We start from the raw sequence: 139546 nt of genomic DNA, 5'->3' as shown, positions 1-139546 counted from the left end.
TCTCCTTTTCATTCTCTGTTAAAGAAGATGCTCTCTTGTTGGAGAAAGGAGGATGTTGAGAAATAAAAGTAACAAAAAAATTTAATTTTTCTTTTTTTTGCTGAAGCAACTAGGGTTAAGTGACTTGCCCAGGGTCACATGGCTAGGAAGGACTAAATGTCTGAGGCCAGATTTGAACTCAGGTCCTCCTGACTTCAGGGCTGGTGCTCTATTCACTGGACTGTTGCCCAAAAAATACAATTTAAAAAAAACCTACGTGGGGAATGGAGAACAAGAATCTTTTTTTTTTTTTTTTGGGGGGGGGGGGAGAAGGGGGGAGAGGAGGGGAGAATGGCCTTTTTTTCTTTTTTAATACATTACAAAGTAGTTTGGAGAAAGGGTGGTAAATGGACACATCTGCGTTCATTCTGGGTCATCTCCTAACAATACCAGCAACAGGAAAGCCACAGACAAACATTAGGAAGGGAGAGAGTGATCAGAAAGCAAAGTCACCAGAAGCAAGCGCCCACAGCCCAAAGAAAGGGAGGCGAGCGGACGTGAAACAGGAGAAGGAAGCGAAGGAACGGTCGTCAGGAGCTGGAGCTGCATCCTGACCTCACCCCCGAAAGCCATTAGGCAAGTCCCACACGCTCCCGGAGTTGGGAGTAAGCCTGAGGACGTGAGACCAACTAAGGCACGGTAGAGAGGCTGCTTCCCGATTAACAAGGGATTGCCACTGACAACCTCTGTCCAGATGGTAACAATTTGTTTAGATCAGATTTCCAGGCATTGATTTTGATAAAAATCACCTACCCAGTTTTACAGACCCTCCAAAAAGTGATCCTTTGTCAAACGCATCCTTCCAGGTAAAGGTCAAGCAGATCTATATTGAGGAAGAACAGAAAAGCAATTCCTGAAGGCAATACAGCCCATGGGAGGTTGGGAGGGAGGGTTCAGAAAACAATGACTAAAGGAAACCAGGGGACCCAAAATGCGACCCTGCCCACCAATCCAAAGGGAACCTTGGAGGGAGGCCTCTTCCCCATCCCGGGAGGCCGTGCCTGAGCCACCATCCCCCACCTCGTGCTTCCTGATGCAAGAATGGCCCCCAAAACCTAAGGCAAGAAATGCATGCCAAAACAACTGTATGGGCATGTATACACATGTTGTATTTAACACATACTTTAACATATTTAACATGCATTGGTCTACCTGCCATCTGGGGGAGGGGTGGGGGAAGGGGGGGAAAAGTTGTGACAGAAGGTTTTGCAAGGGTTAATGCTGAAAAATTACCCGTGCGTATATCTTGTAAATAAAAAGCTATGATTAAAAACAAGTACAAACTAGAGAAGGAACCCAAAAAAGTTCCTCTCCTGAACCATTGCTGCACAACCCATCCCCCATCCCATACAGGCAGCCAGGAGCGGATGGTTTCCCATGCCCTAGTTTTTAAACAAACTAAATTAAGTCTTTACCTGGTTTTCAGAAAATGGGAATTTGGGCTCGATGGAACAAATCTGATCATAATACCTGAAAAGCAAAACCAAAATGAGTAACTACTACATCTGTGCCATTTGTGCCAACTTATTCCTAAATAAAATCCTAAAAAGCCCTCCTAACGCATCTCCAAGGGGATCCATGATCTCCCAAAAGGGGCCACAGTCTGGCCCACGAAGGTGTCACTCAAAGTGCCGAGGGCCTCTGATTTCCCCAACACCCCGAGGACACCCACGGGAGATCTCGGCGAGGCCCCTGGGCACGCAGGGCTCCGAATCCAGATAAATTTTCGGACCCAGTTCTCTGAAGGCGGTCATGACCACAGACAGCACGTGGGCAGACGGGCCTTCATTGCAGGGGCGGCGAAAGCCCTGCAATCTCCCACAGACAATGCTAACAGAACCAATTAAGTTAAATTGTCCCATGAAACGCCCGACAGGTGTTTAATCCTTGTTAGTTTTAAGTTAAGTTTTAACCCTTGAAGTCCATGTCCCCCCCCAAAAAAACCTCATGGTTTTGGGCAATGGGGGATAGGGGGCACCCCCAAGCTACCCCAGGACACCAGTCCTGGGTTTTCACCTCTCCCCCCCAGAACTCCGACATCACCTCCTGAAGGCATCATGCCCTCAGCACTTTCAAAACTGAGTTCATCGTCTTCCTCCTGCCCAGTTTCTGCTGAAGGAACCCCCATGATCCTCCCAGTCTCCCCAGTTTGCAATCTCAGCCCTAGCCTGGACTTCTCACTTATCCAAACTGTGGCCAAACTTTGCCATCTCTCACATAACTCACAGGTTAAGGTTTTTGGGAAATGTGAAGCAACAAAGGGATTCAGAGTTAAATTCCAAAAAGGATCATGTTTTCCTGGAGAAGGCAGCGTTTGCTGGCCAGAGGAACAGCCTCCGCCTCACCCCTGGGGACAGAGGCAGCTCGAGCCCATAATCCGCTGGCGACCTCGGCTATCTGCAGTGGTGTCAAGGAGGCCCAACGAGAGGCGTGGCAGGGAGGTGGAGCCCCTAGTTACTGGGGGGGGGGCACACAAAAGGCGGCTCCCTGCCCTCCGGAGCGCCCCCCCCCCCCCCCAGCACAAGAGCAGACAGACAAAACAGCCAAGTCCAAAGTGACTTAGGAGCGGACACTTGGGGCTCCGGGGGAAAGACCGTGACTGGGGCTCTGAGGGGGGAGGGCCCCCACTAAAGGAGGCTGGTCCTGTGGAGACTTGAGGGGAAAGGTTCCTCAGGGGCACAGTCTTGGTGCCCTCCCCAGAAACAGGGTCAAAGAAGGGGGGTGAGGGGTGACTAGATAACGGGGGCTCCTTTCTGGCCATGCTGAGGATGACCCCAAGAGGCCCCGGCACAGAGGGATCTGGGAATCAGGCAAGGAGACGCTTTACCCTGAGGGGATCTGGAGAAAGGGCAAGAAAGCCCAAAGTCCAAAAGCCCTCCTCCTCCAGCAGGGCGGCCCTGACCTTCAGGAGCCCAGGAAAGCTGGGCAGCACCCCCAGAATGAGGGATTTGGCTGTTAGGAGACCCCATAACTTTGGAGAAACATGGAACCTGTCACAGGGTGCCCCCTCTCCCCCGTGAAAGTCACCTTGGAAAGGTGAGGACGGGTGGGCACGGCCCCCCAGACTGGCAGGGCCCCTCCCTGACGCCCATCAGTGCTCATCACCAAACACCAGCTCTGGGGGGGCTCAAACCTGAGGGGAGGCCCACGACAGGGAGGAAGTCTGGGGGCAGAAGGAGCAGGGCTTGCGTGGCCCCCCCACTTTCACCTGGGGCAGGGAGCTCCGTGGGGAAACACTAGGGTCCCGTGAAGATGGGTCATGGCTGCCAACTTGCCCGGATCTAGGTCCCTGGAGCCCGTGGGGACCAGAGAGGAGGACCAGGGTCTCTGCAGTCCCTTCTGGTCCTGGGGATGGTCTCAGACTGGACCCCCTTCCTATCCCCGAATACAGTGCCAACAGCTGGTCCCTACGAACGGCTGACCCTGAGTCGTGGCCACCTCCTGCCCACTCTCCCCTTCCCCTCCCCTCCAATCCTCCAGGCTCCAGAAACAAGGCGGGGAGGGGGGAGGGAACCTCAGAGGGAGCTTGCAGACTACTAAGACCCCCAGCTCTTTCTCAAGGCTGTCCAAGCACAAGGAAGCCCAAACCCTTTCGGACAAGCCCTCCCACGTCGCTGTTCCACCCAGGCAGCTTCGGGCTCTGGGGGCTGGGCTCCATGTGTGGGAGTGGGGGGCGCTCGTGCATGGAAGCGTCCCCCAAGCCTGCTGACCATTACGGCCGCCCACCCTCTCCCAACACCTGCCCCGGAAGGCGGAAGTCACCAAACTCTGGGGGAACTCTGACGTCCCCACCTCCCCACCCCAAAAACCAAAACGGGGGGTGAGGGGGCGGGGCGCGCGTGCCCGTAACCTCCCCCTCCTCCCCTCACTTCTGCAGCCACACCTGGACGTGCAGGAATGCGGGCGCCGCCCAGCGAGCTCCCAACCCGCGTCACCCGCTCCCCTCCCCCCCAGGGCAGGAGGGTGGGCCCGGGGCGCTCCCCTTCTCCTCACTCCGGACCCCCTCCCAGTGTCCCCCGCGTTCCCGGGGCCTCCCCCTCACCGCAGCAACGTGTCCAGCGCCGCATCGTGACGGTCCAGGGGGCGACCGAGCGCGGCCCGGCGCAGGCGGCTCAGCTCCTCCGCGGCCTTGCCGAACTGCGTCGCCTCCTCGCCGCCCGCCGGGTACGTCTGCTGGATGAACTTGGTCAGCGGCCGCGCCACGTCCACCTCGGCCGCCTTCTTCAACTGCACCGTCACGAACGTCGCCATCGCGGCGACAACGGGGCAGCTGTCACCGCCGCCGCCCACTCCCCGGCCCTTCAGTCAGGTCAGCACTTCCGCTGTCAGCCTCGCGCGGGCGCGCACGTAAGCTACGTCATAGCAGCACGGCGCTGCACCGTGCGCATGCGCCCTGGCCGGCAGGGCCCAGTACCGCCCCTCCGTGACGTGGCGACCAAAGGGAAGGAGGGGCCCGAGAAGCGGCGCCTGAGCAGATGCCAGTCCTCCCCGAGATGGCCTCGCCAGGAATGTGCTAAGGCGCAGGCTTCTGCCCGCCCAGGCTTTCCCCTTAATGGAGGGGAGGCGGGGTAACCCGGAAATGGGAAGGGGAAAGGGTCCGAGCCGAGTTCGCGTGCGCAGTATCCTCACGCTACCCCGTCGTAGCAGTCTTTGGCGAAAGCAGTGCGCGGCGTGCACGCGCACTCTTCCTCCCCCACCCCGGCCCGTTCCCATATACTGCACAATACTAGCGGAAAATCCGGACCGACGCCAGAGCGCGTGCGCGGACTCCTCCCCAGCCCATCTCGGAGTTCTCGCGAGTGAGTGGCCTGGAGCGGGGAGGGCTGCCGCCCAGCGCGCGTGCGAACTGCTTGTAACACTCTCCCAGTTCCTAGATCCCTGGTCAGAGTCCTTGAAGCGGCCTGTGCGCGTGCACAGCCATCCCCGGCCCCGCCCCTCCGAATGCGGAAAGCCTGTTCTCTGTGCACTCAGGCAACTCGGAAGTGACCCAGCCCCGAAGTACGAGACGGGGATTCGCACCCAGGGCCTCCAGGTCCCAAAGCCTGCGCCCAGCCAACATTTCATACGTGCACGTCCTTGTGCCCGGGACACGCGGACCGCCGTTGGCGGGCGTCTTCTCAGACCCATGGGCGGAAATGCATCCCATCAGACCCCGAGACTGGAGAAGTGGGCCTCCTGAGGCGGCGTCCTCCTTCCTGCAGGAGGCCCGGAGACGGCCCCCCAGTCCGGGCCGCCCCGGAGACAGCCCCCCAGTCCGGGTCCCTGCGGGAGGTCACGCAGCGAGACAGCCCTCCTACTCCCGGTCCCTGCGGGAGGCCGCCCCGGAGACAGCCCCCCAGTCCGGGCCGCCCCAGAGACAGCCCCCCAGTCCGGGTCCCTGCGGGAGGTCACACGGCGCCCGGAGACAGGGCGCCCCGAGACAGCCCCCCCAGTCTGGGTCCCTGCGGGAGGCCACGGGACACCGCTCTAGACCTAACAACTGGAGGCAGACTCGGATCTAGTCTCCCCGAGGGCAGCTGCTACCAGGACGAGGGGTGGGGGGGAGTGCAGGGGCGCCTGGGGTCCAGCTCATCCCCTCTCCTCACACACACCCAGAGGGTCCCAGGGCCGAAGCAGCCGTCTAGGGCCGGTCACCTCTCCCCAGTGGGGGCTGGAGGGCTGAGGAGCAGTGCCCAGGAGGGGAAGGAGAGGGCATCAAGGCAGGGAGCCCCCCTGTAATGACATGGCTTTTCCTAGGGCAGGTGACTAAGGATTCCCGTCACCCCAGAAGAACCAGCCCAGACCATTGCCGAGCCATCATCAATGAAATCTGAAAGATGCTGCTAGATTCATTATCTTTGAAAAATTGAGGGAAATTGGAGCCCCCTTGGTGACGATTTTCAAAAATCAGCCAGAGGAGGAGACCCCACAAAGTGTAGACCCGCTCATTTGGCTTGGATTCGGGCAGGTTTCCCAAAACATTTCCCAGTGACATGGAACAGTATGTTAACGATCTTTAATTTTGAGTTCCAGGCTTCCTTCTCCCACCTTCCCCTTCCCTGAGAAGGCAATTTGGTGTCAGTTACACACCACTCAGATGTTTTTCCACAGTAACCGAATCACAAGAGAACACAGAAACAACACTAACAAACTGAACCCAAAAAGTTCCCGTCTGCACTGAGCGTTCACCAGTTTTCTCTCGGGAGGCGTTTTTCACCATGGATCCTTCCCAGCAGTGCTCAGTGAGACCCAGTGGGGGCAAGGGAGAGACCTTGTCAGGCTCGGGTGAAGCCTGGAACACGGACTCAGCCCTTTGCCCCGGCCTTGGTGGTTCATTTTACCGGCTCTATTAGCCTGGCGGCTGTGGTTCTGTCGGAGACGCCCACAAACTCGAGAGCTGAATCCACGCTGGCTTTGCAGCCAAAGAGAAAAGTCAGACAGCTGAGAAGAGGCTCCCTCTGGGCACGTGTCCGCTGGGCAGGACCTCGGTGCCACGGGCGCTCTGCAGAAGCTGGGCTCAGACCGAGCCGGCGAGGGGGGAGAGGGAGAGCAGCCCCTGGGGGGAGAGGAGCTGTGTTCTTGCTGCAGCCTCAGGCCCTTTCATCTTATTGTAAAAACCTGGGGGAGGGACAGAGACAGAGACAGAGACAGATGATGGGCCAGAGACAGAGAGACAGAGACAGATGATGGCGTGACAGAGACACCGAGACAGACAGAGACAGAAGATGGCGGGCCAGAGACACAGAGACAGAGACAGAGAGACAGAGACAGATGATGGCAGGACAGAGACAGAGACAGAGACAGATGATGGCGGGCCAGAGACACAGAGACAGACAGAGACAGATGATGGGCCAGAGACAGAGAGACAGAGACAGATGATGGCGTGACAGAGACACCGAGACAGACAGAGACAGAAGATGGCGGGCCAGAGACACAGAGACAGAGACAGATGATGGGCCAGAGACAGAGAGACAGAGACAGATGATGGCAGGACAGAGACACCGAGACAGAGACAGAGACAGATGATGGCGGGACAGAGACAGAGACAGAGACAGATGATGGCGGGCCAGAGACACAGAGACAGACAGAGACAGAAGATGGCGGGCCAGAGACACAGAGACAGAGACAGATGATGGCGGGCCAGAGACACAGAGACAGACAGAGACAGATGATGGCGGGCCAGAGACACAGAGACAGACAGAGACAGATGATGGCGGGCCAGAGACACAGAGACAGAGACAGAGACAGATGATGGGCCAGAGACAGAGACAGAGACAGATGATGGCGGGCCAGAGACACAGAGACAGAGATAGAGACAGATGATGGCGGGCTGCTTTTGGATAGACTTGCAGAGGAGAAAGCTCTATTTTACCTGATTCCAGCAAAGCTTTTGGTGTTCTTTCACGTTCTTCTGAGGGAAATGGGAGACCCTCAGCCAGGCCCAGGTAGATGGCCAGACTCAGGCCAGCTGTTAATGGTTCGAAGTCGGGAGCTCGAGAACTGCATTTGACATTTTCATCTATTAGGAATAATGGCGCAGAGAGCGCGCTCCCCACAGCGGCTCTGGATCCAGGAGGCTCTTGACTGGCTAGAATAGTCTTAAACGGGAGAACCAAAAAGCCCGTTTCTGAAGGCTAAGATAAAGGAATCGTTCTCAGAAAGAGCGGGACCACCAGTGGACCAGCAAGTCCAGAGATGGGCGAAGAGCCTGGCGGCCACAGCGCTGGAGGAGTCTGGGAGCACAGCAGTAGCAGCCGGCTTCTAGGATTTAAAGGGTTTTAGACGGGGGTAACTGTTCTATTAGGCTCCCTACCCCAGTGGGGTCTCTTGAATAGCCATCCCCTCCCCATCCAGCTTCCCCAGCCTCCTCCCATGGAAGCCCCTCCCCAACAAACCCCATCGTGTCCAATGCGCTCAGTGCTGGAAAAGCTGTGACCAAGAATCCCGCTGGATTCCTCGGATCTCTGGTGCAGATCAGGAAAAGCCCCTCCCCAGGGCCCCTCCCATCCTCTTCCTTTGGGCCCACCCGGCTTTCTAGGCTGCTTGCCATCGGGTCCCAAGGCTCAGCCCCTAAATCCCGGCCCCCCAGCCTTGGCCCGGCTCAGCCCCAGCCTGGGTCTCTGGATCGCGTGGAGAAGGTTCCCCGTTGCCTCACTGTCTGCTGCTCTCCCCACCACCACCGCTCCGGGTTTTGGAATACAAGGGTCTGGGACAGTTAGATGGCACAGTGCTGGCCCCGGAGTCAAGAGGACCCGAGTTCAAATCCAGCCTCAGACATCTAACGGTTCTAGCCTGGCAAGTCACTTAACCTCAATCACTGCAGAAAAAACAAACAAAAAAAAAAAAACCTGATTGAACACAACGGTCTTTTCCAGGGTGAAGGGGCCGGCACCGGCCAGAGCTGAGGACCCAGCCCCGAGGCTGGGGCCTGTGAGAGCGGGGGCTCGGGCCCGATGGAGAAGCACCAGCTCAGACCTGCATCCCGAGCCAAGGGAACCCCAGCAGCAGCCCCCCCCCCATGGGGCAGCGGTTTCGTCTCCTCGCTCCTTTGAACAGGCTCGGGTTTGTCTGCAGCGACAGAACGGCCCAGACCGGCCGGGGGCTAATTCTGGGTCAGGAGAGCTTTCTCCCAGGCCCTCCTCCTGTCCCCGGCCGCGGCTCCCACGCGCAGCCCTCCTATGGCGGCCCCTCAGCCTTCAGGGCCCCCGAGGCAGGGGGAGACCCCGAACCCCATTCTGAAGGCTGCATATCCACACCGGCTCAGTCCACAGGTGGCCAGCCTCCGGGCAGGTACCTTCTTCCTTTCCCTCTGGATCCCCCAAGACCCTCCTGCCAGCCGCATCAGCGGGACGGCAGAGCTTCCAGGGACTGCTCCGTGCCCTCGCCAGCCCTGCCCTTGGTGTGCTCGGGCTGCCCGCGGGCCCGCTTTTCAAAACAAACCCCTCAAAACTGGAAAGCGCGCAGAGGGCTCGGCAAGGATCAGAGCCCAAGCGGGCACACGTTCTGAGCTGGGCGCGGGCTCATGGTTCTGCCCCAGCTCTGCAAGCGCCAGTGAGAAGCCGGACCCTCCTCCCGGGCTCTTGTTGTCCAGGCCCCCTCAGCACCAGCCGGGCGCCTGCTCACGGTAGGCATCGGAAGCCACGGAGGCACTCGCCTTGGGAGGCTGGCTGCGAACTTCCAGGCAGGGAGCACTCGTGGAACCGGGGCCCCAGGGGGGAGCACTCTGGCGGAACCGGGGCCCCAGGGGGGAGCACTCTGGCGGAACCCGGGCCCCAGGGGGGAGCACTCTAGCGGAACCTGGGCCCCAGGGGGAGCACTCTGGCGGAACCGGGGCCCCAGGGGGGAGCACTCTGGCGGAACCGGGGCCCCAGGGGGAGCACTCTGGCGGAACCGGGGCCCCAGGGGGGAGCACTCTGGCGGAACCCGGGCCCCAGGGGGAGCACTCTGGCGGAACCGGGGCCCCAGGGGGGAGCATCCTGGCGGAACCGGGGCCCCAGGGGGGAGCACTCTGGCGGAACCCGGGCCCCAGGGGGAGCACTCTGGCGGAACTGGGGCCCCAGGGGGGAGCATCCTGGCGGAACCGGGGCCCCAGGGGGGAGCACTCTGGCGGAACCCGGGCCCCAGGGGGGAGCACTCTGGCGGAACCGGGGCCCCAGGGGGGAGCACTCTGGCGGAACCGGGGCCCCAGGGGGGAGCACTCTGGCGGAACCCGGGCCCCAGGGGGAGCACTCTGGCGGAACCGGGGCCCCAGGGGGAGCACTCTGGCGGAACGGGGCCCCAGGGGGGAGCACTCTGGCGGAACCCGGGCCCCAGGGGGGAGCACTCTGGCGGAACCCGGGCCCCAGGGGGGAGCATCCTGGCGGAACCCGGGCCCCAGGGGGGAGCATCCTGGCGGAACCGGGGCCCCAGGGGGGAGCACTCTGGTGGAACCAGGGCCCCAGGGGGGAGCACTCTGGTGGAACCAGGTTCTGGGGTGATGGTCTTGCACTGACATGCCCCCAGAAAGCTGGTGACTGGGGAAGGTGATCGGGGCCACCTGCTGGAGGGCTGCAGAAGAGCGCTTTAGAAACTGGCGTTGAACCCTATGACTAGGACAGGGTTGAGTTTCTAATGGGGGGGTTAATCAGTACTTGGCGATGAAGTAGCAGCACAGTCTTGTCTTGGCTGAGCCCCCCTGCCCTCCTGGGTCTCCCTGGGGACTCCTTCTTTACCTGCCCGAGGCCCCCACCCCCGCCAAGTTCCTGCATCCCTGCCGGACCGACGCTCTGTCGACAGTCACTGTGGGAGCAAGTCTGACTTTGGCCCCTCACGCTGGGGAGAAATGCCTGGACTTCGCTTCTTGCTTTATCTCCTCACACGATGGATGCTGTTGGTCAGTCTCATTCTCCGGGCCCCATTGGGGCCTGCTGGGCAGAGGTACCGCCAGGGTTGGCTCTTTTGGCAGATGGGGAAACTGAGGCAGAGCTTGCCCGGGGCTGGGGCCTTCCCAGAATAACTTCCTGTAGCTCTAAGCGTTTCTAAGCATTTGTGTTCAGAGGAGGACGCCGAGGACGTGTCTGAGGGACCCAGGCGGCGTCTGAAGCCCCGTCTTCCTGGTTCCCGGGCGGAAGTCCCGGCTGTCTCTGTTAGTAGAGGAAGAGCATCATCAGAGGGGAGATTCGGGTCTTCGCTCCATACCCGAGGAGGTCCCGGAGGAGGCCGCAGCCATTAGCAGGGAGCACTGTGGGGGAGGGCCTCCCTCCGGGAAGCCATGGGGCCTCCCCTCCTAAAACTGAGCTAAAGCTTCCACATCCTGGGACCGGAGGCCATGGACCCTGGGGACCGGAGATCACCGCCCGGAACCGCCCACCGGCCAGGCCAAGTGAAATCCCTCGGGACAAGAAGCATGTCCCTCGAGCTCTGGGGTGAAAGGCCTCGATTTCCAAACCCAGAGCTCGGGGAAGCAGAAGGGGGCTCTCAGGAAAGGGGAATCCCAGGGGCCAGAAGCTCTCTCCTCTCCACGGGACGACGGCCCGTGGAACTCGTCAGAACGTTCTCACTCCCCTGGCAGTCGGAAGAGCACAAGAGGCGGAGGAAACAGGTGGCAGGTGACTATGAAGGGACACTGTCTTCTCAAGAATGATGAAATGCAGGGTGAGAGAGGAACACTGGGAGAAAGGGAAAGGAGGCCGTGCAATGGTGTAACTTATCTGCCAGAAAGAGAGGGAAGAACAAGCTTTTACCGTGGAGGGGAAGAGCCTTTTGGCTGTGAAAGGCTTGGCTCTTCTCAGCAGGTCGGTGAGCCAAAGCAATCCCCATAAACTTGGGGTAGAAAACCCAAATGCATCCAGAGAGAGCTATGGAGATTGACTGGAGATCAACATCAACGATGTTCACTTTTCTTTCTGAGTTTGTCTTCTCTTGTGGTTTTCCCTTTTGTTCTGGTTTTTCTCTCCCAACATGATTCATAAAGAAATCTGTATTTAAAAAGTGAATATGCATGTGCAAGCAGAAAAAATAAAACAACAGAAAACCAGAATGAAGCATAAAAACCTGCACATTTTCCTGAGGCAGGAGGTTCTTCCAAAGCTTCCCCAAAGCCATTATTCTGAGTCCTAATTATGGTGGTAACAGGAAAGCGAGTGCGAGCAGAGCGGGATCGCGGGAAGCCGGATAAGCCAGTTTTACTTGCTTGCCTTGGACTTGGCTAATTAGATTCTACGAATTCCTTAATGCCCTAAGTCTCCTGCCTGGCGGCCAGATTTCCGGCCGCCTTTGAACGATCGCCTCGGGGAGTCTATCCAAAGGTGGGGTTCCTCAGGGAAGATGGATGTAGAAAGGGCTGGATCCCCCCAGTGAAAATGCAAAGCTCATTAGCGCTTCCGGGAAAGCAGGGACTACTTTTAGAAGGAAAGCATTGTTGAAGTACAGGAAGGAGACCAGGGGTACGGCTGACTCCGAAGGGCTAAAAATGAGCGTCGCGGAGGCGTATGGCCGGCGGGAGCACTGCAGCAAACAACCAGGGAGGAAGGAGCGCTGTCGAGTCCTGTGACAGGAAGAGCAACGGTGAGGGTGAGTGCAAGCCCGAAGGGACTGGCCCCCGACGCCTCAGCACGTTGGCAGGGAACCCCCTCACCCACACGCGCGGCTCGGGCCAGGTGGCAGAGGGAACTGCCGGACCGGAGATTAAAGACGGCGAGGAGCAGTAGGGGCTCCAGTCTTCCATGGAGGGATTTTCCCCGTGCCGGTGGCCACGGAGGCGTGACCCCAGGCCCCACCAGCTGGACAGGACCAGGAGCCCCGATGCCGACACGATGCCCCCAAAGCGGGGCTTGGCTGTTTGTGCCCACACCCCCACCCGAGGTCCCGGGCTCTTAGTCTTGGAGGGGGCCGGCATCTCTACAGACGAGCAAATGGAGGTCAGGGCCGTAAAGTGGCCTGTGAGCCAGAGAAGAGGCCGGAGCTCGTCGGGAGACAGCTGGAGCCGGCTCCGGGCACCCGCTGGCTAAAGGACACCTCGCAGCTCAGGAAGGGGCAGCTTGGCCGAAGAGCCCGCAATAGCCTCCTCCCAGACCCGCATCTCCCTTCCTCGTCTCTTCTCTCGGGCTTAGAGAGGGACGGCCCGTCGGCCACACGGAGCAGCCCCGACCCCCCTCAGGGACCCCGGGCCAAGCGCATTAGCTCGGCTATTTTTAGGAAGCTTATGATGAGATTGTTCAGGCTCATCTCTGCTGACCGGGCCAGGCTGGTCCCCGACCTGCCCACATCTCCCCCTCTCGTTCTCTTTGCCCTCAAGGACACGGCCTCCACCTGGAGAAATTAGGCTCCAAAGAGCCTAGAGCGAAAGCGAGACTTTTCTTACCCCGGGGAGAGGTGGGGAGAAAGTGAGACTTTTCTTACCCAGGGAAGAGGTGGGCAGAAAGTGAGAACCTTCTTACCCCAGGGAAGAGGTGGGGAGAAAGTGAGAACCTTCTTACCCGGGGAGAGGTGGGGAGAAAGTGAGACTTTTCTTACCCAGGGAAGAGGTGGGCAGAAAGTGAGAACCTTCTTACCCGGGGAGAGGTGGGGAGAAAGTGAGAACCTTCTCACACCGGGGAGAGGTGGGGAGAAAGTGAGACTTTTCTTACCCAGGGGAGAGGTGGGGAGAAAGTGAGACTTTTCTTACCCCAGGGAGAGCAGTCTGAGGAGATTCAGCATGTGGAGAACTGGACACCAAAGGCCCACAGTGTCCGTACTTGTGAATTTAAAAAATTGTCCGAGTTTCTCCAATAGATCCCATTCCTGAGTGTGTCCTTTCTCCCTTGTGGAGTTATTTCAGGAGGGGGAGGAAGAACCTGGGGAACAGGAGGGGTGGCCTGGGGGCCCCTGGCTGTCCGGATGTCACAGGGCTTTCCTCTGCTCTGATAGAAGACGACCCCGGGGGCTAAGGATGCTCCAGGTGCTCCCTCGGGGAGGATCGTCCCGCCAGTCTCTCGGATGGGCTGTGGCTCCAGGACCTCTGCAGCGGGTCCTCTTCTGGTCTGATGCAGACTGGGCCCATTCGGAATGAGATTCCTCTTCATGCTGCGTGTGGGTGCAACCCCAAGGGCCACATGGGGATGACTGGGGCCCGCGCGAGCTTCTTTTCTTTAAAATTACTTGTTTTATACTTAAAAATACTTGTTTTTCAAAATACATGCAAAGCTAGCTCTCAACATTCTCCCTTGCAAAACCTTAGTCCCATACTTTTCTCCCTCCCCTAGATAGCAAGTAATCCAATATACATTAAATATGTGCAGTTCTTCTATACGTATTCCCACACTCCTGTGCTGCACAAGAAAAATCAGCTCAAAAGGGAAAAAACAGAAAAAAACCAAGCAAACAACAACAAGAGGGAGAATGCGGTGCTGTGACCCACACTCAGTCCCACGATCCTCTGTGTTACAGATGCCTCTCTCCATCACAAGACCACTGGAACTGGCCTGAGTCACGTCACTGTTGAGGAGAGCCACGCCCATCAGCATCCATCCTCGTGTAGTCTTGTTGTTGAAGATCTCCTGGCTCTGCCCCCTTCCCTCAGCATCAGTCCCTGTGAGTCGCTCCAGCCTCTCTGAAAGCCTCCTGCTGGTCGTTTCTCAGACCAACAATATTCCACGCTACAGCTCATCCGGCATTCCCCACGGAGGAGCGTCCCCTCAGTTCCCAGTTTGTTGCCACTGCACGAAGGGCCGCCACAAACACTAGTACACACGTGGGTCCCCTTCCCTCCTCTCAGATCTCTTTGGGACACAGGCCGGATCAGCGTCAGCACAGTGTGACAGCCTCGGGGCAGGGGTCCAGATCCCGAGCAAGCTTCTCAGGGCGCTCCCCCTCACATCCATCCCAGCCAGGAGCGATCTCATCTTGTTCTGCTCCTTAATCCCGGACAGGAGCTTACAGCAGGAGGGTCTTATTTCTCGGATCCATGAAATACCGCCCACCCCGAAAGAGGAGGCCGTGATTCCTCCAAGTGCTTCTTGGGCAGCTGGGGCGGGGGCACAAGCACCTGAGGTCAGGTCTAGCTTCAGAGCCTGCCTGGCTGGGTTATCCCGGCCAAGTCATTTCACCTTTGTCAGCCTCAGTTTCCTCAGCTGTAAAATGGGGATAAATCACAGCACCTGCCTCCCAGGGTGATTGTGAGCTTCACATGAGATCCCATTTGTGAAGCACTTAGTGTCTTCCTCTCTTCCTTTCTTCTGCAGAAAAGTGACCCTTTAGCTCTTTGCAGCAATGCAGTTATCTAAGACAGTGCCAAAAACCTGTCACAGAAAATGCGATCCACCTTCAGAGAAAGAGCTGTGGGTCTGAGTGCAGATCAAAGGACCCCATCCTCATTTTAAAAAGTCTTTTCCCTTCTCATGGATTCTCCCCTTTGATTTGATCCTTTTTTCTCAAAGTGATTAATATGGAAATAGATTTAACGTGATTGTACATGTATAACAGCAGATTGCTTGCTGTCTTGGGGAGCAGGGAGAAATGGAGGGAGGGAGAAATGGAAAATGGGAACCTTAGAAAGCTTAGAAAAATGAATGTGGAAAGCTTTCCTTACGTGTAATTGGAAAAACAAGCCACTATTTTATTTATTTTGCTGAGGTAATTGAGGTTAAGTGACTTGCCTAGGTCACAAGCCCAAAGTGGTAAGTATCTCAGCCTGGATTTCAACTCAAGTCCTCTTGACTCCAGGGCCAGTGCCCTACCCACTGTGCTCTCCCTCTTCGCCCCAGACCCGGACATTGCTGCGGACCCACAGAGGACCTGAGCCTACTGTTCCACGGGAGCCCTGGAAACCGCCGGCGAGAAGGGCGAGCTGGCTGCGTCCGCCTTTGTCCTCATCCTGGCCCTTCTGTCCTTCTTGTCCTCCGCTTTCTCCAGTTAATTGTTTTCTCCCCCACTTCTGGTGAGCTTCGTATCTTCTGCACTCCAGGCCATGAACTTTCCAACCCGAATCCTGCCGGCTCCCGCATTAGAGGCTTGGCACCCCTGGCTGCCGCCATCCCCGAGTCTCCCTTCCTCCATCCGACCCCACTGGGCAGGACCAGCTCTACACCTCGTCAGCCTGGAGCAGCTCCTCCCTTTGCCCCAAATGAGTTTGCTTGGGAGGGAAAGGATGTGCTATAGCTCCCGGGAGGATGGAGCAAGAACCCACCCGGCCACACACAAGGCCCTGGCTGCCAAATAACAATCTGCTGGTCAGTAATAGTTTCTGAGACAATCTGTAGAACTCAATAATGGGATGCAACTCCCCCTCTAAGCCCTAGAACTCAATAATAAGTGTAACTCCCCTTCTAAGCCCTAGAACTCAATAATAAGTGTAACTCCCCTTCTAAGCCCTAGAACTCAATAATGGGGTGCAACTCCCCCTCTAATCCCTAGAACTCAATAATGGGGTGCAACTCCCCCTCTAAGCCCTAGAACTCAATAATGGAGTGCAACTCCCCCTCTAAGCCCTAGAACTCAATAATGGAGTGCAACTCCCCCTCTAAGCCCTAGAACTCAATAATGGAGTGCAACTCCCCCTCTAAGCCCTAGAACTCGATAATAAGTGTAACTCCCCTTCTAAGCCCTAGAACTCAATAATAAGTGTAATTCCCCTTCTAAGCCCTAGAACTCAATAATAAGTGTAACTCTCCTTCTAAGCCCTAGAACTCAATAATAAGTGTAACTCCCCTTCTAAGCCCTAGAACTCAATAATAAGTGTAATTCCCCTTCTAAGCCCTAGAATTCAATAATAAGTGTAACTCCCCCTCTAAGCCCTAGAACTCAATAAGTTTAACTCCCCTTCTAAGCCCTAGAACTCAATAATGAGGTGCAATGCCCCCTCTTAGTCCCAGAACTCAATAATGGGGTGCAATGCCCTCTCTAGGTCCTAGAATTCAATAATAGGGTACAATTCCCCTTTTAAGCCCTAGAACTCAATAATGGAGTACAACTCCTTCTCTAAGCCCTAGAACCCAGTAATGGGGTGCAATGCCCCCTATAAGTCCTAGAACTCAATAATGGAGTGCAATGCCCTCTCTAGGTCCTAGAATTCAATAATCGGATGCAATGCCCCCTCTAAGCCCTAGTCTTCTGTCTCAACACTTGCAGTTCTAGACCTGATGTCTTGAGCCTCTCCCCTGGGCTCAGAATTTCTGCCTCCAGGAAGAGCTCCTGCCCAAGGCCAGTCTACTTGGCTCCCTTTAGGTTTTGCGATTTTTCTCTTTCTCTCTCTTCTCCTCTTTTTCCTCCTTGCCTTCTTTCTCCTTCTTGCTTCCTCTCTCTCCTATCTCTTTCTCTTCCTTTCTTCCTCCCTCTTTCTGTTGCTCTCTCCTTCCCCTCTTATTCTTTTCCTTCTTTCTGATCCTTCCCTCCTTCTTTCCTATCACATTCGCGCCTCCCTCCATCTTTCCCTCCCTCCCTCTCCACTCTGACTTTTTTCTCTCCTTCCTCTTTGCCTGTCTTTCTCTCCATCCCCTCCTCTCTTCTCAGGTTCTTGTTTTGCCATCGGATCCCTTCTTTGGTTCCTGCTCATAAGATCCCTTATAACTTAGAAATTCCAGGACTGGGGTAACTCCCTTTCCTCTCTGGCCACCAAGTATTAGAAACAATGGACAAAAGGACAGGGGAATGGGAGTCTCCTGTCTTTCCTCCCTTACAAAGGGCTGTTGGCTAATTATAGCAGTTCAGGCCCTAGTGTATCGCACCCACAGCCCAGCCCCAGGCTTTCTTTCATTCATATTCTGTGCTTCAGGTCCCTTTCCTAGAGCCTAGGGAAGGTAGGATTGTATCAGCAGACTCCAAATCCTTATCACTTTCCCCACTTTTCTCTTTAACCAGTGTTTTTACCTTTTTATTTATAAAAACAAAAGGTCACTTTTCCTCAACTTACATTCCTTCTCCTCAGGAAGTTATTGAAGCCTCCCATCTCAGTAGTCTGGACAAAACAAAATGGCAGCCAGTGGATAGAGAGCTTCTAGAGTGGAGAAACTGGAGGCTGATCCAAATCTACTTGGAACAGAAGAGGAATGCTACAAAATGTGAAGGGTAAAGGGAAAGGGTCCCTAAACAGATAAACCAGTACTAACTCACAAAGAAAGAAAAGAATGAACAAAGGACCTAGAAAAGAACGCAACTCCATGGATCTAGAAAAGAACACAACTCCGTGGATTTAGAAAAGAACACAATTCCACAGATCTAGAAAAGAACACAACTCCGTGGATCTAGAAAAGAACACAAGTCCATGGATCTAGAAAAGAATACAACTCTGTGATCTAGAAAAGAACATAAGTTCATGGAACTAGAAAAAAACAACTCCACAGATCTAGAAAAGAACACAACTCTGTGAATCTAGAAAAGCACACAAGTCCATGGATCTAGAAAAGAACACAACTCCGTGGATCTAGAAAAGAACACAAACTCCACGGATCTAAACAAGGATACAAGTTCATGGATCTAGAAAAGAACATGAGTCCATGGATCCAGAAAAGAACACAAACTCCACGGATCTAGAAAAGAACACAAGTCCATGGATCAGAAAAGAACACAACTCCGTGGATCTAGAAAAGAACACAAGTCCATGGATCTAGAAAAGAATACAACTCTGTGATCTAGAAAAGAACATAAGTTCATGGAACTAGAAAAAAACAACTCCACAGATCTAGAAAAGAACACAACTCTGTGAATCTAGAAAAGCACACAAGTCCATGGATCTAGAAAAGAACACAACTCCGTGGATCTAGAAAAGAACACAACTCCACGGATCTAAACAAGGATACAAGTTCATGGATCTAGAAAAGAACATGAGTCCATGGATCCAGAAAAGAACACAAACTCCACGGATCTAGAAAAGAACACAAGTCCATGGATCAGAAAAGAACACAACTCTGTGGATCTAGAAAAGAGCACAACTCTGTGGATCTAGAAAAGAACACAGCTCTGTGATCTAGAAAAGAACACAACTACACAACTCCACAGATCTAGAAAAGAACACACCTCCGTGGATCTAGAAAAGAAAGAACACAACTCTGTGGATCTAGAAAAAAACACAACTTCATGGACCTAGGAAAAAACACAACTCCATGGATCTAGAAAAGCACACAACTCCACAGATCTAGAAAAGAACACAACTCCACAGATCTAGAAAAGAACACAACTCTGTGAATCTAGAAAAGAACACAAGTCCATGGATCTAGAAAAGAACACACCTCCATGGATCTAGAAAAGAACACAACTTCACAGATCTAGAAAAGAACACAACTCTGTGGATCTAGAAAAAAACACAACTTCATGGATCTAGAAAAGAATACAACTCCACAGATCTAAAAAAGAATACAACTCCGCGAATCTAGAAAAGAACACAACTCTGTGATCTAGAAAAGAACACAATTCCACGGATCTAAAAAGAACACAAGTACGTGGATCTAGAAAAGAACACACCTCCATGGATCTAGAAAAGAACACAACTCTGTGGATCTAGAAAAGAACACAACTACACAACTCCACGGATCTAGAAAAGAGCACCCCTCTGTGATCTAGAAAAGAACACAAGTTCATGGATCTAGAAAAGAACACACCTCAGTGGATCTAGAAAAGAACACATCTCAGTGGATCTAGAAAAGAACACAACTCCACGAATAGTCTCCAGGGAAGGGTGCATGTCAGCTGTGTACCTTCATTCAGGAGGCTCTTTTCTGTATCTTAATGTTTATGAAAAAGCATCGGTTCAATGCTAGAATTACAGAATGAGCAATACATGAAAAGCTTTTACTAAATGCTTTTGCTGTCTTTGGCCTGGAGGGTGTAATGAGAGGCCAGCTGGAGAGGCCTGATGGTCCACCATCTTACTCAAAGGGAAGGTAATTAGAAGTTCCCTGTTCATGAAACCGTGTGAGTGTGCAGATCTGCCTAGATATCAGGACTCCGGATTGGCCTGGGCTCCCTCTTCAGAGCAGACTCTCAGGAGTCTGGATTGGATGGCTGGCAAGGAGAAAATCTGGTGGGATCTGGCAGGGGGATAAGAGAAGAACGTTGAAAAAAGCTCCCAGGCCAGTGCCTCATCAGTTCTCCATACCAGCCAGTGACTATGGAGCTAAACACAGTGAGCTTCTTCTCCCTTCAAGGGCCAGTGACGTTCAAATTCCTATCAGCCTTTACCATTTACTTTGGTGTGATGCAAGAAGAGAAATTTCTTAAAATGTTTTTATTAGTCAGTTGATAAACATTTATTAATCATCTACTACCTGCCAGACACTGAATAAGTGCCTGGGGATTCAAAGAAAGGTAAAAGACAATCCTTCCCCTCAAGGAACTCACAGTCTAATGGAAGAGACAACATTGTTCTCATTTGTCCTTCACGACATCACTATTTGGATAAAGGAATAGGGTGTCCAGACTAGCATGAACTGGAAGAGTCTAGCACAGTTCCAATACACATGATCCACAATAACATTTGCAGGGAGAGGGATTTAAATGTATGCATTTCACTTTGGGGAGGGGCAGGGGTTTTTTGAGCCGCTTCTTTGCCCACAGAGCACAGCTCCTTCTCTGACGAGGGCACACTCTGCTGAGCAGTCCTGGGCCAGTATCTCCTATGTCCCACAATCAATTCCAAAGTTTCTGAGAGTGTCCTTGTATCATTTCTTCTAACCTTCACATGAGCCCTTGCCAGTCTTTTAGATGAACTATGTCTGATGGTCAAAGGACATGGCCTGCCTCAGAATTGTGCTCTGCAGTAGAGTGGAGGCTGGGCAGTATGGCCTGAATAAGGACTGGTGTCTGGGACTTTTTCTTACAAAATGACCTTTAGAACTTCCCTGAGACAATTCAAATGAAAGCGATGTAGCTTCCTGGCCTGGCACTGGCAGACCGTCTAGGTTTCACAGCGTACGAATGACGTCAGCACGACAGCTCTGGAGACCCTCAGTTTGCTAGTCAGTTTGATGCTTCTCCTTTCCAACACAGAGGCTCCCAAACAAGGAGCCGGCTCTGGCAATGAGTGTCAACCTCATTATCAAGGTGGGCATCCTTAGAAAGTAGACTGCCAAGGAAAGCGAACCGATCCACAGCATTCAAAACTTCTCCACTAACCATTTTAACCAATCACCAATTACTGAACTGAAACTGAAAGGATTCAAGGACTCCTAGGATAGGATTATCCAAGCCTAGGCCCAATAAGTCTATACAACCTGAACTATAGCTAACCCTTAAACAAGAACTGACCTCAATATAAGTGGAGAGCAGGTGGTCTTGAGAATATGAAGAAAACATCCTTGTGAGATGCTGGCCGGACTCTCAAGGATGACCATGATTAACTGCCTATGGACTCCTGGAAGTAGCCATTCTGGGGGTGTACTGTCCTCGAGGTTCCCTTCCAGAGCCTTATGGAAGGACTCTTTTGGAAATTTGCCTTCTTGTTCCCAGACTATTTAACAGAGAAAGTCTAGTCACCTAGTTGGAATCTCACCCGTGGAGAGGATGCTCTGTCTGGGAATCCTCACAATCAGGACTCAACTGGCTGCCCTCCGGGATTCCCCAGGCTCCCATTCCAGAGTTAGTGCTCCCTCGATTTGGTGATGCTTTCTATAACCATACTTAGCTCTCACTCTTGCTTTGCTTCATTGACTATCATTTTAAGTTGCTTAGGAGATTGCCTTTGTAAAACTGATAGGGTTCTGCCTATTCCTTAAGCATTTCCCTTTTGTCTATTTAAGCCTTTATCTTAAATGTCTGTAGAATTTTGTGTGTGTGTGTCTATGTCGTTTTGTAGGAGCGAATCAAAGAACCTCCACTTTACAATAACCAATAACCATTAACCAGCGGTTCAACATGTGGATACTGCGGTGCTAGCTGATGGGATACCTGCGTCTTCTTCGTGTTAGCCGTTAGGCCTAAATTATCACAAACAGCAGAGAACTGATCCATACTTTGGCACATCTCAGCTGCAGGCTGTGTTGAGAACACATTCATCTGTACACAAAAAGTCCCGCACCAACCCTCCTTCCACTTTTCATTCTGGCTTGCAGCCTTTTTCAAGTTGAAGAATTTACCCTCAGTATGGTATCTAACCTTGACACCATGCTTGTCCTCCTTGAAAATGTTTGACAACATGGCTGAAAACATCAGGCTAAAAAGCGTGGGAAGGAGCGCATGGCCTTGTTTCCCGCCATTGGTTTCTGGGAAAGCTCGAGAGTGCTGTCCGTGGTCCAGAATCCCGGCAAGCACTGACAGTATCAACATCCTCGGTCAGAGCTACAAATGTTGTGGGCAGACTTCTGTTCTGCTCCTGGAGTTTCTCCTGGAGTTGTCAGGCAATAAACCATATAGGCTGTTCCTCAACCCCTTCTGAAGCCACATGGGCTCTCAGGTAGGTGACCTTTTTGCAGGTGTTTGTTCAGCCTATTGAGAATGACTGGCAAAAATTTTGCCAACAATGATAAAAGAGAGACCTTCCTGTGACTGTCACAGGACAACCTATTCCTTTTACTTTATAGAGATGGACAATGGAGGCATCCTCCGGGGCATAACCTCCTCTTGCAACATAATTTGGAAAATTTCAGTCAGGGTTTGTCTGAACAATGGACTCCCCCACCTTATAAGTCTCAGTAAGAACAGAATCAGCAGCTGGTGCTTTGTCACATGAAAGGAGTCTAATGGCACTCAAAACACTTTCGGTTGTGACTTCTGCTAGGAAGTAACTGATTTCATCTTGAAGTTAATGATTAATAACTTCAGTATTAACTATGGCCTGTTGAGAGCACCATGGAAGTGTTCACCCATCTCTCCAAGACCATGTCCTTATCACTACTCAATGTGGCTCCATCAGCACTGACTAGCTAAGATGTCTCATAGGTATTCGGTCCATATAATGCCTTCAGTGCATTATAAAGACGATTTGGATTGTTGTTATCACCACAAAACTGAATTTCATCTGCCTTCTGAGCCAAGAATCCTGCGTCTCTCTAAACTTTGCTGGTACTTCATCTTTGATGGGATGAAATGGTGGCTGAACTATTCTGTCGGTACACCCTGTGGAGTTCTTGTTTTATTTTATTTATTTATTTTTTTCATTTAGCAGCTTCTGATTTTTCCCGTCATTCTCATCAAACCATTCTTGAGGTCTGTGACTGTTCTGACCCAAATGAGCAAATGCAGTGCTCTATACCAAATCTCTGAAAGCTGCCTACTCCTTTTCTGCTCCACTGTTGCCAACTGTGTTACCTCAACTTAGCCTCAGTGTTCCCTGAGAAGCACTCTAATCTGTTGACGTTAATTCTTCTAGTAATCTTTTTGTCTTGGGGCCACCACTTTTGTTGAATGCAAATGTTCAGCTTGGAGAGGATAAGTGTGTGATCCATCCAGTACTCTGCATCTTACTTCTCACATCCTCTCTGTCTCTTTTTCTTACAATCATATAGTCGATTGAATGCTAATGTTTGCTGCAAGGGTGCATCCATGAAGTTTTATTGCATTTAGATCAATGAAAGAAAGTGTCGGGGATGAGAAGGTCATGAGATGCACAAGTCTTCAATTGTAAATGCCCACTGCTGTTGCTGTTTCCAACTCCATTGCTCCGGAGGACTCCCTGCCGTGTCTGGTAGTCTGAGCCTATTCTAGCATTAAAGTCACCCAGAATAAGCTTGTCCTTTTTTGGCATGTTAATAAGGCTCTCCAGGTCTTCATGGAATCTTTTTTTTGACTTCATGGGTTAGTCATGGTGGGAGCCTAGGTACTGATGATGGCGGCATGGGGTTCTCTCTACAAGTGGCTCCCAACAATTGTGAGCACTAACACTTAAAAATCAGCAAATGCTTTAAATCAAGGCTTAATTTGATGGCCTAGACTTAATAGGTTGGAGAAACTCTTAATAGTGCAGATTAAGCTTAAAAGTGTTACATGTCCTTCCTTTCTTTCTGAGAAGCTGACTGAATGTGATACCAAGATTTTCCTCCTTGCCCCACTCCCCTTTTTTTTATTATAGCTTTTTATTGACAAAACATATGCACGAGTAGTTTTTCAATACTGACCCTTGCAAAAACTTCTGTTCCAACTTTTCCCCTTCTTCCCCCCACCTCTTCCCCAAGATGGCAGGTAGTCCCGTCCATGTTAAATATGTTAAAGTATATGTTAAATACAATATATGTATATGTATTTATATAGTTCTCTTGCTGCTCAAGAAAGATTGGATCTAGAAAGAAAGTAAAAAAACCTGAGAAGGAAAACAAAAATGCAAGCAAACAATAACAGAAAGAGTGCAAATGCTATGTTGTGGGCCACACTCGTTTCCCATAGTTCTCTCTCTGGGTGTAGCTGATTCTCTTTATTAGAAGCTGGTTTGGATCAATCGTTATTGAAGAGAGCCACGTGGGTCAGAAGTGATATTGTATAGTCTTGTTGTTGATCTCCTGGCTCTGCTCAGTTCCCTCAGCATCAGTAAATGTACGTTTCTCCAGACCTCTCTGAAATCCTCCTGCTGGCCGTTTCTTACCCAACAATAATATTCCAGAACATTCATATCCCACAATTTACCCAGCCCTTCTCCCACTGAGGGGCATCGGCCCAGGTTCCGGTTTCTGGCCACTACAGACAGGGCGGCCACAATGTGGCCTGGGGGTCCCTTTCCCTCCTTTATGATCTCTTTGGGGTATAAGCCCAGTAATAACACTGTGGGGTCAAAGGGAAGGCACAGTTTGAGAACTTTTGGGGCGTAATTCCAGATTGTTCTCCAGAATGGCTGGATCTGCCCACCAACAATGCGTCAGTGTCCCTGTTGTCCCACCTCCCTCCAACATTCGTCACTACCTTTTCCTGTCCTCTTGGCCAGTCTGACGGGTGTGTAGCCCCCTCCCCTTTTTATCCTAGGTTCGGGTCCCTTTTGGGTTTCTCGGGCCCAGTTGCCCACGTTCTCCCTGTAGCTGCTCTGACTCCTTTGATGGGATCTACTTCTCGTTTAGTTTCTAAGAGTCCCTCCTGGGGGGAGGAGGAAGCTGAGGGTTTAAGCCACCTTCTGCCACAGGATTTCTAGCTCTCAGTTTAGCTTTTCAATCAAACTCGAAGGCCCCTTCCCCCTTCCCCGGGCCACGCTGCCTGCACCTGACGCGGACGCCTCGGTCCCCTCTGCCGGGGTCGCTCCCCTTCCGGCCCAGAAGAGATGCCCGGGGAGGGGTTTTGTCCGTCCCACCCTCCCGGGTGCGGGGTTTCCAGCCCAGGGGGGTCCTAGAGAGCAGCGATCGGGCGTTGTCCCGGCTGCGGCAGGATCTGGGAAGGGAGGCGGGGCCCGGGTGGGGTCCCAGGCTGGGGGAGGCGGGGCCCGGGTGGGGTCCCAGGCTGGCGGAGGCGGGGTCTGGGTGGGGTCCCAGGATGGGGGAGGCGGGGTCCGGGTGGGGTCCCAGGCTGGGGGAGGCGGGGTCCGGGTGGGGTCCCAGGCTGGGGGAGGCGGGGTCCGGGTGGGGTCCCAGGCTGGGGGAGGCGGGGCCCGGGTGGGGTCCCAGGCTGGGGGAGGCGGGGTCCGGGTGGGGTCCCAGGCTGGGGGAGGCGGGGCCCGGGTGGGGTCCCAGGCTGGGGGAGGCGGGGCCCGGGTGGGGTCCCAGGCTGGGGGAGGCGGGGTCTAGGTGGGGTCCCAGGCTGGGGGAGGCGGGGCCCGGGTGGGGTCCCAGGCTGGGGGAGGCGGGGCCCGGGTGGGGTCCCAGGCTGGGGGAGGCGGGGCCAGGCTGGGGGAGGCGGGGCCCGGGTGGGGTCCCAGGCTGGGGGAGGCGGGGCCCGGGTGGGGTCCCAGGCTGGGGGAGGCGGGGCCCGGGTGGGGTCCCAGGCTGGGGGAGGCGGGGCCCGGGTGGGGTCCCAGGCTGGGGGAGGCGGGGCCCGGGTGGGGTCCCAGGCTGGGGGAGGCGGGGCCCGGGTGGGGTCCCAAGCTGGCGGAGGTGGGGCGCCGGCTCCCTTCCCTCAGTTTCTTCTGCTGTAAAAGAGGAGGGGCTGTTTGGGAAACTAGAGGAGAAATCACAGGACAGAGAGAAGTACACAGTCAGCACTTAATAAAGGTTGGGTCCATCAGCCTCCCGCCTCTGAGACCGGTTCGGCCCGGACTTGGGATGGAGGAGGACACAGTGCGCGTGCCAGTCTCAAGTGGAACATACAGCCTTGAGAGGGCGGGTCCCAGTGGGCTGGTGTGCGCCTGCGCCGCTCTGGGGTAGAGCCCGCCCTTCGGGGGGCGGGGCGCGGCAGTGAGCGAGCGCCTGCGCGAGTCGCGGAGGAAGCATCGCGCTGACGTCCCGGGGCGTGGCTGCGCAGTCGCGTGTCTCGCACCCGGGCAGGGGCGCCCCTTTTGAGTGTTTGGGTTCTCGGGCCGTCTGCCGGTCCCGGCCGGAAGCGGAAGCAGTGCCGGAAGCGGAACCGGGCTGCGACCGTGCTCGCCTCCGGGCAGCTATGGAGGCCCCCGAGGACGGCGGCGAGAGCGGGGAGCCGGGGGGCCCGAGCCTGTCGGAGCTGTGCGCGCTGCTGTTGCGGACGCGGGACGCCGGCGGCCGGCTCCAAGCGGGCCACGAGCTATTGCGGCGGCTGCGGGCGCCCGGAACCGGCGCGGGGGCTGAGGGGCTGGAGCTCGAGGTAGACGAGGCCGAGCTGAGCCGGGTCGTGGACGAGCTCACGGCCTGGCTTCCGGCCAGTCACAGCAAGGTGAGTTGGGGGTGGGGAAGAGCGAGGGGCGGGACCTCGTAGGGAGGGGGCGGGGCCCCGTGGAAGGGAGCTGGGAGGGGAGGGGTAAGAAGGGGCTGGGACTAGGAGGAAAGGGGGAGGCAGGGCCAAGAGAGGGGGCGGGGCCCCTGAGGAAGGAGCAGGGGGAGGCGGAGCCAGAGCCATCTCTGGGACCCCCCCCATAAGTTCGAAGTCCAGCAGGTGGAGGGCCCCCTGAGAAGGGAAGGCCCCTCCTGCGTCCTGGACCCTGCGCGGATCCCCATTTTATAGGATACTGAGACAGGCAGGAGGGGGCGTGGCAGCAGGGTGAGGCTGGATTTGAACTCGTGTCCCGAGGTTACCGAGATTCCGCCGCTGCTGCTTTCTCTGGAGCTCCCGGGGAGTGGGGGGAGGTGTCTGCAGCCAGGAGGCGGCGCTGGGCGTCCCCACAGCCGCCCCCAAGCCTCGGGCACGGGTCTGGCGTTCTGCCGCCAGGAGGGTGCAGGCTTCCCGGGGGCCGGGCCTGGGGTCTCATGCAGGCGGCTCCGCTGCTTGGCAGCAGGTCCAGTGCGGAGCAGGAGCAGCAGCGGCCGCCTCAGCCTGACCAGGCCTGTGGCTGGGCCCGACCCCATCGAGCACAGTCAGGGCGACCCTCTCCCGGGGCCGCTTCTTAGTGCCCCCTGCAGGGGGCTTCAGGGTGTGCCCCCCCGCAGGGGACCTGGGGCTGACTGCCCCCCCCCCCCCCGCAGGGGACCTGGGGCTGACTGCCCTCCCCCCCCCCCCGCAGGGGACCTGGGGCTGACTGCCCCCCCCCCCCCCCCCGCAGGGGACCTGGGGCTGACTGCCCCCCCCCCCCCCCCCCGCAGGGGACCTGGGGCTGACTGCCCCCCCCCCCCCCCCCCGCAGGGGACCTGGGGCTGACTGCCCCCCCCAGCAGGGACCTGGGGCTGACTGCCCCCTGCAGGGGACCTGGGGCTGACTGCCCCCCCCCCCCCCCCCCCCCCGCAGGGGACCTGGGGCTGACTGCCCCCCCCCCCCCCCCCCCAGCAGGGACCTGGGGCTGCCTGCCCCCCCCCCCCCCCCCCCCCCCGCAGGGGACCTGGGGCTGACTGTGGGGGCTTTCCTGAGCCCAGAGGGGTCCCCCAGGAGACTGCCCCCCCCCCCCCCGCAGGGGACCTGGGGCTGACTGCCCCCCAGCAGGGACCTGGGGCTGACTGCCCTCCCCCCCCCCCCCTGCAGGGGACCTGGGGCTGACTGCCCCCCCCCCCCGCAGGGGACCTGGGGCTGACTGCGGGGGTGAGCCCCGTTGCCCATTTCAGGAGGGCGCGCCCCGAGAGCCTGGCCTAGGTGGGGTCTCTTCTCACTCCCACTTGCTTCTCGGCCCGTCTGCCGGTCCGGCCGGAAGCGGAAGCAGTGAGGGAAGCGGAACCGGGCAGCTACGGAGGCCCCCGAGGACGGCGGTGGGAGCGGGGAGCCGGGAGGCCCGAGCCTGTCGGAGCTCACGAGGCAGGACGGTTCATCGGAGAGCACACTGGGCAGCACACTGGGCCCGGAGGCAGGAAAAGCTGAACTCCGGGGCATCCGGTCCCCTCGGTCTCCTCGCCTGACCTTGGAGGCCCTGACCTCCCAGCAGTCAGAGAGGCTCCTGAGTGGGCTGGCCCAGGAGCGAGAGCCGTCGATCTCTGCCTCTTGGCTCGGCCCTTGAGGCCTTTGCATACCCTTGACCTGTCCTTTGCTTTGGGTCTTTCCTGGGCCCGGTAGAGCCTATGGCAGGAAACCCTCCGGAAGAGGCGGGAAGCGCTTGCTGGGTCTGCAGCAGCTCCTGCCCTCGGTCTGCTAGAGCCTCTGCACGGGAGGAGCCCGAGGGCCGCACGCCACGGTGATGGCTGCTTTGAAAGAGCCTTTAGTAAAGCCGACAGAAGGAAGAAGGCGGGTGGGAGCACGGCCGGCCAGAGAAAAGAGGCTGCTTGTCCCATCGGGAGGCGGGTGTCCTGGCTGGAATGGGCCAGAAAGGCCGGAGGGGTCCAGAAGAGGGCCCCCCTCCCCGGAAGAGGAGGAGAGGCTCCCAGTGACAAGGGGGGCGATCCAGGAGCGCTCTCAGGCCCCTCAGGCTCCAGTTTCCTCAGGGGATAAGAGAAAAGGGCCCGTGCTGTGGGGGAGGACGCTTTTCCTGCAGGGGTCGCTTGCTTCGTTCTAATGCCGAATTGGCCAGAGGCCGGAGGGGTGGTGAAGGAGGCCTTGGGTTGCGGCCTATGACAGATGCGGAGAGAAAGCGAGGTCGGACCTCCGTGAATGTGGTGCTTTGGAAGTGGTTGCCTTGGATGAAGACCCTCCTGGGAGATGACAGAGACAGCACCGGGTTCTGTACCCGGGCCTTCCCCACTGCAGCCCCCTCCTCACTTGGCTCCTGGGACCCTCTTCCTGCTGATAAGCTTCCCAGAGCCTCCATTTTGAAGAAGGACCCGGACCAGCCACCCCAGATTTTCTGGACTGTGCCCTTTGGCTCCCCTCGACCGGCTCCTTGAGAGCGGGCTTTGGCTTCTATTTGGCCGCTGTGGGCGGGCCCAGACCTCAGGGATGTCCCTGCCTCTGGCTGCATCTCTAGCACATCTGTCCTGAGTAGACTGCCCGACTCCTGGGCATCCTGTGCCTCTCCACCGCCCCTTGGCACCGGGTCTGTGACTGCCAGCACGCAGTGGACTAGGCTACATCTGTGGCCACCTCCTGTGCCATGGAGGCTGTTCTCTGCTTGTGTCTGCCTCGCTGGCCACAGGTCTGAGGCCAGGCTTGGAGCTTCCCTCACCCCGCGGACCCTCCCAAGTCCCAGTTTCTCTGATGTGGCCTTGGAGAAGGTCAGCTCAGCCCCCACCTTGAGTAGGTGATGAAGCGGAACTTCTGGGAGCAGGAGAGCCTGCCCTTCTGCAGCCGTGGTGGTCGTGGATGGCGACCCTGGAGGAAGCAAAACTGTCCACTGTCCGGTCTCCCGTGAGAAACTGGAATGACTGAGATTTCAGTTCCTTAATCCAAGGGACTTGGGGAACATCCAGCAGCTGGAGGGGAGGGGGGAATGAGACCTTCTGACCCCCAGGTGAGCCAAGAAGTTTCTGGGAATGGGCCGGCTCCCCACTGTGACAGACAAGCCCTAGGGGTAGAGAGAAGGAGGAAGGATGCAAGGGGCAGCTGGAGGTGCATTGCTGGGCAAAGCGCTGGGCCCAGCCCCTCAGCCCACCCCCCATGGGACATGGATTGTGGACCAGCCTTTGCTCTTCAGCTTTGGCCCCAAAATGCATTGTTCCTCCAATGAGGGGAAGGGAATGAGCATTGCTTAAGCACTAGCTGTATGCCACACATGTGCTCTACAAGCCTTTATCGACCCATAACAAATGAGCTCTTATTGCTAGGAGAGGATTCTTACTCTCCTAAAGCAGGGGGCGGTCGCTCCAGAAGTGCTGGAGCCGGGGATCTGGCCCCTAATGCCTTCTAGCTCTCTGCCTCAGTTTGTCACTTGTAAAATGGGCAGGACCTTGAGAACCTAGTGAGGTAGCAGGTGAAGGGCTCTCTGCCCTCAGTGTCAGGTCCAAGGAGAAGGCAGGGACTGTCACAAGGTCATGGTGGTACTAGACGGGAGGCAACGTGGCCCCCTTCTGGCCCAGAACTAGGGAAGAGGACCTTGTGTTGAATGCAGCAGTTTCTGTGTTTTTGTGGCAATTGAGTGTCCTCTGGACTGAACTTCTTTTTCCGAGGCCTTTTGTTCTGAATGAGGTAGAATCTGGAAGCTGCCCCGTGAGGAGTGCAGGCTTGGAGCTTGGGCGGTCTGGGGGCCCCCCGCTGTGAGGAGCCCCGCTCTCGGCCTCATTGCCCTGGGTTTCCTGTCGGTTCTTGTGGCTCGCAGTTCAGCCCACGTCAGCTTCATCTCTGCTCCGGCCACTCAGGCCCCCCGGGCTCGAGGAGGGTGATGGGGGCTGGCTCCGACTTGGAGCTTCCCTGGGAGGGCGGAGGTGGGGGAAGCTAGGCCCGGCGGGACACAGAGTTCTTGTGAGAGTCCGCAGGACCGTCTAACTTGGTTTCCGATGATGTTTGGGCACCTTCGGACTTTCTGAAAACCTGTTCTGTGCACCATGACCGCTCCAAGATGTTCCAGACTCAGTGGGATCCAGAGAAACAAAACAAAACATCCAGCCTCGTTCTGGCAGAGACAGCAGAGGCTGCACAGTCAGCAGCAAGGAGCCTGGCCAGTTAGAGCCAGACCAGAGCCTCACGGAGCCGCCCTTGGCCTTGGCCCGGAGGCTCTCCAAGTGACCTTCCTCGAGCATGGCTCTCGGGGTGCGGTCGGTGCTCGGGACCATTCCTATCGTCCCATACACCAGATTGATTAGTCCACTAAAGACCTGACCCCTATAATTCCCTGCAGCCATGAGGGGGGATGGGGGAAGGCAGTGAGCATTCATGCTGGACTTCTGTGGCACCCAGCTCTGTGCGCAAGACTTTACAGCCGCCATGGTGTTTGAATCTCCTAAGATTCCTAGCAGGGCAGGGCTGCTCTCTTCTCCTTTTGCACCTGAAGAAACTGAGTCAAAGGTGGAGTTCCCTGCCCAGGTCACACTGCTCCTTGGCGTCTTAGCCCTTGCCTTCCCCCTCACCCCCCATCCTCAGAGGAGTCAGGAAGGCTGGCTCCTCATCTCTTTGGCTGTTGGTGCTTTTCATTTTGGTCAAATTTCCGCTTCCTCGCTTGGCAGCTTTTCCTCTTCACGTTGTAGTCAGCGTGCCTGGGTTTGGGATGTTTTACTTCCCTTTGCGAGTCTGCCGACACTCCTCTTTAGTCACCAGCTTTTGCTTTCTCAGAGCAGAGTTCATTCAGCCACTCCCCTGTTGAAGGGCATCTGTTGTTTCAGATCTGTATTACGACAGGAAAGACGGCTAGAAACACTGTGCATGTAGAGAAAAAAGTTCTCTGCTTCCCTGAAGGAAGTCCTAGGAATAGCCTAGCTCAAATCTCTATATGTAAAACTGCTGCAAACAAGCAGGAAGAAGCAGTTGAGCTTCTGGCAGGATCACGGGAGACCAGGTAGTTTCAACTCTTAGAGGGAAGAGATCTCAGAAAACCAAGATCCAGGCTCATAGCCACCAATAACTCGCCCTGCAAAGCCAATATTCCTGCAGAAAGAAAAGGATCTTTCATCAGAAGAGGGGACTTTGAGGCATTTCTGATGAAAAGCCCGGAGCTGCTGAGGTCTTTTGAGAGGCAAACCCATGAGTGCCGAGAAGCCTCTCTGAGCAGTTAGAAGGATCTGTGCTAACGTTTTAACCAAAAGAAAAGAAACAAGGGGTCCTCAGAGCCATCGTGTCCTCCCATAATATTGAAGGCATTAAAACCAAGAAGTCTTGGGGTGGATTCATTCTACAACTTGGCCCTGTTTTCGCTGAAACCTCCCCCTTCTCTGATAGCACGGTAGTGCAGATGGGAGGGTAAAAGGAAGAATACATCCATTTAGAAGGGGGAATGGAACTGGCCGTTTCTTATGACTGGACTGGGAGAGCCGCCATCTTTGTCCATCACAGCCATTATAATTCCACAGCCCTCTCTTGTGCTTTGTCTTTTCATCCATGTTGTTGCTCTACTACATGTTGTTTTTCTGGTTCTGTTTACTTCATTTTGCTCTAGTCCCTTTGAATAAGAGTTTTTTATTTTTGTTGCTTCTTAGTTTAGTAACATTTGGTTATGTTCCACAGTCGTCTCAGCCGTTCCTCAGTTAACGGGCATTTACCTTGTTTCCATCTCTAACCATGACAAGTACTGCCATAAAATAATGACCTTGCATTTGGGCCCCTCTTTTTCCGTTGGCTTCCCCGCCGTACCTGCTTGCCTTTGGTTGGATCGGTTCTGGGGGCGCCTGGTCTCTGGTGTCTCTTGGCCCCCCTCCCACATGTCTGTTGTTTGGGAAGCTCACAGGCTCTTCAGTTCTTGCTTTCTTTCTACAAATATTGCCAGCTTGTCCTTCTTCTTACGTCTGGCTGAGTTCGGCTTTTGCAGGATAGGTCGCACTGGCTTGTGCTCTGAGCGCTTGTTGTTCTTGGAACACATTCTTGCCTTCCCGTCGATGTTTTCTAGTGAGGGCAAAATAGTCTTGCCTCGTTCCAGGGTCCTTTCTTTTGTCTTGAAAGGTCTTTCTCCTGCTGGCTCGCAGAGCTTGTTTCGGAACGGATTGTTCGTCAATAGCTCTGTCTTGGAATTTGTTTTTTGTTTTTTTCTGGAGGCGATCTGGGAATCCTTTCAGTTGGTATTTCATTGTCTGTTCCCCCAACTTCTGTCCTACCTTTCCTTTGAAGCTGGCCCGGGGCTGGCATTTCCCCTCTGATTCCCCACCTTGTTCCTTCTGCTTTGCCTCTCGTTTGCTGGGTCTCCCCCCCCCGCCCCCCCGGCCCTTCACGGCGTCCCTGCAGATGTGTGGGGTCTCCTTTGTTTTAGCCTCTGATCCCCTCCTTTTTTCCTCCCTGTCTGTTGGGTTCTACCCACTTCCTAGAACCTAAGTAGTGGACTCCAAGAGCGGCGTCTTTTCTTGCTGTCTGCTTGAATTCCTTTTCCTTTGCCCTTTGGATTCAGGTGCTGATCTTGCCTTATGTCTCTTGTTCTTCTGCCTTAGCCCAGCTTGGAAAGCGCCTCTAGCTCCTGTCCCCGGGATGTGGCCCTTTCTTCCTAGGGGACGGCTTTCGCTATTGTAAGGTCTCACGTAGAGCTAAGGACAGGGCTTGGGCACGAACTCGGTACCAGAAAGACAAGCAGTCTTCCCCTAGCCTGCAGCGCTCCGGCTCATCGTGTACCTGAACCGAGACTGAACTCTGGGACTTTAAGCATTCTACGGAACTTTTCCTCCCGAAGGAATTTGTGATCACGATAAATATGAATTAGATTAAAGCAGACATTGATCTTGGCTCTTGAAACACCTTGGTTAAATGTAATCGGATGAATTCAGATCACTAATTTTATTTGGAAAGGGCTTTTTGGGGAGAACTTAAGGTTTCCTTGTATCCCATAATGCTTTTTTTTTCTCCAGGTGGCGTTACTCGGACTAGAAATTTTAAGTGCCTTTGTTGACAGATTATCCACAAGATTCAAATCTTACTTACCCACGGGTAAGTGACATACATCTCTTACATCTTATTTTTTATTTTCATTTTCTTTGCAAAAGTAGGGTTTTAAGTTTAAGTTTTAAGGGCCCACCTTTCCTGTCAAAAACAAATGTTTAGGGGATTTCTCGGTGAGTAGACAGATATTGTGCCTCATAAGGATAGACATCATGTTTGTACGGAGATATAGGGCCATTAGGTGGAGGAAACGAGATGGAAGTTGGGAGGATTTGGTGGCAACCCAGCTGGGATGGGCTCTGTGGGACGGCTGGAAGTGAGTCTTGACATGAGAGGCAGTCGGCGCGAAGCGAGGGAGGGCTGCGCAGAGTCCCCAGCTTCGCTCCTCTGGAGCCATCTGGGTCCGTGGCGAGATGGAGATCGGGACCGCTAGATGGGCCCCCAGGGCCCTTGGCCTTTTTAAGCGAAGACCTTAATGGTCTCATTAAGGTAGTGAGACCATTCCCCGGGTTCTGCTGGTCTGAGGCTGCGTCCATTCAGCGACTCACTTTGTAAAGCTTCAGCCTCCCTCTCCAACCGTCTCCGTTATAACTCTTCGTCCACTCCGGTCCGACCAAAGGGCCCCCCCACCCCCGCTCCATTTCCTCCCTCCACACCTGCGCCCTTAGTCTCCCTCGTCTGAACATCTCTAGCTCCTAAAACACCTCATTCCCTTCAAATGCTGCCTTGATTTCCCCTAACTCTTTGTGCCTTCCCTCTCAAAATTTCCCTGTATTTGTTGAGTGCATTTTAATATGAATTAATTAGTTAACATTGATAGAAGTTTTGTCTCAAGGACCCAGCCATCACTTAGATCGTAGTAAACAAGTGCTAATTATCGCTTGGAGGGTTGGTGTTTCCTGGGACACTGAAAACGGAAGCCCGTCTGCCTCAGAGGTAGCCCTCGAGCTTGGGCTCTCCCACACTGAGGCCTCCGGTTATGGTGCTGGAGGCAGCGGGTGCCAGGCAGGTGGTGGGGTGATGGGGCCGGAAACCTGGGGGGGCAAGGGCCAGCACGACGGAGCTTGGCAGGGGTGGTCTGGGGCCTTATGAACCAGGAGCCGGGAGGGCCTGGAGTCCTGGGCAGAGAGGGCGGCATTGGGGGCGGGCCGGGGCGGGGGGGGGGGCAAGAAGAGCACCCTTGTCCATGGATCGAGATGGAGACGTGAACACAGCACATGATGCAGACACACGAGTAACACATGCGGCGCGCGTGCAACTGTCATACATCCATGGAAAGCACGTGCCTGCCGTGCACATGTATGTGCATTGTGCACATGTATGTGCATTGTGCACGTGTACCCAGAACCCCCCCACACTGTGACATGCACATAAACGACATGCACCTGCACCATATATAGGCAAAGTACATGGATGCCTGAGTCCGCCGTGCACACGTATGTGCGTTGCACGTGTGTATCATACAAATACACATAGAGCGTACACAAACACACTGCCCATGCCCGTCCCCGGACGCTTCTCCTGCCAAGGCTCCATCAGTGCGACCTCGGAAGGTCCCCGGTGGGGTCAGCGCTTTGTGCCAAGCGTCTCTCCCCTGTCTGATGCCCACTGGCTGCCCGGTGAGCCGGGCCCCCTCACTCCGCCACCGAACGGCTCCCAGCCGGCCCTGGCTCCTCCTCCCCCGCTCCGGGGGAGCTCCCTGTCCTCCCCTGCCCGCCCCTTGTGCAGAGGTCTTTGGCCCTCATCTCCCACCCGCTGCTGGTCCCACAGCGAGCCCTCCGGGCTTCTCACTCTCCAGGAAACCTCCCAGTGCGCATTGACGCATCTGTGTGACCCAGATGCAGGCTGGGTGGGGGAAGGGGGGGCAGCTTGCAAGGCTCAGCGAAGGGAGCCGGTGGGGGAGGGGAGGGGAGGAAGGGCAAAGAGCTGGGATCGGGCCGCGCCCCTCGGGCAGGGGTCTGGCACTTGGGGGGACTCCGCCTTCTGGGCAGCTGGAGTCCTGTTCCCCGGGACAGCGCGCCCCGAAAGTGGCCGGGCCCCCGGTGCCTCCCCTGCGCCACCTGTCCCCCGAAGCGTCGGCAAGACCGGGGTGACGAGGCCCCGGGGGGGGGGAGCCCCCTTGTCGTCGGCCGTCCTTAATTGTTCTGTTTTCTCCAGTGATTTCAGCTTTACTCGACCGGCTGGGAGACACCAAAGACCAGGTCCGGGAGCAGGCGCAGAGTCTGATCTTGAAGCTCACGGAGCAGGCGGCTTCGCCCATGGTAGGCTCCTGCCCCCCAAGGGGGAGGGTCAGGGAGACCCCACGCCCAGGGTCAGGAAGGGCCCCAGCAGCTGCAAGATGGGTCCCCCAGGCTCGGAGCGCCGGCCCGCCATCGTTCCTCAGGCGGGAAGAAGCCAGCTATGGGCCCCGCCGGTCCCGGTGGGGTGGCCTGGGGGTAGATTGGAGGGAAAGGCAGGGGGCGGCTTCCCTGGGCACCCATGGGGGGGGTCTCTGTGGGGCCCCGGGGGCCTCTCTGGCTGGCCAGAGAGTGTTGCTGTGACCTTTGTGGTACTTTGGCCAGTACAACAGCCACGGGAAGGCTTACTCTGAGGGGCGGCCGGCGCGGGGGCAGGGGGCTCCCGGTGCTTCCTGGCTGCGGGGCCCCGGCCCGAGAGAGAGAGTTTGTTTTGAGAATTCGGCGCGTCTCGGTTATAAGTGAAGGCTGAGGCAGCGGGGGCACGTCCCTGAGACAGGCCTCTGGCTGCGGGCGTTCCCTGAGCGAACCCCGGGCTCATGGATGCCAGGGAAAGGGGCGGGGAGACTCCCGGGGCCCGGCGCTGCTTGGAGAAGCCTCCGGTGAACTTGGCCAGAAGGAGGGCCGGTGACGGCCCCCAAGCAAACAGAGGTCCCAGTGTCGGTGACGGGGGACGGGCGGGCCCCTTCCCTCCCCCTTCCGCCCGTTGCCAGGCAACGCCGGCCTGGCAAAAGCCTGGCTGGACCAGGATTGTGAGGGAAAGATGGGCGGGGACTTTTATCCGAGGCCTGGGGGGAGCCCCTGGAGAGTCTTGGGGGAGTGCCAGCTGCTCCTGTGGCAGGAGAAAACTCCCCCAAACCCCGATTCGGGGGCTCCGTCGAGTGGACTAGAAAGTGAGGTCCCGCTGGGGGAGGGGGAGGCGCGGTGAGGGGAGCGGGGTCGTTTTCCTTTCCACCGTGCGTGATCAGTCTCTCTCCCTCCCCCAGCACGTTTGGGAGCACCTGACTGCTGGCTTTAAACACAAGAACTACCGCTCCCGAGAAGGCGTCTGCCTGTGTCTCATCACCACCTTAAACACGTAAGCGGAATGATCTAGAAACACAGCAGCACCTCTCCCCCTGCCCCTCCCCCCGGCTTCTGGTCTCCCCCAGGGAGGCTCTGGCGTCCAGCTCTGGCTCCCACGGGCTTTTCGGGGCGGGGCCTGTCTTTGGTTTTACCCTTGTGGGGTTGGGGGCTGGGGGAGGGGCGGGGGCCGGGGTGGGGGAGGGAGACGGCCGACTCCCCCTGGTGCTTCCTGCGGGTCCCGGGGGCTCTGAGCCGAGCGGGCCTGGCGCTGCCGGGGGCTCCCCGAGGACGGACCTCCGCGGCCGGTCGCGCTGCCTTTGGCTTGGTGCCGAGCGGCGGGTCGGGGGGTTCTGTGCCGCGCGCTGAACGGTCCCCCCTCCCTTTCCTTTAGCTACGGGGCCCAGGCGCTGGTCCTCAGCAAGTTGGTGCCGCATCTGTGCGTCTTACTCGGAGACTCCAACGGGCAGGTAAGGGAGCGCGCGCCTCCATTCGGAGTCGTGGGCTCGGCGCGGGAGAGGAGAGACGGCCCCGCCCCCAAGGGCCAGGGAAGCATCGCGATCTTGGGCCTGGAACGTGGCGCGTCGGGGCTGCCCTGTGGGCGGGCGGGTCCTCCGCGCCGCTGCCGTCCCCGGGAGGGATCTCTGGTCCGGGTCAGGCCGGACAGAGGAGGCGAGCTGGGATCGCTGGGTCCGCCCTGGCACGGCCCCCCGTGCCCCTCGCCTCAGCACAATCCCCTGGCCCTCCCCCCCGTGGCAGCCGGGGCTGCCTGCGCGTGGCTCCGCTCCCTGTCTCGTGCCCCTGGGAGACTCGGGGCACCCGAAGGGCGCGCCCACAGTGAGGTGCCGCGGCCAGGGGAGAAGCCTCGGGCTGCGCTCAGGCCCACGGCCCCCTCCCCACGGCCCCGGCCCCTCAAGGACCAGGCCTTCGTCCCAGGGCCGCCCGTGTCGGGGAGCTCCCGCGGCGCTGCCTCTGCCGTCACCCTCTGCAGCACCAGGGGGCTCCCGCCAGGGTTGGGGGAGAGAGCAGCCGGCCCTCTGCCGGGAGGGCCCCCGGGGGAGAAGTGGGGGGCCTTGGGGGGCTGGTATTGGTCCCGGGGTCCCCTCGGGTCACAGCCTGGGGGGCAGGCAGGCCCGAGGTTCTCACGGGGTCCACAGAGACCGACACGTCCTGAGAGGGTCTGACGGGGGGGGCCGGGCCTCCGGCCTTCTTGAGGTTGGGGGGGGGCTCCGGGGGCAGGAAGTGTGCCCTGGCGGCGGCTTTCTCAGGACCCTGCCATCGCCGAGAGAGCGCGGCCGGCCTGGGGGCTCCCCCGTCTCAAGCCCCGCTTCCTTCGGCAGGTGCGGGATGCCGCGGTGCTGGCCATGGTGGAGGTTTACCGCCACGCGGGGGAGAGAGTCAGAGCGGACCTGGCCAAGAGAGGCCTCCCCGCTGCCCGGTAAGCCCCAGGTGTGTCCGCACACCGCCCCGCGCGGGGGGAGGGGGACAGGCAGAGGAGGCGCCGGGCTGGGTCCTGACCTGGGGGAGCTCGTGGGGGGGGAGAAGGGGCTCGGGCAGAGAGTGCCAGGCCCCGGAGGAGGGGCTGCTCCATGCCAGGGCGGGCCTTCGGGGAGGTCGGACGCAGCCGCCCCTGGGGAGTGCGGGGGAGGGAAAGGGCCCCATCTGGGCCCCCGGGCCTTGGGGAGTGACGCAGTGTGAGGGCGTGGCCTTGGGCAGCCCTCAGGGGGGAGGGGGAGAGAAGGGCCCCGAGATGCACACACGCACACGCCTGTAACACGTCACAGATACACGCGTCCACAGAGTGCGCTGCTCACACGTAACAGGCACGTGCATGAGACACGCCCTAGTGCACACGCCAGCAACAGGCATTTAACACATACACGCGTGGGCACAGCGCCGCGCACATAGAACCTGCACACCCGATGCACGCGCACGCGCAGGGCCCGGAGGGGGCGCTCGCTGCTTCACGAGTCCCACAGAAACCCGGCTTTCTCCCCTCCCAGGCTGCAGACGGTGTTTGCCAGGTTTGATGAAGTGAGAGACTCGGGCGCGATGATCCTGAGCGTCGTCAATGGTAAGCGGCCCTGACCTCACGGGGGTCGCGCAGGGGCGCGCAGCGTCCTCTCGTCAGCTTCCGTTCTCGTGGCCCGGCCCCCCAGGCGGGGGTGGGGGGGTTCCTCAGGAACACCGCGGGGGGCTTGTGGGGATCCAGGGAGACGCAGCGGCCCTCCCGCCTGGTCCTGGCTCGGGCTGGGGGGGAGGAGGGGGGCGAGAAGGGCCTGGCCCCCGTGAGAGCTGCAGGGGTCGGAGGGGAGCCCCGGGGCTCCGTCTCCTGATGGGACTTTGTCAGCCCCCGGAAGGAGAGCGGGTTCGAGTGCTGGGGGCCGCCCCCATCTCCCGTCTGCGGCGCCTCGTTCCTGCCGGCGGGGGCCCCACCGCCTCCGTCTGGGAGGTCGAGCCCGGCTTGGGCCGTGGGGGACTGACCGAGAGGGGCCCTGCCAGGGCTCGGGGCCGCAGGGCAAAGGTCTGGGGGCCGGGGCCGGGCTGCCTCATCCCCCCAAGTTCTCTTCTGAGTCTCTTCTCCGGGCCAAGCACGGTGGGGCCTGCCCCCTCCCCCTGCTTTTGGCCTCGGAGGCCCCGAGGGGAGGCGGCCCCTGGCAGCCTGCTTGGAGTCCCAAGTGCCCGGCATTGAGGCGGGCACAGAACCAGCCCGAGGGCACGTGGTCCGGGGGTCCGGGGGCAGCTGCGTGCTCTCTGGGCCCCTGCCTCCCAGAGCAGCCTTTGTTCCCGGGTCGCGGCTTTGAGGCGGCTCTGCCAGAAATGCCTCCCGCATAATGAGGGCGGCTGCCGGGGCCCGAGGGGGAGAGGCCTGGGGCCCCCGGGAAAGCTGCCCCGCCGGCCCTGCGGCCTCCCTTCGGCCGTCCCTGCGGCCCGCGGCGGGGCCCCTCTGCGGTGGGAGGGGCCTGGGGCAGTTCCCGGGTGACCTTCAGGGCCCACGGGGTGGCCTGCCTCCGGGGCTGTGACGGGCTGGGGGCTGTCAAAGCTCCAGCCCGGCCGCTCCTGGGCGGGAGGAGCCTCCCGCGCCAGAGCCAGGACTTGTATTTTGAAATGGCCCAGCAGCTGTCGGCTCTTGCGGCAGCGAGCTGCCTGGGCCACACACTGCTCCCTCGGTGCCGCACTGGGGCTGCGAGCCTGGCGCGGGCCGGCGAGCACTGGGCTGGCGCGGGCCCGCGGGGCGCCCCGGGGCCTCCGGAGAGCGGCGGGATGGCTGTCGGCGACGGTGAGTGGGACGCCCCTCTTTTGTTTGTGGGCGGGCGCCCGGCGACCGCAGCGTCTGCTCCGAGGGGCGAGCGGGCCGTCCCGGGAGGCTGCGCTCTCCTGCCCGCAGAGGCAGGCCCGCGGAGGGGGGCCGGGGGGGGCCCGAGAGGAGGGCCCGGGAAGGGCCGAGTCCCAGGCCGGTGATGGCCGGACCGGAGCGAGCCCGGGGGAGAAGCAGCGCGCTCGGCTCGCGCCTGGCACTTCAGGGGTCCTGCCTGGCATCTCGTAGGCCCCCTTCGGAACCATCTCTATAGGATGGCACGAGCACGGGACAAGGGCAGCTACCGCCGGGCGGCACCTGCCGTGTGCCCTGCACCGTGCTCAAGTCCGTCGTCATCTCCTCGGACACCCCCGGGCGGCAGCATTTGTTATGGCCCCACTTTACAGCTGGGGAAACTGAGGCAGACAGTTACAGGAGCGGTCCGTGGTCTGTCCGAGAGCAAACGAGAACGCGGATCCTCTGCCCAGCGCTCTCCCCACGTCCGCTCGCAGACCGAGTACAGGAGAGCATTGATTAGAGGCCTGCTGTGTACACAGCCTGCATGGGCCTGAGATGGGGCCGGGGGCCCGGGTGGCAGGGCGACGGTCCCGGGACTGGGGGCAGTGCTGGAAGGGGGCCCGGCCCTTCTCCTCGGTCCTTGGGGCGTGGGGGCACTGGAGCTGTGATGGGCTGTCATGGAGGAGGGGGGGGGAGGGAGGCCCCCGCAGCTTCTTCCTTGGCCTCGGCCTCCCTGGGTCCCCTGAGTGGGCCCGTGTGTGGGGGCGCACCTTGTGCCGGGCATCTAGGCGGCCCCTGTTGGGGCTTCCGGGCCAGCAGAGCGGCGGCCTACCCAGAGGGCAGCGCAGGGGCGAGCAAGGGCTTCCTGTGGGAGAAGGAAGGTGGTTGGGGGCGTTCCTGGCACCGGGCACGGAGCCGGGCTGGCGGGCAGAGCAGGGGGACCTGACGGGGCACCAGCAGTCAGGGAGAGCCAGGGGACTGGACACTGAAGTTGGGGGGGGGGGGCTGAGTGACCCCGCACTGAGGTCAGACAGTGGCAGAGGGGTGAGGGCTGGCCCCGGGGGCGGGATACTGACCCCCACGAGGGAGGGGCCTTGCACAGACACGCTGCTCTGGGGCACCTTCCACAAGGGGCCCGGGAGCCTCTCTGCAAGAACCCCCTTCTGGTCAGATCGGGGAACCGGACCCAGAGACCACTGGGCGCGACATCAGGCAGGGAGGCCTTGGCAGAGTTATGGCAGCCGGGAGCCTTCCCCAGAGACGGGACCCCGACGTGGCTGCTCCCCGATGGGCCTCCTCCTGCACTGCCTGCCCTCGGGCCTTTACTTCTGGGCCTCGGCCCCTCTCCCTTCCCCTCTCTCCCTCCCTTCCCATCTTTCCCCTGCCTCCTCTCCCTCTCCTTGTCCCCCCTCCTCCCTTGTGTTTCTCCCTCCCCTTTCCCCCTTTTTCCTTCCTCTTCCCCTCCCCAAACCTCTCTCCCTTCCCATGTCCCTCCTCTCTTTCCTTTTCCCCTCTTCCCCCTCTTCTCTCTCCCCCTCCCCTCTCCCCATCTTTCTCACTTCTCCCCCCTCCCCCGAGTCAGGCCCTGCGGCAGGCCATGGTGGGCTGGCTCTGCGCTCTCTCTGCCTCCTGTTCCACGTCTCCTGGCCCTTCCCCGGGTCATGCTCTGCCATCTTGGCCTTGGGGAGAGGTCAGCCAGCTTCCCCTGAGCCCGTTGTGCTCGTGCAATGGCCAAGAAGGTCACCAGCCCCGCGCTCGTCCGCCCGCTCCCTCCCCTGCTTTGGGCCCCCCCAGCTCCCGGGCCCGTCGCAGACACGGAGCCGCCCTGCGCAGAGTGGCCGCCCGGCCTGGCCCGACGCTCGCCGTGGCGCCTTTTTGCTTTTGCTGGCTACGACTGGGTTTAAAGGCCCCGGTCACTCCCGTTTCCCAGGTGCTGTGATTTCTCCATGTACATTTGGGCCACCTGATTTTCTTCCCTTTCAGCCGGGTTGCCCCGGGGCTTGTTGGCCTAACGGGAGCCCCAGCCCGCGCCCGGCATCGACTGCTTCTCCTCGGTCACTTTTAGAATCTGTTGGTCCCCAGTTTTCTCCTGGATTTTCAGCCTCTCTCCCCTAGGCTTATTGTTTGTACTGGTCGATTCCGTCCTTCCCTCGTTCCGTATCGCGCCTTCTCAGAGCGTTCGTCGTCTCCCTCATGCAGCCGTTCTTAGAATCGCCGCCCTGACCCCGCGCGGCGCTTGGGAGGCCGCTGCCGGGCGTCACTTTGGGGCCGGCCCTGTCCCGGGAGGCGTGCTCGGTCGCGCTTTGGCTCTTTGGGGGACGCGTTGCTTCTTCACGGGTCCGTGCCCCTTTGTGGAGGCGCCGCGCGCCTGTGAGACGTTCCCGTCGGAGCGCCGATCCCGGCGAGGCTTTTTGTGGCCGCTCGCTCTCTCGTTCTTCTCTTTTTCTTCAGAGTTTTCTCGTGCAGCGCGATGAGCGTGGAAGCACGTTACGGAGAACAGCACGTGCTGGATCCGGATCGGACCGCCTGCTCTCTCGGGGCCGGGGCGGGGGGGGCGGAGGGGCACAAGCTGGAACCCGAGGCTTTGCAGGGCCGAGTGTTGACAGCTCCCTTTGCGTGGATTCGGAAAAACAAAAAGCTATTCTTCAAAGGGACATAAATAAGACGTCCCCATCTCGAAGCCGCTCCGGATCTCTGGGCGCCGAGCGCTCGAACAATCGCGGCTCTGTGCTGATGAGAACAAACGGGAAAGACCGCGGCGACAACAGTCTCACGCGCTGGGGTCACAATTGGCGGCTGTTCGTTTGTCCCCTGAAAAGGGCATTCTTCCGGCCGGGTCAGAGGCTGGCCTTTGGGCCCCCGTGTTCTGGCCTCTGCGGCTCCAGCCGGCCCTCTCCCCTTTGGCGCCCTCGATGCCGGCGTCCCTGGGCTCGGGCTGCCCTTTCCCACGTTCCCCTGGGCTTACTTTACCGCGTGCGTCCTCTCGGCTCCCAGTGGCCCCAAGCTTTTAATTTTCTCGTCTGGCACATCTGGCCCGCTCCTTTCTCCCCGCCGCCCTCGGGCCTCTGACCAGAGAAGGTGGATGCTGGAGAGCGCCCTTCAATCCTTCTTGTTTCCCGCGTGGCCGCAGGCGGACCAGAGTTCAGATCCGGCTTCAGACGCAAGCTGTGAGACGCGGGCGGGCCGCCTGGACGTCATGTGCCTCGGTTTCCTCAGCTGTGAACGCAGGGATCACACTTCTCGGGGTCATTGGGGGGATCCAGGGAGACAGAAGCCACACGGCCCATGAGGGGTGGATTGGCCTTTCTTTGTACGCCAAGTGCTTTGGCACAGAGCCTGGCGCGGAGCGTGCGCTGATGCCGGAGACGCCTTCAGAATGGCGCTTTCCACGGCAGGACGCGGGCTGGGCCCCGGAATGAGGGCCGCCCCCGGCCCCCCCAAGTGAAGGCTCTCCAGCAAGCTAGCCCTGCCTCCTGATGCCCTGCCCAGGGCCCCACCCGCCCCCTGCTGGGCTCTCCCTCTCTGCTCCGGGGCCGCCCCTGCGCTTGGGGCACACGTGCCTCCTGCCTCTGGGGCGTCACCGACCCAAGGGCTTCCTCTTGGAAACACTGGGATGCCACGCTGCGGACGCCGTTCCCCGCCAGACGCTCCAGCCCCGTCATCTTTCCTGGCAGAGGGTCTCTCTGCCCTTTTGGGGTCACGTGAGAGGATTGGGGGTTGGAGTTGCCTTCTTTGGTGTCGCTTTGGCTGATGGGAAACCCACATGACTTTCAGCCCACCCTGCCCTTGGGGTTTCTCCCCGCCTTTGGTGGTGGTTCATTTAGCGCCGGGGGTTTCTGCCGAGGGTCCCCCTTGCTGATGGCGCTGCGCTGCCTGCGGGCTTTCTCGCCCCTTCGGTGTTTGTGGGTTCCAGGTCTCTTAACCTGGCCCTTAGCTCGTTGGGTTCTCATTGGCTGATTGAGTTTTACGTTAAGCTCTAAGGGTGACCCGGAGGGCGCCCGGGCTGTGCCAGGCCCGTTTCCATTTTTCAGGCTGCTCCAAGTTTGGGAGGGGGTTCCACAGGATCTCCTCCTACTTTGCGGGCTCCTCTCCGCTTCTCATCACGAGCCCTCGTCCTTTGGATCCTCGGTACGCTTTTGGGTCTTTTTTCTTCTTTTTAGTTTCCAGCAGCGTTTCATTTTTCCAAACACAAAAAGATGATTACCCGGGCAGACGTGCAGGGCCGGCCCCCTTCCGCAGCGCCGCCTCCCGTCCCCGGGCTGCTCTGAGTTTGCAGGGGCACCCGCCGTCCCCCCTCCCCCCCGGACCTGGGGCTAGGGTCTCGCTGGCCCCCGTCCCCCCGGTGACGGACATGGAGCTAACCTCTGGCTGTCAGCCGCACGAGTCCCGAGCTCGAAGCACGGGGCCGTTTTTGTCCCAGGTGTTGACCGAGCCCGCGTTCCACCGGCTGTGCCCGAGCACGCCCACTTCTCCCCACACGGTCCTAAGTGGTCGAGGGACGTCTCCACGGAAGGTGCACCCGGCCTTTCTTCGGCCTGCGGGGGGGGGGGGGGGCAGCACTTCCTCCCCCACGGGAGGGACAGCTCGCACACCTCGGGGCTCCCCCTAGATTCGCCCCCAGCAGAGAAGGTGCCCGGGGTGCTCGGCCCCTCCTGTCTCTCAGGCCTGGCCTGGCCTCCCACCGCGGGCCCTGCTCGTAGTTTCTCTTCGTGTCACCTGCTCCTCAGTGCCCCCCCCCACAGGTGCCTGGCACACAGTAGGTGCCTCCACAGTGTTGGGTGCCAGCGTGGCCACGTGTGGCAGCATTTGTGGGGGGTGGGGGATCCCGCGGCTTCCCACTGCGAGGCCCTGGGTGAGAGCATCGCTCTGGGGCTGCAAGGGCCCAGCCCTCCTGCCCTCACGGTTGGTCAGGCTTCCTGAGAGTTAGTGTGGGCAAGGCTGGTGCTCGTGCCCAGCTCTGACCTGCCGGGGTCCCATTCCCTTGTGTGAACCTGTGAGAAGAGTGGACGATGGCCAGCGGGGGGGGGGGGGGGAGTGGGGGGAACTCCTGTGCTGTGCAGTGAGGGTCAGAGGTGATGTCACTCTGTGTTGGGGGGGGGGGGCTCGGCCACCACTGGGTGGTGGTTCGCAAGGGATAGAAGGGTCCATAAGGGTGCCCAGGATCCCCTCTGAAGTGCGTGCTGCCCCGCCCCCACGTGTTCTCCCATGGGCCCACTTTGGGTCTGGGCCAGACCTGGGGGCCGACTCCAAAATGGGATGTGGTCATGCAGGGGAGTGGGGCCCAGCCTCTGGAGCTGGCCGTGGTCCTGGGGCACACGGCCTGCCCTCTAAGCCTGGCATCCCCGGGCAGTGGGAGGAAAGGTGCCGTCTGCAAGGGCCCACCCGAGCCCAGCCTGGCATCCAGGAAAGGGGGAGAGTGGGAGCCGGCGAACCCCCCAGGCCCGTTCGCTGGGAACGGGGGTCGGACCTCTGCTTGTGTCCGGGAGCACCACGTGGATGGGGCTGGGGAGGTCCTGGGATGAGGAGGGGGAGGGAGGGGGGAGATTCTGCCCTTCCCCCAGAAGAGCTCATCTTTATGGAAGCGGGAGGAGGCTTTCATCCCCACGCAGTGGGAGCTATGAGCCTTGAATCACAATGGGAAGCCGGCCTCTCTTTGTGCCGGCTCTGGCTCCTTCCGGCCCCTCTGGCTCCTCCGGCCTTCCCAGAAGTGGAGAGAGCGGGGAGAGCCAGCCGGGGTCGGCCAGAGCTGGGGTTGGTGAGAGCCGGGGTCGCCGGCGGGGCTCCAAGAGTTAATTCTCTTTCAGACTCCGTCCTTCCGCTCTTCGTGCCGGGAGGAGCGGATCCCGTTTCCATGGGAACCCTGGATGCAGGGAGCCGGGCTCCATCCCTTCCCTCGCTGGCGGCCACGTTTCTCTGGCGGGGGTGGGGGCGGCGGCTGAGGGCGCTCTAAGGTGGAGAATACCACATCAGGCTGCGTCCTTGAGAGGCTTCCGCGGCTCCTGCGGGCACCGTCCCGGGCTCCCTTCCCCTGGGCCGGCGTCCCTGCGGCTTAGGCCGGGACTCCCCCGGCCTGCCGCCCTGTTGTTTACTCAGTGTCCTGGTCTGCGGGCCCAGGAGCCAGTCTGCTCGCCTCCGGGCTGGGGGGATACGCCGGCCCGGCTTCTGCAGGGTCCTAGAGCCCCCCCGGGGACGGCAGATAGGACAGTGGGGCCCTTCCTGGGGCTGGGGTCATGAGCGGGTTTGGAAAAACGTCCCCCCACGTGAGAACAGGAGGGACCTCGGGTCGGGCTCGGGTGCATTCCCAGCGTCGCTGGGACCGTGGCGTTCCCTGGCCGTCAGACGCAGGAAGGGGCGCTGTTCGGGACCCTGACAGGTTGGGAGGGGGGAGGGCCCGTCTTTTGTCCGGTGTTGGGGCTGCCCCTTGGGGCGTGCCCACCGGTGAACCCTAATCACCAGGAGCCCCCCACTGCGGCCCGGGAGGGGCGGCCTCGGAGCCGCCTAGTCCATGCAGGGGGAATTTTCACCTTTCATCGGGCTGGGCTCCCAGAAGATGATGTCACCTCACAGCTGATTGGCTGCCGCAGCACCTAGCGCAGGCAGGGAAGAGAAAGAAAGATGCCGGCACTAGGCTGCCTCGGCGGCGGCAGCTCCGGGCTGGCTCCTGCCGGCCTCGGGCAGAGCCCGTGACTGCGCCGGAGCTTCCGGGCTGGGCCATGGGAAGTCCTGGGAGCCGCCCCCAGTGAGGGCCAGGCCAGCGGGCTGCGGGAGGCATGAGGCGCCTGATCTGCAAGCGCATCTGTGATTGTGAGTGCCAGTGCTGGGGTGGGAGCCGGCCGTCTGGTGGAAGTGGGCCGGGAGGCCCTGCCCAGTGCGGGGGCCCGGGCCGGGGGCTGCCTTGTGCAGCCCTGTGGGGTTCAGCCAGGTCCCTGCCCTGCCCTGCCCACCCAGGGGCAGCGGCTGCCTTGTACAATGGGGGTGGGGCCTGCCCTGCCCAGCCCGGGGGCCGGGGTCAGGGGCTGCCTTGTACAGCTTGGGGAGAAGGGGGAAAGAAGGGAGGGGGGCCCTGCCCACCCAGGGGCAGGGGCTGCCTTGTACAGAGGGGGTAGGGGCTGCCTTGTACAGTGGGGGGCTACCCTGTACACCCTGGGGGCCCCCCTGTATACCCTGGGGGCCCCTGGGACTAGGGGCTGCCTTATACAGTGGGAGGGCATTGCCCAGCCCTGCCTGAGGGCCTGGGGGCCAGGGTCAGGGACTGCCTTGTGCATGGTGGGGGAGGCCCTGCCCTGCGGGGCTCAGTGGGGGGCTCTGCCAGCCCAGCCCCGGGGCTGGGTCAGGGGCTGCCTTACACATCAGGGGGGCCCTGCCCTGCCCAGCTTGGGAACCCCTGGGGCTGGGGGCTGCCTTATACTGCTGGGGGTGGGGGGCCTGCCTTGCCCGGCTCAGGGGCCGGGATCAGGGGCTGCTTTGTGTGGGGCTCAGTGGGGGACCTGCCGGTTTTCCACAGGGCGGTCGTTTGTTTGATTTGGAGGAAGCTGCAGGAACCTCCGTCCTCACCCATCTTTCTCGTGTCCTCTCCAGATAAAAGCTTTGACGATGAGGAATCAGTGGACGGGAACAGGCCGTCAACAGCCGCCTCAGCCTTCAAGGTCCCGGCCCCGAAGACCTCCGGGAACCCCGTCAACAGTGGCCGCAAACCTGGTTCTTCTGGGGGTCCGAAGGCTGCAGGTAACGGGCGCCTATGCCTGGCTCTATCTGCCCCACTTAGCTGTGGCGGGGGAAGGGGGGGTGCTGGGCCTTTGGACTGGAGAGGGGCCCATGGGCCTTGGGGCAGGGTCCGGAGCGGGATTGGATCAGAAGCAGTTGATAGAAAATGTGGCACCCGTCTGCCCCAAAACTGAGCTCTGGGCCTTGAGAGTGCCCAGCTATAGGCTGGGAGGGGGCTCCACTGAGACAATTGGGGGACCAAAAAAGCACCTCAGAAGCAAAAAAGGGCCCCAGATGTGGGGGGATTACGTGGAGAAAGGGCCCGGGGTGACCGGGAAGGGCTCCGTGCTTTTTTCAGTGTGACCAGTGGCCACCTGTGGGGTTTCATTTCTAGAAGTCAGAGGGCTCCCGGCTCGCCTTTAAGGCCCCGTCCCCCTGCAGAGCAGTGACAAGGAGTCCCTGCGGCCAGGGCCATGGGCAGCCGGGGCCGAGAGAGCCCCCAGCCTCGGGGTCATGTCGGCTCACCCCCGGCCCCGCTCACCAAATGCCGGCGTGGCTGGAGCCGGTCGGCCTGGGACCCCTGCCGAGAAGCGGACGGGCGTCTTAGTCCCCCCGGCTTTTCTGCCTCTTTTGGAGCCTCTCTCCTGGTCTTTATGCTCCTGGTGGATGGGCCGGGGTCCCATGTAGGCAGCCCACATCTGTCCCCCCGGGCCTGGCAAAGGGGGTGTCCCAGCTCGCCTCCTCTGGGGTCCCCAGGTGGGGAGAGGAGAAGGTAGAGGGCGGCTCCTGTGTTCGGTGTCGGGCACTGCCCTGTGCCATTGAGCTGCCAGGCTGGCTGCTGCCTCCGCTCCTGCCTCCCTAGGCTCCGGGCCTGGAAGAGCAGGGTGACGGACAGTTGAGGCCCCGCCTCCTCCACACAGGCCAGGAGCGCGACTACTTGGGCTGTCCTCCCACCCTCACTTAGGTGGAAGGCGCCCCCCAGGAAAGGAGGCGTCCAGTTCCTGCTTTTGCTGACTGGGGGGGGGCTCCCCAAAGCAGCTGGCTCAGTGCTTGTCCGAGGAGCCCAGAGTGTGGGGTGGGCTGGGAGGGCGCGGTGGTGACCCTCAGACTCTCTTTCCTGCCCTGGGCCAGGGAGACCGGGCAGGGCCCCCTTGGGCTTTCTGCATCTGATCCCCCAGGGACCCCCGCTCTTCCACATGCTAGTGTCTCAGAAGAGCTCATCGAGCCCTGTCCCCGGTAGCGCTTCCTTCTGGTGGCCAGGGGGCGCTTACTTGAATAACTGCCCATGCTCCTGGGCTTTGTCTCAGAAGCAGGGTGATGGGGATGACCCTCCTGCTGGGTGTGCTCCCTGTCATGTGACCAGCCCGACCCTCACTCGCTCGCCCCCGTGAATCCCAGGACTGGTCATTTCTGTACCAGATATCCGGCTTTGGTCGGGGCAGCGACTGGCAGATCCCTCTGTCACAGTCAGGGGCAAGGAAGAGTCTTTATTCGCACAATTTGCCACCTCTGGGGTGTCCCGATCTGCCCAGACCCCACGATCACTTCTTTCTCTTTAAGGGCTTTTTTCTTTGTTTTGCTGAGGCAGTTGGGCTTAAGTGACTTGCCCAGGATCACACAGCCAGGGAGTGTTCTGAGATCAGATTTGAACTCGGGTCCTCCTGACTCCTCTGCACCTCTTCACTGCTCCTGTTTAAGGGCTTTTTTGGATGGAGAAAAATCATCTCATTTTCATAGGAATTATTGCACCCACTTCTCGTGGGTCCTGGCCTAGCAAAGACCCTGTAATTCTGGGGTCAGCCCAGTGGGTCAGAAAGCATGTCAGCAAACCCCTGGTCCCCGGGCCTGCTGACGTGGCACCTGCTGACGTGGGTCCTAATCCTGAGAGGGCCCAAGGCCGCGTGGATCAGTCTGGAGCGCTCTGTGCGTAGGGGACCCCCCAGACAGGGACAGCTCACCGGGGCACCGGACGTGCTCGTGGTCAGGGCTACACCTTCACCAGAAGCTTAGGGCAGAGAAGCTGAGACCCGAGGCCCTCTGTTCTCATTGTGTCCCACGGAAGGACCTCAGCCCTGCGGAGAGACTGCACCTCCGGCTCCCCGCTGCGCTCCTGTGGGTTGTCTGGCTCCACGCCCTGCCCACTCTCCCCAGCCTTCCTCCCTTGTGTCTCCTAGAAGGCCCAGTTCGGATTCTGGCAGATGGGGGGGTCTCAGCGCTCCTCAGTGCCGGCCCCCTTCATTTCTGCATTTCCTGCCCTCCTGCGCTGGGGAGGTCTCCTTAGCTGCCTCCTTCATGCACTTTGGCCCATGAGAACACCCATCCCCATTCCCAGTATTCACCCTGACCTCCATTCGAGCCCCCCACCCCGGATCCCAATGCCTCCTCCCCTTGTGCTTTCGGAATCTCTTCCAATGTCAGTACACGTGGGGCCATGAGCGTTCCGTGAGCCTCCAAGGAGGCCGGAGAGCCGAGGCCAGAGCCGCCATGTGCCCTGGGAATGCCGGGGGAGCAGATGCCGCTAAGCTGTCCCGGTAGGATGGGCATGCCTCTGGGTGGGCATCTGAGATCAGCAAGGGTGGCAGTTCTTGGAAGAAAAGGGCCCAGCTCTGAGGCTAGCCACTGCCGAGGAGGAAAGGGCCGGGCCCGCCATCGAGCTGAGGGCAGGCCCCACAGGGCCTGTGGCGGGAGGAGTTCTCCAGGTCCTCCCTGGGTTCCTTGTCTGGAGGAGGAGGCATTTCTAGGCGGGCCCATCACTGCTGCTTCCCTCACTTTGCCAAGCCAGCGTGGGCCCGTGGCCGCGCTGCCAGAGCTTCCCTGCTCGGCGGGTCTCTGTATTCATCATAGTTGCCTTTGTTTCCGATTCTTCGCATCCTTCGGAGAGTGTTTTGGGGAATGTGGATGGTTTCTTTTTCACGGTTGATGTTTTTGGAAGTGCCTGGGAGCGGGGGCCAAAGACCAGGATGTTTTAGTCCCTTTATTGCATACATCCAGATTGCTTTCCTGCTGGACAGCTCTGCCAGCAGGGCATCAGGCTGCCTGTTTTCCCACGATCCCTTCCACGCTGACCGTTTCGTCTTTCGGCAGCTTTGCAGGAAGTGACCAGAGCTTTCGAGCTTGTTTGACTTTTCTTTTATGAGGTGATTGGAAATTTTTTTCATACAGTTGTAAATAGTTTGTAATTCTTTTGGGAACTGTTCCCATCTTGGGACCGTTTTTCCATCGGGCCATTGCTCGATCTTTCTTACATGAGCCGCTCTCTGTTTGCAGAAGCTTTTCACTTCCATATAATAGACTATTTCCCTTTTCCTCATGCCCAGTTTTGCCTGAAATGTCACCCGTTTCTTTTCTCGAAGAGATCTTGTCTTTTCCATTGTTTTTCCCAATTTCTTTGCCTCTCTCATTTGAGAAAACCTCCTCTTTGCAGTTCTCTGAAATTCTACCCTCCCCCCCCAAACCCCCATCTGCTTTACTTTTCACTTTCTTTCCTCAGCTATTTGTAAAGCCTTATGGGACAGCTGCTTTCTGGCTCTTTTTGGGGGGTATTTTTGGTTGCTGCTACAATATTGTGGACCTCTGCCCATGGTCCTTCAGATCAAATCCTTTACATCTCTTCATTGCCTCCCAGTCAGAAGGGATGTTGTTTAGGTCATATCTGTACAGTCTGATGGTTTCCCTCCCCCCGATTTAGGTCTAACTTTTGCCATAAGAAGCTCATGATCTGATCCTCCGTCAGCCCCAGGACTTATTTTGGCTCACTGGATAGAGCTTCTCCATCTTTGGCTGCAAAGTATCCGCTCCTTCCGATTCCCGTATTGATCTCGGTGTCTGGGTTGTAGAGAGAGCGTTTGCCCTGCCCAGGACTCTGTAGTCTTAGCCCAGGACAAACTTGTCGCTTATTCGTTTTCTTTTGGTTTCCTACTTTGGCGTTCCAGCCCCCTGTGGTTTTTCCAGTAGAAACATATGGCGGGGACAGCTGGACCATAAGGCCGCCTGAGCACTGCAGAATCGAAGCTCTGGGATGGAGGGCTGAACAGGACATTTGAGAGGCCATTGGACAGCAAGGAAATCAAATCAGTCAATACTTCAGGAAATCAATCAGGCTGTTCACCGGAAGGGCAACTAGGTGGCACAGTGAGTAGCGTCCGGCCTCAGGCACTTTCCCCCGTGGGCCTCAGTTCTTAGTCTGTGACGCACGACGGAGAAGAGCATGGCGCACTGCCGAGAAAGCCCCAAAGGGGGTCACCCAGAGTCAGATTCAGCTGAAAAGTGACTCCACGCCAACGTTTTCTGGAAGGCCAAAAAGTGAAGCTGAAATGCCCTAGCCACATACTGAGAAGATGGGACTCATTGGAAAAGAGCCTGGTGTTGGGGAGATTGAAGGCAGAAGGAGGAGGGAAGGACAGAGGACGGGATGGGTGGATTGTGTCATGAAGAGAGTGAACAGACAGACTGAGAGAGAGCAGAGGACAGAAGGACCCGATGCGCTCCGCAGAGCCTGTGGGAACCCAGACGGATGACTGAACAACCCCAACATTTTATCTTTTGCAATTTCCCCTCTCTCCCATTTGGTAAAGAATACGTCTTCCCACAGTTAGGAGAGCTGTTTGATCGGATTTCTCTTCTCTTTTTTTTTCTATGGTGTGCTCTTCCATAGTAAGATCATGTATTCATTTTAAATTCATCATGGCATATACCACAATATGTGCTCGAAACAGAATTTCTGCCAGATCGCTTTCAGTTTTTCCCTGCCATTCTACCATAAGTAATTTCTGTTTTCAGTTTTATTTTTACACTGCAGAAGTGTGACCTACTTTCACAATTTCTCTTGACGTTCTAGATCACTTGATTTTTCAAGTGAAATTTTTTTTCTTTTATCAAGTTTTGTAAGACTTTTTTTTTTTTTTTTGATTGGTTGATACATTAAAACTGCCAACCAACTTTGGTGTATTGCTGTTTTTATCCTATTGAAATGGCTCAGCCACATACACTAAATATCCCTTTCTTTTTTTCTTTTTCAATTTAATATTTTAGTTTTTCCCCAATTATATATAAAACTTTTTTAAACAATCATTTCTTAAAACTGAGTTCCAGATTCTCTCCCTTTCTTTCCCCATCATCTTTGCCACCCCAAAAAGAGCTGTTAGAAATGTTTTTGTGCATATAGTTCCTTTTCTCTTTCGTTTTTTTATCTTTTTGGGAAACTGGTGTTGCTGGAACAAAAGGTACACATGAATTCCAGCCCTTTGGACATAGCTACGAATTGCTCTCTAGAATGGCTGAACCCGCCCATAGCTTTGCCAAATAGTACATTAGCGTCCCCACTTTCCCATATCCCTCCAACACGTGCCCTTTTCTATTATTCATTGTCTTAATTTGCATTTAATCAGTAGTGATATGCAGGATTTTAGTCATATAATTGTAGCTAGGTTTGACTACTTTGTTTGAAAACTGCCGGTTCGTATTCTTTGACCATTTATTATTTGGGGAGGGACTTGTATTCTTATAAATTTGAATCTGTTTTCTGTATAACTTTTTTTGTTTTTGTTTGTTTATTGCTGAGGCCCAGGGGTTAAGTGATTTGCCCAGGGTCGCACAGCTAGAAAGTGTGCAGTGTCTGAGAAGCAGTTATGAACTCGGTTCCTCCTGACTTCAGGGCTGGTGCTCTATCCACTGCGCCACCTAGCTGCCCCTCTCTGTATATCTCTTTGAAAATTTTTATTCATTTAATATTTTCCCCCAACTACATTTTAGCAATTTTTTTACATTTGTTTTTAAAACTTTGGAGTTCCAGATTTTTTCCCTTATCTCTACCCCCAATCCCCATTAAAAAACCACATGTAGTTATGTAAAATATTTTCATAAAAGTCATGTTGTGAAAGAAAACCGAAGTCTCTCATCCTAAAAGGGAAAAAAAACACAACAAAACCCTCAAGAAAAATAGAAACGAGAGTATACTTTGTGTTGTATTCAGGCGCAGTTAGTTCCTTTTCTGATTTTTGGATAGGATTTTTCATCATGAATTCTTCAAAGTAATCGTGGATCATTGCTGTAAATATTTTTGTACATATGGGTCATTTTCCTTTTTAAAAAACCTCTTTTGGGATTCATGCCTCCCAGTGAGGATTGTTAAGTATGGGGATATGCATGAATTTATCATACATAGATCATATTTTGTTCTTTTTACAACATTTTTATTATTTATTTGTTATTTTATTTATTATTATTTTATCATTAAAGCTTTTTAATTTTCAAAAGATATGCACGAATAATTTTTTCAACATTGACCCTTGCAATTTTTCCTCCTTTTCCCCTATCCCCGCCCCTCGATAGCAAATAATCTATGTTAAACATGGTGAAAAAAAATGTTAAATCCAATATATGCATATAGATTTATACAGTTATCTTGCTGCCCAAGAAAAATCAGAGCAAAAAGCAAAGTAAATGAGTAAGAAAACAATGGAAATGAACAATAACAAAAAGAGTGAGAGTACTATGTTATGATCCAACCTCAGTCCCCACAGTCCTCTCTCTAGGTGCAGATCACAAGATCATTGGAACTGGCCTGAATCATCGCACTGTTGAAGAGCCACGTCCATCAGAATTGATCATCACTGAATCTTGTTGCTGTGTACAGTATAGATATCAATTATCATGCATATCCTTTGATCCCGCATACCAGTACTAGGTTTGTTTCCTAACAAGATCAAAAACAAAAGGGAAAAGGACCTGTATGTACAAATATATTGAACGTTTTTTAAAAATAAATTTTATGTTTTATAAATTTGACTCAATTCCCTGTGTTTGAGAAATAAGGCCTTATGAGAAACTTGCTTGAAAATTCTTTTTAAAATTCTTTCTGTTGCTGTTTTCCTCCTCCCCTCCTCCCCCATTTATTTTCTTTTTTCCTTTTTTGGTGAGGCAATTGGGGTTAAGTGACTTGCTCAGGGTCACACAGGCTGGAAGTGTTAAATGTCTGAGGCCAGATTTGAACTCAGGTCCTCCTGACTTAAGGGCTGGTGCTCTATCCACCGCATCACCTAGTTGCCCTCTTCTGAAGGGTTATCCTCACTTTTGCTGAGCAGATAATTCTAGTTATTCTCCCACCTCCTTTGACCTTGGGAATCTTGTGTTGCAAGTGCATTGATTCTTAAATGTCAAAGCTGATAAATCCCAGGTGATTCAGATTGTGGCTGCACAATGTTGGACTTGTTTCCTTTTGGCTATTTGCGGCCTTTTCTCCCTGATGTGGGAAGTCTGGAGCTTGGCTCTAATATTCCCGGGAGATTTCATTTAGAGATCTCTTTCAGGGGGTATCGGTGGATTCTTCCAGTTTATATTCTGCCCTCTGCATCTAGAACATCAGGCCGGTTTTCTTTGCCAGTTTCTTTTTTTTGTTTGTTTGATATTTAGGTTATATGTGTACATTCATTTTTAACATGTTTCCATTTGAGTCATGTTGGGGAAGAAAAATCCAAACAAAAAGGGAAAAACCATGAGAAAGAAAAATACAAAACAAAAGCAGGAGAAAAGGTGCAGATAGGATGCTTTAGTCTGCATTTGGTCTCTGCGGTTTCTCTCTGGACGCATGTGGCATTTTCTACCCAAAGGTTTTCGGAATTGTCTCGAATCATTTGAGTTGCTGAGAAAAGTTAAGTGTACAGGCTTTCCTGGTTCTGCTTGCTTGGCTCAGCATCAGCTCATGTAACTCTTTCCAGGTTTTCCTTGATAATTTCTTGAAGTAGGATGTCTAGTTTATTTTTTAACATGTATTCCAGTACATGTTAAATTTCCTAGTTTCCTGATTAATTGCTTTTCCAGTGAGATATTTCCATTTTCTTCTATTTTTTCTTTTTTTTTCTTTTTTGCTGAGGCAATTGAGGTTTAGTGACTTGCCCAGGGTCATACAGGAAGTATTAAATGTCTGAGACCAGATTTGACTTGAGGGCTGGTGCTTTATTCACTGTGCCATCTAGTTGCCCTTCTACTGCTTTTTGATGTCTTCTGGGGTCCTTAATTTCCACTTGCTCCATTATAATTTTAAAAAAATGACTGGATACCCATTAGTTGAGGAATGGCTGAAGAAGTTATAGTAGATGAAAGGAATGGAATATTACTATTCTGTGAAAAATGATGAACAAACTGATTGTAGAAAGGCCTGGGAAGATTTACGTGGCCTGATGTGGAACCGGAGAACGTTATACACAGAACAGCAAGATTGTATGAGGATCAGCTCTGAAAGGCTCGGTTTTTCTCAGCGGTTCAGCAATCCGAGGCAATGCCAGTAAATTTTGGATGGAAACGCCAGCTGCATCTAGTGCTCACTTCTTTCATTTCTTTTTCTTCTGTTCTTTTTTTTTTTTTCTCTTGTGGTTTTTCCTTTTTGTTCTGAAATGTGCTTTAAAAATTAATGTACATCTGGGGAGGGGGTTGACTGAAGGAGGGGAAACGTTGAAACAGAAGTTTTTGCAAGGGTCAGTGTTGAAGGATTACCCATGCATATGTTTTGTATATGAAAAGCTATAAGATAAATAAATAAATGAAAAACAGCGTTTTTAAGTAAAAAAGAAAAAAATAAAATAAAAATTAATGTACATGTATACCAGAGGGGGGAAAAAACCTATAAAAACGGGGAGAGGGGGTGAATCATTTCCTTTGTTGAGCTTTTTTTTTTTTGGCCTCTCTTTTCATTTGTCCAATTCTAATTTGAAGGGGGCTCTTTTTTTCAGTGAATATTGTACGTTTTTTTTTTTTTTTGCCCGGTTCTGCTTTTTTAGGAGTTGTCCTTTTCAGGAAATTTTTGTCTGTTTTTTTTCCCATGTGGCCACTTCTGCATTATTAGCCATTCTTCTTTTGTGCCTCTTTTATTATTTGGCCCGGTCTGTTTCCTCAAGTTTTGTAAGGGTCAGGGGAGGAGTTTCCCCGGGACCCTCAGGTCCCATGACCCTTACAGTTTTCTTCAGCAGGTGTGTGTTTGTTGGTGTTGGGTTCCTCCATTACCAAGCTTTTGACTCAGAGTATTTCCCTGCATCCCTAGTTCCTTTCCCCAGTTTTGTTTCTGCCTCTTTAGTTTGAGGCTCCTTTCTGAACTCATCCAAGAATTCTCAGGCCTGAGGCCATCCACCTTCTCCTCTGAGGCTTTCGACTCTGTTGTCTCGTGTGAGTTGGGGTTTGCTCAGCTGCCAGTGGCCCCCTTGCCTGCCTCTTCTTGATTTGATCTCAGTTGGCGTCTGCCCCCTTTGGAGAGGCCTCCAGTCTGGCCTCAGTGCCTCCCCCAAAAGCTGTGATCTAAGGAGAGAAAAGCCCCCTGCTTTTCTGTTAGCACCCCCTGGGGCTGAGGGCACGAGCGTGCCCCTGCCCCAGCTCGCCCACAGATGGTACCTGCTGCGGTCCTGCCCCCGGGGCCGGGCCGGACAGAGGCAGCAGAGTGCGCCATCCCTACTCCTCTGCTGGCCTCCATTTCCTCAGCTGTAAATTGGGCATCATTCCGGGGTGGTTGGGAGGATCCGGCGAGACCATCACCATCACATGCTCAGTATCTGCGTTCCTGGCGCAGCCCTGAGCGACACCCGCCCTTGACCGGTGTCCCTGGGCTGGAGGCTCTCCTGTCAGTGTCCGTCCTGTTGTCTCGGGTAGTTTCCGTCCACAGGTGGGTACGGAGGGAGATGGCCCTCCCCTCCCAGGGCTCAGGCGAGAGGCAGCCCATGGGCTGGCAGATGCTCCCAGTGCTGTGGGGGGGCTGGGAGCGGATTGCTTGTCCTTTTCATGGAAGAGAGCCTGGAGCTGGAGGCGAGGAGACATGCTTTCCAGACCCGGGGGAGAGCTGGGATTGGGGCAGGGGCTGGATGGGGAGGGGAAAGGGGGGAGGTTCGCCGAGGGCTACGGATGCTGCTCAGAGGCCATGGGTGTAAGCTCGGCTTTGTGAAGTGCTTTGGCATAGAGGGAGGGCTTCCTAATGCCTGCTGACTTGTCTCCCAGGACCTGGAAGGGGATATGGTGAGCAGCCTGGGGTGGGGGGGGCAGACAGGGATGGAGCGAGCCCGGTGAATTCGGACTCCTCCCCGCCACTGACCCATGAGTTCAGGGCAGCTCCTGTCGGGGAGGGGAGGCCGGAGGAGGCTTTGATGGGAGTCACTTTGTCCCCGAGTCCCCTGGAAGGGGTGGGGGGAGCCCCGAGGATGTGAGCAGGGGCCTGTGAGGTGGCTTGGACCAAGCCTTGGGTCGGCATGGAGGGGGAGCCTGGGCGAGCCTCCATCAGGAAACAGCCTGGGGTCCTGGGCTGCTTTAGGGCACACAGCAGGGGCTTCCTGTCGTGGAGCTGGTTGACCGGCTTGGACCGCCGTTGAAACCTTTGGTACTGGCTAGCCATTGTCCTGGCCTCGGGATCTACCTCCTGGCGAGGGCCGTCCATCCTGAGGAGGGTCCCAAGCTGGGCCACGGGCCCACTTCCTGCCGCCCTGCATTTCTAACGAATGCTCGCTCTCTCCCCTAGGAGCGTCCAAGGAAGGCGGGGCTGGCGCTGTGGACGAGGACGACTTTGTGAAAGCGTTTGCGGAAGTCCCTTCTGTGCAGGTAGGAGCTTTCGTGCCTGGCTGTTTGGGTCTGTCTCTGGGTCTCTGGGCCTCTGAACCAGGCCCGTGGACAGGGTCCCTGGGCCTTTCTCGGATGCTGCCAATAGGCTGGCCGTCCTGCCGGGGCCAGCACAAGGGTGGCCTGGGACTTCTGGGAAGGGGCTGCAGCGGTGTTCCCCCGGGGGCTGCGGTGGCTTTGGGCGTCCCGTTAGCTGGGACATTTCAACCGAGGAAGGGTAAAGGGCTTCCTTGTGCAGAGCGTGGTCATTAATGGGGTTCCGGAGGCAGGGTTAGGGTTAGGCCAGCTGCGAGTCCACGTCAGGACTCTGGCCTGGGGATGGTCTCTCTGGTCCCATGGGTCCTGACCCGGTGTGGCCACGTGATCGGTCTTGTCCTTGCAGGGGCTGCTGTGGGCCCTGTGTTGGGCTCTCTTCTGCCAGCCTATCTCAGAACAGGCACCCCTCTGCCACAAAGTGGGGCAGCTCCTCACTGGTCCTTCTTAGGCCCAGCCCCTAGGCGTCCCCCATTGAAGACCCAGTCCCAGCTCACAAAGGGGGCTTCAGGGTCTGGAGTTTGCCTTTCTGCCCTTCTTGTGAAATGGTGCGAGTCTTGCTCTCTCAGAGACTAGTTTGGTGGCAGGTTACCCAAGACAGGGACGGAGCTTGAATGAGGGCCAATTGGGAGCACCTGGAAAGGGCGCAGGGCCGGGAGGGAGAGGAGGAGGCTGGGGAACAGGGCCCATGGGCTCCCGGAGGAGACTTCCTGGAGCGGGGGGGGTCTTGCCGGGATTCGTTTGACCAGGGCATGGTGGGTCTGGGTCTCCTAGGAAGTCACACGGGCGTGAGGCGATACCTTGGAGCATAACCGGAGTCTCTCCTGGTGAAGGGGGTACTAGTACACTCACTCTGGGGGACAGGAAACTCCTGTTCGAGGCCACGCTGCTCATCAGAACCCAAGCACATGGGCATCCCCTGACAAAAGTGGGCATCTCGGAGGGCACGAGCCTGGCCTGCAAGGATCCTTCACCACCATCTGCTCAGTTCCTGCACCTGGGAGTCATACTGGCCCCTGCCTCCCAGGCTGGGCGGGAGGGTCCAGGCCAGAGCCTGGCACACAGTCGGTGCTCTACAAATGCGCACACTTTGGAAGGATGACTCTCTTACAGGAACAGGGACACATTACATTAAGGACAGAAGACAGGTTTCATTTGGAAATTAAAATTGGAAAAAAGAGCAGGAACCCCAGATTTGGGTCAGGACTCTGGGATGTGGCAGATGTCCCGTAGGGAGGGAAGAAGGGTGGTCAGGGCGGCCCCTGTGCAGGAGGCCGGCTGAGACCCTGGTTCCCCATCCCTGACAGAGAGAATTCGGGCAGGGCCTCCTCTGCCCCAGGAACAGAGCTCAACTTTGAGAGTCATGGAATAGGTGGGAAACATGCAAAACAAAACAACCCCGCCCTCCCTGAAAATAATACAAATGTAATAATAAAGACCAGGAGTAGAATGTATTTAGGTGTAAAAACCAAAAACGAAGCAAGGGTAGAAGTCATTGATCTCAGACAGAAAAGCTAAAATTTAATCCAAAGCAAAATAGGAAAATTGCTCTACATCAGTAGTATTAATATTGTCTTAGACTATTTAAAACGACCAGATCATATAAGGTTGGAATGTTGCTGTGGGATCCATGCTGGATTTAGAAAAATGTGGAAAGACTTGGACCCGTGAAGGACGATATTCTCCACCTGCTGAGAAACAGACAAGCATAGTGTGGTCTTAGATAAATGAATCGACTTTTCTGAAAACTCAAAAGAAATGAAAGAAAAGTTAGGAGAAGATATGAGAGTGATGCAAAAGAATTATGCAAATGGAGTCGATAGTGTAGTAAAAGATGAGAAGAGATGTTCAGAAATGCACCAAAGAAAGCAATTGCTTAAAAAAAAGTACAATTGACTAAGTGGAAAAGGGAGTACGAAAGCTCAGCCAAGAAAATCATTTCTCAAAATTTAGAATCGGCCACATCGAATCGAATGACTCTATTGAAACAAGAAGTAATGAAACAAAATCAAAAAAGTAGAAATTGTGAAATATTCCTTTGGACACATAACTGGCCTGGAAAATAGATGCAGCAGAGCTAATTTTAAGATTGTCAGACTACCTGAAAACCATGTTTAAAAAATAGCCTAGATGCCCTTTCTCTCTCTCTCTCTTTTTTTAAATAACTTTTTATTGACAGAACCCATGCCAGGGTGATTTTTTACAGCATTATCCCTTGCACTCACTTCTGTTCCGATTTTTCCCTCTCTCCCTCCACTCCCTCCCCCAGATGGCAAGCAGTCCTATACATGTTAAATATGTCACAGTATATCCTAGATACAATATATGTTTGCAGAACTGAACCGTTTTCTTGTTGCGCAGGGAGAATTGGATTCAGAAGGTAGAAATAACCTGGGAAGAAAAATAAAAATTAGATGCCCTTTCTCAAGAAATTAGCAAGGGATATCCTAGAACCAGAGGTTAAAATAGAAACGAAAGCATCCACTGATCACCTCCTAAAATCCCCACATGAAAACTCCTAGGAAATTATAGCCAACTTCCAGAGCTCCCAGGTCAGGGAGAAAATACCGCAGGTAACCAGAAAGAAACAATTCAAATCCTGTGGCGCCACAGTCAGCATTATACAGGATTCAGCATCTTGTGCGTGAAAGGACCAGAAAACTTGGAATATGATATTCGGGAGGGCAGAGTTGTTAAGTTTACAACCAAGAATCACCTGCCCAGCAGAATTTGCCAAAATCTTTCAGGGAATAACGTGGGTGGGCGTTCAGGGAAATGGAGGACTTTCAAGCATTCCTGATGAAATGACTGGGTAAAATAGAAAAATCTGTCTTTCAAGTTATAAGACTCCAGAAGCATAAAAAGATGAGCAAGAAAGAGAAAATATAAGAGATTCAGTAAAGTTAAACTTTATACCTGCATGGGAAGCTGATACTGGCTGTTCTTAAGAACTCTGTTACTAGTAGGGCAGTTAGAAGGAGTCTACATAGACAGAAGGTGTAGCTAACAGCTGGCTTCCATAGGATGGTAGCCCCCAAAATCCAGAAACCATATTAAGGAGTGAGATAGGCTTTTGCTGAAAGAAGAGAGAATGGAGAGGTCACATAGAAGAAGTTATTTCAGGTAAAAGACTCATGAAAGAGCTAATACAGTGGACGGCAAGATAGCAGAGGTGGACAGTGTTTGAACCTCATTCTCGTCGGAATTGGCTAAATGAGGGACTATATGCACTCATTTGGGTATAGAAAGCTATCTCACCAGGTAAGGAAATAGGAGGGGAGAGGGATCAGACATAGTGGGGGAGTCATCTAATGGAAGAGAGGGTGGGTTGGGGAAAGTGAGGGTCAGAAGCAAGGAAAAAGAAGAAAAGAAGGGGATGAAGGAAAATACATAATAATCATAAATGTGAATGGGATTGACTCATAAAATGGCAGCGTAGAGCGGAGTGGATTAAAAAGCAGGATCCTGCAAAATGTTTACAAGAAACACATTTGAAGCACGGAGTAAGGGTAAGGGGCTAAAGCAGAATTTATGCTTTAGCTGAGGTTTTAAAAAAATCCAGAACTGGCAGTCATGATCTCAGACAAAGCAAAGGCAAAAACAGATATAATTTAAAGAGGTAAGGAAGCTATATTTTGCTAAAAGGCATGGACGATGAAGTAGTAGCAATACTAAACATGTACCAACTGGTATAACACTAAATTTTCTATTTCTATATTTATATGTATATAGGTATTTTATTCCCTCCTCCTCCTGATACAGGATAAGAAATTCTTTAGCCTTCACTTGGACAAGATTTTAAGTTTCAAAGTTTTCTCCTTCCTTCCCTCCCCTCTTCTGAAGAAGGTAGGCAGCTTGTTCTAGCTTATACATGTGCTGCGCTGTAAAACATATTGCCGTGTTAGTCACGGTTGTGAAAGAAGAAACAGATCAAAAGGGAAAAGGAACAACACAAGAAAGAGTAAAATGAGTGAAAAAATATACTTCACTTTGCTTTCAGAATCCATCAGTTCTCTCTCTGGTGATGGATAACATTTTCCATCGTGAGTCCTTTGTCCTTGTTGTAGATCATATGTTAACACCTAATTTTTAAAAGGAGAAGTTAAATGAAGTGGAGGAGGAAAAAGCCAGTAAAACTATATTAATGTGGAACTTCAGCTTTCTGCTGTTAAAACTAGATTAATCCAAAAACAAACCAAAAAAAGTTGCAGAAATGCATAGAAACTTTAAAATGTTAGATACAGCTGCCTTTTGGAGAAAAGCGAATGAGGATACTAAATTCTCAGTGGTTTGTGGCATCTACACAAAATGGACCAGATATAAACCCCTCATGATCAAATGCATCCTTTCAAAATCATAATGCATTAAAATTACATTTAAGTAAGGGTCATGGAAAGATGAAAAATGAATTGGAAACTAAATAACCTGAGTGGGTCAAAGAACAAGTTGTAGAAAAAAATCAGAAATTTCATTAAAGGGAATGATAACAATAAGAAATACCAAAATTTATGGGATGCAGCCAAAGTAATATTTAGAGTGAACTTTATCTATCTAAATGTCTATCGATAAAATAGAGAAATAAAACGAAATTCACAAAATAGAGAAAATCAATGCAATGCTCATGTAGCTTAAAAAAAAAAAACCTAAGGGAAAAAATAAATTTGAAAAACCCAGTTAAATGCTGAATTGGAAATCCTGAAAAATCAACAGGGGAATTTAATAAATTTGAAAGCAAGAAAACTATTGAACTACAAATGAATAATACTAGGATCTGGTTTTATTGGGGGGGGGCTGAATAAAATAGATAAATCATTGTTTGGTTTGATTTTTAAAAAGAAGAAAAAAAATTGATACAGCTAGAAAAAAATAATAAAATCCATTTGTTAGAATAAAAAGTCAAGAATATCAAAGAAGTTAATGGCTGGGGGTTGGGGTGAAGGTAGGAGTGGGAAGTAAAGGAAGGTAATCTAGACAAATCAGATCTCTAACTATTGTAAAGCAGCAATCATCAAAACTTTGGTACTAAGATGTAGATTGGTAGATCAGTGGAACAGATGAGGTTCCCAAGACACAGGAGTCAATGACTATAGTAATCTAACATTTAATAAACCCAAAGAGTAGCTTTTGGGACAAGAATTAACCATTTTGCAAAAACTGCTAGGCAAACTTAGAAAACAGTATAGCAGAATTTAAGTATAGGTCAAAATCTTAAACCATTTACCAAGATATAGTCCAAAATGGATGTGTGATTTAGACTAAAGGGTGATGCCGTAGGCAAGTTAGGAGAGCATAGAATAGTTCTTCAGTCAGATCTATGAAAACAGGAAGAATTTGTGACCAAACAAGAGACAGAGAGCATTATGAGAAGTAAGTTGGATTATTGATTTATATTAGATTAAAAGGATTTTTTGCAAATAAAACCAACATAACCAAGATCAGAAGGAAAACAAAGTTGAGAAAAAAAATTTTAGCTTTTTATTTTCAAAATATCTTCATAGCTGGTTTTCAACATTCCCCCTTGCAAAGCCTTGTGTTCCACATTTTTTCCCTCCTTTCCCCCATGCCCTCCCCTACATGGCAAGTGATCCACTATAGGTTAAATGTGCGCAATTCTTCTATACATATTTCCACACTTAGCATGCTGCACATGAAAAATAAGATGAAAAATGAAAAAAAAAAAAAGAGAGAGAGAGAGAAAGAAAACAAACAAACAAAAAAAACAAGCAACATCAAAAAAGTGAAAATACTCTGTTGTGAGTCACACTCAATCCCCACAACCTCAGAGTGCAGACAGCTCTTTCCATCCCAATCGGCCTCAATTACCTCATGATTGCAAAGAGCCACATGCATCACAATTGATCATTGTATCGTCTTGTGTATAATGATCCCCTGGTTCTTCCCATTTCACTTAGCATTAGTTCATGTAAGTCTCTCCAGGCCTCTCTGAAATCCTCCTGCTGGTCGTTTTGGGAAACAGTTTTTACAGCAAGTGTCTCTGATGAAAGCTTTATTTCTCAAATATTTAGAGAATGAGTTGAATTTGTGAGAATATAAGTTATTCCCCAGCTGATAAATGGTCAAGGATCTGACTGGCAGTTTTTGGACAAATCAAAGCTATCTGCAGTCATGAAAAAATGCTCTATGTCACTGTTACATTCCTGGCCAGCTAGAGAAATGAAAATTTGCAACTTTGAGGTACACTTGACCCTTATCAGATGGGCTAATGTGATAGGAAAGGGAAATGATATTAGTTGGAGATGTCGAAAACCAGGACGCTGCTACAGAACTGATGGGGTTGTGAACCAATCAGATTATTCTTCAGAGCAGTTTGGACTTGGCCAACCAGTACCACTACCAGGCCTGCATCCAAAGCGCTGAAAAGGGAAAAGGACCAATGTGTCAGAATACTTGGTGGGAGGCCCTCGGACGACTTGTGGCATATGAAAGCAATGGCGTACTATTGCGCTGTGAGAAATGATGAGCCGGGGATTTCAGAGAAGCCCGGGGAGACTGACGGGAGCTATTGCTGAGGGGACGCAGAACCAGGGGGACCCGGTGCCCGGGGATCAGCCAGGACTCGGCTGGGGAATGCCCGTCGCCTCCAGAGAAGGAGCCAGTGGGGTCTGAATGCCGATCGGGGTAGGGTACTTCCATTTCATGGGGGAGTTGGCCTGCGGGGGGCTTTTTCACCCTTTGACCAAAATGGAAACGTGTTTTGCATATCGCAGAAGAATAACCTGGATCGGACCACGTGCCATCTCAAGGAGGGAAGGAGAGAATTTGGAGCTCACTTCTAAAAAACGAATGTCTTGTGTTTATGTGTGATTTTTTTTTTTTTTTATTGTAAAGTACGTTTTTGACTGTCTTTCACTCTGATGGGCTTCGTCTGAAATGCTCCCTGTCGCCTTCTGTCGATGGAGGAGGTCCGTCTGAGGAGGACTTTGCCGTCCTGTCCCGAACTCCCGTGGTGACTTCTGTCTCCCTGTCCCGCGGGCCCCTCGTTCCTGCCATTGTAGTTTTCCAGAAGCCTTGTGCACTTTGGGCGTGGCCATTTGGCCAGGGCATGAGGGCCTCAGAATTGGGGCCGCCTTCAGGATCACGTGCCTTGGGGAGCCCCTTCTCGTGCCGTCTTCCCCACTGCCATTCCGGAATGCTCTGCAGGCTCTTAGAATGGTCCAAGAGGAGAGACCAGGAGCTCCAGCTAGCAGGAGCGCCCACCCCCATTGTTGGGACCCCACTTGGTGACTTCCCCCCAGAGCCCTTCTCTCCTTCAGACTGGAACCCACCTCCATCTGGTCCCTGCCAATACGTAGGCCCCCGTGTCAGTTTGCAGCTCCCGCAAGCGGGGCCGCGGGGCCCGGGCTTGTTGTGTAAAAGAGAAATTCTCTGTGCTGAACGTGGCTCCTACACAGTGCGGTCTTAGGATGGCTCCCCTTGCAGCCTCTCTGGAAGACTTCCCTTTCTTCCCTGGGCTCGTTCTCTGCCAGCACCCCCCCCCCCCGCCCACCCCCATTCAGAAAACCCCAGAGGCTCCCCACGGTCTTGTTTCCTTACTCTTTCCTTACACGGTGGTCAGCGGACCTTTAATAGGTACCTACTGTGTTCTGTGAATGGTTGGTGATTTGGGAGTGTTTCACAGGCTTTAAAATCCCGGTGTTTGGGCCAGGGCTGGAGCTCTGGTCTCCTGGAAGCTTTTCTGCAAATGCATTTTGCTTCTTGCCCTTCCGCTCTTTGGTGGGGGTGGGCGTGGTTTGTTCTGAGACTCTAGAAAAGGTTCTTCTGTTTTCTGAAAAAATGGTGTGATCCTCTTCCAAGGCCTTAAAGTGAATGGAGAGAGCATTTATGGGGCCTTCTGGGGGTCCAAGTCCTCAGACTAGGCCCCCCGTGCGGCCTGAGCCCTGGGCTTTTTGTGGGAGTGCATCTTGGGAAGGCTAGGACAGACCCTGCTCTCCAGAGCCGAGAGGGGGAGGGCGCCCAAGCCGAGGTCACTGCGCGGCAATCACCCCACTGTCCCTACTGAGCGGCACTTCCAGAGGCTGGGGCCTCCCACTTTCAGGGGCACACAGCCGGGAGATGAGGCCGTGCAGAGGAGGAGGGGGCAGATGCGCCCCCGGGACCCCCCGGGGTGACCGGCTCCTTCTCAGCCCTGTGCCTTTGGTTTCAGATCTATTCTAGCCGGGAACTGGAAGAAACGCTGAATAAGATCCGGGAGATTCTGTCGGATGACAAGCACGACTGGGACCAGCGCGCCAACGCGGTGAGTTTCCTGTCTGGGGGCTGCTCTTTGACCTCCCCCCTCCTCTGAGGGGCTCGTAGGAAGTGCCAGGCACGGGTCTCGCCCAGGCTCGGCGAAGGCGCCCGGCGCTCTGCAGGTGGCTCTGGGGAGGAGACTGGGCCCGGGCCGCCGCTGACCAGCCAGAGGTCCCAGAGGCGGGGGGCTCCGTGCCGTCCCTCCCTCGCACCTCGCTGGCCGTTCTGGAAACTCGCGACTAAGGTGGCGAGGAAGCCTTTGTTTGGCCGGCTAAGTATTCCCCCCCTTGATTTCCGTCTGTGTCCGGCGCCATCTTGTTGCCGTGTCAGATTCAGAGGGGACGGCCCCCAGGCTGGCCCAGCTAACAGGGTTTTATTTTCTCCAGTTACACATCAGGGTGGTTTCCAACATTCATTTGTATGGGGTTGGGATTGCCTTTTTCTCTCGCACCCTTCCTCTCCTCCCCAAGATGGCGGGCAGTGGGCAGCGGGGCGTGGCTCGTGCCTTAGGCCGCGGAGAAGAACCACGGGGAAAGGAGCCTCTGGGGGCAGCTAGGGGGCGCAGGGGATGCACCGGGCTTGTTGTGTAAAAGAGAAATTCTCTGTGCTGAACGTGGCTCCTACACAGTGCGGTCTTAGGATGGCTCCCCTTGCAGCCTCTCTGGAAGACTTCCCTTTCTTCCCTGGGCTCGTTCTCTGCCAGCACCCCCCCCCCCCGCCCACCCCCATTGTTGGGACCCCACTTGGTGACTTCCCCCCAGAGCCCTTCTCTCCTTCAGACTGGAACCCACCTCCATCTGGTCCCTGCCAATACGTAGGCCCCCGTGTCAGTTTGCAGCTCCCACAAGCGGGGCCCGGGCTTGTTGTGTAAAAGAGAAATTCTCTGTGCTGAACGTGGCTCCTACACAGTGCGGTCTTAGGATGGCTCCCCTTGCAGCCTCTCTGGAAGACTTCCCTTTCTTCCCTGGGCTCGTTCTCTGCCAGCACCCCCCCCCCCCGCCCACCCCCATTGTTGGGACCCCACTTGGTGACTTCCCCCCAGAGCCCTTCTCTCCTTCAGACTGGAACCCACCTCCATCTGGTCCCTGCCAATACGTAGGCCCCCGTGTCAGTTTGCAGCTCCCACAAGCGGGGCCCGGGCTTGTTGTGTAAAAGAGAAATTCTCTGTGCTGAACGTGGCTCCTACACAGTGCGGTCTTAGGATGGCTCCCCTTGCAGCCTCTCTGGAAGACTTCCCTTTCTTCCCTGGGCTCGTTCTCTGCCAGCACCCCCCCCCCCCGCCCACCCCCATTCAGAAAACCCCAGAGGCTCCCCACGGTCTTGTTTCCTTACTCTTTCCTTACACGGTGGTCAGCGGACCTTTAATAGGTACCTACTGTGTTCTGTGAATGGTTGGTGATTTGGGAGTGTTTCACAGGCTTTAAAATCCCGGTGTTTGGGCCAGGGCTGGAGCTCTGGTCTCCTGGAAGCTTTTCTGCAAATGCATTTTGCTTCTTGCCCTTCCGCTCTTTGGTGGGGGGTGGGGGGGGGCGGGGTGGGGGGGGCGGGGGGTGGGGGGGCGGGGGGTGGGGGGAGGGGGGGGGGTGGCGGGGGGGGGGGCGGCGGGGGGGGGGGCGGTGGGGGGGGGGGCGGGTGGGGGGGGGCGGGGGGTGGGGGGGTGGGGGCGGGGGGGGGCGGGCGGGGGGGGGTGGGGGTGGGGGGCGGGGGGTGGGGGTGGGGGGGGGCGGGGTGGGGGGGGGAGGGGGGGGGGTGGGGGAGGGGGGGGGGGGGAGGGGGGGGGGGGTCGGGGGGGGGGGGGAGGGGGGGGTGGGGTGGGGGGGGCGGGGTGGGGGGGGCGGGGGGTGGGGGGGTGGGGGGCGGGGGGCGGGGGGTGGGGGAGGGGGGGGTGGGGGGCGGGGGGGCGGGGCGGGGGGGGGGGGCTGGGGGGGGGGGGCAGAGCCATCTCCGCTGGTGAGGGCCCCCTAGCAGAAACCCTGGTGCCCGGGTCACACACAGTCGGCGGGGAGATGCCGCAAGCCCCGCTTCTGCCCAGGGGCACAAGGACCGAGGACCGGAGCTGGGCGCTCCGGGAAGGAAAGTCCCCGCCCCTCTGGGCGTGGAGCGGCCCCGTGTGTGGGACTCCATTGGCGCTTACTGTGTGCTCGCGCCCGACCCCAGATCCGGTCCTCGGGCCTGGCAGGGTCCCGGTGACGCCCCCTTTCCTTCTCCCCGCACAGACATCTGTCCACCGTGTTGGGCAACAAGTTCGACCATGGCGCCGAAGCCATCGTGCCTACCCTTTTTAACCTGGTCCCCAACAGCGCCAAAGTCATGGCCACGTCCGGCTGCGCGGCGATCCGCTTCATCATCCGGGTACGGTGGCCCCTCCCTGCCAGACCCTCGCAGCCCGGGGCGGGACCGAGACCCGCCGCGGCACCGGGAAGTGCCCACGTGGGCCGCGGGCAGGGGGTGGTCTGGGGGGGTGGAGCGCAGGGCCGGCCTCAGACCCTGTGTCTGCCCCTCGTGGGGACGCGGGCCGAGGGGGCCGGCAAAAGCCCGCGCCCACGGGGACCCAGATACCATGTCTTGTGTTTCAGCACACGCATGTGCCCCGGCTCATCCCGCTGATCACCAGCAACTGCTCTTCCAAGTCCGTGGCAGTGAGGAGGTGAATGCGCAACTGGGGGGCTCTGTCCTGCCCCAAATGGTGCCCCCGCCGGTCCCCTCTCTGTCCCTGGTTGGCACCCCCACCCCCGCCGGTCCCCTCTCTGTCCCTGGTTGGCGCCCCCGCCCCCACTGGTCCCCTCTCTGTCCCGGATGGCGCCCCCACCCCCGCCGGTCCCCTCTCTGTCCCTGGTTGGCACCCCCGCCCCCGCCGGTCCCCTCTCTATCCCGGATGGCGCCCCCGCCCCCTGCCGGTCCCCTCTCTGTCCCTGGTTGGCACCCCCGCCCCCTGCCGGTCCCCTCTCTGTCCCTGGTTGGCACCCCCACCCCCGCTGGTCCCCTCTCTGTCCCTGGTTGGCGCCCCCGCCCCCACTGGTCCCCTCTCTGTCCCTGGTTGGCACCCCCGCCCCCTGCCGGTCCCCTCTCTGTCCCTGGTTGGCACCCCCGCCCCCTGCCGGTCCCCTCTCTGTCCCTGGTTGGCACCCCCGCCCCCGCTGGTCCCCTCTCTGTCCCTGGTTGGCACCCCCGCCCCCGCTGGTCCCCTCTCTGTCCCTGGTTGGCACCCCCACCCCCGCTGGTCCCCTCTCTGTCCCTGGTTGGCACCCCCGCCCCCGCTGGTCCCCTCTCTGTCCCTGGTTGGCGCCCCCGCCCCCACTGGTCCCCTCTCTGTCCCTGGTTGGCGCCCTCTGTCACACTCACCCCTCCGCGCTTCCCCCCCACCCCAGGCGCTCCTTTGAGTTTTTGGACCTCCTCTTGCAAGAGTGGCAGACCCATTCCTTGGAGAGGTATGTGGAGGCAGGCTCCTTCTGGGCTCGCTCAGCATGTCAGAGCTGGGGGTGGGGGGGCTTCTCAGAGGGTCAGCCCTCCCTCTCCTCAGCTGGCCAGTGAAGGGCCAAAAGGGTCAGAAGGGGAGGCGGGGAGTGTTGATAAAGTGTCTACTGTGTGCCTAGGACTGTCCCGGGCACTTTTTACGCATTTCTCATGGGGTTCTAGGATTCCCCCCTTCCTACAGCTGGGGAAACGAGGCAGACAGCCAGGAAGCGGATCCCGGGACCGGGCGCCTGGGCTGAGCCCCTGGGGGTGAGCGGGACGGAGGGGGCTGCGGCCCCTCCCGGAGGCGCCATTGGCGCACTGAGCATGCTCTGTCCCGCAGGCACGCGGCCGTGTTGGTGGAGACGATTAAGAAGGGGATTCACGACGCGGACGCGGAGGCCCGAGTGGAGGCCAGGAAGTGAGCTGGGCCGGGCTCGGGCGCCCCCGGGGGGAGGGGCTCTCCCCGCCTGTTTGAGACGGGCACTTGCACCGGGAGGGGCCCGGGGGGCAGGAGTCGGGGCCGCCTCCCGCCAGCCGGTAAGTGCCGCGCTCTCGGCGTCCTAGGACATACATGGGCCTCCGGAACCACTTTCCCGGGGAAGCCGAGACCTTGTATAACTCCCTGGAGCCTTCCTACCAGCGCAGCCTCCAGACGTACCTCAAGAACTCGGGCAGCGCCGCCTCCCTCCCCCCCTCGGACCGCTCCTCCTCCAGCTCCCAGGAGAGCCTCAAGTGAGCCGGGCACCGGGGGCGGGGGGCACTTTTGCGCCCCTGGTGGTCAGTGAAGGCCCCCCCCCCACCCGTGCCGTCTCCTCCTCCAGCCCCTTTTTCCAGCCTCCCCCAGAGAGGGGTCCTTGGCTCGGGATGTGGCCCCGGGCCCGGATTCGCACTCACGGGCCCCAGCCTTGCCCGCCATCGGCTTCCTCCTGAGCAGCTCAGCCCGCGAGGAGTTTGGCAGGGAGGGCGGAAGGGGCGGCTTAGGGCACGGGGACCCCGGCCCTGCACGTGGGGGGTGGACAGGGAGGCAGAGGAGGAGGAAGCCAAGGGGGACCCAACCCTGCCGGCGGGAAGGGGGGGTCGGCCCCAGCTGTCCCAGACCCAAACCCACAGCCGTCGGCCCTGCTTCCTCTTGCAGCCGCCCGTTCTCCTCCAAGTGGTCTGCGGGGAGCGCCTCGGCCGGCCCCGGGAGAGGTGAGGCGCTGCTGCTGCCGGGCTGGGGGCACATGGGGGGCATGTGGGGGCTGGCGGCCCTTCCTGCCCCTGACCACGCTCCTCCTCTGCCCCCAGTGTCTTCCAGCAGCGGCAAAATGACGGGGAGCCCCGGCAGCCTCCAGCGGTCCCACAGTGACATCGACGTGAACACGGCCGCGGGGGCCAAGGCGCGCCACATCGCGGGGCAGGCGGGCGGCGGTGGGCGCCTCGGGCCCGGCACCCTCACTCCCGGCTCGTACGCGTCCCTGGGTAAGAGAAGGGGGCGTGTGCTGTCACGGGGCCCCCTCGGCTCTCCCTCCCCCGGCTCCCGAGCTCCGTGCTCTGGCGCTCGCTCCGGCTCGTGGCTCCCGCGCCCCCGCAGTCACAGAGCAGTGGGGGGCCCGGCGCACTCAGGGCGGGCGGCCCTGCCAGTCACACCCGCTTCCCCGTGGCCGGGCTCCTTTTCTCGCGCTCGGGCCCGTTCAGGCTCCCCTCCTTTGGCCGCCGCCCGCCCGCCCCTCGCTGGCCTCCCTTTCCGGGTGGGCTCCCCGAGGCCTGTCAGGGAGCCCCTTTGGGGCCACGTGGCCGCAGGCGCCCGGCCCTCGGTCAGTTTCCCTTGTTCGCTCCGGGCTGAAGGCCGAGAAGCCGGGGCGTGGCCCCTCCCCCCTCCCCTTTGCCGGCGGCCCCGAGAGAGCGTCCCTGGGGCCGGGAGCCTGGTCCCCGAGCGGGGCCGTAGCCTTAAGCCCCCGCCCCCCTCAGAGAAGCGGCCGGGGGCCAGGCCTCCAGCCTTCCCCCGCCCACTGAGTTTTCTCTGTTCTTTGCTCACTCGTTTGCCAAAGAGGACGCATCGGAGAAGGCAGACGGTAAGGACCCCCCCGTTTGGCCCCGGGGTCTTTGTGGGCGCTCCCCCCGCCCCGGCCGGGCTTCTGTTCTTGGGGAGGAGGCCTGAAGGGTCCGGCGCGGCCCCCGGCCCGGGGAGGCAAGGGGGGGTCTCGGCTTCGCGAGGATCCCAGGGGCCCCCTGGGGCTAGACGTAGCGCCGTGCGGCCCCCCCAGTGAGTCCCAGCCTCCTCGGCCTCGGGCAGGGACGGCGAGTCCTCCCTGCGTTTGGAGAGCGCACCCGGCCTCCCCCCACTCAGGCGGTCGCTGCTTTTTGGGGGAAGAAGTTTGGGAAATGGCGGAATCCTCCAGAAGCCAGCCTGGACGGCTCTTAGCGGGTCTTGGGGTCCCGAATGTCCCCCCTCTGAGCGTGCCCTTAGCTGTCGTGCTGCCTCACCCACTGCAGTCGGGGCTTGGGGCAGTGGGCACCAGGCGTGGAGAGCGCGAAGCCCCCGCCGGCCCCTGCTCTGACCAGGGTCGACCCCAGACCCTCTTTGGCTTTTCCGGCCGTCTGCGGTGAGGGGCCCGAGTGGGAAACCCCGCGATCGCAGGCCCCCGTGGCCCAGGAGGAGCGGGCGTCTCCCCCGAGTGTCGCGTCTCTCTCAGGGCGCCGAGCCCGGGTCTCGTAGAGCTGCTTGAAATGTCACTGTTATCTTGTTTTTCCCGTTTAGGGGCGGCTTCGGACGATGGTAAGAATCGCACCCCCCTTTGCTGGCCAAAGAGCCGCTCGCCTCCATGTTCATTTGTTGTAAAAGCGAACTAAGGCCGTCTCTCCGAGGTTCCATACTAACTCCTCCCCGCCTTCCTCCATCGTTCGGGGGGCTCCCCGGGGGGGCTGGTTCCGGGGGAGGGGGCCATCCCTTTGCTTGTGGTTTTCATTTCGACCCCCAGCAATCATTGGCTGCTCGAGCATCATGGCTGGGCGCGGGTAACCTCAGCGAGGGTAGTGGGGGGGGCCCAGTGCCCCGTTTTTCTCACGAGCTGCTCTGGGGGCCTCCCGGCTGCTGCTCGCGGAGGTCCCGTCAGAAGGGCTGAGCACGGGTCTCTGTCGGCCCCGAGGCATCCGGAACCGGGCGTTAGGCCAACGGCCTTTAGCCGGACGGTGCTCCCCCTCTCTCCTCCGGGTCTCCCCCTCTTTCGGGGCCCGGCTATCCGTGAGGCCGCCACTGACAGTCCCGGTTTCCCCGTGTCCCGCCCCAGCCAGGCTTTTTGGGCCTGGGGGCCAGTCCAGGGTCTTGCCATGGTGAGGGGGCTTCCCAGGGTGTTTAGAAAGGAGGCCGGCCGGGTCTGAGCATCCTCCCCCCGTGCCAAACGTCCAGTTAGTCCGAGCCGCGGGGCCTGGGACCCTCTTGGGGTCATTGGGAAAAAGGTTACGTGACTCCCCGCCCCCTTCCAGCCCAGGGTGGGGGGAGAACCAGCGACTCTCCGGGATGTCTGCGAAGGGACGCCCACGGTTCCCACCAAGAAGGGCCACGGGAAGGCTCCCTCCAGGCTGACAGATCGGGGGCTCCCGGGCCCTTCCCAGAGGCCTTCCGCGTCAGTTCTGGGGCTGCTGTTGGGGGGGGGGTCTCCCTTTCGTGTTTCCATTTCAAAGATGGCGTCCAAAGGAGTCCGCCGGGCTGACCCCGTGCCCCCGAGGGTGCTCCCAGCCGCCCCTGGGCCTCGCCGGGCCGGGCCCCCTGACGGAGACTTCCCTTCCCAGGTCGCGTGAGAGCCAAACTTTCCACGGCCGTGGCGAGCGCGGCCGGCTCCAAGGCGGACTCCCGGGGCCGCAGCCGGACGAAGATGGTGTCCCAGTCTCAGCGTACGTACGGTTTCTTGGGGCGGGCCGGGGGGGGGGGGCGGGGAGGGCTGGGGCACCGGCGGGGCTCCTGCCCGGGAGAAGGCCGCCCGCTGAGTTGTCATTCTGTGCCTTAGGTTCATCGTCACCCGACAAAATGGAAGGTACTCTCCCGGCGTGGCTTGGGGTGACTGCTGCATGTGTCGAGCCCCTTTTTGTGGTGCTTGTGTGTTGTTAGGTCACCCTGTTGCCGACGGGAGCCCCTCCCCCTCCTCTCAGTTCCCCCCCCCAGTGTCACAAAGCCCCCCGCCACGGGCGGAAGGTGATTTCTCCTTATCCCCCCCAGACCCCGCTGCCACAGTGCCCTGTTTCTGGTTCGAACTGCAGGCAGGTACGTCTGCCGCGGCTTCCTCACAGGAGGGGGGCGGGCACGAGGACCACGCACTGCGCGCCTCCTGGGTCCCGGGCCTGGCTGGCACCGGGCCAACGGCCCCTTCGGGGCGGTCGCCGTCTCCTCAGTTTTCCTTGTTCCCTCCCCCAGGGGGCGCCTGCAGCCCTCTCGAGGCAGCGCGTCCGGTTGTCCCTCGGCCATCAGGGCCCCCACGTTAGCTCCCCAGGCCGGTCAGTGGCTGAGGCCCCCAGCCTTCCCCTGGCCCTTCCTGTTCTGGCACCCGGCGGGCGGGCTAGAGATGGGAGCAGAGCCCCTCTGAGCCCGGCCGCGGGGGCAGATCGGCCCTTTCTGAGGAAATGCCGGGTCGCCTCTGTCAGGACCCCGAGCTCGCAGAGACCCTGCCGCAGGCCGGGCCTTCCCACCCGCCAGTGGCTGCGGGGCTAAGAGTTCCAGTTCTAGGTAGTCAGCCCATTTTACAGGTGAGGGAACTGAGGCCTATCCAAAGCCCGAGGAGACCCCGGCGGGTCAGTAGCACACGCTCACTCGGGCTGTGGAGGTCAGAGAGAAGCCCCCTTTTCAGATGGCCCAAGATAACGGCTCCCGAGCCCCCGCCGGGCACGGGTGGGGTCCTCGCTGGGCCCCCATCGGTGACTTCCGTGGGCCCCACGTGAGCTGGCGAGTGACCCGAAGGAAGGCTGCCCGAGAAGGGAAGCCGGGGGAGGCGCCGGGGCGGCTTTGCTCCTGTGGAGCGGCCCTTCCGCTGGGGGGCGGCAAAGCCGCGGACGCCGGGGTCCCCGAGCCCCCGGCCCCGCCCCAGCACAGGGTTTTTGTCACTATTAAGAAAAGTCCCATCAGACCTTGGATCAGAGAGGGCGTGTGTGAGGTGTGTGGCCCCAAGCCAGGAGGGGGCGGGAGTGAGGGGCGGCAGGGGCGGAGCCATCAGGAGCCCCCACGTCTCACTGATGGCAGCTCGCTCCTTGGGCCTTTTTGCTTGTGAGTCCTGGAAGCCTCATTTGCCTGTGACCCCCGCCCCCCGCCTGGGCTAAGAGAGCGTCCATCCAGCGCAAGCCGCCTGCATCCTTTCGAGGCCGCCAGGGCGACCTTTGAAAAGATGAGGCCGCGAGGCTGGCGTGGGCGGCTCGGCTCGCTCTGCCCGCTCCCCGGCACCTTCTCGGCGCGGGGCCCCCGCCCGCTTCCGCTGGCTGCTTGTGCTCAGTCTGCTCTGCTTCTGCTCCTTCCCTCCTCGCGGATCCCGCCTTTACGCCGCTAAGGATCCCAGCCGGCCAATCCCATGGGCGGTAAGAACGCGCCGCGCGGCCGGGCGCATGCCTCGCCCTCCCCCCTCCGCATCTCCCGGCGAGGCACTATTCAGCAGAAGCCCGGCGCCCTCCTTGTGGGCCCGGCCGGGGGACCCCCTGCCGGGGGCTTTCCTCGGTCCGGGGAGCGGACGGGGCTCCCCCGAAGGCAAACGGAGACAGCTTTACTGCCGCAGCCCTTGCTCCCGGGGGCTCGTGCTCCTTCTGCTGAATAGAGCCGCGGCGCCCCCAGCCATGCGTGCCCCCCGCCCTGTCATCCCCCCGCCTGCCGTGCGCACCTCACTCGTCCAGTCTGCATCTGCGCGCTCACGCCCATCCGACTCCACGGGACGCTGCGGTGTCTGTCCGGGGCGTGGGGGCCGGGGGGGGTCTGTGTGCGTGTGTGGTGTGTGTGTGAGAGCCAGGCCCCCGGGGGCCGCTGCTCGGGGCGCTCCCCAGCACTTCCCGAGTGGGGAGAGCCGGCGCCGCTTGTCCACGAGGGGACTCGTCTCCAGGGGGGCTGGAGAGCCCGGCTGCGCTCTGGGGCGGCCGGAGCCTCGGGGGCCGCTCGGGGCTTGGGAAGGGTGGGCTGTGCCTCGGTGGGAAGTCCTGCGGCCGTAGAAGAGCCTCTGGGGCTGGGCCGGGATCTGGAGCGAGGGGCGCTGCTCCCCTGGGGCTTCCCGGAGAAGCCCTCTGGCTGTGAGAGTGGAAAGGTCAAGGGAACCCCAAGAGGCGTCAGCAAGGGGGGCGCTGGTCTGGGAGGGGGCCAGGACCTGGGCGCAGACGAGGAAGGCGAAGCGGCGAGCGGACGCCTCCCGGCTGCCTCTCGAGTGCTCGGGAGCCGCCCTCTGAAACGACACCCGCAGAAGGGGCTTCGGGAGCCCCAGGGGAAAGTGGCCACGCTCTCGGCCAGAAACGGAGAGTGCCCGACAAAGGCACCTCGAGAGAGCAGGGCCAGAGTCGCAGTGGGAGGGGGCTGTCGCGGGCCCCCGGAGGGGAGGCCCGGGGGAGGCCTTGGGTTGTTGGGGTGGACGTGGCGGAGGCTGGAGGAGAAGAGGCGGCCAGGGCCTTCAGCCCGGGAAACGGCTCCCATGGAAGGAGAGGGGGTTTGGAAGGACGCCAGAAAGGTGCCAGGGGTGGCAGAGGGGCCCAGGTCTGGGCACGGGGTCGGGGGGGACAGCCATCTGTGCCCTGGGCCTCGGCAGCCGCACATAAGGGGGCTTTCTCTATAAGGGGGAAGGATCTTGGGAACAAAAATGGCGGGGGCCACGGGGAAACCGAGCCCGGATCCAGCTGCAGACACATGCTCCTAGCTGTGCCGCCTAAGTAAGGCTGCCCGCCTCAGAGCAGACAGAGGAAGGGGAGAGAGGAGGGGGAGAGGGAGGAAGGAGGGGCCCCAGGGCGCTGTCGGGAGAATTCTGGCAGGGCGTCGGGGAGGTGGCTGCCGGCCGCTTGCCCCCGTGCCCATGGAGCTCTTGGCCTGGCAGGGGGTCTCCTGGGGAGCGGCCGGAGAAGCCATTCTTGGTCCCTGACCCCCCCAAAGACCCTGCCTGAGAAGGTTGGGGGGTCCGGGCCCCAGAATACTGATGGGTGCCTGGGGCCGACTCTGAGAGAGAAGTGGGTGCGGCCAAGGCGGTCCTTGGCTCCCGGGGGAGCGGCAAGCGCAGTGACGGGGGGATGGGAGTGGGAAGGAGCGGGAGCTGTGCCAGCGTCCTGAGGCAGGGGTCCCTTCTCTAGCCTCCCCCCGCCCACGATCTCAAGCCCCCATCTGGATGCTGCAGTGCCAGGGCCAGGGCTGCCTCGGGCATCATCGCGTCCTTGTTCGCGGGCACCCCCCACTCAGCAGCCGTCTGGGCCCGTGCCACCTCCGGCGCCCACCCCTGACCTCTTGTCTTGTGCCGTTTAGCCGGCAGCCGCTCCGGGTCCCCGGGACGAGTGCTCACCACCACGGCGCTCTCGACCATGAGCTCGGGAGTCCAGAGGATGCTGGTCAGCCCCGCGTCAGCCCAGAAGCGCAGCAAGATCCCTCGGAGCCAGGGCTGCAGCCGAGAAGCCAGCCCCTCTCGCCTCTCCGTGGGTAAGGCCGGCTCCCCGGCTCCCTCTGGGACCTCCCTCTCGCCTTCTCGCCCTGGCCTGGCTTGGGAGCATTTGTGGGGACGGGCCGGGCTGTGGGGAGCCAGCCTTCCCCCTCTGCCCGCCCCGGCCCCCAGAGGCGCCCCCGGTCTGTGCCGGAGCCCCCCGCACGCACTAAAGGGCGTCTTCTCTTGTGTCCCTCGTCCCCTCGGGCCGGTCGGTGGGCGCAGCGCGAGGCAGCCGCATCCCTCGTCCCAGCGTGAGCCAGGGCTGCAGCCGAGAGGCCAGTCGCGAGAGCAGCAGGGACACGAGCCCGGTGCGCTCCTTCCAGCCCCTGGGTGAGTACCCGGCGCCCGGCGCGGCTCCTCCTGCCCTCCCTCGCCTCGTCTCATCGTCTCCATCCGCCTCGTCGGGGCTTGTCCCCCCCGCCCCGTCCCCGTCCCTGGGCTGCAGGGGAACCCCGGCTCATCCCGATTTCCCAGCGATCCCGTCCCGCCCTCTGCGGGGGGCGCTCCTGCTCCGGAGCATCGGACGCCAGCCCTCCTCGGCTCCCTGTCAAAGCCCGGCATGTCCCGGGGAGAGGGCAGGGTCCCGGAGGCCAGCTGGGAGGGCTCCAGGCTGGAGGGTCCTCACGGAGCAGAAAGCCCAGCCTTGGCCGAGCCCCCAGGCCCAGGGGCCCCCCAGCACACTGCAGAGGAGCCGGACCCAGGCGTCGCCTCCACTCTCCCTGGCCACACGTCCTCGGGCCTCCAGGAGAGGGGAGGGAGAGGGTGCCCACCAAGCATTGGGGCAGGAGGCGGGGTGCAAGCAGGGCCCCCCTTGGGGGTTTGTCCCCCTTATTAACAAGTCGGCCCTCCCCCTCCATAGGGGGCTCCTGCTCAGCTCTCACCTGGGGGGTCTCCTTCCTCGGCCCCGAGTGTAGACAGACTCGGGGTGCCCCTTCTGACCGAGCCCAGGCCTTTGGGGACCTGGCGCCCACGGCTCACCCCGCTTCTCATGTGACTTGGGAATTTGGATTGTGACGGCAAGATGGGGCTCCCTTCTGCGCTTTCTCTTCCCGTCGCAGACCGCCGGCCAATGGGTGGCCCTGCCAGGGGCTCCATGTGCGGGGGAGCGCTTCCTGCTGCTCTGTGGCCTCCGGGTCGGGGCCGGGCACTAACTTGGCTTCTTCCCTGCTTTGCCATGGGCGCCTGGCTTCAGGGGGTTAGGGTTAGCCGGGCACAGGGTCCTGGGACCCACGGGGACACGTGTGCAAGCAGAGGGCCTTTGGGGGTAGGTGGGCCCGGCCCCTGGGAGCTGCGTCCTCCCCCCGCTCCCCCAAACATCCTCCTTCTCCAGAACCCTTCCGGGTCAGGTGACATTGGGTCCCTCAGCCCTGCGGGCCTGAGCCCCAGGGGGACGTGTGGCTCCGTGTCCGGAGCCTGAGGGAGACGGCTTCGATGCCCATCAGGCGGGCCCGCGGCTCCTGCAGAAAATGCGCTTTGGCCTGGGGGTCTCGGGCTGACGTCGGGTCGTGAGCTCGGCCCGCCCGAGCGCAGCGTCCGCCTTTCTGACCTGACGTTGCCTTTTGGGGCACACAGCCAAATCGGGGGCAGAAGCTCTCCCTCTTTCTCCAATGGGGAGGACAGAACGCTGCCTTCACAGCCCAGGTCGGGTACCCCGAGACGCGGGGCTTGCCCCCTCACCTCTCGCTCCCCCGCTCTCGAGACAGATGCTTTTTAGGGTCATGGCCGGCTCTGCTTCCAGATGGGATCTGTGTTTTATGAGAGCCGGGGGCTACCTCAGCGAAGGCCCTCGGGGGGGTCTGGGCCCCCGCGCTCCGCCTCGCCCTCCCTCCGGGCCCCTCGGGTCTCGCATCGGCGTGCCCGTGCGCCACAGGGCCTCGGCCCGGGGCCGGCTCGCGCGCGCCCCCGCTCGGTCCCGGCGGTAACAGGCAGGCTTTGTGTGGTCCTGTTATTCCAGCTTCCAGACATCACTCCAGATCGACGGGTGCCCTCTACACCCCCGATGTCTGTGGGGCCTCAGGTGAAGGATGAGTACCTCGGGCCCCGGGCTCTGCCGCCATCTCGCTTTTGTTCTAACCGAGTTTCTGTGGAACCATCCGCCCCCGATTGAGTTGTCCCATCCGGTCCTTGCGCTAGAGCCCCCCGCGTAGAGCGACCATTTGCGGAGCTGCCTTCTCGGGGTCCTTCCCCCCTCCTTTGCTCTTCCTTGAGCCTCTCGGTTCTCCCTGCATGCCGTTTTCTAACATCAACTTTCCGTCTGTGGCCCCTCCTCTGCTCGCTTGGGACACGCGCACTCGGGTGCGCACCCGCACACCCCCCCGCACGCACCCCCTCCCGGACGGCCCCCTCGGGGCCTTCTGCTTCCGGCTGCTCACAGCACTTCAAGTGACGGCAGGCCCGCGGAGCCGCGGGGAGCCGGAGAAGTCCGCCTCGTGTGGCCGCCGGCGTTCCCCAAGGGGACCCTCGAGCGCGGGGTCCTGCGCGGCGGCCGGCTGGGGCTTCTTTCTCCGCTCGGTCTCCATTTGAATTGCTGTCGCACCTCCATTTTTACTTTGCTCCTTGTCCATCCCATGGCCTCTCCGAGCCCGCGTCTCGGCTCGAGGGCAGACGTGGTGATGGGCCTCCTTGTGTCCGGCAGGCGCGGGCTACGGGATCGGGCAGTCCAGCCGCCTGTCGTCCTCCGTCAGCGCCATGCGTGTCCTGAACACGGGCTCCGACGTGGAAGAAGCCGTCGCCGACGCCTTGGTAAGCTCACGCCTCGTCTCCTTCTTGGGGTGTCTCGTACCTGGGGACCCACGGGGACGAGCCCGTCTCCCCCCAAAAGGAAAAGCGTCCCGGCTCGTTAGGAGAGGACGCGGGCCCAGGGATGCGCCCCGCAGGGTTTGCTCCGGGACGAGTTTCGGTTCTGAGCCCCCTCTGGGGAGCATCCTTGGTCGCCCCAAAGCCTGCTTTAAGGCTCTCTGCTTTGGGGAGACGGGGAGGCTGGAGCTTCTCTCGCCACATCCTTCCTTTGCTCCTGCGGGCCTCCCAGCCCCGTTGCCCCGTCCCTCGCGGTCTCCATGGAGTCCGGGGGGAGGGAGGCCTCCCGCCGGCCCTTTCTCGTCCGGTCTTCTTGGGCGAGTCGCTCGCGCCCCACGGCGTTTACCCCGGCCCGCGGCCGGCAGCGCTGAGTGGGGGAAGCCCGCCGTTCTTGGACGAGGGGAGGGCTTTCGGGGAGGTCTTCTCACTGTTGTCCGTTTTTCTCTTTGCTAACTCGCTGCTCTCAGCTCTTAGGAGACATGCGCACCAAGGTAGAGAACTCGCTCTTTTCTCCTTTCGGGTCCGGCTCTCTCTGTCCTGTCTCCCTGCGCCAGCTTCTCGGCTAGCGCCCTGACGAGAGGGAGGGCCAGCCAGTCACTGCGGGGGCCGGGCAGGAGGGGGCGCGGTGCCCGCCGGATCCTCTGTATACCCGTTTCCCCCGAGGGGAGGCGGGCTGGCCTTGGGGCAGAGCTCTCCGGGCACAAGTTACAGGGCAGATCTCATGCCCGTGTTCTGGTCGGAGGCTTCCTCCCAGCCCTTCTCGGAAAGTCCGACTCGGAACTCGGGGTTTCTTAGCTCGTTTCTTAGACTGGCCCAGATGGAATTAGAGCAGCAGGCTGGGCGTGAGCCCGCTGTGCTGCGGGCAGAGGGCGTGGGGCAGGGACCACGGGGGTCCCCACGGCGGGGTCCCCACAGTAGCCTCCGGCCTCAAGGAGAGGGGGTGACGATAAAGGTGTCTCAAGGGAACGGGCTCCCCCTCACCCCATCGGAAGGGCCGTGGCTCCCGGGGGCTGGCGGGCAGGGGGGACGGGTGTGGACGTGGCTGGGTCCCCCTCCCCCCACCTCCTCACACGAAGCTCCGCTGTGCCCAGAAAAAGCCCGCGCGCCGGCGGTACGAGCTCTACAGCGGAGGCATGTACTCGGACGACGACGCCAACAGCGACGCCTCCAGCGCCTGCTCCGAGCGCTCCTACAGCTCCCGGAACGGCAGCATCCCCACCTACATGCGGCACGCAGGGGTGTGTGTGTGTGTGTGTGTGTGTGCGGGTGCGTTGTGCACGCAGGGGTGTGTGTGTGTGTGTGTGTGTGTGTGTGCGGGTGCGTTGTGCACGCAGGGGTGTGTGTGTGTGCGGGTGCGTTGTGCACGCAGGGGTGTGTGTGTGTGTGTGTGCGGGTGCGTTGTGCACGCAGGGGTGTGTGTGTGTGTGTGTGTGTGTGTGTGTGTGTGTGTGTGTGTGTGTGTGCGGGTGCGTTGTGCACGCAGGGGTGTGTGTGTGTGCGGGTGCGTTGTGCACGCAGGGGTGTGTGTGTGTGTGTGTGTGTGTGTGCGGGTGCGTTGTGCACGCAGGGGTGTGTGTGTGTGTGCGGGTGCGTTGTGCACGCAGGGGTGTGTGTGTGTGCGGGTGCGTTGTGCACGCAGGGGTGTGTGTGTGTGTGTGTGTGCGGGTGCGTTGTGCACGCAGGGGTGTGTGTGTGTGCGGGTGCGTTGTGCACGCAGGGGTGTGTGTGTGTGCGGGTGCGTTGTGCACGCAGGGGTGTGTGTGTGTGCGGGTGCGTTGTGCACGCAGGGGTGTGTGTGTGTGCGGGTGCGTTGTGCACGCAGGGGTGTGTGTGTGTGTGTGTGTGTGTGTGTGCGGGTGCGTTGTGCACGCAGGGGTGTGTGTGTGTGTGCGGGTGCGTTGTGCACGCAGGGGTGTGTGTGTGTGTGTGTGTGTGTGTGTGTGTGTGCGGGTGCGTTGTGCACGCAGGGGTGTGTGTGTGTGTGTGTGTGCGGGTGCGTTGTGCACGCAGGGGTGTGTGTGTGTGCGGGTGCGTTGTGCACGCAGGGGTGTGTGTGTGTGCGGGTGCGTTGTGCACGCAGGGGTGTGTGTGTGTGCGGGTGCGTTGTGCACGCAGGGGTGTGTGTGTGTGTGTGTGTGTGTGTGTGTGCGGGTGCGTTGTGCACGCAGGGGTGTGTGTGTGTGTGTGCGGGTGCGTTGTGCACGCAGGGGTGTGTGTGTGTGTGTGTGTGTGTGTGTGTGTGCGGGTGCGTTGTGCACGCAGGGGTGTGTGTGTGTGCGGGTGCGTTGTGCACGCAGGGGTGTGTGTGTGTGCGGGTGCGTTGTGCACGCAGGGGTGTGTGTGTGTGCGGGTGCGTTGTGCACGCAGGGGTGTGTGTGTGTGTGTGTGTGCGGGTGCGTTGTGCACGCAGGGGTGTGTGTGTGTGCGGGTGCGTTGTGCACGCAGGGGTGTGTGTGTGTGCGGGTGCGTTGTGCACGCAGGGGTGTGTGTGTGTGTGTGTGTGTGCGGGTGCGTTGTGCACGCAGGGGTGTGTGTGTGTGTGTGTGCGGGTGCGTTGTGCACGCAGGGGTGTGTGTGTGTGCGGGTGCGTTGTGCACGCAGGGGTGTGTGTGTGTGTGTGTGTGTGTGTGTGTGCGGGTGCGTTGTGCACGCAGGGGTGTGTGTGTGTGTGCGGGTGCGTTGTGCACGCAGGGGTGTGTGTGTGTGTGCGGGTGCGTTGTGCACGCAGGGGTGTGTGTGTGTGTGCGGGTGCGTTGTGCACGCAGGGGTGTGTGTGTGTGTGCGGGTGCGTCGTGCACGCAGGGGTGTGTGTGTGTGTGCGGGTGCGTCGTGCACGCAGGGGTGTGTGTGTGTGTGCGGGTGCGTCGTGCACGCAGGGGTGTGTGTGTGTGTGCGGGTGCGTCGTGCACGCAGGGGTGTGTGTGTGTGTGCGGGTGCGTCGTGCACGCAGGGGTGTGTGTGTGTGTGCGGGTGCGTCGTGCACGCAGGGGTGTGTGTGTGTGTGCGGGTGCGTCGTGCACGCAGGGGTGTGTGTGTGTGCGGGTGCGTTGTGCACGCAGGGGTGTGTGTGTGTGCGGGTGCGTTGTGCACGCAGGGGTGTGTGTGTGTGCGGGTGCGTTGTGCACGCAGGGGTGTGTGTGTGTGTGTGCGGGTGCGTTGTGCACGCAGGGGTGTGTGTGTGTGTGTGCGGGTGTGTGTGTGTGCGGGTGCGTCGTGCACGCAGGGGTGTGTGTGTGTGCGGGTGCGTCGTGCACGCAGGGGTGTGTGTGTGTGCGGGTGCGTCGTGCACGCAGGGGTGTGTGTGTGTGCGGGTGCGTTGTGCACGCAGGGGTGTGTGTGTGTGTGTGTGTGTGCGGGTGCGTTGTGCACGCAGGGGTGTGTGTGTGTGCGGGTGTGTGTGTGTGTGTGTGTGTGTGTGTGTGTGTGTGTGTGTGTGTGTGTGCGGGTGTGTGTGTGTGTGTGCGGGTGTGTGTGTGTGCGGGTGTGTGTGTGTGTGTGTGTGTGTGTGTGCGGGTGCGTTGTGCACGCAGGGGTGTGTGTGTGTGCGGGTGCGTTGTGCACGCAGGGGTGTGTGTGTGTGCGGGTGCGTCGTGCACGCAGGGGTGTGTGTGTGTGTGTGTGTGTGTGTGTGTGTGTGTGTGTGTGCGGGTGCGTTGTGCACGCAGGGGTGTGTGTGTGTGCGGGTGTGTGTGTGTGTGTGTGTGCGGGTGCGTTGTGCACGCAGGGGTGTGTGTGTGTGTGTGTGTGTGTGCGGGTGCGTTGTGCACGCAGGGGTGTGTGTGTGTGCGGGTGTGTCGTGCACGCAGGGGTGTGTGTGTGTGTGTGTGTGTGTGTGTGCGGGTGCGTTGTGCACGCAGGGGTGTGTGTGTGTGCGGGTGTGTGTGTGTGTGTGTGTGCGGGTGCGTTGTGCACGCAGGGGTGTGTGTGTGTGTGTGTGTGTGTGCGGGTGCGTTGTGCACGCAGGGGTGTGTGTGTGTGTGTGTGCGGGTGTGTGTGTGTGTGTGTGTGCGGGTGCGTTGTGCACGCAGGGGTGTGTGTGTGTGTGTGTGTGTGTGTGTGTGCGGGTGCGTCGTGCACGCAGGGGTGTGTGTGTGTGTGTGTGTGTGTGTGTGCGGGTGCGTCGTGCACGCAGGGGTGTGTGTGTGTGTGTGTGTGTGTGCGGGTGCGTTGTGCACGCAGGGGTGTGTGTGTGTGTGTGTGTGTGCGGGTGTGTGTGTGTGTGTGTGTGTGCGGGTGCGTTGTGCACGCAGGGGTGTGTGTGTGTGTGTGTGCGTGTGTGTGTGTGTGTGTGTGTGTGTGTGTGTGCGGGTGCGTCGTGCACGCAGGGGTGTGTGTGTGTGTGTGTGTGTGTGTGTGAGTGTGTGTGTGTGTGCGGGTGCGTCGTGCACGCAGGGGTGTGTGTGTGTGTGTGTGCGGGTGTGTGTGTGTGTGTGTGTGCGGGTGCGTTGTGCACGCAGGGGTGTGTGTGTGTGTGTGTGTGTGTGCGGGTGCGTTGTGCACGCAGGGGTGTGTGTGTGTGTGTGTGCGGGTGTGTGTGTGTGTGTGTGTGCGGGTGCGTTGTGCACGCAGGGTGTGTGTGTGTGTGTGTGTGTGTGTGTGCGGGTGCGTCGTGCACGCAGGGGTGTGTGTGTGTGTGTGTGTGTGTGCGGGTGCGTTGTGCACGCAGGGGTGTGTGTGTGTGTGTGTGTGCGGGTGTGTGTGTGTGTGTGTGTGCGGGTGCGTTGTGCACGCAGGGGTGTGTGTGTGTGTGTGTGCGTGTGTGTGTGTGTGTGTGTGTGTGTGTGCGGGTGCGTCGTGCACGCAGGGGTGTGTGTGTGTGTGCGGGTGCGTTGTGCACGCAGGGGTGTGTGTGTGTGTGTGTGCGGGTGTGTGTGTGTGTGTGTGTGCGGGTGCGTCGTGCACGCAGGGGTGTGTGTGTGTGTGTGTGTGTGTGTGCGGGTGCGTCGTGCACGCAGGGGTGTGTGTGTGTGTGTGTGTGTGTGTGTGTGCGGGTGCGTCGTGCACGCAGGGGTGTGTGTGTGTGTGTGTGTGTGTGCGGGTGCGTTGTGCACGCAGGGGTGTGTGTGTGTGCGTGTGTGTGTGTGCGGGTGCGTTGTGCACGCAGGGGTGTGTGTGTGTGTGTGTGTGTGTGAGTGTGTGTGTGTGTGAGTGTGTGTGTGTGTGAGTGTGTGTGTGTGTGTGTGTGTGTGCGGGTGCGTTGTGCACGCAGGGGTGTGTGTGTGTGTGTGGTGTGTGTGTGTGCGGGTGCGTCGTGCACGCAGGGGTGTGTGTGTGTGTGTGTGTGCGGGTGTGTGTGTGTGTGTGCGGGTGCGTTGTGCACGCAGGGGTGTGTGTGTGTGTGTGTGTGCGGGTGTGTGTGTGTGTGTGTGTGCGGGTGCGTTGTGCACGCAGGGGTGTGTGTGTGTGTGTGTGCGTGTGTGTGTGTGTGTGTGTGTGTGTGTGCGGGTGCGTCGTGCACGCAGGGGTGTGTGTGTGTGTGTGTGTGTGTGTGTGTGTGAGTGTGTGTGTGTGTGCGGGTGCGTTGTGCACGCAGGGGTGTGTGTGTGTGTGTGCGTGTGTGTGTGTGTGTGTGTGTGCGGGTGCGTCGTGCACGCAGGGGTGTGTGTGTGTGTGCGGGTGCGTTGTGCACGCAGGGGTGTGTGTGTGTGTGTGTGCGGGTGTGTGTGTGTGTGTGTGTGCGGGTGCGTCGTGCACGCAGGGGTGTGTGTGTGTGTGTGTGTGTGTGTGCGGGTGCGTCGTGCACGCAGGGGTGTGTGTGTGTGTGTGTGTGTGTGTGTGTGTGTGCGGGTGCGTCGTGCACGCAGGGGTGTGTGTGTGTGTGTGTGTGTGCGGGTGCGTTGTGCACGCAGGGGTGTGTGTGTGTGCGGGTGTGTGTGTACAGGTGCGTTGTGCACGCAGGGGTGTGTGTGTGTGAGTGTGTGTGTGAGTGTGTGTGTGTGTGAGTGTGTGTGTGTGTGTGAGTGTGTGTGTGTGTGTGTGTGTGTGCGGGTGCGTTGTGCACGCAGGGGTGTGTGTGTGTGAGTGTGTGTGTGTGTGCGGGTGTGTCGTGCACGCAGGGGTGTGTGTGTGTGTGTGTGCGCGGGTGTGTGTGTGTGTGCGGGTGCGTCGTGCACGCAGGGGTGTGTGTGTGTGTGTGTGCGGGTGTGTGTGTGTGTGTGTGGGTGCGTTGTGCACGCAGGGGTGTGTGTGTGTGTGTGTGCGTGTGTGTGTGTGTGTGTGTGTGTGTGTGCGGGTGCGTCGTGCACGCAGGGGTGTGTGTGTGTGTGTGCGTGTGTGAATGTGTGTGTGTGTGCGGGTGCGTCGTGCACGCAGGGGTGTGTGTGTGTGTGTGTGCGGGTGTGTGTGTGTGTGTGTGTGCGGGTGCGTTGTGCACGCAGGGGTGTGTGTGTGTGTGTGTGTGTGTGCGGGTGCGTTGTGCACGCAGGGGTGTGTGTGTGTGTGTGTGTGCGGGTGTGTGTGTGTGTGTGTGTGCGGGTGCGTTGTGCACGCAGGGGTGTGTGTGTGTGTGTGTGTGTGTGTGTGCGGGTGCGTCGTGCACGCAGGGGTGTGTGTGTGTGTGTGTGTGTGTGCGGGTGCGTTGTGCACGCAGGGGTGTGTGTGTGTGTGTGTGTGTGCGGGTGTGTGTGTGTGTGTGTGTGTGCGGGTGCGTTGTGCACGCAGGGGTGTGTGTGTGTGTGTGTGCGTGTGTGTGTGTGTGTGTGTGTGTGTGTGCGGGTGCGTCGTGCACGCAGGGGTGTGTGTGTGTGTGCGGGTGCGTTGTGCACGCAGGGGTGTGTGTGTGTGTGTGTGCGGGTGTGTGTGTGTGTGTGTGCGGGTGCGTCGTGCACGCAGGGGTGTGTGTGTGTGTGTGTGTGTGTGTGTGCGGGTGCGTCGTGCACGCAGGGGTGTGTGTGTGTGTGTGTGTGTGTGTGTGCGGGTGCGTCGTGCACGCAGGGTGTGTGTGTGTGTGTGTGTGTGTGTGGGTGCGTTGTGCACGCAGGGGTGTGTGTGTGTGCGGGTGTGTGTGTACAGGTGCGTTGTGCACGCAGGGGTGTGTGTGTGTGAGTGTGTGTGTGAGTGTGTGTGTGTGTGAGTGTGTGTGTGTGTGTGTGAGTGTGTGTGTGTGTGTGTGTGTGCGGGTGCGTTGTGCACGCAGGGGTGTGTGTGTGTGAGTGTGTGTGTGTGTGCGGGTGTGTCGTGCACGCAGGGGTGTGTGTGTGTGTGTGTGTGCGGGTGTGTGTGTGTGTGTGCGGGTGCGTTGTGCACGCAGGGGTGTGTGTGTGTGGGTGTGGGGGGGTGGGTGTGGGGGGGGGGTGTGGTGGGGGGGGGGGTGTGGGGTGGGGGGTGGGTGTGGGGGGGTGGGTGTGGGGGGGTGGGTGTGGGGGGGGGGTTGTGGGGGGGGGGGTGTGGGTGGGGGGGTGTGGGTGGGGGGGTGTGGGGGGGTGGGTGTGGGGGGGTGGGTGTGGGGGGGGGGGTTGTGGGGGGGGGGGTGTGGGTGGGGGGGTGTGGGTGGGGGGGTGTGGGTGGGGGGGGGGGTTGTGGGGGGGGGGGTGTGGGTGGGGGGGTGTGGGTGGGGGGGGGTTGTGGGGGGGGGGGTGTGGGTGGGGGGGTGTGGGGGTGGGGGTGTGGGGGTGGGGGGGGGTTGTGGGGGGGGGGGTGTGGGGGTGGGGGTGTGGGGGGGTGGGTGTGGGGGGGTGGGTGTGGGGGGGTGGGTGTGGGGGGGTGGGTGTGGGGGGGGGGTGTGGTGGGGGGGGGGGTGGGTGTGGGGGGGTGGGTGTGGGGGGGGGTGGGGTTGGGGGGGGGGTGGGGCGGGGGGGGTGGGTGTGGGGGGGGGGTGTGGTGGGGGGGGGGGTGTGGGGTGGGGGGTGTGGGGGGGTGGGTGGTGGGGGGGTGGGGTGTGGGGGGGTGGGTGTGGGGGGGTGGGTGTGGGGGGGTGGGTGGTGGGGGGGTGGGGTGTGGGGGGGTGGGTGTGGGGGGGTGGGTGTGGGGGGGTGGGTGGTGGGGGGGGGGGTGTGGGTGGGGGGGTGTGGGGGTGGGGGGGGTGTGGTGGGGGGGGGGGTGTGGGTGGGGGGTGGGTGTGGGGGGGGGGTTGTGGGGGGGGGGGTGTGGGTGGGGGGGTGTGGGTGGGGGGGTGTGGGTGGGGGGGGGGGTTGTGGGGGGGGGGTGTGGGTGGGGGGGTGTGGGTGGGGGGGTGTGGGTGGGGGGTGGGTGGTGGGGGGGGGTGTGGGTGGGGGGGTGTGGGGGGGTGGGTGTGGGGGGGGGGGTTGTGGGGGGGGGGGTGTGGGTGGGGGGGTGTGGGTGGGGGGGTGTGGGTGGGGGGGGGTTGTGGGGGGGGGGTGTGGGTGGGGGGGTGTGGGTGGGGGGGTGTGGGGGGGGGGGTTGTGGGGGGGGGGTGTGGGTGGGGGGGTGTGGGGGTGGGGGTGTGGGGGGGTGGGTGTGGGGGGGTGGGGTGTGGGGGGGGGGGCGGGTGGGGGGGGGCGGGGGGTGGGGGGTGGGGTGGGGGGGGGGTGGTGGGTGGGGGGTGGGTGTGGGGGGGGGTGGGGTTGGGGGGGGTGGGTGGTGGGGGGGTGGGGTGTGGGGGGGGGGTTGGGGGGGGTGGGGGAGGGGGGGGGGTGGGGGGGGGTTGGGTGGGGGGGGGGTGGGAGGGGGGGGGGGGTTGGGTGGGGAGGGGAGGAGGGCTGGTGGCCATCATCGCCCTGGCCGGTGCCCTGCCCCCACTTCTCCGCGTCCTCCTTGTGGAGATGGCGCTCTGCTCAGGGGAGGAGGGGGTCCTTACCTGGGGGGCCACAGTCAGTCTCAGGAGGGTGTGGGCAGGGCCCCCGGGAGCCATCCCTGCCACAGAGGCGAGTCTACACACCCAGGCCCGCCCTGCAGAGGCCCAGCCCCGGGGCTTCATTTCTCACAACGGACCCGGTGCTCCACTGTGGGCGTCCCTCCGCCTTCTGCCGCTCTGTCTGCCCCGGAGAGAGGAAGAGAAGGGGCGCGCTCCGAGGAAGAGCTGGCCGGGCACGCCTCCCCATCTCGCACTCAGACACCCCCCAAAGGCTCCTCTCTTTCCTTCTCCGGGGCCAGGCGGGGCCGGGCGGCTTTCCCGGGTTCCGTGGTCTGGCGGCCGTTCTTTCTGCTCCGATCCCGAAGTTGTGGGTGATGCCCTGAGGTTGGGGGCTGGCGGGCGCTGTCCATGGTGGCGGGGAGAAAGGTGGTCCCTGAGGAGAGTCCTCTCTCCGGAAGCGCCTTTCGCGTCTGCGCCCGGAGCTGGGGGCCGGCTCAGTGCAGGCTCCAGGCCCGTTGTCTGGCTCTCCCAGGAAGTGCCAGGAAGGGCCGGGGCCTCCTCAGCCTGCGCCCTGCTTTGGGAAGACCGGGGTCCTGGTGCGTCCCGGCCGGTGGCCAGAGGCCGGGGCAATGAGCCCTCCTTCCCCGCCCCCCAGGGCGTTCACAGGCAGGTGCTGAAGGTGGGGTTTGAATGTCCCCTCCGGGCTCCGGCACTAATTGGCGCTTTGTCATTTTGCCAGTCGTGTGGAGCTGAAAAGATTGTGTGAGATTTTCACGAGGATGTTCGCGGACCCTCACAGCAAGGTAAGCCTGGCGCGGCGGCCCCTCGCCTCCGCGGCCCGTTTGCATGGGGGTGGTGGCCCCGGGGTTCTTCTGCCGCGGGAGCCCTGCCACGCGGGGGCTGAAACGCAGCCCGTGCCCGGGCTCCTGGGACGGACTCAAAGCTAAAGACGCCCCCGGGGCTCCCACGCTGCGTGCAGCCGGCCCGAGGGAGCACCAGATGACAGCGTCTTTATCGCCCTTTACTCCCTTCCCGGAGGCGTACGTCCTTTCACCAAGCGTGAGGGTGGCTCCCTGGAGGCCCTTCCCAAGCCCTGGTCTGAACTGGAGCTTTGGGGGTCTGCAGCCTCTCTTCCTGGTAGCCCCCCATCTTCTTCTGCAAAGAAAGTGCTTTAATCCTGCCCAAAATGTGGACAGTAGCTGATAGCGCAGAAAGGCGGAAGTGCCGGCTTTGGCTCAGTTTCTAAAACTAGGATCCCCAAAAAAACTAGGACCAAAAGGTGGTTTCAAGGGGAGTCATTGCCACCTCTCGAATGGGGGTCGGGGCCTAGCGGGAAGGCAAGGAGGATGGGGGCCTCACGCCGTCGCAGCCCATTGGCGTACCCTGAGAGCTTTGGGTCAGGCCTCTGGCGCTCCCCACTGGCCAGCTCTGGGGGGGCAGGAAGGCCAGAGGGCACAGGCAGGAGGCCAAGGGGCACGGGTGCGGTTGGTTAAGGCCAAGGGACAGTCCCGAACTACATTGTGCCCACATTCTGCCCATCCTGACAGCGATGCCGCCCCCTCCTGCCCTTCCTCTCTGACTCGCAGCCATCGCTGTTGGGGCCCGCCAGCCACCTCGGCTTCTCTCCCTCCTCCTTTGGTAGGGTCATGTCTTCCTAAAGTGGGGGGGAGGGAGGGGCTTTTCTTGTGGAGATTCCTGGGCCAGGGATCTTCAAGGAGCACATTGGCCCCTGGTCGGGCACCTCCCACAGACTGTGCCACGTAGGCCCACAGTTGCTGAGAGGTGGGTGCCATTCTGTGCCCGTGGTACAGATGAGGAAACTGAGGCAGGGAAGGAGCCACTGCTGGCAGTTTCAGGGTCTGAGGTGAGACTCAGGCTTCTGGTCTGGCGGTCTGTCCGCCGTGCCGCACATGAGGCGGGAACCTGCACAACTGAGCCGTCCAGGGCTCCGAGAAACAGGCTTTCTCTCTGTCTGGGATACATCCCCTCTACGCCTCGTGTCGGGTACGACGGGGGTAGCGGCTGACGTTGGTAGCACGCTCGCCGCGCCCCGGGACGCCGATGGCGGTCCTCGACAGCCGAGGTGGGGGGGGGCGGGATTGGGGCGCAGGCCTTCCTGCTTCCCAGGCCCGAGCTCTGGCCCCTGGACCAGGGCAGCGGCCACGGGCGCTCCGGACGGCGTGCCTCAGTGGTAGGGACAGGCAGGGTTGGGAACAGAGCATGGGGCACCACCACCAGACCCAGCTGTCCCTGGGAAACGATGGCAACGGCCCAGAGCGGGGGCAGCAGGGCAGGCCAGGGGGCCGCCTTCCTCTCCTCGGATGGGCCCTGACTCTGGGGCCCCGGCCGGTCGTTGCCCTTCCGCTGTCGGTCAGCTACAGGGACGGCTCTGATGGCCGGACTCAGAGAGGGCTCCCCTGTGGGTGGAGGGACTGGGGGCCAGAGTCAGGGTTGGGGCCTCAGCTGGGGGTCAGGGTCGGGGTCAGGGCCGGAGTCGGGGTCGGGGCCCAGCGCTCTGCCGGGAAACGAGGCTGCGGCCCTCGTTGTCGCCCGGGGCCGGGCGGACGCTGCGCTCGGGGGGAGGCGGCCCCTACGCGTGCGTGTCGGCCGGGGCCGCGGCGCCGATACCGACTAACGTGTGTGTTTTCTTCCCCCTCTGCTCTTTGCATGCCGTCTCCCGTGTCGGGACTCTCGGTAGAGAGTAAGTTGGTTCGCTGTTTGGGGGCAAGCTAACGTGGCTGCATGCCGGTGACATTAACCCTTCTTCTCTCTGACTTTTCTCTCCCAAGATTCCCGCAGGGGCAGAGCTGTCGCGCTTTGTGCGACTCTGCCCCGTTGCGCAAACCCCGTGGGTCTGGCTGGAGATGCGCTTTTCTCATCTACTAATTAACTGACGTAATCGGGTTATGTTCTTCTGTCCCAGACGCGATGATGACTGGCACACCTCACGCGGCCGGCCCCGACCCCCCATCTCAGGGTCCCGCTGGGCGCTGCCAAATTAGCTGCCAGAGGCCCGGCGCTCCCCGGCGTGGCCCCATTAACCCGCCGGGTCCTCCATTTGCCCATCCTGAGCCAGGCGCCGACCCGCCTCCTCGGGAGGCCTGGCCGTCAGCGTCCCTAAAGGAGCGAGTCCTTCCCCTGGGAGCGTAGGCTCCGGCATGAAGCAGCCCGAGAACTCCCAGATTTCCCTTGGGAAACGCCACGTCCCGGCTCGTGCAGCCAGTCGTGTCTGCTGCTGCTGCTGCCCTCACTGAGGGGCCAGTCACATCAGGGAAGGCTCGGGGGGTACCTGAAAGGACCCCAGAGGAAAACCCTGTCTTGAGTTTCGCCCTTACCATCAGGCATCTCAGGTTGGCAGCCCAAGGGTGAACAGCAGGCGCACCCCGCCCCGCGGGATGTCCGCACCCCACCGGCCTCCCCCTCCTGGCTCAGACGGGCCCGGGCGTACGGGTCCCTGTGGTCACTTGGACACGGTGAGCCCCGTCCCCGAGCGAGGTCGTCTGACCAATCAGGGATGAGCTGGCGAGAACCCCACTATGGCGGATGTCTCCAGTGGGCACGTCACGTGAGCTGCCCAGTCTGACCAAAAGGGGCTTGGGGAATATAGTTGGCAGGAAAAAATAAAACCAACCAGAGACAGGATCCCACTTTAAAAGGAAGTCAGTCTGCAGGGAGCTTCCCGGGCAGATCCGTTTGGGCCGAACCCAGGAGGAAGGGTCTGGTTGGGGTGAAAGCCATCCATCTCAGAAGTTGGAGGCGGGAGAAGCTGGCGAGATCCTGGGAAAGTGCTTTCCTCCCGGGACCAGGGCCTTCAGCCGAGCGGCCAGATCCCCCTTCTGCTCTGTTTGCTTGGGCAGTCCCTGCACTTGCCTGGTTTTTAGGAGGGCACCTCAGACTGAAGGCCCCGGCGGCAGGACAGCTCGGGGCAGCCATGGCACAGAGGGTGCCCACCCCGACCCTAGCCACAGGGCCCTGGCACGGGACTTCAGAGCACCTCCCTCCCGGGTCAGTTGTGAGCGTCAGACGAGATCAGCGTCGGGTACGCGGTGGGCACTTAGAAATGGGTGTTTCCTTGTCCCCTGGAGGGACAGAGCCCCTGTGGAGGGGCCAGCCCAGGGAGCAGAGCGAGCAGCCTAGGAAGCCTTTAGTGTAGCCAAGGGCAGAGGGTTCCCAAGCCCTCATTCGGGTGCTCTTTCGGGTGACTTTTACACCCCCCCTCCCCCTGGGCTGGGCCGAGTCTTTCTCAGAAATGGCCCTTGTGGAGCCGCTGCCGGAGCCGATTACTGTAGGTGCCCCCAGATTGGGCGGCTGCGGCCCTCCTCGGGAGGAGGGAAGGGAGACCTCCCAGAGGGGCCAGCCTTTGGCTACTGGGGCCCTGGGTTTCTCCTCCCTGTAACCAGAGTGCCCCGGCCTAGAAGTCGGCCCCGGGGCCTTGCCTCAGTGTCAGGGTCATTCCCCGACGCCCCTCGGGGAACACCAGCCTTCTCCCTTGGCGCTGCCAGCCACTTAGCTCGTTAGCGCCCCACCGCCCGCTCCGTGCGTGGGCCCCGGCCGCGACGGGTGTGCCAGCCATCATGGCGAGGTCTCCTTTCTCGAGTGACGCTGCATGGAGTAGCGCTCAGTGTCGGACTTCTGCCGAAGTCGGGCCTCTTCTGTCGCAGAGCCCGCTGCAAAGCGAGACAGATTGTCCTCCCGCTTGGCTGCCAGTCACTGCCTCGTCTGCCTCTGGCTCCTTTGCTCCCTCCCGGCTGGGTCGTGCGCCCCCCGCCCCCCTTCCCGCCTCACGCCCGTCTCTGCCGGCTCTAGGTCTTCAGCATGTTCCTGGAGACGCTCGTGGACTTCCTTCAGGTCCACAAGGATGACCTGCAGGACTGGCTCTTCGTGCTGCTCACCCAGCTGCTGAAGAAGATGGGCGCCGACCTGCTCGGCTCCGTCCAGGCCAAAGTGCAGAAGGCCCTGGACATCACCAGGTAAGGCCCCGCGGGCCGCCCGGGCTCCGGAACCGACATCGGATGGGTCAGAGGGGGCGCGGCGCCCGTGCTGCAGGGATCGTGGCCCTTCGGTGCGGGACGGGCAGGGGCAGAGTTGAGCCAAAGGGGTGTCGGGCCTGGAGCGGGTCCCCGAGGCTTCCAGACTCTCTCTGGGGGAGCTTTGGAGCCCGGACGGCCTCACTGATTAAGGAGGGTCTCTGGCACGCGCCGGCTGAATGTCTGCTCCAGGACGGGCACTCAGTGCATGTTCCTCCCGCGGCATCCCCAGCGGGCTTCATCCTGTGTGCCCAGACTGGACTCGGGCACTTGGGAGGCAGCATCTGCTTAGATGCCATCAAGATCCCAGCCCAAAGCAAGCTCTGAAGGCAGCCGGGGGTCCCCTGAGGGACTCGGGGAGGGGAGGCAGCTGGGGGTCCTGCACTGGGCCTGAGGAAGACTAGGCCGGGGCCAGGGGCAAGGAGGAGAGCCAGATGGGGAGGTGCTCCAAGGGCGAGTGTTTGGTGGTTATCCCAGAGATAATAGGGAGCCACAGAAGGTTCTCGAGTGGGGTGGCAGGGCTGGAACTGACCTCTGCATGGTCATTGTGACCACTCTGCTGAGGAGAGAGCGGAAAGGAGGCCGTGCAATGATCCAGATGATGGGGGAGGGGCCGAAGCCTCAGCTGGCCTCGTCTCGGGGGTGCTGATAGGGCAGAGTCACGACACTCCCTGACCTTGTGGCAGCGATCCCCGCCGGGCTCGCTGACCAGAGAACCCGTTCCCGAGGAGACGTCCGGATGTCCTTCTGGGACAAAGCCACAGACCCCCACTTGGTGTGCAAGTGTGAGCGCAAGCCCCCAAGGTCTGGGGAGCAAGAAGAGGAAATGCCCCAAGCAGGGCACCCCGAAAGGCTGGGCCTGTTCGCCTCGAGTCCATCCCCACTGCGTGTGGCAGGTGCAAGTGAGCGTCCTCCTGGAGGGTCTCCCCGTCACAGTGCTTTGATGCTGCAGCAGGAAGCCTTGAGCCCTTCAGCGTGGCGTTCAGGACCACTCACAGGGGGCCTGGCCTGCTGATCCTGCGCGTGGGCCACTGCAGGGCCTGGGCCGAGCCTCTCGGAAGTGTTTCCTTCTCAGTCTGAGCTGCCTCCATTTGTTCACTTGCCTTTTTCTGATCCGAGGGAAGGCTGTGGTTTCTGAAGAACCGTGGAGGCTGCATGAGAAGAAGCTGGCTCCCGGGACTGATGGCGGCTCCCTGGGAAGGGGCAGCCTGGATGCCGGAGAGACGAGTTGCGAGTCACTGGGGGAGCCTCAAAGAAGCCCCCCGGGCAGTTTCTGGCAGGGGTCCAGGAACAGCACAGAACTGTGGGGCTGGAGGAGCCCGGGCCAGTCTAGGAGCGCCAGCAAGCCCCAAGGGATCTCGGGAATGTCCCCCACCTTCCACACGGCCCCCAGATCCCGTCCGACACCCTCCGAGCATTGGAGGCTGTTCACCGCCCCTTCGGCTCCTCAGTGTCCTTCCTGAATGCCGGTGCCAAGGGTGCGCCGTTCGGGACCATCTGAGCCGGCCCGGTCCCAGAAGAAATCCCTGTGCTGCCCCTCCTTTGGGTTTTCTTCTTTTCCCTTTTTCTTATTGTGTTTTTCTGGTTCTCCCGGTACATTGATTTCTTTCTGAATCTTGTTGGGAGAGAAAAATCAGAACAAGGAGAGAAACCACAAGACACAAAAGCACTGAAGAAAAGGAGACGGGAACGTCGCCTGTGCCCCTTCCACCCCGCGTCCTTAGTTCTCTCTCCAGATGTGGGCGCGCTTGCCGTCCCAAGTTTCGGAGGATTGCCTGGGGTCTCTGAACTGCCGGGAAGAACCAGGCCCGTCGCCGCAGATCATCGTTCTCGCCGTTACGCGTACCGTGATCTCCTGGTTCTGCTCATCTCACTCAGCATCAGGTCCTGTCAACCTCTGCAAGTCCTTCTGAGATCAGCCCGTCCATCGTTCCTTCCGGAACAATGATCTCCCATCACCTTCGGGTACCCCAGCTTCTTTGGCCATTCCCGACCTGAGGGGCATCCCCTCAGCTTCCAGTTCCTCACCATCACAGACATTTTTGCCCATGGAGTCGCCTTCCCTCCTTTCAGATTTCCTTGGGGTACAGGCTGGGGGCAGGGGGGACACTGCTGCCTCCTGCTTTTCTTAAGACAACCCGGGTCCCCCCCGCTCCTGGAAGGCTGCCTTGCCCGCGGCCTCGTGGACACTGGTCACTTCTGCCCGGTGAGCGCAGCCAGCTCTTTGTATCCGAAATCGGCTCTGCCTGGTTCGTGGAGCCAGGTTCCTCAGAGGCTGTTACAGCGCGGGGCCGGGCAGACGGCCGGGCAAGCCCTCGCCCCCTTCCCAGCAGCCCCTCTAGGCCCTGCGTCCAACCTGTTCCTCACCCTCCCGTCATGTTCTCTTGCCTGTCTCCATCTTTTGTACGGGGTCAGGGTGAGAGTCTGAAGTCCGGATAAATGGCCTGTACGCCATCACCCTGCTCTGACCTGGCCGGCTCGCCCCAGAATCCAGTTCTCAGAGCCCTCCTGCCACCTACAGACTCTGGCTTGTCCCCCCCATGCCCGGGGCCTTCCCAGGGTGGGGGGCAGAGAAACAGAGCGGCCATCTCACCCCGCCTCCTCACTGCAGTCATCAGAGGGTCGCTCGGGCGTTTCCCATCCTCCTCAGCCATCCCGCTTCCGACGGATTCTGGACGATTTTATTTCTCTGTCCTCCGAATCTTTGGCAATCTCTCCCAGAACTCGGCCCAGATGATGCCAGGCACAAGCTCTAGGAGAGAATATTCCCTTTCCCCCCTGCCAAAGGTGCCATCATTTTTATCCCAACAAGTTCCTTGCTGTCAGTGAGAATCAGACCCAGAACAGAGTCCATTTGTTGGTTTCTCTTAGAGAACGGAACCCTTGTCATGCTCAGACTTCTGGGAGACATTCACATCCTCCCCTAAATTGCATCTTCCATATTTACGGCTGTTTTCTAAAAATTTAAATAAGGCCCGTCCCTGATCATTGATCTTCCAGTCCCACCGGTCCCGGTGATATCTCCAAGCTCGCTTGAGTTCTTTCATTAGTTCTTCTAGAAGGTGTGGATGAGTTGCAATCTGCGCCTTCGAAGAGAAGATCCACGCCGACAGGACTTGGTGAGAGTCGTCGTCTCCCTGCCTAAACCCCATGGGCAGCTGGGCCTCTCACCTCATCCGAGAGGGAGACGCTGCCGCTCGCCTCGCGCCGCATCCTGGAGCCGTCCTACTGGTCCACTTTGATCTGTCCGGGCTCATCACCCAAGTCATAGGGCGAGCGTCAGCGGGCCTGGGGCTAACGTGAGGGCGGTCTCGAGCTGTTCCTCCTGAAGGCCGCCTGCTTCCTCACTAGTCACGGGGCGGAGATTTGGAGGCTGAGCTGCGGTCGCCTCTCAGGCCCGGCAGCGTGACCAGCTGTCTCTGGACGTGCTGCTACTCGGTCCCTCTGGGTCCGGGAAGCCTGGGCTGCCGCCTGGTGCCCGCCCTCTCCCAGAGGAGTCTCAGTGGCCTGTAGCTCTGTAGTCCTTGATTCCTGATTTGCCGCCCGGCTGAGGACTCGGGTCCTCGACGTCGGGTTGGTGGCCAGCGCGGCCACGGCCCAGTGAGGACCCGAGTGGCGCCGTGTTGGTCCTGCTGGTTTGGGTCTCACTGATGCCCTTTTCTTGCAGAGAGTCTTTCCCTAATGACCTTCAGTTCAACATTCTCATGAGGTTCACGGTGGACCAGACGCAGACGCCGAGCTTAAAGGTAAGAGCCCGGAGGGAGCCGCTCCCCAGAGAGAGGTTGCTGGGTGCCCTCGCGACGCAGAACGAGGTTTCACTCGGCGGATCTTGTTTTTACAAACTTGCAGGCAGTCCAGCCCACCCTGCGGGACCAGCTGCGCTCCTCTCCCGGGAGCTCCAAGGTTTTTGTCTGCATCGCTGCTGCTCCCCCGCCCCCAGCCCAAGAAAGTCTGCTTTGCCTGCTAACTAACATGGCAAAGGACTTTTGAGCATGCGATGTCTGCCATTCCCAGGGAGCAGCCCTCCCCAGGGTGCCGCTTCGCTGCCCACCTCACCCCGGAGCGCCCCCGGTTTTGTGCACGGGCGTTCCCGGCGGCCCAGAGAAAGAGCCCTGTCTGGCTTCTGGGAGCCCTCCATGCCCTGGGCGCGCCTGGGGGTGCGCGAGTTCCTTTACTAACGTCCTTAACCGCAGACTGGGCTCCTCCCCTCTTGGTCCCTGCTGCTCCTCTCTCCGTGGGAAGGGAGCTCGCCTCCGGGACCGCTTGGGCTGCCTCCTGCGTGTGCTGCATTTCGGTTGCCGTGCCCTCTCCCCTTTGGCCTTGAGCTCAGGCAGCGGGGGAGGGCTCTCCTTCCACACCTGCACCTCCTCTGTGTTTCCTCAGCATGGTTTCTCTGTGTGATCGTGTTTTCCAAAAGTCTTCCACCCAGACCCCCCGCCCTCATCGCACCGGCTTTCTCCACAGACCCGAGCCGGGCTCTTCACACGGATTCCCGAGCCTGTTCCCGTGAATATCATTTTCCCTGTTACCATTAAATTGTTGTTGGGTCTTTTTACATTCAGGTACCTCCACCTTGCCAAGTTTAGTTGCTTTGCTTTTAGGTGCCCAGGTGTTGTAACCTTAGGATCTCCCTTGTCAGGGTCACGCAGCAGCATGATGGGCTTTTCTCACTTTTCTCTCATTCGTCTTTGATTCTGCATATTTCTCACTCTGCCTTCTCATGAGTTGGTGGAAGTATGTTTTGTATATAACTTTTGTAGTGGTTGTTGAGACAGGTGGGCTTAAGTGACTTGCCTGGGGTCTCACAGGCTAGGAAGTGTTAAGTGTCTAAGGCCAGGTTTGAACTCGGGTCCTCCTGAGCACACAGGTGCTCTATCCCCTGTGCCACGTCGATAACTTTCCTAAGGGGAACCTTACAGTGATACTGCTTTTTCAATTCATTCAGTAACGATTGCTGTCTGAGGGGAACTCAGTGGGTTTAAATGGGAGGCTCGTGTCCTCTGCTGGTAGAGGAGGCTTCTGGTTGAGAGCGCTGATGGATGGCTCGTTGGAGGGAAGTGTGTTGGAAGAGCATCAGAGATTCAGGAGGGAGAGCCCCTGGGAGGGTTCTAGAAGCTGGAAAAGCCAGAGACCACCATCCAGAACTTTGGAGGGTCCTGCTGGCCTCCAGGCTCTGAGGATTTCTGGAGAAGGAAAAAAATCTGAGAAAATCTGGCAAGAGGTTGGCTGTGTCCAAGGAAATAGAGGGAGGAGTCTGATGAGATGATACAACTTTTGAACCTGGGTGATGGGCAAGTGGCAAGGCACCGGACCGTAGGCAGGAAGAGAATGAATTCACTCCTGTCAGTCGAGTCTGAGTTGGCCACTTGTGGCAAACAGTAGAGGGGACATTCTTATTCATTTCACTGCCCTATTCCTTCAGATCCCTGCAGTCACCTCCCCTGCCTCCCCATTTAAGACACAAGTTCATGTTTTTGTCCTGGCTTGACTGCAAGCCAAGAACAAGTGTGTTCATCTCAATTTTGCCTTTGTCTTTAATGATATTATCTAAAATTTCTAGAATTGATTCTTGACCTCCTAATCTTTAGGGCTAAGTTTTTCAGTTTCCACTTAATTGGGAATTGTTTCTCTAATAATCTTTTACTCAACATTTTTATTGCATTATGCTTGGTAAGAGATGCATGAATTAATTAAAATTAGTATTTTTCCTTTTAGTTGATTGTGTCGAAATACCACACTTAGATGAGAAATAGCTGTTTCCATTCCCATTCCCATTCTATCATCTCCCATGCTGTAGCATGTCTAACTTTTCTAAAATTCAATTCAAGTCCTAACATTCTTTTGGGGATTTGGTATTTATATAGATCTAAGAGGGGTATATTGAGGTCACCTGCATACTTATAGTTTTACTATCTCTTCTTGTAATTCATTTAACTTTTCTTTTAAATACTTAGTTATTATAATGTTATACCATTTATTATACGTGTGTATGTGTGTGTGTAGTATTGACATTAACTGCCTAGGGTACCTCTTTCCATAAAATGAACATTCTGGTTTTAGGTTTTTTTTTTTTTTTTTTAATAACGGCTTTTTATTTTTGAAATCCATGCAAAGATAGTTTTCACCATTCATTTTTGCAAAACCTTGTATTCCAAATTTTTCTCCCTCCTTTTTCCCTCCTTTCGACAGCAAGTAATCCAGTATGTGTTAAACATGTGCAATTCTGCTATACATATTTCAACATTTATCATGCCACACAAGAAAAATCAGATAAAAAAGGGAAAAAATTGAGGAGGGGAAGCAAGCAACCAACAACAAAAATGGTGAAAATACTATGTTGTGATCCACATTTGGGACAAAGGTCCCAATAGACCTTTTTCTGGATGAGGATGGCTCTCTCCAACCCAAGTCTATTGGAATTGGCCTGAATCACTTCATTGTTGAAAAGAGCCACGTCCAGCAGAATTGATCATCATATAGTCTTGTTGTTGCCGTGTACAATGATCTCCTGGTCCTGCTCACTTCACTCAGCATCAGCTCATGTAAGTCTTTCCAGGCCTGTCTAAAATTATCTTGCTGGTCATTTCTTACAGAACAATAATATTCCATAACATATAATATACCATATTATATCCATAATATACCATAATTCATTCAACCATTCTCCAACTGGTGGGCATCCATTCGGTTTCCAGTTCCTTGCCATTACAAAAAGAGCTGCTACACTTTTGCACCTGTGGGTCCTTTTCTCTGCTTTATTATCTCTTTGGGATACAGGCCCTGTAGAGATACTGCTGGATCAAAGGGTATGCAGAGTTTAGTAGCCCTTTGGTTATGGTTCCATATTGTTCTCCAGAACGTTTGGATCAGTTCACAACTCCACAAACTATGTATTATTATCCCAGTTTTCCCACATCCTCTCTATCACTTATCATTATCGTTTCCTTTAACTTAGTCAATCTGAGAGATGTGTAGTGGTATCTCAGAATTGTCTTAATTTGCATTTCTTTAATCAATAGTGATTTAGAGCATTTTTTCATGTGACTAGAAATGGCTTTAATTTCTTCATCGGAAGATTGTTCACATCCTTTGACCATTTATCAATTGGAGAATAGCTTGAATTCTCATAAATTTGAGTCAGTTCTTTATATATTTTAGTAATGAGGCCTTTATCAGAACCCTTGGATATAAATCTGCCCTCCCTTCCCCCCTCCCCCCCCCCCCCGCCCCAGTTTATTGCTTCCCTTCTAATCTTGGCTGCATTGGTTTTGTTTGTACAGAAACTTTTCAATTTAATGTAATCAAAATGATCGACTTTGCATTTCATAATGTTCTCTAATTCTTCTTTGACCATAAATTCCTTCCTTCTCCACAGATCCAGGAGCAGACTATCCTTTGTTCTCCTAATTTGCTCATAGGATCACACTTTGTGTCTAAGTCATGAATTCATTTCAAGCTTATCTTGCTATCTGGATTTACTTTTAATTATTTTTACTATCCATTTGTTTGTGGATGTGACTGCTACCCTACCTTTTTTTCTTTTACTTGAAGTGAAACAAAATTGCTTTTGCTCCAGCCCCTTCTCTGAACTGTGTATACATCTTTTTGGTTCAAGTCTGTTTCTTTTAAACAACAAATTGTTGGATTCTGCTTTCTAATCCCTCACCCAGAGCCTTCTTTTTTTTTTTTTAATCCTTCTTTGAAAGCCAGTCTCCTTAGTTAGAATGTTTCGCTTAGAACTCTACTCTCCCTCAGTCTAACCTTCTTTCATTCCTCCCTCTCCCTTTTGCCACTTTCTCTGCTCTTTCTCTGTTGAACGAAGGATATTTCTGTCCCCGCTATGTTTGTCCCTGTGTCCTTCCCTCCTCTGGTGACTTCATTCGCAAGGGAGCATCAGGTGCCAGCTGCTCCCTCCTCTTTAGGTGTACAGAGTCCCACTCGGCTGCTACATTAGGGAACATGCTTTCCCCAGCCCAATGATATCCTTTCCGTCTTCCTTTCCATTCTTCCCGTAAAATTATCTAAACAGAACAAAACCAGTCCTAGGCTCTGATCAGTTGCTTTCCGCGACCCCTGAGAACGATCGTGAGGAAGGGTGGCAGGCAGGATTTGAGCCTCGAACTCTCCTCCGTGCCATCTTGCCGCCGCTCCCCTTCCTTAAAGGTCCATTTTCCTCCCACAGGGCTATCCTCCATGTCGTTGGGTCAGTTATTGTTGGCTGTAAGCCTGCGTTGTTAGTCTTCCGTGATCCACACTCTGCTGCTTTGTAGTGGTGGCTGCCAAGTCTGGCATGATCCTCCCTGACTCCTCAGGACTCTCTCTGGGCTAGCAGCAGTGGGTTTTCTTTGACCTGGGAGCTCTGGATTTGGCCTGGCGTCTTCCTGGGAGTTTTCTTTCGGAGATGACTTTATAGTCTCTTTCCTCTTTGCCCGGTTTTTGTTTTTTTTTTTTTGTTTGGAGGGGCTTTTAGGTGGTGGTTTTTAAGCTCTCGTGAACCAGGATGTCTCAGCCCCATTTTGGTCCTGCTCTAAAGTGAGTCGGACATTCCTTAACTTTCTCCTCGTTAACGTTCTCTCTCCTTGATCTGTTATTTTTGTTAGGAGGCTGCTTCTATTTTCTTCAACCTTTTCAGCCATTTGCCTTTGCCTTTCTTGCTTTGTAGGATCATTAACTTCCCTTCGGTCCCTTCTGCTTTTCAGAGTTTGTTTTCTGGGAGCCTCTTAGCCTCTTTCCATTCCATTGCTTCCATTTCTCTTCCCAGTTTTTCCTCTGATGTATTCATTTAATTGTTAAAATCGTTAATGCTTAAAAAAAGATCCCAAGCGCTTCTGCTCTGTCTTCCAGGAGTTCTAGGTGAATTTGTGCGTGTGTGTTCCTTGGAGCCTCTGCTCAGAGGTGTTTTGGAACCATTCGTTCTTTCTGGGCTTGGTTCTTGAGCCCCCGTCCCCCTGGCTCATTAGGGGTCCCGGCTCTTTAGGCGGGCTTCTTTTTCTGTCGTTCGTTTATTCTGTTAGCCTGCTGCCTGTTAGGGCAGTCTCTGCGGACTCCCAGACGGAAGGTGTGGGCCGGCCCCAGGGTTTTTCCCAGGGTCTCAGGGATGTGCTGGTTCCCCGAGTGCAGTTTGGAGAGGACCCTCAGTCCCTTGCATGGCTCCCAGGCGCCGGGATGAGGGGAATCTGGAGGGAGGCAGGGTCTCAGCAGGGGCCGTGAGGCGTGAGAGCCGAGGTGGGCTGGGCTGTATGAAGGGCTGGGGGCACACGGGAAGAGGCAGGGAGCTTGTCCCAAGAGTGGGAGTGGGAGTGCTGGCCCCGCCGCCCTTCCCGCCAGCCGGGGTTCGGCCTGTAGCGCAAGTCCGCTGCCATAGTTCCTCTGGTTTGGCTGTTTTGTTGCCACGGGGTCTCTGCCGCTGTGCCTGCCTCCCCCCGAGGATGGGGCACGGTGCTGAGGGAGGCTGTCGGAGGAGGCAGCCTGGAGATGAGGCTGCAGCGCCGGGAGCCGCGGAGACCGGGGTTCAGACCCAGCCTGAAACGCTCATTAGTTGTAGGACGCTGGGCAAGCAAGCCATCGCATCTCTCTCTGCCTCCGTTTCCTCACCTTTACAGTGGGGCTGACGACGGTCCTTGTGTGCAGGTTCTTGGGCAGATGCGGCGCGGTAGCATCTGTGAGACGCCAGCACGGTGCCCGTGGGAGGCGCCACATAAACGCTTGCTCCTCCCCCCCACGCCAGTACATCCCGCGCTTGTTCCTTCCTGGATGTTTCCCGTCAGACTTCTGGAAAGCCTGAGTGTGGCGCCTGGGGACCGGCGATGGGCCTTTCCAGGCAGGCGCCTCGAGAAGTTCCCGCGCTGGCTCTGGCCCTTGGAGCCTTGCCTTCCGGGAGCTGCTTCAGAACCCCGAGGGAGCCCAAGGCCCCGCTGGGAAGCCTGGCTCTCACAGACCCTTTGCTCATGGGGGGTGTTGAGAGATGGAATCGCAGGCGAGCAGCTGCCCCCTGCCCAGATCCCCCGAAGGCCCTTCTGAAAAAGCCGGTCGGGGGCTGGCCGGACCCCACGGGGGGTGCGCAGAGGAGAGCCGCCAAGGCCTGTCCTGCCCCCAGGGAAGGGATGACGTGTCTGCCAGCCCTCCCCACCCTTTTTGTAGCTTTGAGGATGTTCTGTGGGCTAGTGTGCCCCCCCCCCCCACACACACACACACGCCCTCACTGGACCTTCCTCCTCCTCGACTCTGCAGGTCAAAGTCGCTATCCTCAAGTACATCGAGACACTGGCTCAGCAGATGGACCCCGGGGATTTTGTCAACTCCAGTGAAACGCGCCTGGCCGTGTCTCGGATCATCACTTGGACCACGGAACCCAAAAGTTCTGACGTCCGAAAGGTATCTAGATGATGCCCCAGGAGGGGGCAGCCTTGGGGAGGGAGAGGGGGCTCATGGCCTGCTTCCTTTCCTGGGAAGTGGGGGGTTCTAAGGACACCTCTGTCACGGAGTGCTTTTGAGGGTTGGACAAGATGGTCTTTGTCTGCCCTGGGGGGAGCCCTGGACCAAGGGGATTGTGGGTGGGCGTGGCCTGTCCTCCAGTGCCCTTGCCCGAGCTGGGAGCCCCTCCCCCTCCTCCAGTCTGGTTCCGGGTTGTGAAGGGTCATAGGAGGCTCCCCCGCGGCCTCCATGGCTGCTCTGGGTTGGTGCCAGTGGTCCCAGACACGCTTCCTTCCTTTGTGGTCGTCTCTGAGGGAGCCACGGCTGGCCATCCCCCCGCCCAAGAAGACAAAATGGCAGAATCGTAGCCCTCCTCGGCCCGGGGTCTCCTAGGCTGCAGCCCTCCCCATGGCCGTTTGTGTGTGCAGAGCTGGGACAAGAGGCGGGGCTTTCGGTGGCTCCCTCAGCCAGCTGCTCTCCTTTTGGAGAGATGGCACAGTGACTAAAGGGCGTCTCGCTGCGCCCTGGGAGGCTCTGGAAGGCCTCCGGGGGGTCGGAGGGCAACGGGTTGGGGCAGACTCTCCGGACTGGGCTCGGCATGGCAGGGCCCTGCCCACACCGCCTGCCTTGGGCCCTCCTCTGACTGATGGCCCCATGGTCTTGTCCCATCTGGGGGGTGGGGGGAGCTACCCTGCTACTGCACTGGCCTAGCCTCCTATGCCAATCTCCAGGGTGGAGCTAGCCCACCATGCTGGTGTCTGGGCCTGGCCTAGCCCACCGTGCCAGTCTCCGGGCCCGGGCCAGCCCCCCTCCCCGCCCCGTGCTGCCCTCTTGTCCCAGGAGGGGGGTCGGCATGGGCATTCTTCCCCGACTCGGCCTCGGGCCCTTCCTTTTTCAGGCAGCTCAGGCCGTGCTCATCTCCCTGTTTGAGCTCAACACTCCCGAGTTTACGATGCTGCTGGGAGCTTTACCAAAAACCTTTCAGGATGGTGCTACCAAACTACTTCACAATCACCTTCGCAACACGGGCAGCGGCGGCCAGGTGAGACCGGGGAGGGCTCCAGGAGGTGGGGGAGGGAGTCACTGCACAACCCAAGCGGCCCAAGGAGACCAGTGGAGGCTGCGACTGGGGCAGGAAAAGCCCGAAGGGCTCAGCTCCCTCCGGCCCGCGGCCTTCTTTCCCCCTCAGGGTTCAATGGGGAGTCCCCTGACGAGGCCCACTCCACGCTCACCAGCTAATTGGTCCAGTCCGCTCACCTCCCCCACGAACACGGCCCAGAACGCTCTGTTACCCAAGTAAGTAGGCTGCGCCCTGGGCCCAAGCTGCCCCGGGCACTGGAGGCAGACTGCCCCCTCTCGGCCGCTGTACAGGACTGTCCCTAAGGTGGAAACGGGTCCAAAAAGGCTGTGGCCGAGGACGGGGCAGGAGGAGAACCCAGAACCCCAGCCAGTGAAGGGGGGTTCTCTGCGGGTGGTCCAAGCCCTCGTATTTCCTGGTGCTATCGGGGCTCCCGCCCCCACTGACGGGGGTTCGTCTTTGGCAGCGCCTTTGACTACGACACAGAGAACATGAACTCGGAGGACATCTACAGCTCTCTGCGCGGGGTCACCGAAGCCATCCAGAATTTCAGCTTCCGCAGCCAGGAGGACATGAACGAGCCGCTCAAGAGGGAGTCCAAGAGGGAGGGTGAGGGCGAGCAGGTGAGGAAGGGGGGGGCACCTGCCGATTTTGGGGGTCCCTTCAGGAGGCGCCTGTGGGGCCAGGGATGGCTGAGCGGGATCTCCCGCCCCTCCAGATGTGCAGCGACCCCCGCGGCGGAGGGGACGCCCCCGACTCTGGCCGAGGAGTCCTGGACAACAAGACCTCGATGCTCAACACGATGCCCCCGCACTCCTCCCCCCGCGCCCGGGACTACAACCCCTACAACTACTCGGATGGCGTGGGCTCCTTCAACAAGTCCGCGCTGAAGGAGGCCATGTTCGACGACGACGCGGATCAGTTCCCTGACGGTGAGTCGGGGCGGCCGGGCGGGGCTCCCGGGGAGGCGGGGCGGCTGAGACTGTGCGTGCCCCTTCCCCACAGACCTGTCCCTGGACCACTCGGACCTGGTGGCGGAGCTGCTGAAGGAGCTCTCCAACCACAACGAGCGCGTGGAGGAGAGGAAGGGCGCGCTCTGCGAGCTGCTCAAGCTGACCCAGGAGGACGCCTTCGGAGTCTGGGACGAGCACTTCAAGACCATCCTGCTGCTGCTGCTGGAGACGCTGGGGGATCGGGAGGTGAGGGGGCGGGGCCTGCGGTGGGGAGGGGGCGGGCCAGGGGTGGGGCCTCTCCAGGAGGGTGACCCTGGGCCTTCCTCTCAGCACTCAGTCAGAGCTCTGGCCTTAAGAGTCCTGAGAGAAATCCTGAGGAACCAGCCGGCCCGATTTAAAAACTACGCTGAGCTGACCATCATGAAGACCCTGGAGGCCCACAAGGACCCGCACAAAGAGGTCAGGCCTCCCACCCTGACCTTGTCGCGCTCCCGTCCCCCTCCCCCACCTTGTCTCGTCCTGCCTGGGACTCTTCTCTCCCGTGGGACCCTTTGTGTGGGTCAGGGTCTAAGCTGGCAGAAGAGAAGCTGGCTCCGAGGCTGCCATTGCTGTGCGGGGCCAGAGAGTCCCTGGGGTGGGGGTGGGGGTGCACGCATCAGCCCTCGGGGGCCAGGATCAGAGACTCAAACCCAGCCCAGGACAGCCACGGAGTCAATAAGCCGGGACCAGGAGGCCCCCCCACCTTCCTCTGCAGCACGATGCCTCCTCGGTTCCCCTGGGACTCAGAGGCTGCAGGGCCGGCCCCTTCGTCCCCTCCCCCCCACCTCCCTTTGGGGAATCGGCCAGAGCCTCCGCCCATCAGGGTGTCGGACACCGTGGGGGGAGACGGGCGAGGAGCGGTCTGAAACGCCTCTGGGTCCTCATGTCGCAGGTGGTGCGGTCGGCGGAAGAGGCGGCGTCCATGCTGGCCACATCCATCAGTCCGGAGCAGTGCATCAAAGTGCTCTGCCCCATCATCCAGACGGCCGACTACCCCATCAACCTGGCCGCCATCAAGATGCAGACCAAGGTGATCGAGAGGGTGTCCAAGGAGACGCTGGCCCAGCTCCTGCCAGAGATCGTGCCGGGCCTCATCCAGGTGAGCAGGGGTGCCGCCGGCACAGCTGGGGGCGGGGGAGAGGGGGGGCACCTGCCGCGTGTTCCCTGCGGGTCCCAGGACCCCTGGCAGCAGAGCAGCCGGCACACGGCGATCCTAACTGGAAGTCCTCCCGGTCAGCCCAGGGGCTCTGTAAGTAAGTGGGGGGCCCACTGAGGTTGGGCAGAAAGAAACGGGTGTGCCGCTTTGTGACCCCCCCCCCCCAGCGGCTTGGCCCTTGGGCCACAGAGAAGTCGGTCAGCCCCCAAGAGCCCACACCGTGGGGCTCGGTACCTGGTGATCTCTGCGGGACGTGACTTTTTGGAATGCTGCCCTCGGAGGCGGTTGGAAGGGCCTGGGCTTGGCCGGCGTCCCCATTTAGCTGGTCGCTGGCGTAAGAAGCGCAGCCAAAGGGCCGAGCGAGAGCAGCTTCTGCGACGCATTTGAGCGGCGTTGCTGCCAAATCCCTGGCCTCCCTTCCTGAGGAGGAGAGGGCGCTCCCTCCAATCTGGGGCAGCCTCAGCAGCCCCATCCCCCATCAGGCAGTTTAACACGTGGCGAGGTAGTGGCCCGTCCCTGCTACCATCTGGGCTGGGTCCTCGAGGAGGCACGCGGGAAGGTGCAGGGGAAAGCCTCAGCCCAAGAGCTGAGGGTCGGGAGGAAGCCTGAGCATGCCCAGTGCACTCTGGAGAGGGGTCACCAGAGCCATGGGCACAGCCTCCAGGACCTCCTGCAGCGGGACTCGGGCCTGCATGGGGAGAACAGGCCAAGTTCTGGATCGTCTGGGGCTTCTGGTGAGACACAAAAGCAGCCATGATGGGGTGGCTGCCAGTGGCGAGGCCTGAGGGAGGCCATGGGCCTCAGCTCGGTGCCCCATGAGGGGCTTTCCCCGGAGCCTTTTGTTGTTCCTTTTGCCCTTTTCCTCTATTTTTCTTTCCTCAAACCCTCCCCAGTTAGAGAAGAAAAGTGTCACCGAGCTTTTTTAAAGTTATGAATCACCAATTCTCTCTCCTGCCACCCCTCACCCTCAGAGAAGGCAAGCACTTTGCTGCTGATTAGATATGGGGCGTCTTGTCGGTCCCAGTCACATGACATCCATTTTGCAAAAGGGAGCCCGGCCCAAAACCAAAGCTAAAGGTGGGTGAAGGAAGGCGCGCTCGGCTCTGTGTCCAGCCGCCCTCCCTTCTCTCTCCATCTCCAGTCCATGGCAATTGCCTCAGGTCGCCGCACTGCTGAGGGGAGCGCGCTTGTCCGTGGTTGGTAGATTACTGCCGCTGTTCTGCTGCCTCTGCCCCCTTCCTGCACGTCCCTCCACTCGCAGGACATCACTTCTCACAGCGCTCTAGTGTCCTATTGCAGCCACATGCACGGCCTTGTCAGCCACATCTCCTTTGTGTCTTTAATTGTCTCTTCTTCTTTCTGCTTATAGATGTATATTTGCTTTTTCACTACACATTTCTTTCTGAAATCAGGTTGGGAGAGAAAAATCAGAACAAAAGGGAAAAACCAGAAGGGAAAAGAAGCACACCTAGCTTGGGTTAATTGACAGGCAGTCTCCATAGATCTCTCTCTGGTGCAGATGGTGTTTCCTGTCCAAAGTCTGTTGGGATTGCCTTGGATCCCTGAACCTTTGAGAAGAACCAAATCCTTCACAGCTGATCATCGTTCTCGCTGTCCGTGTACAGTGTTGTCTGGTTCTGCTTGTTGAGCTCAGCGTCAGTTCGTGTAAACCTTTCCAGGCCTTTCTGAAATCGGCCTGGCCATCATTTTTTATAGAACAATAATATTCCATCACCTTCATACACCACAACTTGTTCAGCCATTGCCCAGTTGACGGGCATCTGCTCATTGCTACCACAAAAAGAGCCGCTACGAACATTCCCCTCCTTTATGATTTCCACACAGACCCAGCAATGGCACTGCTGGATATGCCCAGTGTGATAGCCCTTTGGGCAGAGTTCCAAATTGCTCTCCAGAAGTGCTGGATTGTTCCACAGCTCCACCAACAATGCATCAGTGTCCCGCTTTTCCCACATCCCCTCCAATATTTGTTGTCTTTTCCTGTCAGCTTAGCCCATCTGAGAAGTATGAAGTGGTACCTCAGAGTTGTCTTAGTTCAGTGGTGATTCAGAGCACCTTTTCATAGGACTGGAAATGGTTTCAATTTCTTCATCTGAAAATTGTTTGTTCTTATCCTTTGACCGTTTAGGAACTGGAGCATGGCTTGGATGCTTATAAATGTGACACAGGCCTTTCTATATTTTTATTAGAAGCACTGGCTGTAAAGCGTTTTAATCTTTTAATCTTAGTCTTTAATCTTCCCCTTTAATCTTATTTTGTATTGGTTTTGCTTGTGCAAAATTTTTCAATGTAATGCAATCACAGGTGTCCATTTTGCCTTTCATCATGTTCTCGGTTCTTCTTTGGCCATAAAGGCCTCCCTTCTCCAAAGATCTGACAGGCAGGCTGATCCTTGTTCTCCTAATTTGTTCATGGTATCACCCTTTGTCTAAATCATGAACCCATTTCGACCATTTCTTGGTGTATGATGTTAGGTGTGGGCCCATGCCTAGTTTCTGCCATACTAGTTTCCAGTTTTCCCAGCGGTTTCAGTCCAATAATGAATTCTTATCCCAAAAGTTGAGGCCTTTAGGTTTGTCAAACACTAGATTACTGTAGTTATTGACTGGTTTGTCCTGTGAACCTAACTTATTCCACTGATCAGCTAGTCTATTTCTTAGCCACTACCAAATTGTTTTGGTGACCGCTACTTTATAATATAGTTTTAGGTCTGGCCCAGCTGGGCAACCTTCATTTGATTTTTTTTTTTTTATTAGTTCCCTTGAAATTTTTGACCTTTTGTTCTTCCAAATGAACTTTGTTATTATTTTTTCTAGCTCTATAAAGTAATTTCTTGGGAGTTTGAGTGGAATGGCACTGAATAAATAGACTTAAGTTGTATTGTCATTTTTATTATATTGGCTCGGCCTACCCATGAGCACTTGCTCTTTTTCCAATTGTATAGGGCTGACTTTCTTCATGTGAGAAGTATTTTACAGTTGTGTTCATATAGTTCTTGGGTTTGTCTTGGCAAATAGACCCCCACATATTTTCATTTGGCTACAGTTATTTTCTATGGAATTTCTCTTTCCTTCTCTTTGTCAGTGATATGTAGAAATGATTTGTGAGGTTTAGTTTGTATTCTGCAGCTTTGCTAAAAGCTGTTAATTGTTTCCAGCAGGTTTTTGGATGATTTTCTAGGGTTTCCTTGGTATACCATCTTATCATCTGCAGAGAGCAATAGATAGTTTTATCTCCTCATTGTCTGTTCCAATTCCCTAAATTTCCTTTTCTTGCTAAAGCCAACGTTTCGAGTGCAGTATTGCTTAATGGTGGGGATAATGGGCCTTCTTGTTTCACCCTGATCTCATCGGGAATGTGTGCAGCCTCCCTCCATTACAGATAATGCTTTCTGTTGTTTTTAGATGGCCACTGCTTATTATTTTAAGTTCCTTTTATCCCTATGCTCCCTAGTGTTTTTAGTAAGAGTGGGTGCTGTAGTTTGTCAAAAGCTTTTTTTGCCTCTGGTGAGTAACCGTTTGAGTTCTGTTGGTTTTGTGACTGAGATGCTGACCTTGAGCCAGCCCTGCCTAAATCCCGCTCGGTCACGGTGCATTGACCTGCTGATAAGTCGTTGTGATCTCTTTACCGACACTTTATGTAACATTTTTGCATTGATTCGTTTAGCGTCCCCTCCATTTCCGATCTTTGCCACCACAAAAAGAAGGGCCAGAAACCTTTTAGTGCCCATGGGCCCTTTGCCCTTTTCTGTGATCGGAGGAGTACGGACGTAGCAGCAGTCTCGCCGGATCAAAGAGCAGGCAGGAGCGTAGCTCCCGAGGTTTGCCAGAATGGTTGGATCGGCTCACAGCTCCATCAGCAGTGCCTCAGTTTCCCCCGCCCCCCCAGCATTCGCCCTTTCCCTTTGCTCTCCTGGGAGCCGATCTGACAGGTGTGAGCTGATCAGAAGTGATTTCAGAGTCTTTTCTCACTTGATCACTTCATCTGTATCAGCCGGGGATTATTTCACAGCAGTCTCACGAGTCCCAGGCAGACAAAGCCTTTCCCTCCCGGGTGGGGCTTTTCCTTGTGGCCATGTGGATCAGCCCCAGAACCTCTGCAGCCAGGGGTCGCTGGGCTCCATGCTCCCCCCCATCTGGCCAGAAGGTCGCTCTTTGAGAGGAACATCTAGAAAACACGGGCCCACTAGTTCCTTTCCCATCCATTTGTCTCTAGAATTGTTCTCTGGGCCCAGGCCCAGGGCTTCCTCCCTGGGGAGTCTGTCAGGGTAGGACCAGGCTTCTTCAGTGGGCAGTTTCTTTAAAAGCCCCAAATTGACCAAAAGGGAGGGGTGTAGAGTTCGGGGGGCACTAACTATGCCCCGGACGCCACAGCATCTCCCTAATGTCAGAACCTTCTGGTCTCCTGAAAACCACCCATGAGAACGGTCTCCTGATGGTGGATTTTGAGCCCCTGGGTTACCCCTTCAGCTCCTGCCCATACACCAGGGGCGGAGCCTGCTCACTGGGAGGGGTTCACGCCTCTGACGGGCTTTGGGCCCAGAGAGGCCCGAGGTCCGACACTTCCCCCACCCTCGCCTCTCTTCCAGGGTTATGACAATTCGGAGAGCAGCGTTCGGAAAGCTTGCGTCTTCTGCCTCGTGGCCATCCACGCCGTCATCGGCGACGAGCTGAAGCCCCACCTCAGCCAGCTCACCGGGAGCAAAGTAAGGGCAGCCCCAGGCCCCCCAGCCGGAACCCAGCCCCGGGTCCCCAAGCTGGGACCCAGCCTGCTCTCCTGCAGCCTCCCAATCCCCACTGGGGGTCCTGTGCTTTCACCCATCAGGGGCCTAACATCTTCATTCATGATGGGCCTGGTCCTGGGGAGCCTGCAGGGTGGTCAGGAGGGCAGCTAGGGGGCCAAACAGGAGGGCACCAGGGCTCCAGAACTCCTGGCTGTTATGGCTGGGGATGCCCCCCTTCTTGCCTGGCTGACTAAAGTGAAATTCGTTCTCTGGTCCTGGGGAGAACTCGCGTGAGAGGGCAGAAATGGCTCTGGGGGCTGGAGGCGCTTGCCCCTGTCCTCCCCGTGGGGCGAGGGGCAGGTGGTGAAACACGCTCTGTGTCCCCCTGCAGATGAAGCTGTTGAATCTGTACATCAAGCGGGCGCAGACGGGCTCAGGAGGGAGCGACCCCGCGGCGGCGGCCGACGGGCCCGGGCAGAGCTAGCAGAGGCCGCTCCACCGGCTCAGATGGAGGGGGCGCCTCTCGGCCCCGCGTGAGCTCCGGCCCGCCCCGTGTTCGCTTCCACAGGGGGCCGCTTCAGCCTGCATGTGCCCGTCACCGTAGAGTGGTTCCAGACCCAGGAGAACAGTGTTAATGCCGGTCCAGGAACCGCGAGTCCTTTCCAGAGATGAACCCGCCGTTTTTCCAGTCCTCGCTCCTCTGTCTCCCATTAACCTTTGCCAGTGTTATGACTGTAGAGACTTTGTAATTGCTGATTACGCAGGAACGCTCTGAGCTTCCCGGGGTTCCCCCAGAGCCCCCGGCCTCTCTCCAGCTGCAGGACGATGTCTCTGGGCCTCCCTTAACTTCTGTTGGCTATCATGTCCTTGGCTATAAACGTGAAATGAGCGGGAGGAAGAGCCAGCCTCCCCAGCTGCTGCCGGACCCTGTTGTGCCCCAGTGGGGGCGGGATCCGGGGCTTCAAGACAGGCGGCCCGGCCCCATGGGGGTCTGGGACTCCCCAGAAGGCTGGGGGCGGGGAGGGACCCCTGCCGACTCTGCACGAGGGCCTCCCCTGAGTCAGAGAGAGCGGGCTCAGGGTCCGGGGCCCCGCCTGGCCGTACCCTCGGGGGGCCGAGAGGAGGGAGCAGTCCCCGTTCTCAGCCAGCAGTCTCTACCTCCGCGTGGCTCGCTCTCGACACCGAGCCGGTGCCCGCCCCGTGCGTCGCCCTGCTCGCGTCCCCGCGCTGCCCTCTTGGAAGCAAGCTGGCCTGGCTGAGTCAGGACAGGAGATGGAGAAGCTGCGCCCCTCCCCGCCCCTGGTTTTCTTTTAACTGTTAATGACATTGTGTATTTATGGTTCTGTGCTTCCCGTTGTGCATACCCTGGCAATAAAGTTGTACATAACACGGCTTGAGAAGGATCGAGTGACGGCAGCCGGCCTCCTGTCTTGCTTTGGGCCCCTGGGGACCGGCCGGCCTTCTGGGCCGGTGGGTTCAGCACGGAACCTTTAGGGTCGGACGCAGGTCGCTCCGGAGGCCTGCCCAGCAGCGCCCCAGAGAGAGGCCTTTGGTTGGGCCCCGGGCCCCTGAGGAGGACTGGGGGAGCTCAGTGACCCCCTCTCGTGTGGGCGTCTTCTCTGCTCCTGCTCACCCCAGCTCTTGGTGCTCCTGCCCTCAGGCACCCGGGGAACAGGCCAATGCCCGTCTGGGAATAAGCTTGGTGCCGGTTCCTCTCTGGGCACTCGGCTCCTCTGGGAGGGCGGGGACCACGGCCGCCCTCTCCCCGCTGCACCCCCATCCTTCTCCCAGAGTGGGTCCTGCAGAGGCTCAGCCCCAGGGCACCTTCCCCTTCCTCGGCTGCGGCTCCATCTCCCTCTGGGCGGCGCCAGTTTGATGTGTGCTAATGGCTCAGTAATGGGGGAGTGGTCCCCGGGCGGGGCTGGAGATGCTGAGCAGTGCCCAGGGGTCCCTTTGGATGCCCTCCCTCCGATAGGCTGGAAAGAAGGGGCTGGCTGGTTCTGATCACTCACTCTGCAGAGCCGGTAGCACTGGGGGCTCAGAATCACAGCTCCCTCCCCCTGAGGTCCCACACACCCAGGGGAGGTGCCCAGGGAGCCCCTTTTACAAGAAGGAGAAGGAGGCCCCCAAAGGGGACCAAGGCCCCTGACCAGCCAGCCTTCCTGGCCGTGACCCCTCGAGAAGGGTGGGACACAGCATCCCCTGCTGCAGGGCCGGGGTAGTCAAGGGGAGCCCCGGAATGCTCCCCCTGAGGTTTCGGAATTAAGAGGTTCCGATCTCTAATTCCGGTGCTCCCTAAAAGGAAGAAACCCGACTCCTCCCGCACAAGGGCCCAAGCGCAGGCAGGCCCAGGGCTTCCCACGCTGCCCGGGGCTAGGTCCCGAGAGGCGGACCCAATGCCGGCTTCGGGAGGGCCCCAGGAGGGCGCCTGGGAACAGGAGCCAGGCCCTGGGAGGCTGGGAGACCCAAAGGAGGCCCGAGGGGCCTGGGAAGAACCACAGAGGGGCTGCGGGCCAGGAGGTGTCTCCCAGGGAGGGAGCCGGGGTCACTTTGTGGCAAAGGAAGATGTGACCTGGGGGCCGGCGCAGGTGGAAGGAGCCCCCACTCTGAAGGCTGCGGGTCCGAGCGGGCGGGGAGGGCAATGCAGGCGCCCCCTCACGGGAGGGGCGTCCCAAGCGGGGGGGTGGGAGGGGAGGGGGAATGAGGGGGGCGGGGGCGTCCCTGGGCGCCCAGGCCAGAGTCGGGAGCAGCAAGGATGCCGGGACCGGCAGGATCTGGGGGGGAAGCTGAGGGAGGGGGGCGGCGCAGCTGGCCGTGACCCCTGTGGGGAGTCGAGAGCAGTGGGGGAGGGGGGAGGCCTGGGACCACGTGCAGGCGGAGAACCCCCAGGAGAGAGCGGCACAGACCCAGAGAAAGGGCTCGGGTCCCAGCAGGGCCCGTTCTCAAGGCAAGAGATTGTGGAGGTGGGAAGGGGAGGGCAGCGGAAGCTGCGGGGGAGGGGGGGCCGGAAGCTGCGGGGGAGGGGGGGCCGGAAGCTGCGGGGGAGGGGGGGCCGGAAGCTGCGGGGGCGGGCAGAAGCTGCGGGGGCGGGGTGGAAGCTGCAGGGGAGGGGGGCGGAAGCTGCGGGGGGGGCGGAAGCTGCGGGGGAGGGGGGGCCGGAAGCTGCGGGGGCGGGGTGGAAGCTGCAGGGGCGGGGCGGAAGCTGCAGGGGGGGGGGGGCCGGAAGCTGCAGGGGCGGGCGGAAGCTGCGGGGGAGGGGGGGCCGGAAGCTGCGGGGGCGGGCGGAAGCTGCGGGGGCGGGCGGAAGCTGCGGGGGCGGGCCTGCCTACGCCATCCCGACAGTGTCCGTACAAGCTCCGCAGGCCGTTGCACACTGGGTAATTCACGGGTCACCAGCGCCGGCCAGGGGGGGCCCTGGCTCTTCCCCACCTTAGCGGAGCCCTCGCAGCTCTCCTGCGCGCGGGCTCCCGCCGCCCTGGGCCTCACTCTCACCGGCCGGCTGTTCGGAACTTCGCGCTGGACTTCTGGCTCGCGGCCTCCCACAGGCCTTTGCTCCTGAAGAACCCGTCAGGATTCGGCCTGGAGACAGAGAAAGGACGGCGGTGGAAAGCGAGGGATTGTTGGGTTCTGGTCCCCACAGGTCTGAGGGCCGGCGCGTGGGACCTTGGGCCGGGTCGGGAAATGAGGGCGGGGCGGGACGTGGGGGCCGGGCGGGGGCAGCCCCGGGGTTTGGTGCCGGTGTTTCAGGCCCCGCCCCTGCTGAAGTCGCCTCCCATCGGAGGAGCCAGTCCTGTTGCTCATGAGCCGCCGAAGCCCGGGGCATTTTTGTAGGCCCCGGTTCTTTGATGGGGAGGTGTCCGGGCCCGAGGGTGCCAGACTTCCGGAGAGCAGACTTCGGAGCCAAGGCTTCCGGTTGAGCCCGAGGCCTGTGCTCCTCCTCTCAGCTCCTCTCCCCCCCCCCCCCTGCCGCCGCCAATGAAGCCCCTCCCCCCATTCTCAGTATTTAGGATGGACCATGGGCTCCGCACTCAGTAATTACCCCAAACACCGACCACTTGAAGAAAGGTGGAGAACTAGGTCAACATGAAGGGAGAACTGGAGGAGAGCCTCATGAGGGAGCGGAGAGCGGGGGGAGAGGGGGGACAGGTAATCATATGCAAATTAATGATGGAATTATTGCCAGGAAAATTAATTACTAATGAGACTCGTCATGGAACTAGATAAAATTGAGAAGGAAAAACAAATTTCAGGGGAAATGATGGAAAACTAAGAAAGAAGCAAGACTTGCACGGGACTGCTGATATGAAAGGAGGTTTTTAAATGATCAATTATGAACCAAAATGATAAATTCGATGGTTGATGGGATAGATTGACTTCATGCCCTCAATCCAAAAGCATAGAACTTCTTCAGTTTAACAAACTCAGGATAACTGAGAAAGAAAACTCCCCGATTTCCGACAAAAACAAGTACTTTTGGAGCCACCTCGGGCCGGGCTCTGAACTGAGGTGAACAAAGAGTGCACGGGACCTCTCTGGCATCCTGGTGGCTTGTGGAAAGCTTCCGGCTTTCTGATAGTTCCGGTTCTTCTAGTTCTCCACGCATTCCCACTTGCTTCACACAGATTTCCCCAGATTTCTCTGACCCCATTTTCTCCATCATTTCTCCTGGCACAAGAGTCTCCCGCGGTATTCACATGCTATGGCTTTGGCATTAATCCCCCAGTGGTGGCGCACCCTCAAGAACTTGAGTTCATTGCAACTGAAGCAATAAAATTGTAAACTTCGCTTCCCCGCTGCCAGGAACCTCGAAGAAATCGGGACTATTTTACAAGGTAAGTGGATAATTGTGATTATTCAAAATTATGAAGCTTTTTAACATAGTTAAAAACTACTGACGGGTCAACTCAGAGAGAATCTGTGATTCTCAGAGGGTTGAAACTCAAGATACAAGAAGTAAAAATGTACGAGTACAAATAGGAGCAATTCTCAAAAGGACTGCAGATGATTAAGGACCAGAGTAAAGAATGCTGCAAATCACTGATAGTAAGAGGGGGTCGCAGTAACTCGGAGGCAAACTGGCTATGACAGAAGGACGTGGCTCTGACGGCAGAAGGCTTGTGGCAAGAGGCACAGAAATGCATGGTGGGAAAAGGGTAAATTCGCCTCAGTTTGAAATTATGCAAAGACGCTGGTTAAAATGTCTCTACCTTGGACCCAAGAGTTTCTAATGTTTGGCAAGGAAGGGATTTATCTACAGAAATATGCTCTAAGGCATTCAGGACAGCCTGGGGAGGAAGGGGATGCTGCAGGACTGAAAGAAAAGGAAACATGGCTCCCAAGTGGAGCAGGAGTAGCTGCCCAAGGTTGTGAGAATGTTAACGCACAAGAGACACCTGGAAAGACTCGAGAAAGCTGATGCAGGGAAGCGTGGAGAATCAAGAAAAGAGTCCGGAGGCAAGATCAACAATGGACAGGGAAAGACCAGTCACCAAAGAATCAGAAGTAAACAAACCCAAATGCCCAAGTTTGGCCCCAACGAGAAGCGAAGACATTCCCCAACTCCTTTGTAGAGATGGAGGTCTGCTGGTACAGATCTATTTTTGTATTCTTCCTTTAAAAAAATCTTTATGTAAGGAGTTAGGAGAAACACACAGGGGAAAATGCAGGTGATGGCGGAAATATTTCATTTAAAATTTGTATTTGTTTGAGAGTCAAACAAACAAAGTACGCCCTGATTACCTTGATTTTTTTGGCTGTAGAAGGACAAAAATCAGAGGCAGAGCCAAGAGAGCGGGGAACAGACAGGACTTTGGCTGAGCTCTTCCTGGCTTCCCTCGGAATCAATCCTAGATCAAACCTTTGAATGGATTTTAAAGGGACAGAATTCCCAAGTATTTGAAGTGGAACAATTCTGCACTGTTATGAGCCAGAACGCTGAACTTGAAACAAAGGATTCTTACAAGGGGCTAAGTCAGTGGAATTGATAGACAATAGTTATCTCATTTAACATAGTTCAGTACAATTGATTTAATCCTACAGGGAGATGTTATGGGCCAGAACTTGAAACAAGATACTAAGTGGAAATGAGGAGACAGTGGTTAAATCTAGTTCAGCATTGATTCAATTCTACAACAAATAATGGTTTCCTAGTGATAGAATGATTGCTGAATACTCAGTTAAGGGCATATAAGGAAGAAACTCTCAGGGCCAGAAGGACAAGTGCACTAGCAGCTTTTGGAGCCTCAGCCAGGATTCAGTCGGGGAGATTCAGAAGCCAGAGAAGACAGGCGAGAGCTCAAGCTCCCAGAACCAAGGCCAGACTGGAAAGCTCTTAAGAAAGCTGCCTAGCCCCAGGAAGGAGATAATAAAGAATCTGGACTATAAGAAAGTTAACCACGTTCCAGGAAAGGAGATAAGACTTTGAAAGAGACAATAAAGGATTTGGACTTTTAACACCTGGCTGCACTTACGGTGATTACTGAACTGAAACAAAGGCTGCTTCCAGCGATCCCAAGAAACCCCCAACAAGAAAATATTACATTTTTCGAGAGAATATTACATTTTGGCGCCCAACATGGGGCAGACATGATCCTGATTTCAGTGGAAAAGTCTCCTCGACCCAGAAATTAGGCTCAGTACAAAAATAGAGAAGGAAACTTTGTTAAAGGGCTAAAGTAGTACTTCAGTTAAAATGGGACAGATGTTTAGAAAACAGCCTTCTTTTCCAATTCAAGGAAAATGTGTAGAGAGCATTGTCAGTCTTATGAAAAGCCAAGGTTTGATTATAATTTGGGAACAGATCACTGAACTTTTAGAAACTGTACATACAGTACATATCTCCTTGGTTCTCTTTGGGAAAAGAATCATTTGTAATTATGTATAATACCTCCCATATTGATGGATTTATATATACCTGTTTTAAGAGTGAGACCCTTCAGAAACCCGCTAATTTGATTTTTTTTCCCATTTTCTTTGGTGTTTTCATCTCTCTTCCTGAGATGTCAGGGAGGGCAAGAGCACCTCCTTTTATGGTATTTTCATCCCTTTTCTGAGCAGTCAGGGAAGGCATGATCACCTCTTTTGGGGGGTTCTCACCTCCTTGAGAAGTCAGGGAGGTCATGACCACCTATGTTCACAATCAAAAAAAAAAAAAATGGGAGATGTTATGGGCCAGAACTCTGAACTTGAAACAAAGGATTCTTACAAGGTGCTAAGTCAGTGGAATTGATAGATACAATAGTTATCTAATTTAGCATGGTTCAGCATGATTGATTTAATCCTACAAGGAGATGTTATGGGCCAGAACTTGAAACAAGGTACTAAGTGGAATTGAGGAGACAGTGGTTAAATCTAGTTCAGCACTGATTTAATTCTACAACAAATAATGGTTTCCTAGTGATATGATTGCTGTATACTCAGTGTGCGGCATATAAGCAAGAAGCTCTCAGGACCAGAGACCCCAAGAAAACCCCAACAAGAGAATATTACATTTTTCAAGAGAATATTACATTGCATTATAAGATATCTTGGAACAATTTTAGGAAAGGTCTGTCTCAATCAGGCAGGAAAGCACACAACGCAGTGCAGGCACAGCATGAGGAGGCCCAGATGGAGAGGCCCCCAGGTGTGGAGAAATACAGCATCTTTGTCTTCTTTGTCCTGATTCAGAAGGACAATGGATCAGCTTTGAGACCTCCAATGCAATTACAGAAAGCAAATGATGAGCCCCTAAACCCCAGCATAACAGGTGGGATTCCCAAGGAGGAAGCTGGGAGCACCACCTGCCCCAAGGCAGTGTAAAACCTTTGTTGCTGTATAGGGGAAGCTTGGAACAATCTCCCCTGTCAAGGAGCAGACCTCAATCTTTAAAAAGAAGCAAAAAGAAAAAAAAAAGGCAAAAAGAGCTCTGACCATAAATAGCTACTATGGATACAGGAAAGAACAGACCTCAAACCCCAAGGACACAAAAGGCAAAATCTTCCAGATAAAGCCTCAGATTGGGTCTCCAATTCCAAAGACTCTTTTAGAATAATTCAAAAAGGATCTTAAAAGAGAGTTAGAAGAAAAAATGAGGAAAAGAAATGAGAGTTTTGCAGGAGAGTTTGGAAAAGGAAAAGAAAATGACTAAAGAAAACAACTCCTTAAAAATATATTTGGTGAAGAAAATCACTTCTTAAAAAATAGATTCGGCAAAATGGAAAAAGAAAACTCCTTGAAAAATAGAATTGATGAAATAGAAAAAAGAAAACAACCCCTTAAACAACAAACTGGTGAAATAAAAAAAATGAACAAAAAAAAACTTCTTTAAAAGTACAATTGGCCTAGTCATATGAAAAGTTGCTCCAAATCACTATTGATCAGAGAAATGCAAATTAAAACAACTCTGAGATATCACTACACACCTGTCACATTGGCTAAGATGATAGGAAAAGATAATGAAGAATGTTGGAGGGATGTGGGAAAACTGGGACACTGATACATTGTTGGTGGAGTTGTGAACTGATCCAACCATTCTGGAGAACAATTTGGAACTATGCTCAAAAAGTTATCAAACTATGCACATCCCTTGATCCAGCAGTGTTTCTACTGATATTCCAGGGAGATCTTAAAGGAAGGAAACGGACCCGTATGTGCAAAAATGTTTGTGGCAATCCTCTTTGTAGTGGCTAGAAACTGGAAACTGAGTGGATACCCATCAGTTGGAGAATGGGTGAATAAATGATGGTATTTGAATGTTATGTAATATTACTGTTCTATAAGAAATGACCAGCAGGAAGATGTCAGAAAGGCCTGGAGGGACTTACAGGAATTGATGCTGAGTGAAATGAGTAGAATCAGGGGATCATTGTACATGGCAACAACAAGACTATACAATGACCAATTCTGAATGTGGCTCTCTTTAACAATAAGATGATTCAAACCAGTTCCAATTGTTCAGTGATGAAGAGAGTCCATGTACACCCAGAGAAAAAACCATGGGAACAGAGTGTAAATCACAACAGCATTCTCATTCTCTCTATTGTTGTTTGTTTGCATTTTGTTTTCTTTCCCAGTTTTTTTTCCTTCTTGATCTGATTATATATATATACATACATACATATGATTTAACATATATTTTAACATATTTAACACTTATTGGACTACCTGCCATCTAGGAGAGGGAATGGGGGGAAGGAGGGGATAATTTGGAATAGAAGGCTTTGCAAGGGTCAGTGTTGAAAAATTACCTTTGCGAATGTTTTGTAAATTAAAAAGCTTTAATTTTAAAAAAAAGTACAATTGGCCAAGTGCAAAAAGAGGTAAAAATAGCTAACTAATTGAGGAAAATAATTCATTAAAAATTAGATTTGAACACGTGGAATTGAATGTTTCAATGAGACATCAAAAATCAATCAAACAACTCCAGCTCCCCCCCAACAAAAGAAGGGAAAAAACAAGAAAACACAAAACATCTCATTGGAAAAACAGCTGATCTGGAAAAAATAAATCCAGGAAAGACAATCTAGGAATTACTGGACTACCTGAAAACCACAATGAAAAAAAAAAAAAAAGAGCCTGAACAACATCTTTCAAGAAATCATCAAGGAAAACTGCCCTGACATTCTATAACCAGAGAGTTAAATAATCATTAAATTAATTCATGAATTACTTCCTGAAAGATACTCCAAAATGAAAACCCAAAGGACTATCATACCTAAATTTCAGAATCATTAGGTCAAGAAGAAAATATTGCAAGCAGCCAAAAAGAAACAATTCAAATATCAAGGAGCCACAATCAGGATTTCCCAGATTTAGCAGCTTCCACTTTAAAGGCTCTAAGGGCATGGAATATGATATTCTGGGGAACAAAGAAGGTTGGACTGCAGCCAAGAAATCAACTATTCAGCAAAACTAAGCATTATCTTTCAGGAGAAGATATGAAAAATTCAATGAAATAGGGCATTTTCAATCATTTTAGTGAGAAAAAAAAAAACATCTAAACAGAAAATTTGATCTTCAAATACAGAACTCAAGTGAAACAAAAGGTAAAAGGGGAAGAAAAAAATCTGAGTTTTTTACAGGTTACAATGTTTACATCCTTACATAGGAAGATATATGTATAATTTTTTTTTAATAATTATAACTTTTTATTGACAGAACCCATGCCAGGGTGATTTTTTTTTACAAACATTATCCCTTGCACTCATTTCTGTTCCGATTTTTCCTCTTCCTTCCTCTACTACCTTCCCCAGATGGAAAGCAGTCCTATACATGTTAAATATGGCACAGTATAGATACAGTATGTGTGTGCAGAACCGAACAGTTCTCTTATTGCACAGGAAGAATTGGATTCAGAAGGTAAAAATAACCCGGGAAGAAAAACAAAAATGCAAACAGTTTACATTCATTTCCCAGTGTTCTTTCTTTGGGTGTAGCAGCTTCTGTCCATCATTGATCAATTGAAACTGAGTTAGATCTATTTGTCAAAGAAATCCACTTCCATCAGAATACATCCTCATACAGTTTCATTGTTGAAGTAGATAATGATCTCCTGGTTCTGCTCATTTCACTTAGCATCAGTTCATGTAAGTCTTGCCAGTCCTCTCTGTATTCATCCTGCTAGTCATTTCTTACAGAACAAAAATAATCCATAACATTCATATATCACAATTTACCCAACCATTCTCCAATGGATGGGCATCCATGCATTTTCCACTTTCTACCTACTATAACCAGGGCCGCCACAAACATTTTGGCACATACAGGTCCCTTTCCCTTCTTTAGTATCTCTTTGGGGTATAAGCCCAATAGTAGCACTGCTGTATCAAAGGGTATGCACAGTTTGATAACTTTTTGGGCATAATTCCAGATTACTCTCCAAAATGGTTGTATTCGTTCACAATTCCACCAATAATGCATAATGTCCCAGTTTTCCCGCATCCCCTCCAACATTCATCATTATTTTTTCCTGTCATCTTAGCCAATCTGACAGGTGTGTAGTGGTATCTCAGAGTTATCTTAATTTGCATTTCTCTGATCAATAGTGATTTGGAACACTTTCATATGAGTGGAAATTGTTTCAATTTCATTATCTGAAAATTGTCTGTTCATATCCTTTGACCATTTATCAATTAGAGAATGGCTTGATTTCTTAAATTAGAGTCAATTCTCTACATATTTTGGAAATGAGGCCTTTTTCAGAACCTTTAACTGTGAAGACGTTTTCCCAGTTTGTTGCTTCCCTTCTACTCTTGTTGGCATTAGTTTTGTTTGTACGAAGGCTTTTTAATTTGATGTAATCAAAATTTTCTATTTTGTGATCAATAATGGTCTTTAGTTCATCTTTGGTCACAAATTTCTTCCTCCTCCACAAGTCTGAGAGATAAACTATCCTTTGTTCCTCTAATTTATTTATAATCTCATTCTTTATGCCTAGATCATGGACCCATTTTGATCTTATCTTGGTTATACGGTGTTAAATGTGGGTCCATGCCTAATTTCTGCCATACTAATTTCCAGTTGTTCCGGCAGTTTTTGTCAAATAATTAATTATTATCTCAAAAGTTAAGATCTTTGGGTTTGTCAAGCACTAGATTGTTATAGTTGACTATTTTGTCTAGTGAACCTAACCTATTCCATTGATCAACTAGTCTATTTCTTAGCCAATACCAAATGGTTTTGGTGATTGCTGCTTTATAATATAGTTTTAGATCAGGTACAGCTAGGCCACCTTCATTTGATTTTTTTTTTCATTAATTCCCTTGAGATTCTCGATCTTTTGTTCTTCCATATGAATTTTGTTGTTATTTTTTCTAGATCATTAAAATATTTTCTTGGAAATCTGGTTGGTATAGCATTAAATAAATAGATTAGTTTAGGGAGTATTGTCATCTTTATTATATTCGTTCGGCCTATCCAAGAGCACTTAATACTTTTCCAATTAGTTAAATCTGACTTTATTTGTGTGGAAAGTTTTTTGTAATTTTGCTCATATAATTCCTGACTTTCCTTTGGTAGATAGATTCCCAAATATTTTATGTTATCGACAATTATTTTGAATGGAATTTCTCTTTGTATCTCTTGCCATTGGATTTTTTGGTGATGTATAAAAATGCTGAGGGTTTATGGGGATTTATTTTGTATTTTGCAACTTTGCTAAGTTATGAATTATTTTCTAATAACTTTTTAGTAGAATCTCTGGGGTTCTCTAAGTATACCATCATATCATCTGCAAAGAGTGATAGTTTGGTTTCCTCATTGCCTACTCTTAATTCCTTTCATCTCTTTGTCGACTCTTATTGCTGAGGCTAGCATTTCTAATACAATATTGAATAATAATGGTGATAGTGGGCAACCTTATTTCATTCCAGATCTTACTGGGAAAAGTTCCAGTTTTTCCCCATTGCATATGATGCTTACTGATGGTTTCAAATGTATACTCCTGACTATTTTAAGGAAAAGTCCATTTATTCCTATCCTCTCAAGTGTTTTTATTAGGAATGGATGTTGGATTTTATCAAATGCTTTTTTCTGCATCTATTGAGATGATTATATGGTTTTTGTTAGTTTGGTTATTGATATAGTCAATTATGCTAATAGTTTTCCTAATATTGAACCAGCCCTGCATTCCTGGTATAAATCCTACTTGGTCATAGTGTATTATCCTGGGGACGATTTTCTGTAATCTTTTGGCTAATATTTTATTTAAGATTTTAGCATCAATGTTTATTAGGGAGATTGGTCTATAATTTTCTTTCTCTGTTTTCAGCCTACCTGGTTTAGGTATCAGTACTATATCTGTGTCGTAAAAGGAGTTTGGTAGGACTCCTCCAATCCCTATTTTTTCAAATAGTTTATGTAGCATTGGAGTTAATTGTTCTTTAAATGTTTGATAGAATTCACATTTAAATCCATCTGGTCCTGGGGATTTTTTCTTAGGGAGTTGGTTAATAGCTTGTTCTATTTCTTTTTCTAAAATGGTACTGTTTAGTCCAGGCGTCCTCAAACTATGGCCTGTGGGCCAGATGCAGCCTGCTGAGGATGTTTATGCGGCTGCGGGGTTATGGCAAAATCAGACCGGAGGTGATATTCGACCTAAACTCGCATTAGCAATACACACTTCCATCATTGAGCTGAGGCAGTGGAGACAGAGTGTGAGGCAATACTGACGTGAGGTGAGTTCCCAGTCTGGGGTGTGTGATGGGGAAGGGAGAGAGATGCAGAAGATGGAGAACTGACGGCCTGCGACCTTGTACAGTAACGGCAGCCACCATAACAGACAGGCATGGGGGATGTACAGTGCATGCTGTACATGTCACGGCTGCTGCAGGGGGAATTCACTGCAGAAGTGAAGGTCGGAAGTGGGAGCACAAAGAGTAGGAGAGAGAGTGCGAGAAATGGAGGCATCACAGCACAGAGACAGCTTGGAGGAAGTTGGGCATTACAGTCTGTATGTCTCTGTGTGGGCAAAGTTATCACTAGTATATTGTTTTTGTAGCGCTGTGTGTGTGTGTGTGTGTGTGTGTGTGTGTGTGTGTATAAACATATATACACACACACACACATATGTATGTATGTATGTATGTATGTATATATGTGTACATATATATGTATGTATGTATTTTACTAATAGCAATTTAGAATCCCTAGGAAATAATGATGTCAAGAAAAAGAAAATTTGACTCAGAGTGTAGGATATTCGGAGAACAGTGGACTTAGGATTACTTTTTCATGCAGTACAAGGAAAGAGCTGTAAGTCTGATATGCCAGAATATAGTATCTGTGTTCAAAGAATATAATTTGCGTTGACACTATGAAACTCAGCATAAAGATAAATATGATTGTTTGGTTGGAGAAGTGAGAAAAGATAAAATATTAAACCTGAAAAATACATTGACAACTCAGCAAAATACTTTTGTGAAGCAGAAGCAGCTAAATGTTTCATCACTGCGAGCAAGTTTTCAAGTTGCCAAGCTAAAAGCATGCACTGGCAGACCATTCGTGGAGGAGGAATTTGTTAAAGAATGCCTTCTTTCTGTTGCCAAAGAGATGTGTCCAGAAAAGGCTGATTGATTTAGTACAGTGAGTCTTTCAGGACCTACAATTACACAGAGGATTGAAGAAATGGGAGACAATCTGCATCAGCATTTGCAAAACTCCACAAAAAAAATTTCATATTTTTCCTTGGTACTTGGTGAAAGCAATGATGTTCGTGATTCTGCACAACTTCTAATTTTTATTTGTGGGACAAATGATTATTTTGAAGTCAAAGAAGAGCTTGCCGTACTGCAAAGCATCAAAGGAACAACTACAGGAGAGGATATCTATGAAAAGGTTTGCCAAACTATGAATGGTTTGGAGCTGGACTGAGCTAAACTAGCCAGTGTGACAACTGATGGTCCTCCTAGCATGGTGGGGTCTAAGAAAGGAGTAATTGCTCGCATTAACCAAGACATGGACAAACATAACCATTCTCATCCAATAGCCATACACTGCCTCATCCACCAACAAACACTGTGTAGTAAATCATTAAAGTGGGACTCTGTTATGAAAATTGTGGTATCTTATGTTAATTTCATTAGAATTAACATACTAAATCACAGACAATTTCAGGAATTTCTGTCTGAGCTAAATATTGAGTATGAAGATGTTCTTATCACACCGAAGTCCATTGGCTGAGTCAAGGGAGAGTTTTAAAACATTTCTATGACTTACTTCTGCAGATTACAACTTTTCTGCTTTCAAAAAAACAAAGAAGTACTAGAGCTCAATGATGCAGAATGGAAATGGCACTTTGCCTTTCTGACAGATATAACAGAGCTACTCAGCAATTTCAATATGCAATTTCAAGGAAAGGGGAAGCTCATCTGTGATATGCAATCACATGTCAAAGCATTTGAAATAAAATTAGGCCTCATCAAACAAGTGAAGGAGGGAAAATTTTTGCCATCTCCCTACAACTCAAAATCTGTTAGCAGAAAAACTGCTGATTGCATTCCCAAACAAAACATGTGTGGATTCACTGGAAAAAATGCAAAAGGAGTTCCAATTTATATTTAAAGAGTTTCATCTCCATGAACGGGACAAAAAAACCCCGTTTTTTATTGACATTAAAATGTGGATACAATTTACCAAACGGAACTGGCTGAATTGCAGCATTGTGACTCTCTGAAAGACGCATTCAAGTCAAGCAGCCTTCATAGTTGCTCTGCATTTCTCTACTCTGAGACATATCCTCATCTCAGGAACCATGCATTCAAAATGGCAACCATCTTTGGCAGCACTTATGTCTGTGAACAGACTTTTTCTAGAATTTGTTTCTAGAAAGATTTGAAATCTCCAACCAGATCAAGATTAATGGATGCACACTTGCATTACTTGTTACGACTAGCAGTGACAAATATGGAACCAGACATTGACCATCTCATTAGCCAAAAGCAGGCCCATAGTTCCCATTGAAATGCTGGGAAGTTTGTTGATTTAACTTTACTTCATTTTAAATTTTGTATTTGTTCCCATTTTGTTTCTTAACTTCAAAATAAGATATATGCAGCATGCATAGGAATTTGTTCATAGTTTTTGTTTTCAGTATAGTCTGGCCCTCCAACAGTTTGAGGGACAGTGAACTGGCACCATATTTAAAAAGTTTGAGGACCCTTGGTTTAGTCTATTTACTTCTTCATCTGTTAATCTGGGCAAGCTATATTTTTGAAGGTATTCTTCCATTTCATTTAAGTTGTCAAATTTATTGGCATAAAGTTGGGCAAAATAACTCCTAATTATTGCTCTAATTTCTTCTTCGTTAGTGGCGAGTTCTCCCTTTTCATTTTTAAAAAATAATTATAACTTTTTATTGACAGAACCCATGCCAGGGTAATTTTTTATAGCATTATCCCTTGCACTCACTTCTGTCCTGATTTTCTCCTCCCTCCCTCCACCCCCTCCCCCAGATGGCAAGCAGTCCTATACATGTCAAATGTGGCACAGTATATCCTAGATACAATATATGTGTGCATAGCTGAACACATCTGATATGCCTATTAGGAAGAATTGGATTCAGAAGGTAAAAATAACCCAGGAAGAAAAACAAAAATGCAAACAGTTTACATTCATTTCCCAGTGTTCTTTCTTTGGGTGTAGCAGCTTCTGTCCATCATTGATCAATTGAAACTGAGTTAGATCTCTTTGTCAAAGAAATCCACTTCCATCAGAATACATCCTCATACAGTTTCATTGTTGAAGTAGATAATGATCTCCTGGTTCTGCTCATTTCACTTAGCATCAGTTCATGTAAGTCTTGCCAGTCCTCTCTGTATTCATCCTGCTAGTCATTTTTTACAGAACAAAAATATTCCATAACATTCATATATCACAGTTTACCCAACCATTCTCCAATGAATGGGCATCCATTCATTTTCCACTTTCTAGCCACTACAAACAGGGCCGCCACAAACATTTTGGCACATACAGGTCCCTTTCCCTTCTTTAGAATCTCTTTGGGGTATAAGCCCAATAGTAGCACTGCTGTATCAAAGGGTATACACAGTTTGATAACTTTTTGGGCATAATTCCAGATTACTCTCCAAAATGGTTGTATTCATTCACAATTCCACCAACAATGCATAATGTCCCAGTTTTCCCGCATCCCCTCCAACATTCATCATTATTTTTTCCTGTCATCTTAGCCAATCTAACAGGTGTGTAGTGTCTCAGAGTTGTCTTAATTTGCATTTCTCTGATCAATAGTGATTTGGAACACTTTCATATGAGTGGAAATTGTTTCAATTTCATCATCTGAAAACTGTCTGTTCATATCCTTTGACCATTTATCAATTGGAGAATGGCTTGATTTCTTATAATTTAGAGTCAATTTTCTATATTTTGGAAATGAGGCATTTTTCAGAACCTTTAACTGTGAAGATATTTTCCCAGTTTGTTGCTTCCCTTCTACTCTTGTTGGCATTAGTTTTGTTTGTACAAAGGCCTTTTAATTTGATGTAATCAAAATTTTCTATTTTGTGATCAATAATGGTCTTTAGTTCATCTTTGGTCACAAATTTCTTTCTCCTCCACAAGTCTGAGAGATAAACTATCCTATGTTCCTCTAATTTATTTATAATCTCATTCTTTATGCCTAGATCATGGACCCATTTTGATCTTTTCTTGGTATACAGTAGTAAGTGTGGGTCCATGCCTAATTTCTGCCATACTAATTTCCAGTTATCCCAGAAGTTTTTGTCAAATGATGATTTCTTATCTCAAAAGTTAAGATCTTTGGGTTTGTCAAACACTAGATTGCTATAGTTGACTATTTTGTCTTGTGAACCTAACCTATTCCACTGATCAACTAGTCTATTTCTTAGCCAATACCAAATGATTTTGGTGATTGCTGCTTTATAATATAGTTTTAGATCAGGTACAGCTAGGCCACCTTCATTTGATTTTTTTTTTCATTAATTCCCTTGAGATTCTCGATCTTTTGTTCTTCCATATGAATTTTGTTGTTATTTTTTTCTAAATCATTAAAATACTTTCTTGGAAGTCTGATTAGTATAGCACTAAATAAATAGATTAGTTTAGGGAGTATTGTCATCTTTATTATATTTGTTCGGCCTATCCAAGAGCACTTAATATTTTTCCAATTATTTAAATCTGACTTTATTTGTGTGGAAAGTTTTTTTGTAATTTTGCTCATATAATTCCTGAGTTTTCTTTGGTAGATAGATTCCCAAATAGTTTATGCTATCAACAGTTATTTTGAATGGAATTTCTCTTTGTATTTCTTGCTGTTGGATTTTTTGGTGATGTATAAAAATGCTGAGGATTTATGAGGATTTATTTTGTATCCTGAAACTTTGCTAAAGTTATGAATTATTTTCTAATAACTTTTTAGTAGAATCTGTGGGGTTCTCTAAGTATACTATCATGTCATCTGCAAAGAGTGATAGTTTGGTTTCCTCATTGCCTACTCTAATTCCTTTCATCTCTTTCTCGACTCTTTATTGCTGAGGCTAGCATTTCTAATACAATATTGAATAATAATGATGATAGTGGGCAAACTTGCTTCATTCCAGATCTTACTGGGAAAGGTTCCAGTTTTTCCCCATTACATATGATGCTTACTGACAGTTTTAAATGTATGCTCCCGACTATTTTAAGGAGAAGTCCTTTTATTCCTATCCTCTCAAGTGTTTTTATTAGGAATGAATGTTGGATTTTATCAAATGCTTTTTCTGCATCTATTGAGATGATTATATGGTTTTTGTTAGTTTGGTTATTGATATAGTCAATTATGCTAATAGTTTTCCTAATATTGAACCAGCCCTGCATTTCTGGTATAAATTCTACTTGGTCATAGTGTATTATCCTGGGGATGATTTTCTGTAATCTTTTTGCTAATATTTTATTTAAGATTTTAGCATCAACGTTCATTAGGGAGATTGGTCTATAATTTTCTTTCTCTGTCTTCAACCTACCTGGTTTAGGTATCAGTGCTATGCCTGTGTTGTAAAAGAAATTTGGTAGGACTCCTTCAATCCCTGTTTTTTCAAATAGTTTATGTAGCATTGGAGTTAATTGTTCTTTAAATGTTTGGTAGAATTCACATGTAAATCCATCTGGTCCTGGGGATTTTTTCTTAGGGAGTTGGTTTATTATTATTCTATTTCTTTTTGTAAAATGGGACTGTTTAGCATATTTATTTCTTCCTCTGTTAATCTGGGCAAGCTATATTTTTGAAGATATTCTTCCATTTCATTTAAGTTGTCAAATTTATTGGCATAAATTTGGGCAAAGGAACTCCTAATTGTTGCTCTAATTTCCTCTTTGTTAGTGGCGAGTTCTCCCTTTTCACTTTTAAGATTAACAATTTGATTTTCCTCTTCCCTTTTTTTAATCAGATTTACTAAAGGTTTGTCTATTTTGTTGTTTTTTTTTTTTCATAGAACCAACTCTTAGTTTTATTAATTAATTCAATAGTTTTTTAACTTTCAATTTTATTGATCTCTCCTTTTATTTTTAGAATTTCAAGTTTAGTGTTTGACTGGGGGGTTTTAATTTGTTCCTTTTCTAGCATTTTTAGTTGCAAGCTCAATTCATTGACCTTCTCTTTCTCTATTTTATGCAAGTAGGCCTCTAGAGATATGAAATTTCTCCTTATTATTGCTTTGGCTGGATCCCACACATTTTGGTATGATGTCTCATTATTGTCATTTTCTTGGGTGACGTTATTAATTATGTCTATGATTTGCTGTTTCACCCAATCATTCTTTAGTATGAGATTATTTAGTTTCCAATTATTTTTTGGTCTTTTTTCCCCTGGCTTTTTGTTGAATGTAATTTTCATTGCATTTGAGTTTGAGGTTTTTATATCCTAATATATGGTCAATTTTTGTATAGGTTCCATGAACTGCTGAGAAGAAAGTGTACTCCTTTCTGTCTCCATTTAGTTTTCTCCAGAGATCTATCATATCTAACTTTTCTAGTATTCTATTTTACCTCTTTGACTTCATTCTTATTTATTTTGTGGTTTGATTTCTCTAATTTTGAGAGTGCAAGGTTGAGATCTCCCACTATTATAGTTTTGCTGTCTATTTCTTTTTGTAGCTCTCTTAATTTCTCTTTTAAGAATTTAGATGCTACACCACCTGGTGCATATATGTTTAATATTGATATTGCTTCATTATCCATGCTACCCTTTAGCAAGATATAGTGCCCTTCCTTAACTCTTTTAATTAGATCAGTTTCTGCTTTTGCTTGATCTGAGGTCAGGATGGGTACCCCTGCTTTTTTTACTTTACCTGAAGCATAGTAGATTCTGCTCCAATCTTTTGCCTTTACTCTGTATGTATCTCCCTGCTTCAGGTGTGTTTCCTGTAAACAACATATTATAGGATTCTGGCTTTTAATCCATTCTGCTAACCGCTTCCTCTTTATGGGGGAGTTTACCCCATTCACATTTATGGTTAAAATTAACAATTCTCTATTACTTGCCATCTTATTAATCCCTGTTTATGCTTTTCTCCCTTCTTTCCCCCTTATCCCCCTTCTCAGTATTAAACTGTGAGCACCACTTGCTTCTCACAGCCTTCCCTTTTTAGTATCCCTCCCCCTGCCTTAGCGTTCCTCCCCCTGTCTTACTCCTTTTCCTCACAGTTTCTGTATTCCCTTCTGCTTAGCTTATTCCTTTCCTTTTCACTTTTTCCTTCCCACTTTTCAATGAGTTGGGAGTTTTACCATAAATCAAATAAGTCTAAAATTTTTCTCTTTACGCCAATTCTGATGACAGTAAGATACCCACTATATTCATCCCCCTCCATTCTTTCTCTCAGATATAATAGGTTTCCTTTGCCTCTTCATGAGATGTAGTACCCCCACTTTACTCTTTTTCTGATACAATGTCCTTTCCACCTCTAGTTTCTAGAACAAGGTATACATGTATTCTTTATATATCTTTATAGTAGAAATATAGTTCCCAAGATTTCTTTTTACCTTTTTAGGTTTCTCTTGAGTTCTATATTTGTAGATCAAACTTTTTGTTAAGTTTTGGTTTTTTCATCAAAAATAGGTGAAATTCGCTTATTTCGTTGAATGTCCATCTTCTTCCCTGGAAAAAGATGCTCATTCTGGCTGGGTAAGTTATTTTTGGTTGTATACCAAGTTCCTTAGCCTTTCGGAATATCATATTCCAGGTCCTTTGATCCTTTAATGTGGATGCTGCTAGATCCTGGGTGATCCTTATTGTGGCTCCTCTATATTTGAATTGGTTTTTTCTAGCCACTTGCAGTATTTTTTATTTGTCTAATAGTTCTGGCATTTGGACCCTATATTTCTTGGTGTTATGATTTTAGGATCCCTTTCATTAGGTAATTGAGGAGTTCTTTCAATGTCTATTTTACTCTCTGTTTCTATGACTTGTGGGCAATTCTCTTTGATAATTTCCTGGAAAATAGTGTCCAGACTTTTTCATCATAGTTTTCTGGGAATCCAATAATTCTCAGATGGGCTCTCCTAGATCTATTTACCAGGTCTGTTGTTTTCCCAAGAAAGTATTTGACATTTTTTCCATTGTTTCATTTTTTTGGTTTTGCTTGACTGAATCTTGTCTCCTCAAGTTATTCAATTCCATTTGTTCGATTCTGATTTTCAATGAAGTATTTTCTTCACTCACTTTTTTAAAAAATATCTTTTTCTAATTGTCCAGTTGAATTTTTAAGTAAGTTGTTTTGTTCTATGGAATTTTTTTTCCCATTTCACCAATTTTATTTTTTAGAGAGCTATTTTCTGTTTCCAGTTCACTAATTCTATTTTTCAACAATTTGATTTCTTTATTCACTCTGTCTTTAAATGAGTGGGATGACTTCTCGACTCTCTTGCCAAGCCTCCCTTTCCTGTTCCCATTTTTCTTCCAGCTCTCTTGTGAGAGAATTTTTAATTTCTTCTATGAGATTCATCTGGGTTGAGGATCAGATGATATCCTCCTTTGGGGATTCACCTGGAGACATTCTGTTTTTAGTCTCCTCAGGGTTTAGCTTCTGCTCTTAATACATATAGAAGCTATCAATGGTTAAGGTCCATTTAAATTTTTTGCTCATTTTGTCAGAGAAAAATCAAAGACAAACTAGCAAAGAAAAAAAGAAAATAACCCGACTCTGCTTTTTTTTTTTTTTTTTTTTTTTTTTTTTTTTGGCAGGGTGGGGAGGAGGGAGCTGGGTGGTGTTATCGAGCTTCTTCTACAGACTGCAGGAGGCAGCAGTAAGGCACTAGCAAGGTAGCAATGGCTGTGAGACTCTGAGAGCGTGCTGAGACACTGTGGGGGAGGGGTGGCCAGGTCCAGAGAGACTCTAGCTCTTCAGGGTTGCATTCTTCACTCCCTGTGTTTTTAGTTTCTCTGCTTGTATGCTGGCTGGCTCCCAAGGCAAAGTATCCAATCCTGTAGCAAAGCGCTCCCCACAGAGACGGCTGAGATCACACTCCACCCCCCTCAGGTCTGCTCAGCTGTGAGCTGCCTGCCACAGTCTCGCTGCTGCTTCCTGCCCTCAGCCTGCGCCCCATCTAAAACCTTCCCCACCTTCGAGCAAAAACAGGCTTTTCCTGGTGAATTTCAAGGATGTCTTCTCTTGGTAACTATTTGTGGGTTTTTTTTTTTCAGTCAAGTCTTAATTCAGAGACTTGTCATGAAATGAATTCTGAGAGAAAACGCGGAGCTTACGCAGTTGTGTGCTTCCTCTCTGCCATCTTGGCTGGAAGTTGAAGTGAAGGATTCTTTTATTTTCGATATGTGTAACTCTTGAGAAATGCATCTCTGTTGTGGGTATGCTTAGAGCATGTAGGTATAATTTAATTTTATTGTGATGATACAAAAAAAAGAAGCTAGAAGTGGAAAAGGGATTGTATTGGAAGAAGAGGAAAGAGGAAGTGTAATGTCCTGGTTAGCTTTCTGGAGGTCTTGGGACCAGCCTTCATTTCAGCAAAGTAATCACCAGGAAAATAGCCAGGGATAAAGTCCAAATTCTTTATTGTCTCCTTCACAGTCTGTCGCCTTGTCTGGGACCTGGGCTAGCTTTCTGGAGGCCTTTCAGACGGGCCTTGGTCTCAGTGGGGAAACATGAGGACAGGCCAGCCACTATGAGGCTGATGAAGATGGAATGTTTCTCTGAGTCTGTGAGCTTAAAGTCCAGTCTCCAATCCTCTGTCTTCTCCAAGTCTGTCTCTAGGTCTGACTCTGACCTCTTAAATACTCTGTTACAATTAAATCTATTCATCATACTGAGTATAAGCCAATTATTATATCACTAAGGAACAATTATTTGTTGTAAAATTAATTAAATCATATTGAACTAGAGAACTATTAAATCACCATGCTAAATTAGATAACCATTGTCTTATCAATTCCAATAGGTTAACACCTTGTTGTAAGAGTCCTCATTTCCAATACATTTCTCCAGAGTTCTGGCCATTACAGGGAAGTAAAATGGGGTAGATAGCATCTCATAAGAACCTATTATAATTGAGAGAGAGAAAGATGAGGGAAGGAGTATTGTTTGAACCTTAATTACATTAAATTTGGCTCAAAGAGAGAATATCAGACATATTTAGTTTGGTATAGAAATTTGTCTCAATCTATAGGGAAATAAGAGAGAAAAGGGGAAGGAGGAGAAGGGGAAAGGGATAAGGAAGGAGGAGGTGCTGTACAAGGAGAGGGTTGTTTGAGAGAGGTGATGGTCAGAAGCAAAACACCGGGGAGAAAGGAAAGAGAAAAGTCTAACTTGGGGAAAACAAAATGGGAAATACAGTTAGCAATTTTAACTTTGAATGTTAATGGGATTAATTTTCATAAAACAGAAGCAGATAACAGACTGGATTAAAAGCCAGAATCCTACAATATGTTTTTTTTTTTTTTTACAAGAAACACATTTAAAGTAGAATGATACATATAGAGTAAAGGTAAAAGGCTGTAGCAGAATCTATTATGATTTAGCTGAAGTTAAAAAAAAAAAAAGCAGAGATAGCAATCCTGATCTCAGATCAAGCAAAAGCAAAAATAGAACTTATTAAAAAGATAAGGAAAGAAACTATATTTTGACAAAGGGTACCATAGATAATATAGTAACATTAATACTAAACATATATGCACCAAATTGTATAGCATTCAAATTCCTAGAGAAGATGTTAAGAAAACTGCAAGAAGAATTAGACAGCAAAACTGTACTAGTCAGGGAATCTCAACCATGCTCTTTAAGAACTAGATAAATCAAACCACAACATAGGAAAGATGTTAAAAAGGTAAATAGGATTTTAGAAAAGTTTGATATGATAGATTTTTGAAGAAAATTGAATGGCAACAAAAAGGAATATCTTTTTTCTTGGTGGCACATGAAACCTATACAAAAACTGACCATGTATTAGGGGATAAAACCTCAAAATCAAATGCAGGAAGACAGAAAAAATAAATGCATCTTTTTCAGATCATGATGCAATAAAAATTACATGTAATAAAGGTCCAGGGAAAAATAGATCAAAAATTAATTGGAAATTAATCTAATCCTAAAGAATGATTGGGTGAAACAAAAAAACATAAAAACTATTGATAATTTCATCCAACAGAATGACAATAATGAGACAACATAGCAAGATTTATGGGATGCAACCAGAAGAGTTCTTAGGGGAAATCTTACATCTCTAGATGCTTACATGAATAAAATAGAGAAAGAAAAGATCAATGAATTGGGTGTGCAACTTAAAAAACTAAAAGAACAAATTAAAAAACCCTAAGTAAAAATCAAATTTGAATTTCTGAAAATAAAAGAAGAGATTAAAAAATTGAAAGAAAACTACTGAACTATGAACAAAACTAAGAATTGATGTTATAAAAATTCCCCCCAAAAGATAAGCCTTTGGTTAATTTGATTAGGAAAAGGAAAAAAGAAAATCAAATTATCAATATCAAAAACAAAAAGGGTGAACTGAATACAAATGAAAAGTATAGAGAACTCCCAGGATGCTAGAAACTTAGGTAGCTCGAATGTTTCCCTCCTCCTAAGATTAATCGAGTGCATTTAAGCTTGAAATCATGTGAAAACATAAGATCCTGGCACAATTCCTGGAGCATTGTGAACTTTAAATAACATTGAGTACCTAGAAACTAACAACATGATTCAGAGAATTAGATCATAGAAAACAAACCAGGATTGGTTACAGAACAATGCCTTTCATAATAACATAAGGTTTTAAGATAGATATGATTTTTCTCAATAAATAGCTCTGTTGAATTATCAGCAATCCCATCTCCTTATTTTCAACTACCACCAGTCCATTTGTGTTGTGCTGGCCAGAACAGAAAAGGAAATTAAAGCAATAATTAGGAGTTATTTTGCCCAATTGCATAGCAGCAAGTCTGACAATCTAACCTAAGTGGATGAATATTTACAAAAATATAAATTGCCCAGATTAACGGAAGAGGATATAAATTCTTTAAATAGTCCCACTTTATGGTGTAGCATCTAAATTCTTAAAAGAGAAATTAAGAGAGCTGCAAGAAGAAATAGACAAGTAAAACTATAATAGTGGGAGATCTTAACCTTGCACTCTCAGAATTAGATAAATCAAACCATAAATTAAATAAGAAAGAAGTCAAAGAGGTAAATAGAATACTAGAAAAGTTAGATATGATAGATCTCTGGAGAAAATGTAATGGAGACAGAAAGGAATACACTTTCTTTTCAGCAGTTCATGGAACCTATACAAAAATTGACCATATATTAAGACATAAAAACCTCAAACTCAAATGCAGTAAGGCAGAAATAGTAAATGCATCCTTTTCAGACCACGATGCAATGAAAATTACATTCAACAAAAAGCCAGGGGAAAAAAGACCAAAAAATAATTGGAAACTAAATAATCTCATACTAAAGAATGATTGGGTGAAACAGCAAATCATAGACATAATTAATAACTTCACCCAAGAAAACGATAATAATGAGACATCATACCAAAATGTATGGGATGCAGCCAAAGTGGTAATAAGGGGAAATTTCATATCTCTAGAGGCCTATTTGTATAAAATAGAGAAAGAGAAGGTCAATGAATTGAGCTTGCAACTAAAAATGCTAGAAAAGGAACAAATTAAAACCCCCCAGTCAAACACTAAACTTGAAATTCTAAAAATAAAAGGAGAGATCAATAAAATTGAAAGTTAAAAAACTATTGAATTAATTAATAAAACTAAGAGTTGGTTCTATGAAAAAACCAACAAAATAGACAAACCCTTAGTAAATCTGATTTAAAAAAGGAAAGAGGAAAATCAAATTGTCAATCTTAAAAATGAAAAGGGAGAACTCACCACTAATGAAGAGGAAATTAGAGCAACAATTAGGAGTTCCTTTGCCCAACTTTATGCCAATAAATTCGACAACTTAAATGAAATAGAAAAATACCTCCAAAAATATAGCTTGCCCAAACTAACAGAGGAAGAAGTAAATTCCTAAACAGTCCCATCTCAGAAAAAGAAATAGAACAAACTATCAATCAACTCCCTAAGAAAAAATCCCCAGGACCAGATGGATTTACATGTGAATTGTACCAAACATTTAAAGAACAATTAATTCCAATGCTAAATAAACTATTTGAAAAAATAGGAATTGAAGGAGTCCTACCAAACTCCTTTTATGACACAGACATGGTACTGATACCCAAACCAGGTAGGCTGAAAACAGAGAAAGAAAATTATAGACCAATCTCCCTAATGAACATTGATGCTAAAATCTTAAATAAAATATTAGCAAAAAGATTATAGAAAATCATTCCCAGGATAATACAGTATGACCAAGTAGGATTTATACCAGGAATGCAGGGCTGGTTCAATATTAGGAAAACTATTAGCATAATTGACTATATCAATAACCAAACTAACAAAAACCATATGATCATCTCAATAGATGCAGAAAAAGCATTTGATAAAATCCAACATCCATTCTTAATAAAAACACTTGAGAGCATAGGAATAAATGGACTTTTCCTTAAAATAGTCAGGAGCATATATTTAAAATCATCAGTAAGCATCATATGCAATGGAGAAAAACTGGAACCTTTCCCAGTAAGATCTGGAGTGAAGCAAGGTTGCCCACTATCACCATTATTATTTAATATCGTATTAGAAACACTAGCCTCCGCAATAAGAGTCGAGAAAGATATTAAAGGAATTAGAGTAGGCAATGAGGAAACCAAACTATCACTCTTTGCAGATGATATGATGGTATACCTAGAGAACCCCAGAGATTCTACTAAAAAGCTATTAGAAATAATTCATAATTTTAGCAAAGTAGCTGGCTACAAAATAAATCCCCATAAATCCTCAGCATTTTTATACATCACCAACAAAACCCAACAGCAAGAGATATAAAGAGAAATTCCATTCAGAATAACTGTTGATACCATAAAATATTTGGGAATCTATCTACCAAAGGAAAGTCAGGAATTATATGAGCAAAATTATAAAAAAGTCTCCACACAAATAAAGTCAGACTTAAATAATTGGAAAAATATTAAGTGCTCTTGGATCAGCTGAGTGAACATAATAAAGATGACAATACTCCCTAAACTAATTTATTTATTTAG

The 139546-nt window shown here is 54.9% G+C and overlaps 2 protein-coding genes across 2 annotated transcripts in view; one reads left to right on the top strand and one right to left on the bottom strand.

The window, feature by feature from the left end:
• PDCD6IP (programmed cell death 6 interacting protein) overlaps positions 1-4352 on the bottom strand; it is a 21377-nt gene extending 17025 nt beyond the window's left edge. Inside the window, exons 1-3 of the mRNA XM_051977257.1 lie at positions 4082-4352; positions 1455-1509; positions 793-862 (exon numbers count right to left, since the gene is read on the bottom strand). Coding sequence (XP_051833217.1) covers positions 793-862; positions 1455-1509; positions 4082-4290 — 334 coding nt within the window. The 5' untranslated portion in view covers positions 4291-4352. The remainder of the gene's footprint in view (positions 1-792; positions 863-1454; positions 1510-4081) is intronic.
• A 21468-nt stretch (positions 4353-25820) lies between these two features.
• CLASP2 (cytoplasmic linker associated protein 2) lies at positions 25821-113869 on the top strand. Its single transcript, XM_051973470.1, is given in 39 exon segments — positions 25821-26157; positions 33207-33285; positions 35395-35498; positions 36458-36549; positions 36928-37003; positions 37874-37971; positions 38537-38607; positions 47428-47574; positions 58043-58122; positions 66338-66466; positions 68617-68775; positions 69000-69070; positions 69792-69851; positions 70220-70297; positions 70444-70611; positions 71015-71070; positions 71167-71340; positions 71910-71933; positions 72620-72637; positions 73651-73752; positions 77321-77491; positions 77718-77825; positions 79450-79512; positions 80131-80237; positions 80759-80782; positions 81383-81564; positions 89723-89846; positions 93850-94013; positions 97738-97816; positions 104301-104444; positions 105382-105525; positions 105673-105779; positions 106028-106184; positions 106280-106493; positions 106567-106760; positions 106845-106973; positions 107446-107652; positions 112319-112435; positions 112845-113869. Coding segments are annotated over 39 exon segments (4563 nt in total). The 5' UTR covers positions 25821-25908; the 3' UTR covers positions 112938-113869.
• The last annotated feature ends 25677 nt before the right edge of the window (positions 113870-139546 follow it).

Source organism: Antechinus flavipes, chromosome 1 (genome assembly GCF_016432865.1).
Source record: "Antechinus flavipes isolate AdamAnt ecotype Samford, QLD, Australia chromosome 1, AdamAnt_v2, whole genome shotgun sequence".
Lineage (NCBI taxonomy): Eukaryota > Metazoa > Chordata > Mammalia > Dasyuromorphia > Dasyuridae > Antechinus > Antechinus flavipes.
Note: the sequence above shows the minus strand (reverse complement) of the source record. Positions and strands in the feature narration are given on the sequence as shown.